Below are 144179 nucleotides of genomic sequence, written 5' to 3'. Positions count from 1 at the left end.
TCTTATTTTTAATATGTATCTTTATTTCCTATTATTTGAGCAAATGGTTTTCTTGTCATTTTAATCTCTGTTCTCTTGCTCTTTTGAGATGCTTTATCAGGTTTGTTCTTCCCTCTCAGGATTTAAGTTTCTTTTCCTGCATTCATTCACTCAGCAAACACTGATGGAGCCTCCCTGCCCTGCCCAGTTCACAGAGCTTCGCTTGTGATCTTTGTTGTCCAGGGAGGAATTTAGATGGTGTCCTCGCCCTTTCTTTCTGGGGCTGCCTTCATTCTGCAGGGGCGGGTCCCGCTGTGTGCAAGCTCCACCATCTACGCCAGAGCAAGGGCTGGCGGCAGAGCCCTGGCCTGGCATCTGGGAGGTGAGATCTTGCCTGCTCCCAAGCTGGGGACTTTGGTCTCCCCAGCAGTCATGGAGAGGCTGAGATTCTTCTGCAAAGGAAGCTGTCCCTCCAGGTGCCCGCCTCACAGCCCTTCCTAAAGTCACGTGACGCCCCAGGAGGGAAAAGCCCAGCTCCTTTGCTCAACCCAGCAGGGTCCAGGCTTCGGTGGTCCCTTGATGGACTGGAGGAGGATGGAAGCTCTACATCGGGCAGCTGGGGGCCTCCCAGGGTGAGCAGCCAGTAGGGTGAGTGGGAGCTGCTCCTCCGTCCTCCGGCTCAGTATGCCGCCTGCAGTGTGCGCAGCTCGGGATGACGGCTCAGCACATTTCTGTTGATGGCAGAATCAGCATCTGTCCCATATTTTAGTAATTGGCTCTTCTACCAAGTTTTAGTGTGGTTGGCCAGTTTTTGTGTTTTGGTAAATTTTCATCAATGTTTTAACTGTAAGCAGGAGACAGCTCAATCTGGAGCTGTAGGCTCTCCCGAAGGTTAACCCTGGGCCTTGCCCCTGTCTCAGATGGACTAACTGAGGGCCAGAGAGGTTAATAAACTTGTCCAAAGCCGGAGCTGTTCGCCAGAGAAAGCCCACTCAGGATCCAGGTTTCTGCGTCCGAGGCCAGCGGGCTTCCCAGGAAGTCATTTTGCTCCAGCAGCCCTGAAGTTCAAAGACAGCCCCATGGGGGGTTTATTGGGGGCCCCCTTCCAGGGTTCAAGGGGTGTCAGTGAGGGCATCTGCTTACATGGTGGCCTCAGGGACCAAGGGCATACCAAGCCTGCAATGCCTGAGGAAAGGCGTCCCCTCTGCTCTTCCAGGCAGTGGGCATGTGGGGCCCACAGGACCAAGGCAGATTCTGAAACGCTGGTCCTGGACACAGGCCAGAAGGACAGTTGGCAACCTGCAGCATGGGGTTATTAAGATCCCATCTTGCAGCACCCCCAGACAAACAGTGCACCCCAGTTGCTCCAGTAAAGAGATCTTCACAACCCAGGCGTTCAACTGCATCCCAAAGGCCACCACTTCCAGCGAACCTTCCAGGGGCCCAACTGATGCCTGCAGACACCAGACCTGGACATGCCAGGAGGAGATGTCATGCTTAGGGTCTTTGGGAGCTTCAGGAGCCAAAGAATCCAGTATAGTTTCCCTGGTGAGAATTTAGGACTGGGTTTGGTTTTGAATTTTTTCTTTTTAAGGAAGACACTTTTTTTATTGTATTGTTTGAACATTGAGTCAGCTGGGAACAAAAGAATGCAAGTTTGTCCTAAACAGGACTGTCTTCCATGGCAGGAAAAGCACCCAGGAAAAGTGGCCACAGGGTTTTAGCTGTGGGGATGATCTTAGAGGAAAGAAACACAGTGAGGCATGCTGGTGCACAGCCAGGCTGGATGCAGAGCGGAGCCGTCCCTGCCACGAAACCACCTGGGAGACGGTGCTCCCTCACCCTGCAGGTGGCTTCCAGGGGGAGAATCTGCCCCCTTCAGAATGGCATGAGGATGGAATCCTGCATAGCACCAACAGTGACCAGCCTCAGGCACGGGTGCAGGGGTAAGCTAGCCTCATCCACACACGATGGCAGCCTAGCCTCATCCACAGCTTCCACAGTGAACTAGCTTTATCCACACACAATGATGACCTACCCTCAACCAAAGCTCCAGGGGTGAGCTAGCCTCATCTACATGCAATGGTGAACTAGCCTCATCCATAGCTTCCACAGTGAGCTAGCCTCATCTGTAGCTCCAACAGTGGGCTAGCCTCATCCATACATTGATGGTGAGCTAGCCTCATCCACAGCACCAGCACCAACAGTGAGCTAGCCTCATCAGTGGCTCCAACGGTGACTAGCTTCATCCACAGCTCCAGAAGTAAGCTAGCCTTATCCACACACTGAGGGTGAGCTAGTCTCATTTGCACATCAATGGAGAGCTAGCCTCAGCCACAGCACCAATGATGAGCTAATCTAATGTCGTGCAAGTGTTCAGTCCAGACATTCTGATCCCTCCTCAGGGATGAGAAATGGAATACTGCACACAACTTACAATGAAAAATCACCCAATTTTTAAAACTCAACAAATTTTTAAAATGCTTTTAGTGGCCACATACAGAAAGAAACAGTTTCACAGCAAACCTTGCTCCAGACTGCTGGGGTAAAGGATGGAGAGGTGGGGGCAGGAGTGGAGGAGGGAGTGGGATGGCCATAGGAGGGGAGGAGAAGCTGGGTCCAGCAGCCCAGGATGTGGTCATGGTGTGACTGGTGCTGAGTAACTGGGAGGACTCAAGAGTGACGATGCCTGGACATCCTTCTATCTCTGACTCATGTTGGGAAGGTCTTTCAAACTCTTTTCATCTTGCAGAGAGGCCGAGCATTCTGGAGACCAGCACTTCCTGGGTGGCACTCAGAGTGGGTGACTCTGCAGAGAGCACCTGCCAGGTGTAATCTCAGACTCAGAGTTCAATCTGCATTTAGCTGACAATGAACTGCAAACTCTGAAAATGTTCACAGCCATGGAGAATAATCTAGAAATCCTCAGTCCATTGGGAAACAGTGTGGATCAGGGAGTGTCACCAACAGCTGGAGGTGAAGCCGGGACCAGTCAGTGAGGTTAACCACACCAGGGAAGAGGAAGAGAAACCAATCAGGGCCAAAACTGAGCTTTCATCGATGTCTGAGGGGGCCTTGTCCATTCTGTTTGTGGATTTGGTTGTGTGTGCCTGGGTATTAATTTCTTAGGGCCACTGTAACCACAAACTGGGTGGCGTAAAATGATAGAAACTCACTATCTCACAGCTCTGGAGAACAGAAGTCCAAAACTAAGCTGTGGGCCGGGCCGTGCTCCCTTGGAAGGCTTGGGGAGGCTCCTTCCTGCCTCTCCCAGCTTTGGGTGGCTCCAGCCCCTCCTTGGCTGGTGGCTGCAGCACTCCAATCTCTGCCTTCTGCTCTGTCTTCATACGGCCTTCCCTCTGTGTCTCTGTGTCCTCTTCTCCTCTTATAAGGACAACAGTGATGAGATTTGAGGCCTACCCCGCATGCAGATAATCTGATCTCAAGATTATCACTTTAATTACATCTGTAAAGACCTAGACCTTATTCCTAAATAAAGTTGCCCTCTGAGTTCTGAGTGGACATGAATTTGCAGGGCAGGGTACTCTTCAACCCACTATAGTGAGTACCTAATTTGCTGCATATCTATTTTACCTGTATTAGTACTGATGGCAGTGGCTGTGCCACGCGGCCTGCCGCTGCCATCACACCAGCCGCAACAGGGAGCTGCAGCTGGGGTTGCACACTCTGTGGAACCAGCGGGAGCTGGAGACAAGTGAGAGCCCCACCTCTTCCAAGTTGGGATGGGAGCTCCCCAGGTGCTGCTGCAAACTCTGCCCTAAGCACGGCTGCCCAAAGCTGCAGACCCGGGCCTCCCGCTCCACTGAGCAGGCAGGGGCCCGCCCTCCTGAGAGGGGGCTGCAGCTGCCCAAATTGTGGCTGCAGACCTGGGCCTCCCACTCCACTGAGCAGGCAGGGGCCCTGCGCTCCTGAGGGGGCGCTGCAGCCACCCAAATTGTGGCTGCAGACTTGGGCCTCCTGCTCCACTGAGTAGGCAGGGGATCTGCCCTCCTGAGAGGGGGCTGCAGCCACCCAAATTGTGGCTGCAGATCTGGGCCTCCCGCTCAGCAGAGCAGGCAGGAGCCCCACCCCTGCCCCAGGCACAGCTGTAGCCACCCAAACTGGAGCTGCAGACCTAGGCATCCCTGCACTCTTGGGGGGGCCTGGGAAGGCACTCTTGAGGGGGCCTGGGAAGGTACCCTTGTCCTTGCAGGCTCAGTGGTTTCTGGTCCTGCTGCCTAGCCTCTCCCCACTCCTGGCACCCACTTTGATCTCAGAGCAGAGGTGGGGCCGAGCCCAGGCACTGTCACAGCCCAACCAGGTGTGCACACACTTGGGGCAGTGCTGACATGTCAGCCCCCTGCCCCTTCAGCCCCCTCTGGACTTTGGGCACTGAGGAGCATGGGAGGAGAAGCTGAAGGAGAGTTGAGGGCAGCTGGGCACTGGCCTGCAGGTGCCCCTTGGTGCCAGCAACCTGGGTGCCATGAATGGCCACGGGAGGCAGACAGGCTCCTGGGCAGAAGGGGGAGGGTCCCCTGTGAAGCCCCATCTTCAGGCCAGGGCAGGCATAAAGCCTGGGGGCTGGGCTGCCAGTTCTGAGGACCAGAGAGGGACATCATGGTGCTTTCTCCTGGGCCCATGCATGGCTGCCTATGGACCAATCAGCATGCACTTCCCCGCTCTGAGGCCCAAAAAAGCCCCAGGCTCAGCCAGAGCAGGACAGAGGACAGAGAGATGACAGAAAGGATGGATGACTAGCTGCAAAGAGGAGCTACCGTCTCTGCTGATAGCGGGAGACAACAGGATGACCAGCTGCAGAGAGGAACCGCCCACTCCAGGGCCTCCTCTCTGCTGAGAACTGAACACTCAACAGGACGACCTTCCCACAGAGAGGAGCTACCCACTGCGGGTCTCCTCTGAGCTGTTCTAACACTCAATAAAACTCCTCTTCATCTTGTTTACCTTCCACTTGTCTGTGTACCTCATTCTTCCTGGACACAGGACAAGAACTCGGGCAAAGTTACCACTGGCCACAGAGGTTTCTGGCCAGAAAAGCAACACCCTAAAGATCCCATAACAGACCAAGATGGAGAAAGTGGTACTTACTCAATCTTTTCTTAGGGGACATCGTTTATGAAGCTGGTGGGAGCAGGATAACCAGATTGGGTGGGCAATGAGACCCTCAGGGGCACACTCAGCACCAGTAAGTAACTGGCAATAATAAGCTGCTGGTTTAGCAGAGGCCAGCAGGGTTTTCTCCAAGGCTCGTGTGTTGCTGCTTGGGTTTTGCAGGGCTGAGGGCACAGCCCTGTTACAGGGACAAGCAGTGAACCACGGTCAAGGAGGGACGTGCAGAGTGGGGCCCGCCTGTTGGTGGCGCCAGAGAGCAAGGCAGGCTGGAGGGCATCCGCTGGGTAGGCTGCAGGAGTCCTCTGCCCTTCCCTATAAAATCTTAGGTGAAATCCAGATTTTGCTCTAGTGCTTGGCAGAAAATTGTTCTTCCTGGAGAATTCTCTGAGACATACATCAAGGATAGAGGGAGGCAAGAACTGAATTTACATGGAAAGAAAACCAACAACCAGGATGTCAGCCCAGCTCTTGCTTGCAAAAAACTCAAGAGCTTGCAGCCAGGGTGGGGCTGTGGCCACAGTGCTGGGGGATCAGTTCCTGTCAACCGGTAGCCCTTGCTTAAAAATAAGAAAGGTGGAAGGGGCTTTTGGTCTCTGGGAAGGTGTGTCCTTGAACTGTCTAGGCCCCATGACATTTGGAATCTAGATTCTGGCAGGCATTAGGCCAGCAGCAACTGGTGGGGTCGGAAGACAGGTCTGGGCCTGTCCTTGTCCTGGAGTGTCCATGATGTGGTCTTATGGATGACCAGATGTGCTGCTCACAACCACCATGTAAGAAGGGTGGGGTAGTGGCCGTTAATATTATCTCAGTGCCATGGTTCGGATATTTGTCCCTTTCAAATTCTGTCGAAATTTAATCCCCAATGTGCCAGTATTAAGATGTGGGACATTTAAGAGGTGATTGGGTCATGAGGGCTTTCCCCTAATACATGGATTAATCCGTCCAAGGATTAATGGATCAATTGGTTATCACAGGAGTAGGACTGGTGGCTTTATAAGGCAAACCTGAGCTAGCACACGAGCATGCTCAGCCCCTTCACCATGAGATGCCCTGTACCACCTCAGGACTCTGCAAAGAGTTCCCACTAGCAAGAAGGCCCTCACCAGATGAAGCCCCTCAACCTTGGACTTCTCAGCCTCCATAACTTAAAAAAAAAATTCCTTTTCTTTATAAACTACCCAGTTTCAGGTGTTCTATTGTAAGCAACAGAAAACAGACTAAGACACTCAGCATTCTGAGGAAGAAACTGAGTCTCAGTGTTGGCCCCAAGATAGCCCAGCCATGAGATGGCAGAGCCAGATTTCAAAGCCAGGTCATCAGGGATCTGCCATCTCTCACCTTTGAATTCTCTGAATCTCAATCCAAAGCTTTTTCTAGTACAATGTGTTTCCTCTACATCACATATGATGGGCAAGAGATCATCACTTTTATTTTATTTTATTTTATTTTTATTTTACAGTTTTGTAGAGACAGGGTCTCACTATGTTGCCCAGGCTGGTCTTGAATTCCTAGCCTCAAGCCATTCTTCTGTCTCAGCCTCCCAAAGTGCTGGGATTACAGGCATGAGCCACTGCGCCCGGCCAAGATCATGACTTTTATTGGGAACATCCATTGGCTGCCTGTCTGTTTTGCCCCAGATGTGCCATATCTGTTAACCACCTCATAGTTCTTAGGGGGAAAGGCCTTCCTGGCTCCCCTCCAACTTGCCACTCATTGCCACGCTTGTGCCCACCTTGCGGCTGATGGAGAAGTGCCATAGTTAGCTTCTAACATTCCAGGATTCTGTCATCTTCACTTCTGCCTGGGAGCCCCCTTCTGCAATAGCATCCCCCCAACCTTCCCTGGCCTAAAGAGGATGCACCCCACGGAGCTCAGGGACACTGGCACCCCCTCACTGGCACATTCCTGTGACTCCACAGCTCAGCGTGTGGCCCCTTCCTCCCCCTGCAGCCCTGCAGGCCCTGGTCGGGTGATGTTGCCCCTCAAATCCACTTGTTGTCTGGTGACCAGGAGGGGAGGTAGGGATTAATCCTTTGTGTGGGGTGTTGTGTGTGTGTGTGTGTGTGTGCTGTGTTGTAAAGCAGAGGCCTCTGTGTCTTCCCCAAGCAAGGGCAGAGCCCTAGGTTTTAACCAGGGAGGAGGGGGCATGTCCACAGCTCCAGTGGGTCAGGGCATCCAGGGTTCCCACATTTTCATGTGCATGGACTTGGCTATTCCCAGTCCATATCTCAGCATCCCAGTCGACTGTTCCAGTTGGGCCTTGACTTTGGTGGAGACTGGCAGGATGGCCTGGGCCTGAGCCCAATCAGACAGCCCAGTTGGGAGCAGGATCTGTGGTGGGACCCAGACGTAGCAGGGCCTGATTAGAGGTGGCTGAGTGAACCAGGGAGGGCGGAGGGAGAGGGGCAGAGATACTAAGTCGTCTGTCTCTGCCCCATTCCGTAAAGTGTCATAAAATCTAAATCAGAATCACTGCTGGGGTAGAGTTAACAGACGGGTAGGGAAAATGAATCAGGGTTCTCGTAGAACAGGTCCCCAGACTGACCGTGCACAAGAACGCTGAGACGTCGACAGACACACAGAGGCACACGAGGCAGTAAAACGTGCATTAGTGACAAACACGCCAGCACTGTGCCCCAACCACCGGTCCTGAAAGAGACTTTCCTAGGAAACAAACAGATCAAGGAGGAAATGAAGACCAGGGAACAATCACACTTAAAATGGAATTGAAATGGTTAGGGTCACAACAGCACTTAAAAAGATTTCCAGGCCTTAGAATATCTTCTTTATCAAAATAAGAAAACAAAAGGATCAAACGGAGTCTACAACCTATGATCTTAAGATCCTAAGAAAATCTAAGAAAATTGGAGGGAAACATAACAAGTAGAAATAGATGGATTTATATATGAGAAAAACTTAAATGAGTCACTAAAACGAAGAGCTCGTCCAAACAAAACAAATTAGAGGGGTGTTTAGAATCAACCTAGAGCAAGGCTTCTTGACCACGCGCTGTGATGCTTCTAGCTGGCTCACGTTTTGTACCAGGGGCCACCCTGCGCACTGTGGGGTGCTCCACGCCCACCCTGGCTCCTCCCACCAGACGCCAGGAACATTATTTCCTCCCAAGTCGTGACAAGCAAAAATGTCTCCAGACTTTGCCAAATATCCCAAAGGAAAAAAAAGTCATTCCTGGTCGAGAATGACTGCCCTCAAATTAAAAAAAAAAAAAAAACGATCAGGAAGCCCAGTGTATGTGGTAGGTTATCTGACTGATCTTACCCTTTTAAGGAATGAGTCATTTTTATGGCATATAATTTGTTTCTAGGCATTCTTTGAGATGTATGTCATGTGATTAGAAAACTTGAAAATGATTTAAGACACAAAATTATTATTCTGGGGGTTTGGCCATGAGCAGGAGATGGAGGAAGAGCAGAGACCAGCTGGGAAACATGGCTTCCTTAAGCAGGGCTTGGAAAGAGGTACCCAGGAGGAGTAGTATCTTGTTGACAGGTAATGACAATAGAAGCTCTGATTACACAACATCTTCTAGAGTGATTACATTGTGGAGGAGAAGGACATAAAAATGTCACCCAACTGTGGTCAGAAATGAGCAGTTCGTGGGCACCACCAGCGTCACCAACGGGTCACCAGTGCTGGGCAGCGCGAAGCTCCTCTGCTTCACCTGGCTCTGCAGGAGCCAGCTCCTTCCAGGCATGGCTGCGGGCAGGCTCCCTGGCCACAGTACAACCCATCCATACAGGCGCCATGGGGGCTGCCCTCCACCTTGGTTGTTTCCTGCTCTGGCCCGTTCACTGTGTTCACCTCCTTCCCAGTAGCCAGAAGGGCCTCCCGGTTGCTCTGCTGATGCTGAGCTAAGGAGAGTATCCAAGCCTGTGTCCCGGGAGCTGCCTCCTGGGCTGCAAATCTCCAGGCCTCCGGATCAGAGCTGGGTCGTGTTCTAGGAGATCCTGTTCCTTGTCTGGCTTGAGTTGCTACAAGCTCCTGGGCTTCCTGGCTCATGGACGTCCGCTGGGGAAGAAGGGCTCCTTCACCCAGCAACAGGAGCTCAGCCGAAAGCTTCTGCTTGCTGCATTTTGCTCTGGGGACCCAGCCTGTGCTGTGCCTGCAATGGAGCACTTCCAGGACGTACATGTCCATCCTTGCCCACTTCTGTGCAACTGCTGAAGCCAATGCTAGGGATTTGGTCTCAGTTTTCAAAGTAAAGTTTGTATTCTTAATGGTCCACAGAGTTACTCTAACTCCACAGTGAGCAGCTCATCTATTTATGCAGGGTGACCCAATAGGTAGGTGACATGCTTTCAGCCCAGGCCCATTGTCCCTGTGTCATTGTTAATATCCTTTCATTTACAGAGGTGACCCAGGTTGGACAAAACCTCTGTGCTCACCCCTGGATGCTAGTGTGCTGGGGAATCCCTCTCAAGACACCTGGAAATCTAAATCCTTCTAAGCACTAAACCATACAGACGGTTGACCATTTTGGGTGGAAATCCTAGGGCCTCGTGGACTCTGCCTTCTTAAGGAGACTTCATGGCAGGAACAGGTCCTTTCTTGACGACTTGGTCTTCCTCCGTTCTGCCCTGGCCTGTGGGGCCCACCTGGGCCTCTGTCCAAATGTCTTTCTGCCTTCCAGTGCTCCATACCCTCCTCTTCCTTTGTCCAGTGATCTTTGCAGAGCAGTTGGCATCATGGCTGCAGCATTGCTCCTGGCTGGAAGGGTCCACCCCTGTATATCACTGTCTTCTGGGACCTGCTGTGGCTGAAGATGCAGGGATGGGTCGATGCAGTCCGTACCTGGGAGGGCTTCAGTCTAGTGGGAGAAAAGGATTCCATAATGGGGTCCATGTATAGATGAGCAGTACACACATGGGCTGTGGACAAATGAGAGCCCACAGAGACCTGCCTGAGCTCAAGGTGGGCTTCCTGGAAGAGGAGTCTTGGAAGGTATAAGAAGTGACCACATGGGGGAAGCAGGAAAGTCATTCCAGCCTTTGGGGCTGGGCTGAGCACAGGCAGGGTAAAATCAAGGTGTCCCGAGCGCATCTAACGCGGGAGAGCTGGAGTGAGGCGAGGCTGGAGGCCTGGCCACCAACGGTCAAGTGCTCTATCCGAGGACATGGCTGGCACAAGCCACGGGAGGCCCTTGCCGCCCACTTTCTGGCCCCACACCACCATGTAAGGCCTTCTACAAAGCCACCAATGCCCCTCAAAACAGTTAGAGCCTGGGCTGGAGCCAGCCCATGCTGCATAGGAACATCTACAGGGAACTGTGGGGGCCTCGGGGGAGGGGGTTCAGAGCTTTTGATGAACTTCAAGGAGAAGGAAGGAGAGCCTCCTGTGTCCCCGAGGAGCACCAGGCACACTGCACCTCAGAAAAAGCAGGACTCATGTGATGCAAAGTGTATGGAAATAAACAGATGACCCAGGTGAGAACCACAACCATTTATTCAGAACCTGCCACCATCCTTTGTGTCTGGCGGAGACTGGGAGGCAGGCAGTGGAGAGGAGCAGCTTCGCAGGGAAAGAAGGGAGGCTCAGGTGTGCCCTGCCTGGAAGCTGTTGGCTGGGGGAGCTGGACGTGGCTCACTAGAAGCAGGGATCCTATGTGATTGGTTAGGGGCGTATTCAACTTTCTCTGGTTGGTCCGAAGTTGGAAGTTGAGACAGAAATTAGGGAAGTGATCAGTTATTAATCAAGTCCTGGCCACCTGGGGCCAATTTTTACAGAAGTTACTGGTTAGCTTTCCAGATTAGCTGTAGAACGAGCAGGCTGGCCTCAGGCTGGTGACTGTAGATGATGGGTGGGCTTCCTTGGCTGGTGACTGTAGATAATCTGTGGGCTTCCCAGGCTGGTAACTGAGTGATGGGTGGGCTTCCCAAGCTGGTGACTGTACACGATGGGTGGGCTTCTCGAGCTGGTGACTGTAGATGATGAATGGGCTTTTCGGGCTGTTGACTGTGTATGATGGATGGGCTCTCTAGGTTGGAGACTGTAGATGGTGGGTGCACTTCATAGGCTGGTTATTGTGGATGATGGACGGGCTCCTTGGGCTGGTGACTGTGGATGATAGGTGGGCTTTTCGGCCTGGCAACTGTGGATTATGGTTGAGCTTCTCAAGCTAGTGACTGTGGGTGATGGGTGTGCTTCCTAGTCTGGCGACCATAGATGTGGGTGTGCTTCGTAGGCTGGTGACTGTAGATTATGGGTGGACTTCCCAGGCTGATGACCGTGAGTGATGGGTGGGCTTCCCGGGCTGGTGACTATAGATGATGGGTGGGCTTACAGGGCTGGTGACTGTGGATGATGGATGGGATTCCTAGGTTGGTGACTGTAGATGACAGGTGGGCTTCCCAGGCTGGTGACTGTAGATGATGGGTGGGCTTCCCAGGCTGGTGACTATAGATGATGGGTGGGCTTCATGGGCTGGTGACTGTGGATGATGGATGGGATTCCTAGGTTGGTGACTGTGGATGATGGATGGGATTCCTAGGTTGGTGACCGTGAGTGATGGGTGGGCTTCCCAGGCTGGTGACTGTGGATGATGGGTGGGCTTCTAGGGCTTGTCACTGCAGGTCATGGCTCAGGGTTCTGTTTTCACATATGGCCTGGTCATTGTCCATTTGTCCATTCAGCCTCTTCAGTGAAATGGGGGCTATTTGGGATGTAATGATCATCACACTAGAAACACCTCCCAGAGTAGCTCCCGTCGAGGCTGGAATATAAGCTCAAGATCAGCAGAGGGTGGGGGGCTCAATGAGTGGTGGATGGAAGCCTCTCCTCTGTATCTGGGGTGACCATGACCCAGGTGGCGCAGGGAGTGTGCAGACAGACAGGGCTGTGTCCCAGGAGAGGCCTTTGGCCAAGTCCTTCTGGGCCGCTGCGTTCCATGAGAACCGTTTTATTGAGAGGGATGGTATGTAGTGGATTGAGAAATTGCCATAGTTGGAAAAACAAGCATAAAAACTGCCAGAAAAACAATACTAAAGATAATAGTGCCAGATCCAGGGAGGAAGGCAAGTGTTAAGCATGTGGGACATTGCAAATTAATTTTTAAAAAAAAAAGAAAAAAGAAAAAAAGAAGAGGAGGGAAATCTCGAGTTGTCCATGCGCCAGTGCTGGGGGATTTGGCCGGATGGTGGTTCTCACTGTGTTTCAAGTGTAAGATATACTTTGATTAATTTCTCTAGACTTCACCAGAGTTACACCAGCAACTCCCAGAACACTAATTAATGAGAAGAGGCGGACAGTGACTCATGCTGGACAGAACCCAACTGACGAAAACCCTCCCAGCCCTCAGAAAGCATCCCGGTCCTCATGCAATGGGAATCGCCTCAACCAAGGCAGCCTTGGCGGGAGGTCAGAGGGATGATAGAGGCGAGCCCTGATTAATGGGTGTGTGCGTGCGTGCGTGTGGACACTCCTGCATAGGCTCTGGGTGTGTGTTCCCAGGAAGAGCTGGCAGGGACATCTGGCAGGCATGCTTCCTCATGGGGTCACCCCACCGGAGGCTGACAGACCTGCTGGGCCCTCCAGGGTTTAGATTCCCAGGAAAACAGCGGAAGCCTGAGCAGAGGGAGCTGTTGGGCTCCCCAGCTCAGCCGCGACCCGGGTGGGAAGTCACCTCTTCCAGCTGGCCCCGACCACGCAAGGCCGTTTTGGCTGGCCCAGTTCTGCTTGAGAGCTTGGGTGGTAGAGAAGGAGCACAGAGGATCATTCACTTCCGTAACACATTGGGGAAAGTGGACAAAGCAGAAATGATTTGCAACCTGACTTAGAAATGGCATACGAAGATGGGAAGACAACCAGACATGTATTTGCTCTCCCCGTCATGAGTGGCTTTGGGTCCTCCTGCCATGTCTGGACACTGTGGCTGCAGAGCCAACTGCCACCTGGCTGGGCCACAAGGACCCACAGCTTGAGGCTCCTGGGGGAGTCGAGATTTAGGGGTGGAGCATCCATTGTTCTCAATTTACAGTTAAGAGGAAGCACATTGCAGTTCGTTGCAATGCACGTCCCACGTGCAGGCGTTCCAGCCAAGCTCCGCAGAGGCAGCTTGTGGGTGTGCACAGGGACCCTCAGCCCTCCATTTGGGCAACAGAAGACATATTAGCCTTGCACAAGGCAGCTTGTCTTCACCCGGGTTCCCCGTGGAATAGTTTGAGCACACAGAGCCAGCGTGCTGTTCAGGAAGAAGTAGTATTCTCTTCCAAACCTGTGAACAACCAAATGGTAGCTGAATGTTTCAAAGCTGGTGAAGGTGAAAGTGCAATCAGCCAGGGGGAAATCAAGGCGGGAACACAGAGATTAAGAGCAAGGACTCTTCAGGCCTCGCTTCTGCCATTCATACAACGCCTGGCCAGGGACCAGCCTGTGTGGGCCGCAGGTCCTCTACCCACAGATGATGCAGATGGTGATGGCACCAGCGCAAAGGACTATGGAGTTAACGCAGAACAGGAAACTCAACAAGGCATAGCCCACAGGAAATACCCAGTTGTTGTTCCACGGTGCTTTTTTTTTTTTTTTTTGAGACGGAGTCTCGCTCTGTCGCCCAGGCTGGAGTGCAGTGGCACGATCTCGGCTCACTGCAAGCTCCGCCTCCCGGGTTCACGCCATTCTCCTGCCTCAGCCTCCCGAGTAGCTGGGACTACAGGCACCCGCCACCACGCCCAGCTAATTTTTTGTATTTTTAGTAGAGATGGGGTTTCGCCATGTTAGCCAGGATGATCTCGATCTCCTGACCTTGTGATCCGCCCGCCTTGGCCTCCCAAAGTGCTGGGATTACAGGTGTGAGCCACCACGCCCAGCCTCCATGGTGCTTTTTTAGGATAGGCTTGGTGGGCAGTGGTGTGACTTCTGAGGGCTGCAAGTTTTACCCTGCAGAGGGCACAAAGAGCCCACAGGGTAGCATGTCCCAAATGCCATCACCAAGGCATTGACCCGAGAATGGTAGGCATGACCATGCACCAACGCAGTCACAGAGACATCTTAGACTCCTAACATGTAAGGAAATACCATGGGAAATACAGGGCTTTATCACAGAACAGGGAAGGTAGCTTGATGGGAAGGGAGTGGGAAGGGTTGACCTTCAAATTACTGAGACAGGGAGCAGGGGGACTCTGGGGCACAGAGGGTGACTTGCACCTCTGTGTGCCTCTGGGACTCACTGCACTCACCTGTACATGTGCACTTTGCATTCACAGATTACTGTGGTTTACCAATTGAGGGTGGGCCCGATGTGGTAGAACAGGCTGAGTATGCTGGAAACGTGGACCAAATGCACACCTGTACTGCACCCACACAGGGAGGCCCCATCAGCGCTTGAGCCCTGGCCCAGGGAATGGCAGCGCTCGCTGCTACACTGGACCAAGATGGACTTGCTGTGGGTCTATGGATTCAGCACTTGATTGGGCAGATGCAACATGCTAATTGCCACACTAGGAACCAGAGTCCAGCAGGGAATAAAGGAGACAGTGGCCAGACCCTCACAGGGCTTGAGTTGCAGTGGGTAGAGACATGCAATTAGGCAGGAAGGCAAATTCCAGCTCTGCATCCTCGTTTCTTGGTGTCTCATGAAGAGCATAGAGAAGAAGCATGGTTATGAGTTTAACAAGTACAGGCACCCAGACCATGCCTGCAACATGGAAGAAGAAAGCCGAGAGGGTTCTGGGGGTTTCTCTTCAAGTCTGGAGAGCTTTCATTTCTCACGTAGAAGGGGGATGCCGAGGACCAAGCGAAGAGCAGTGCCCAGCTAAAGGTTGCAGCTGCCACTAAACACAGGTCCCCACGCTGACCCTGGTCGGTCCCTGCTCTCACACAGTGACAAGCAGAGGTAACTTCACACACAAGAGTATCATCTTCATAAACTTTTATTTTTGTGTACTTTTGCTTGTTTTTAATCAACCTTTTTATCTTGTGATAATTGTAGATTCATATGCAGCCCTAGGAAATCATACAGGGAGATCCCCACACGCTTCACTCGGCTCCTGCCAATAGTAACATCTTAGAAAACGACAGTGCAGCCTCACAGCCAGAAAATTGACATTGACATGGTCAAAATACGCCACCATTCCATTCTTCAACTGTCCCTTATCGTGGGGTCCCTCACATTGTCATCTTACAGCCGTACCCACTTTCCATCCTCCACCCTAATTCTTTTTTTTTTTTTTTGAGATGGAGTTTCACTCTTGTTGCCCAGGCTGGAGTGCGATGGTGTGATCTTGGCTCACTGCAACCTCTGCCTCCCAGGTTCAAGCAATTCCCCTGCCTCAGCTTCCTGAGTAGCTGGGATTTCAGGCATGTGCCACCACACCCGGCTAATTTTTTGTATTTTTTTTTTTTTAGTAGAGACGGGGTTTCTCCATGTTGGTCAGGCTGGTCTCAAACTCCAGACCTCAGGTGATCTGCCCACCTTGGCCTCCCAAAATGCTAGGATTACAGGTGAGCCACCACGCCCAGCACCCCCCACCCTAATTCTTTACAACTGCTCATCTGTTCTCTATGTCTACAATTCTGCCGCCTCAAGAACGTTATGTAAATGGAATGATGCGGCATGTGGTCTTTTGGATATGGCTGTTTTCACTCACCACAGTTCTCTGGAGGTTTGCCCTGGTTTCTATGTGTTCAACACACTCTCCTTTTCATTGCCTCATAGTATTCCATGGCAAGGTTGCAGCACACACACCTCATCTCACCATTCACCATTTGAAGAAAATCTCTGTTGTTTCCAATTTTTGGCCACTATGAAAAAACTGCTATGAACATTTATGTACAGGTTTCTGTGTGAATATAAGTTCTCATTTCTCTCAGTTAAATGCTGCCCAAAAGTAAAATTGCTGGTTCATATAGTATTGAATGTTTAGTTTAGTTTAGTTTAGTTTTGTTTTTTTGAGATGGGAGTCTAGCTCTGTTGCTCAGGCTGGAGTGCAGTGGTGCAATCTGTGCTCACTGAAACATCTGCCTCCTGGGTTCAAGTGATTCTCCTGCCTCAGCCTCCCATGTAGCTGGGACTATAGGTGTGCACCACCACGTCTGGCCAATGTTTTTTGTATCTTAGTAGAGATGGGGTTTCCCCATGTTGGTCAGGCTGGTCTCAAACTCCTGACCTCAAGTGATCTTCCCACCTCAGAATGTTTAGTATTTTAAGAAACTTCCAAACTGTTTTCCAGAGTGGCCGCATCATTTTATAGTTCACCAGACATGTATAAATGATCCAGTTTCTCCACATTCCCACCAGCATTTAGGGTTGTCACTATTTTTACTTGGCCATTCTGATAAGTGTGAAATGATATCTCATTGTGGCTTTAATTTGTATTTCCCCAGTGGCTGATAATGTTGACTATATTTTCACATACTTATTTGCAATCTGTAGATTCTTTTCTGTAAAATGTCTGTGCTCCTTCTTTGCCCATTTTCTATTTGAATTGTTTGATTTTTTTACTATTGAGTGGTGAGGTCTTTATATAGTCTTGATACTTCTCTTCTGTCAAATATGTGGTTTGCAAATATTTTCTCCAGATATATAATTTGTTTATTCATCCTCTTAACAGGATCTTTCACAGAGAAAAAGTATTAAGGTTTTGATGAGGTCCAGTTTATTAATTTTTCCTTTGATAGCTTGGATTTTTGGTGTCAAGTCTAAGAAGGCTTTGCCTAGCCCTAGACTCAAAGATTTTCTCTTCTGTTCCCCCCACTTCCCACTAGACATTTATAGTTTTGGGTTTTACATTTAAATCCGTGATCCATTTTGAGATAATATTTTATAAGGAGTGAGACTTAGGCTGTGGTTCATGTTTTGCCTTTTGATGTCCAATTGCTCCAGCACCATATAGTGCAAGGCTATCTTTCCTTCCTTGAATTGTCTTTGTACCTCTTTAAAAAATCAGTTGGGTCTATTGGTGTGGGTCTACTTCTGGGTTCTCTGTTCTGTTCCATTGATCTATGTTTCTCTCCCTTTGCTAATGTCATACACTCTTGATTACTTTGGCTACACAATAAGTCTTGAAATTGGATGGACTGATTCCTTCCACTTTATTCTTTTGCAAGTTGTTTTAGCTATTAATTTCTTTGCCTTTTCAGATGAATAGACAAGAATAATCTTGTCAATTTCTACAAAAAATCTTGCTGAGGTTTTGACCAAAGTTTTGTTAAACCTGCACATCAGTTTCAGGAGAATAGACATCTTTACTACGCTGAGTCTTCCAATCCATGAACATGGTATGTCCCTCCATTTATATCAATCTCCTTTGTTTTCTGTCATCTGCACTATGTGGTTTTAGCATACAAGTCCTGTACATGATTTATTAGAACCTAGGAATTTCAAGTTTTTGGAACAATTGTAAATAGCATTGTATTTTTAATTTCAGTGTACACGTTTGTTAGTAGTATATATAAATACAATTGATTTTTGTATGTTTATCTTATACCTGTGAACTTGCTGAACTCACTAGTTCTAGAATTTTTTTTTAATAGACTCCCTGGAATTTTCCATGTAGGCAACCATGCCATTTGCAAATAGGGAGTTCCATTTTTCCCTTTCCATTATATATGCCTTTTATTTGCTTCCTTTTCTTTCTGCACATCCAGCAATATATTAGGTAAGAGTGGTGAAGTTCACATCCTTTCCAAATTCTCAGTCTTTTTCCATCAAGTAGAATGTAGCTAAGGTTTTTCGTATACACTTTTAATCAAGTTGAGTAAGTCCCCCTCTGTTCATATTTTTCTAAGAATCTTAGTTTTTGCCATGAATGGGTATTGCCTATTTTAAAAATGTTTTTGTGCAATTAATAAATCAATTGATTTCTTATTTAGCCTTTTAATATAATGAACCATATTTAAAATTTTCAAATACCGCACAAGCCTTGCATCTCTGGAATAGATCCTACTAGGTCTTAGTATATAATTATTTCTATATATTGTTGAATTTAATTTGTCAATATTTTGTTAAGAATTTTTGCACTGATATTTATGAGAGATATTGGTCTATAGTATACTGTTTTATGTACTGTCTCTGTCTGGTTTTGGTATAAGGGTAATGTTAGCCTCATAAAATAAATTGTTATCTCCTATTCTTTAATTCCAGAAAAGATTGTGTAGAATTAATGTTAATTCCTATTTAAGTGTTTAGTAGAATTCTCAGTGAAATTATCTAGGCATAAAGTTTTTTTTGTCTTAAAACTATGAATTTAATTTTTGTAATATATGTACAGGCTATTCAAATGATCTGTTTCATATTGGGTAAATCGTGGGTTTGGGTTTATTTTAAATAAAGAAATTCATTCATTTCTTCTAAGTTGACAGATTTATGTTGAGTTGTTCGTAGTATTCCCTCTCTATCCTTTTGGTATTTGCAGAGTTTGTGGCGATATCACCTGCTTCATTACTGATATTGGTAATTTCTGCCTTCTCTCATTTTTTTTGTCAGCATTGCTAGAGTTCTGTCAATTTTATTGATCTTTTCAAAGTGCCACTCACTTTGTTTCACTAATTTTTCCTATTGCTTTTCTGTTTTCAATTTCAGTGATTTTCTTTCTTTTTATTATTTTCTTCCTTTTGTTGGCTCACACCTACAATCCCAGCACTTTGGGAGGCCAAGGTGGGCAGATCACCTGAGGTCAGGGGTTCAAGACCAGCCTGGCCATCATGGTGAAACCCTGTCTCTACTAAAAATACAAAAATTAGCAGGTGTGGTGGTGCTCACCTATAATCCCAGCTACTCTGGAGGCTGAGGCAGGAGAATCGCTTGAACCTGGGAGGTGGAGATTGCTGCAGTAAGTCGAGATCGCACAACCACACTCTAGCTTGGATGACAGAGCAAGACTCCATTTAAAAAAAAAAAAGATTATTGATTTGAGACTTTTTCTTTTTTAATATATGCTTTTAGTGTTATAAATTTCCCTCTTAGCACTGCTTTAGCTGTGTCCTATGAATTTTAAGATGTTGTATATTCATTTTCCTTCAGTTCAATGTATTTTTTTAAATTTCCCTGAGATTTTCTCTTTGACCAACATGTGGTTTTGGGGTTTTGTGACTTTTTTTGTCTCCAGGTTTTTGGAGTTTTTCCTCTATTGTTTTTCTATTATTGACTTCTGTTTGATTGCACTGTGGCTGCAGCACACACTCTGCATGATTTTCATTCTTTTGAATTTTTTGAAATTTGTCTTATGGCCCAGGATGTGGTCTGTTTTAATATATGTTCTGTTGGGATTTACAAAGAAAATGTGTTCTGATGTGCTTAGGTGGACTGCTCTAATAATATTGATCAGATACTATTGGTTGATGGTGTTTTGAGCTCTTCTATATTCTTGATGATCTTTTGTCTAGTTCTATCAATGGTTGATAAAGGTACTTGAAGTCTCCAACTATAATTGTGGATTTGTCTATTTCCGTTTTCCATTCTATTAATTTTTGCTTCCCATATTTTGCAATTCTATTGTTTGCTGCATACACATTTAGGATTGCTACGTATTTTTGTTGGATTGATCATTATTACTATATAATGTCTCCTCTCCAATTCTGGTAATCTTACTTGCTCTGCAATCTACTTTATCTGATATCGACATAGCCACTTCTACTTTCTTTGGATTAATGTTTGCATAAAGTATCTTTTAAAAATCTTTTTACTTTCAATCTGCTTATATCATTATATTTGAAGTGAGTCTCTTGTAGACAGTGTGTAGTTGAGAAATGTTTTTTAATCCAACCTGTCAATTTCTATCTTTTATTGGTGTTTTTAGACCACTTGCATTTAATGTAATTATTGATGCATTAAGACTTAAGTCTGTCATTTTATTTTATTTTATTTTTTTGTTGATTCTGTTTCATTTTTTCCATCTTTTTGGGGGTTACCTGAACATTTTTTAGAATTCCATTTTTGTTTTGATCACCAAAGGCATCTAAATGTAGGGTGCAAATATGTGTCACAAGTAGGTTTTCCTCTGTATTCTGCTCAGCGCCTTGAAGGTACCTCTCCTTCAACTCTCCTGGGTGTTGTATGGAGAATGTGGTGGTCCAGTTGGGGGAGATCTCAGATCAGTGTGAACAGGGTCTCTCATTAGACTCCCCATCTTGAGAGGTCTCTGCACCATGTAGACTAGCAAAGCTACTGCAGTCCAATTTTGCCTCGATCTTCAAATATCCTTGGAGTACTATCAGCTTACATTCTTCATTTTTGTCTGGATTCCACTTTTTAAAAAATAGTTTAGCCTGTTTATTTCTTACCATCTTGTTTGCTCTTCATTGCTTTTAAGAATTAAAAACATTTTTCCAGCATTTTAATTTGTTTTCAGCAGGAATTTTATTTGAGTAACTTAGTTTGCTATTTTCCTGGAAGTGGAAGTTTCAGATGCTTTTTAAAAGACCTTCTAGATTGAGCTATTTTGGTTGCAAGTCCAAAATAAGAGCGATTCGTTGAAGTTCCCTCAACAACACGGGTGCCACTGCTTGGCTTCCCCCTCAAAGAAGACTCTGAGGCCAAGCTTTTATATAGATCACTCATTTTTTAAGTTCCCAGGGGAAAAGGGACTAGGGGGACCGGGCAGATGAAGGAGGGAGAAGGGAAAGCTGACCCAAGGCTGTGTCACCGAGCCAGTCGCCACTGCTGGAAACAGGGGCTTAGTTATGCAGAGGACCCTCTGAGCAGTCATGGACAATGAGGTCAGAATTGTTCCCTTCTCTACGATGCGGAAGAGGGATATTTATCTTCCTGCTTCTGTCCCATGGATGGAGAGTTGCTCCAGGGTCTGTGAACTCCCCTGTGCTGTCACTTATGGGACCCAGAAGAGATGAGTTCTATCCCATGACAGGTGCCCAGGAGCCCTGGGCAGATGATGAGAAGCATCTGACATCCTAGTGAAGCACCATCAGGACATGGGCAGGTTAAGAGGATGCGAGAGAGGCCCTAAAAGATGTCTGGACAAGGCTATGTACCGTAAAACAAAAGGTCTGGAAGGAGAGAGGCAATCAGGAATAAGGGTGACTGCCCGCTCCACCTGCTCCAGGGGCAGTGTGGTCATCTTTTCTTCCTCCATGGCTCCTCTGCCAGCCTGCTCCCTCTCCATCCTCACAGGTCCTGGTCCCTCATCTCCCCAGCTTGCTCAGGGCTCACACACTGCAGCCTCCCCGGCCCCTGCTGCTGAATCCAGATAGGTATCCTCCTGGTCTCTGCTCTTGCAGCCAGTGAGCTCAGCCTCTGTGTTTCCCAGTCCCCAGGAGGACTCCACTTGGCCGGCTCATCTTTTTGATGCAGGCCACCCATGCCACAGCCCTTGGCAGCTTAGCGGTTGGCTGCCGTCTGGTCCAGCATTCACCCTGCTCCAATCAGCCAACGAGGAAGGACAGAGATTTGGCTGTTTACACAGAAGGGCTGTGGCAGGAAGACACTGTCAGCACAAAGGACATAAAAATGAAGGCAGGGAGCTTTGGTTTTGTTTTTTATTAATTCTTACAACTCCCAAGAATGGGCAGTGGGAGGAACTGGGCCTGTGGGGTCAGCAGGACCATGTGACGAAAAGAATGTGCAACTTTTTCCAACGTGATTCGCCTTGTCTTATTTTTTTTTAAATCTGTGAATTGTTGGGTCAATTCCAACATGATAAAGAGCCACATTTGTTAATCTTGGCATCAAAACGATGTGTTTTCAAAATCCGAACAAAACTAAAGAAGTAACAAGTTTTAAAGAAGCAAGACTAAGAAGTAAAGAAGTCACATCCTGTGTGGAAAGTCTGTTTCCAAAGAAAAAAACACAGATGAGAAAAAACACTCTGCTGTGTGCTGAATAAAGACCTACCCCACCCTTGTGGGAAGCTTGAGCACTCTGCTCTGATGTGAGGGTGTGGGGATCCAGGTTCCAGACCAGCACCTCCTCCGGGGCTTCCGCACGCTGCTCATTGGGCGCACCTTGTTTAGGGTTCTGTTGAGGGCATTGTGGTGGCAATGGCACCCACGGAACAAGAAGGGCATGGGCACAGGTCTCAAGGGCCTTATCTCCGGCGTGTCCATCAGAAATGAGCACCCTCCCACCTGCCAGTCCAGCCACGCCGACGTGCAGAATGTAGGCCAGGACACTCCAGCTTGAGGAGCGGGGGCTGGGCTCGGCTTCCAGTACCTTTCTGGAACTTCTCATCTCTGGACATTGAAAACATGGAGCACCCACATAGCCCCCCGGCATGACAGCTAACACCTGGGTGGTCCTTTCTGCTCGTTTATCAGCTCATTACTTTCCCCAATGTCCCTGCTGGTTCTGTTTGGTTTCCACAGTCGCTTCCTTACAGATGGGGACGTGGAGGAAAACTCGGGCTATTTGCTGTTGTTTCTGTTGTTGTTTTTTTGTGCTGTGTTTTGTCAAATCAGAAAACTCTTCATTTGCTCTATTTCCAGCAGTGAGAACGGGCTGTGCAGAGGCCGCCCACACCTGGCAGGGGTCAAAGTGAGCCCTCGGTCGCCATGTTCATTGGGACTCCCAGGATGGCAAGCCTGGCAGCAGTTCCTGTTTTCTTCGGTGTCATTGGAAATGCTACTGTTTGGATGTAGGTTGTTGGGATGCCAATATATCTAGAAAGGCTTCCTTGTTCTCCCTTCTGAAATTCTGCACACACGACTGTTTTTAGCAACAGTGATGTAATCTCTATTTTTGGTGGCCGTTTTGAGCACCCTGTCCGTTGGAACTTTTTGTGTTGTAAACAGACTGGAGATCCAGCCCAAATGGAGGTAAGTAATAAGGACCGTGCACTCACCTCGGTGGAGAGGCCACAGGTTCAGAGACCTTCAGGAGAAGTTTGATCCAGCCGCTCAGTGATGCAGCAGGGACCGAGAGCCCTTGGGTGCCCTGCTCCCTCCACATTCCCAGGGGCTCCTCTTGCTGCCCTGGCAGCTCTGCAGAAGGCCTCCCTGAAGAAAGGCAGCTGGCCCCAGCTAGAGTCCCAGGGTTCATGCTGGCTGAGCCCCCTTCTTGTTTCTTCCCCAACCCAGAGCTATTCTCACCTCTCCTGAAGGCCTTCCCAGGTGATGGGGGCCATGGAGACTGCATTGGACAGCTCTGTGCACTGTCCATGAAGCACTTGCTGCAGGACTCCCTTAGAAACCTGAGGCTTTAAACACCATGGGACCCCAGGAGGAGGCATGTGTCCAGCTAGCGGTGCCCCTCTGTGGTGTGGAGAACGTTCTACTCAGACGTTCCTGAGTGGGAACTTAGCAGCACAAGTGGATAACCTGTTGCTTCCAGCCCCGTGGGCCTGTAGACCCCCCCACAGAGATGGGCCCTCCTGCCAGGCTTCCTACCTTGTGCAACTTAGCCACCTGCTGCACCCCATCCACCAGCTCTGCCAGCACAAGAGGTCATCCCACACGCTCCTGCTTCCAGGCCACCAGCTGTTCCCCTTGGCCCCCATCTCCCCTGTACCCTCTGGACTTTGCAGAGGCCCCTCTGCTCTCCTTGGGGTTACAGAGCTCTGCATCTGTCTCCTCCTCTCCCCTGCAGCTGCTCCCTATCCTGCACCCCACACAGAGCCTGGGGCTCCACACTCCCTCACCACTGACCACACCTGCCAGGTGCTGCCTGCATCTCAACTCAGGCCACCTTCTCCCGCCCTCCATGTTGGGTTCATGCAGCGATTCTCCCAGGCCACTCTGCGCCTCCCTCTGCTCTGGCGTCCTGCTGCCTAGGCGGCCGTGCCACTGCAGCCCTTGCTCCAGAGTACCTGCCTGGAAACCTTGCCCCGGCTCCCCCAATGCACCTCCCTTCCCACAGGACATCCATCCAAGGCCACATCCAAACCTCCAAATGCCTCCTGAACACTTCACCTAGAGGCCTCACCTGCCTGGTGGCTCACGGAGGCTGGCGCCATCGCCTCCCCCCGCCACAGCCAGACTGGTCTGCTCCCCCTCCTCTTCACGTCCCCTCTTGGTGATCACCGGCTCCCCCATTTCCCACAGTCTCACCCTCCTCTGTGCCCTGCCCTTGGCTCCTACCTACGCAAGGCGGCAGCCTCTGGCCACCCTGCACACCCAGCCATGCAGAGCCTGGGAAACGACAGGACATGTGGCTGTCCTTTCACGGCCCCTGTCACCTCCCCCAGGTCCAGCCAGGGCTGAGACGCCCCACACTGTGGCCCCCAGCACAAGGCCTTGATCCTTCCTGAGGGCAGGATGGGGGCAGTTTTGTTCTGTGAAGTTCCTTGGCCTTGAGCTTAGCTGGACCCCGCTCCCGGAAAGCCCGAGAAACAGACATTCCTCTGTGAAAGCCCCTTCTGAGCACCTGCAAGGAGCACTCTGCCATCCCACTCCTGGTTCAGGCTTTCATCCGCGTGGAGGGCCTTGTCTTCCGCGAGTCCCCGCCTCAGCCTCACCTGGCTCCCAGGAGGCTCTGGAAAGGTTAGCTGGGCTGTTCCCCAAACAAGGGGCCACAGGAAGGTGGGGGCTGCTGAGGGTCTGGGAGGCAGGGGAGACTATGTGTGCCCTTTCTCTTCCCCACCTGAAACCTGACTTTCCCTCACTGGAGACCTGAGGATGGAGTGCAGTGGCTTAGCTAAGCTTCTGCTAACAGCATGCTCACTGTTTTGAAACAGAAATGAAAGAACATTTGGGAGTTGGGGTATGTGCAGAGAAAACATTTTCCTTGAATGTCTTTACTGAATGGGTGGGAATAGGTATGTGTGAAGGGGAAAAGTTCAGGGTACAGTGGTCAGGTCCTTGGGAGATGTCAGGGAGGGCCGTTTGGCCCAGCTCCTGAGGAGGGTGGGCCCAGGCTCATCCTATACGCACTAGTCCTGATGCCTCACAATTAATCAAACGGCTAAAAACAAACACACAAAAAGCCCTCAGCATTGTGTTACCAGGGCAGTGGTGTGATGTCATCTGTTCATTCCAAGCTGTCACCCCGAAGCTGAGTGAAGTACGTGGTGAGGACAGGCAGATTGTGCCTTACGTGCATAGTGCAAATAAGGTTTGTGTAGAGTATTTTGCTCATTGACTGTGGAATTCATTGATTATTTTATTCACTGCACGTTCAGCTCCGCAAAGCATCTTCTGTGTACCTGGGAGGAGCATGGTGCCATTTCCCTTCCTCCTTCAGACTTTCTTCTACATGGAAGGCCCCATCCTCCGCAGGTCCCAGCCTCAGCTGACACTCGGGTCCCAGGAGGCTCTGAGAAGGTTTGCTGGGCCGTTCCCCCGCACTTTGGACTACAACAAAGGTGGGCGCCACTGAGGGGCCTGGGAAGTAGAGGCGCAAGAATCTGTGTCAAAGCATGTTTATTTTATTCAAAATCAATCATCAGATCCCGTACAAAATGTTTTCATGTAGATTATCTTACTCATTGTCACAAAAACCCACAAGAAAGGTAGAATTGAGGTTTCTAATCCCTATTTTATAGCTGAGGAAACTGAGACCCAAATTACATTTCCAACAGTGGCTTTCTGCTTCTTCCAGGAACACAGCATGACACGTGCTGTGAACCTCAGCTGTGAGACAACCGAAGGAGAGACAACATTCAGCAAAAACAGAACCCAAACCGTCCCCGTTTCTCTCAGCCCCAACTGCTCGACGGCTTGGAGTGCAGCAAATGTTTCAGCCACGCTCGAAGGGAAGGCTTTGCTCTGGAGTCAGCATGGAGAGCTCGCCTCGACTCCCCTCCATGCCGCTCCTCACCAGCACTGGCTGGGTTTGAATCTCAGCTCCCTGGCTCCTCGCTGTAAGCCCCGGAATGCAAACCCAAGGGCCAAACACCCCGAGGCTCTCAGGTCCCAGGCGCGGACACCTTCCTGGCCTTGGCTGTCACGGCCCAGATGGAAGCAAAGACAACTCCCCTCTCCACGGGTCGGCTGGTCCTCCTGCCCCGAGAGCAGGAGCCCAGCCACAGGCTCTGCACAGAGTTCTCCATCTACTTCTCCCAGGGCGGCTACGCAGAGGCCGTCTGCCTCTCGCTCTCTGGGTCCCACCTGCAGCCTGTCCCAGTGGATTCTGTAGGCTCCACAGTGATGCTGGGAAAAGACCCAAACACCCGGACAAAGCACGTGGACAGCTGCCAATGCCAAAATGGCAGGAAGCAAGGGAAAGGCAGCTGGCTCCGACCCTTTGCCAACCGTGTGCAACACTGCAGGCACCTAGAGCCAGCGAGGAGCTACCAAACTGGTTCCCATCTATGCTTGCAGCGGCAGGACAGGGGTGCGTGGCTGTGCCAAGTATCCTTCTGGGATGAGCCGATTCTCTTGTCCCAGGTCGGGCATGATGGAGAGGCCAGAAGGTGTGTTTGAATAGCAGGCACTGGGGGGTTTGCAAAGGGCTGTGATTTCCTGGGCCTCCCGTCTTAGGCAGGCTCTGGGTTCTCCTTGGTTCTTCCCTTGGAGCAGGGACCTGGCTTTGGATGGCCATGGATCTTTGCTGGTTTCTGCTGTTATCTTGCTGTGTGACCGAGGTCAAGTCCACACTCCCTTCCCAAGCTTGTTTCCTCTGCAGTAAAATTGCCATTTGGAACTGAACCCTTCAAGGGGAGGCGGCTGAAACAGTGGGGGTGATGCTGGGTGCTAAGCCCTACCCCTTCTCCTAAATACCTACTTCTCTCCTTTTTTTCCTTTTTTACCTATTAATGGGTTAGACAGCCAAAAACCCTCTCTGAAAGAGTGTCCTGGCCCAAGTCCACCTGGGGCACTGTTGTGAGCCTCAGTTTCTATGGATCTATGCCTGGAAAGCTTTTAGCAGAAAACGTTTTAGGTAGAAGACCAGGACCACGGAACAGGATCAGGACCCCAGAACAGGACCGAGACCATGAAACAGGAAGCAAGCTACATCCAGCACCCAGTTCAGAGAGAGGGCTGGGGACGCCGACACTCCACCTCCTTCCCAGCAAACTCGGAAGGCTCCAGGGCATCCCTGGAGCTGCTCTGGCAGAGAAGAATCAGTGTCCACGCGTGCAGCTCACGCTCGAGGAAGGGCAGGGGCGACGTCAGAGGCATGCTTTGCACAGCACACGCTTCTAGAATGGCTGGGATTTCAACCTTTAAAGTCTCAACTCCTTCTTCCTCCTCAGATCTTGGGATTTTGAAAGTGATTCCTAAATGCCTTTCGATCTCATTTTTGCCCAAGGAGATGGTCCTAATTTACTGCATTCCAATTGGAAACATTTTTGAGAGTAAAAATACCTGAAGACATGTTGGGCCTGGAGGTAGCAGACTCAAAATTAAAGCAGGGGCCCCTCCGTCCACCGCCCCCCAGATTGCATTAAACACAGCATGTTGGGGATCGGTGAGTTGCCATGGCCCTGCAAACAGACCTTTTGCCCTCTGAAATTTAGCCTGGATTTTGAAGCCCTGAGTTTAGTATATTTAGATGAGCTGACGGGCCCAGGGAGTCACTCAGAAAGGGTAGAGGTCCTTCAGAGCTGCGTTAGTTAGATACAAAGGGAGAGGGTCAAATTGCTAATTTCATCTGCCACTGAAAACTCCCAAACAGCAGAGAACTTCCCAGAAGACTTGTGAAGTTGGGAGTCTGCAGGTGGCGGGGGTGGAGTGGGGGGGGTGATGGCATTCTACCCCTAAGAGAGCATTTTGAAGTTGAAGCTCAACTTAAAATATTTGTGCCTATTTTTGAGACAGGGTCTTGCTCTGTCACCCAGGCTGGAGTGCAATGGCACCATCTCAGCTCACTGCAGCCTCGACCTCCCAGGCTTGAGCAATCCTCTCACCTCAGCCTCCTGAGTAGCTGGGACTACAGGCATGCACCACCACACTTGGCTAATGTGTGTATGTGTGTGTGTTTGTAGAAATGGGGTTTTGCCCTGTTGCCCAGGCTGGTCTCAAACTCCCGAACTCAAGCCACCTGCTCTCCTCGGCCTCCCAAAGTGCTGGGATTACAGATGTGCATCATCGTGCCCAGCCACATTATGCTTTTTAGAGGGACATCACCAATCAGACAGTGGCCTGGGCTGGACACAGCATCCCTGGAAGACAGCCCCTCTCTAGGGTGTCATCTGCCATTAGCCAAGGACCCTCTTGTCTCTCTAGCTCCAAGTCTCCACAGAGGATGTGCTCAAAGTGAGTGTGTGTGGCCTTGCCCCCTACTTCTCCTGCCCGCAGGTGGGGAGGGAAGCAGGTGGCAGGAGGAGGTGGCTGTCTGGGGTTGCCCTCCTCTGTACCTGTGCGTGATTTTACTCTATGCTGAGTGCCAGCAGGGAGGATGGGAAACAACATTTCTGTCTGGTTATCAAATGATCGCCATCATTGGCCTCATGGCATCACCACTGTCTTCATTGCTGGCACCTTCCCGTCCTCCCTCCAGCCAGGGAAGTCTGACCCAGGCACAGGTGACAGGAACTGTCACTCTGCCTTAGGGGTCTGCAATCTTGGGATGTCAAACAGGCCCCACGGTGCCTTGCACCCCTGGTCTCACACTCTGTATCATTTTCTGTACTGTTCATGTGGTTCTCAAGGCAGGCGTGGCCAGGGAGTGTGACAGCTTTGTATCCGTGTCTTGGAGCTGCTGCAAAGAGGCCCCGAGGGCCAGGGGCTCAGGCCACAGAAATGGATCTTGTCCCGGCAGTGGCGGCTGAAGCCCGAGATCACAGTGTGGGCGGGGCTGGGTCCTTCTCAGGCTGTGTGGGGGGTTCTGTCCCAGGCCTCTCTCCTGGGAGTGCAGGCACTGGCTCCGCCCATGTCCTTCACCTCCCCTTCCCTCTAATTGTGTCTGCCTCTGTCACCACATCTCCTCTTTATGAGGACATTGGCCCTATTGGATCAGTGCCCTCTCTAATGACCTCATTTTAAATCAGTGACCTCTGTGGAGACCCTCTCTCCAGATAAAGCCTCCTTCAGATAAAGCCTCTTGCGGATAAAGCCTAAAGCACTGGTGGTCAGGACTTCAACGTGTGAATTCCAGGAGGACACACTTCAGCCCATTACAGACCTGATGGCTTCTGCCAGACACCCAGCCGATCCCCATGGCTTATGGAGGAAGAAGACAAGTGGAGACGGGGAGGTGGTCGGGCAACCCATTCCACGGCCAGCAGCAACTGCGCCCGTGTCTGGGCACTTCCTGGGTGCTGTAAGCCCCCATGCATCATCAAGACGGAGGCCCAGGCAAGGGCAGGTGGGAGCTGAAACCTGTCTCAGGAGGTGGATATTTTTATCATTGGGTGTTTGTATTTTTCTTATTATAAGAGCCTTCGTCTTTTTCTTCTTGCGCGTCATTTATTGCTTGCTTTTATTCTTATCTGGTTGTTTTCTGTGTGGATTACAGATCCCCAAGCCACCTTCCCTTGGTCCCAGCCCAGATTGTGGCTCCCCTGTGTGCCTCCCAGGCCCCAGGATAGACGTCAATCGTGTCCCCTTGTGGGTGCCTTCAGCTTAGCACCTGCCTGTCCCTTCCAGGGGCCCCTCTAATACAGGACTTACATCTTCATGAAGACACTAACTGTACTAGTTCGTGTTCTCCAGAGGAGCAGGGCCACTCGAGGTGTGCACATCAGAAGAGAGCGATTTTAAGGAACTGGCTGACACTGGCAAGTTCAAACTCTGCAGGGTGGGCCGGCAGGCTGGAGACCTGGGAAGGAGCCCATGTCACAGTTCGAGGCCTAAGGCAGTCTGGGGGTGGAATTCCTTCTTGCTCAAGGCTGGTCAATCTCTTTGTTCTAGTCAGGCCTTCAACTGATTGGGTGAGGCCCACCCCCTTTGACGAGATCCACCTGCTTTACTCGAAGGCTAATCTCATCTAGAAACACCTTTACAGGTGCATCCAGAGTAATGTTTGACGAGCTATCTTAGCACCGTGGTCCAGCCAAGCTGACTATAGAATTAATCATCACACCGTCTAATGCCAAAATAATTCAAATCTTTTTTTAAGTGAAAACAAGTTTATTAAGAAAGTAAAGAATAAAAGAATAGCTACTCCATAGGCAGAGCAGCCCCAGTAATTCAAATCTTTACTGAAGTCCCAAGAGGCTTGTGGGAGGAAGGTATACTCCGAACGCACAGCAAAATCTTAACATTTCTCTCTCCATGGCCACTCTCCACATTGCTTGCTATGACTCCCCTGAAACTGCTCCCCTCACTCTCAGCCTTGAACCCAGAAATACCCCAGCCCCCAGCACTCCTGCACTTCCTTCCGCCTCTCACTTTGTTCCTGTCCTGTCCTTCCTTCTCCTCCGCAGATGACTCCCAGCCACTTCCAGTCCTCACCCTGTCCCAACTTCTCCACCTTTGTCTCTCCACCAGCCCTGAGGCCTCACCATGCAAGTCCAGGCACTGAGCCAGCAAAGGCAGAATCCACCGCCCCCAGGTAGGGAAGGGGAGCAGAGAGCACAGGGCACTCTTCCCTCAGAGAGCACAGGGCACTCTTCCCTCTGCACATTTCCTGGGCATCTCCACCCCATTGCTCGTGAAGCTTGGAGAACTGGTAGCTTACGGAGACAAGACTCCCCCAAGCCCCTCAAGACTGCAGGCCCAGCCCTCCCAGCTCCCCTTCAGATCAGGGAGGAGAGAGTCACAGTGTTTCTGCTTCTCCAGCACCACCGTCCAAGGTGGAGATGATGTCAACAAAGGGGATATTGAAGCAGATGGAGTGGTACAGATGGTGGGTCACTAAAACGCAGGTTGAAGGTACATGCTGCCACGGGCTAAGCCAAGAAGATGGGAAGGTGGGTCTGTCTGTTGGAATATAAATCCTTGGCCCCAGTGTTCCTGATGGAGAGTCCTCCAGTATGAATGCTTGCTGGGCATGCTCAGTTTGGGAGGAGTTAATCCAACAGGTCCTATTTCTTTCATAAGGACTGAGGCCACTGTGGGAGCATGGGCTGCCTAATGCCATCCCAGTTGATGCTAGATGAAAGGCTGGACCTGCTATGTAAATGTCTTATTTGACGCCTTTTCTATGATGCATGTCCTCCTGGAATGGGGCTCCTGGCTTTGTCAGTCCTGGAGACCCACAGGGATGTAGATTGTGCCTTTTGGAAAATGCTTCCAGTGACCCACATGTTACGTGCCTCTGTCCATATTTTCAACAAGCTTTTCAGAGCACAGTTTTAACGTCCATTAAGGAACTATCTCATTTGGCCAAGGGAGGCATACATGGGTGAGTACTCTAAGATAACACAATTTGAAGAGATCTGATATGAAACTGTCACACTGGGGTATGATCATTCTCACTGCAAGAGAAATACTTGATTAAAATGCATTGAAGACATATTTTAAATTAGACCCTCTCTCAGTGCATTTAAGACAGATCCACTTTACTTTCCAGGCTTTTCACATCAAGTCATGCCTGTGCCCACAGACAGGGGAGGAGGTGGCATGAGGCTCCGAGCTCTGGAGCCTTGGAAGTCAGGCAGGCCCCACTGGAATCACAGCCCCCTACTCCCAGGCAAGTCAGCTCACCTCTCCAGAACTCTGTGTGCTTCTCTGTGAATTGGGGATAAAAAAGAGAGTCCCTGTTACTTGCTTTTTTATGGGCTTAGTCCTCTCTGTCCAACGAGTGTGTGAGAAAGCAAAGGTGACTGTGGCATAGACACCGGCCGCTTACTGCATCGTCCCCATTCAGACATCCCTGCCCCTGACTCCTCCCATCTTCTCAAGCACGCCTAAGGAGTCAGTCTCTCCTGACCGATGGATCCAACAACACAGCTGCGACTGAGCACCAGGGGGACATGGCGCTGGGAAATTGTCCTGGCAGACAAGACTGAACCCTAGAAGGGCCCCATGGGAAAACTGATAAAGCCTGAAATGTGTGTGCAGACATGGGCCTCTTTATTACCACACAACGACCATTAAAATCTCTCTGCCATGGTGTAATTATTTTCCATAAATTACTGGGGTACTGGTGGTATCTGGTTACACGAGTACGTTCTTTAGTGGTGATTTGTGAGATCTTGGTGCACCCATCACCTGAGCAGCATACACTGTACCATATTTGTAGTCTTCTAATCCCTCGCTGCCCCCACTCTTCCCCCAAATCCCCAAAGTCCATCGTATTGTTCTTATGCCTTTGAGTCCTCATAGCTTAGCCCCCACATATCAGTGAGAACATACTGTGTTTGGTTTTTCCATTCCTGAGTTACTTCACTTAGAATAATAGTCTCCAATCTCACCCAGGTCACTGCAAATGCTATTGATTCATTCCTTTTTATTGCTGCATAGTATTCCATCATATATATATATGTATATATATGTGTATATATATATGTATATATATGTGTATATATATGTATATATATGTGTATATATATATGTATATATATGTGTATATATATATGTATATATATGTGTATATATATATGTATATATATGTGTATATATATATGTATATATATGTGTATATATATATGTATATATATGTGTATATATGTATATATATGTGTATATATGTATATATGTGTATATATATGTATATATGTGTATATATATGTATATATATGTGTATATATATGTATATATGTATATATATGTGTATATATATGTATATATATGTGTATATTTATGTATATATGTGTGTATATATGTATATATGTGTATATATATGTATATATATGTGTGTATATATGTATATATATGTGTGTATATATATGTATATATATGTGTATATATATGTATATATATGTGTATATATATGTATATATATGTGTATATATATGTATATATATGTATATATGTGTATATATATGTATATATATGTGTATATATATATGTATATATATGTGTATATATATATGTATATATATGTGTATATATATATGTATATATATGTGTGTATATATATGTATATATATGTGTATATATATGTATCAGAGTTTTTTATCCACTCGTTGATTGACAGGCATTTGGGTTGACTCCACGATTTTGCAATTGTGAATTGTGCTGCTATAAACATGCATGTGTAAGTATTTTTTTCGTATAATGACTTCTTTTCCTCTGGCTAGATATGGTAGTGGGATTGCTGGATCAAATGGTAGTTCTACTTTTAGTTCTTTAAGGAATCTCCACACTGTTGTCCATAGTGGTTGTATGAGTTTACATTCCCACCAGCAGCGTAGAAGTGTTCCCTCTTCACTATGGTGTAATTTTTAAGCTTAAGCTTTTAATCTCAGATGAATCTATCTATCTATCTATCTATCTATCTATCTATCTACCAACCTACCTGTTATCTGTCTACCTATTATCTATCTATCCTAAAATACTAACAAGCTTAAAATGGAAAATAGTTCTTTTCTCCCTCCCTTTCACATCCCAGAGCCCGAGCATTGGGAGGGCTCTTTCAGCGTTTTTATCCATTTCTTCTGGTATTTATCTCCACATTTTAAAATAACATGCTTAGGCTGTGGGGGGCGGGTGGCTCACGCCTGTAATCCCAGTACTTTGGGAGGCCAAGGCGGGCGGATCACCTGAGATCAGGAGTTCAAGACCTGCCTGGCCAACATGGCAAAACCCTGTCTCTACTTAAAAATACAAAAAACTAGCCAGACGTTGGCGGGTGCCTGTAATCCCAGCTACTTTGGAGGCTGAGGCAGGAGAATCTCTTGAACCCGGGAGGCGGAGGCTACAGTAAGCCCAGATTGCACCATTGCAGTCCAGCCTGGGTGACAAAGCGAGACTCCATCTCAAATAATAATAATAATAATAAACATGCTTGGAACGTTCTTTATGAATTCTTCAGTTCTAGACATGATCTTCTGTCTTTCTACACCAGGAGCTGAGGACTCAGCTCTTTAACATCCACCTTCCCACCTGTTTCTGGTCCTCGTGTGCCTCTCAAAATTAAGTCTTAATTAATAGTTGAATCTGTTTTACTGTTTCCGTAGTTATAGCTGTGTGATACAACCACAGTTCACAAAACGAAATCACATACTGCACTGTAATCCCACTTCTTTCCTTTTCAAACTTTTCGTTTTTCTTAAAGTTAATCATTGTTTGTTTCCTGTTTTTCTATCTTTTTTTGGTGCGTGTGTGGCTTTTTATGAACTTTTCACTAATTCAGCCCCAAACTTTGCTTAAAAAAAAAAAAAAGCCACACAAAACACCGGGGGTCTCTCCGCGCCATTGCTTTCCTTGCAGACATTTCTTTGGTGACGCACCCAACACTGGGCTGGTTTGCCCAAGGCCACTCTGGAACCCTGCTTGGGATGTTGCTGTCTAGGTGTGATCGTTTGCTCCCCAGATCTGCTGTTTTTGCCCTAGTTTTGGGGGAGCTTGTGGAGCCAGGCCAGCGGGGAGGGGAGCTGACCTTCTCCCATCTGCCCCGGAGATCCCTGCTCTGTGCCCACCTGCTGCGTCTGTGGGCTCCCTCCCCTCTGGTTGGGGGTCAGTGGGGGCCTGTGGAAGGGGACCGGTGGGTGGGAGGAGAGCAAGCCAGAGTTTCTTCCCTGGCTCTGTCCTTCTCTGTCATGCACAGCCCTCAGGAGCCTCCACAGAGTGTCCTGGGCTCCAGCGACCACGCCTCCCCAGTGGCAGCTCACCACCTGCTGCCACCCTGGCTGTGAGCACCCCACACTCTGCCGCACTTCGCACATAGCTCTGGCCAAACTTCCCTCAAACCATGGAATCTGGGCGTGGGCCTGGTGTCCTGCCAGGCCCTGGTGGGGAGGCCTGGGGCTGCTGCTGATGTCTTTACTCTGCACTCACAACTGACAGGGCACCTGGGTCCACACACCGGGGGTGGAAGGCATCACCCCACTGTCCCAGCACTGCGGTGGGGCCATCCAATGTGGTTCCAATGGACAAGGCTTTGCTGAGGCCAGGGGGCCTGGCTTCTCCCCACTCCTGTTTCCACAGTGGGGTCTCCCATAGCCTGTCTCCCCCCATGGCTCTCTCTGTTCCAGCGTGGAGCAGTGATGTCCCTGGAGATTCAGAAAGAATCACGGGGTTCCTGCAGCCCACCCCACCTTCCTTCTAGTCCCAGAGCCTGGGTGGGTGGGCAAGGCGGCGGGCTTGGGTACCCCAGGGCAGGCCCACTGGGTTGCCACAGGTGGTCTTGACCTTGGCTGAGCCTCCACTGATTGTAAAGGTGACACTTAGCCCTCTCCCGCCTCTCTGTTGTTTTATTTTTCCAAATTGCCCAGAACTTGGGCAGGGGAGAGGGACGATAACTACTAGCCCCCTCGATCATCCTAGAACTGGCGCTTCGACATCAGCACCGCGTGTGCCACTCCTGCAGTGCTTCTTTCCCTCCCTCCTCCTTCTTTCTTTCCCTCCCTCCTCCTTCTTTCTTTCCCTCCCTCCTCCTTCTTTCCTTCTCGGTGTAGGACATTCCCGTGGCCCTTTCAACCCGGAAACGCATGTCTCTCAGCTCTGAATCCTGCTTTTCTCTGTTCTGTCTTTCTGGGACTCCTCATTGGACTTCCTGGATTCGTGCTCAAATCTTTTTGTTTTGTTTTGTTTTGTTTTGTTTTGTTTTTCTTCTTCTCTTTGTCTTTTTGCCCTGCTGCGTATGATTTCTCTCATTTCATCTTCCAAAACTGCTACTAAAGTTTCCATTCAAGAAATGGTTTTCCTAATTCACAGGAGATCACTGGAATTCTCAGTTCTCCTTTTCGCCGGTGGCTGTATCTCGGCGGTACGGGAGCTTCCGGTCGCTGTATCTCGGAGGTACGGGAGCTTCTCTCCGGCGGCATCTCTGACGTGCTTCTCCCCCTTCCTCTGTGCTTCTTCTGTGTGTTTGTTCTGGCCTGTCTGTCCCGGGTGTCCATTTATAATGGAAGCTGAGAGGGGTTCTCCAGCCTCCTGCCTGGAGAGGCAAGGCTGGGCTTCCAGCAGCTGGCATTGAGCAGGGGAGATGTGGGGAGCCTCCTAGAGTCACCCCGAATCCTCCATTCCCACCTGCTCCACACGGCTGTGCTGGGGTTCAGACCCTTCCTGGACCCCACCAGCTGGCAGGAGTGGGGGAGAGTGGTCATCAACTCTGAGCTAGGAAAAGGGTCTCCCCATGTCTCTTGCAGATCATCAGCCGGTCCTGCAGCTTTAGCCCCATGCTGTACCTCAGAATTAGAGGTTTTGTCACCTGCCAATCCCCAGTCCTTCTGGGACCAGCCTGCTGGTCCAGCTTCCCCGACTCAGGCCTCCCTGCTGCATTTCCTCTTTCGAGGTTCAGCCGAGGGGCTGCCCACCCTTCCCCACTCATCTTCCACGAGCCTCCCAAAGTCTCCTGTCTGCAGGCTGCCCCTGTCCCTCTCTCCTGCGCATTCACAGGTCATTCCTTCTTTGATGTCACTTTCGGGGGCTGTATTTGTTCCTTGTGGCTGCTGCACCAAACAACCACAAACTGATAGCTTCAGAAGTGGATTCTCCCAGAGTTCTGGGGGCAGAAATTTGAATCAAGGTGTGGGCGGGGCTGGTTCCTTCTGGAGGCTCGGAGGGAGTGCCTGTTCCAGGCTGCTCTCCAGCGTTCCTTGGCTTGTGGACACGTTACTCCCATCCCTGCCTCTATCATCTCCCAGTGTTCTCTGAAATCTCCCACTGCCCTTCTCTTGTAAGGCCGTCCTTGATTTAGGGGCCACCCCAAATCCAGATGGTCTCATCTCCAGATCCTTAACTTAATTACATCTGCAAAGACTTTTCCCAAGTAGAGTCCATTCACAGGTTCCAGGGGTTTAGATGTAAACATATCTTTTGGAGGATTTCCGGGGGAAACACTGATAATCATGCATGTGTAACCGGTCACACCTAAACACGCATCCTGCAATGCAGAGCTGCCGGACAGCTTCCTGCCCTCCCTGCTCCCTCCCACGCTTCATCCCTAGACCCCCGGAACCCGGGCATGGCCTGGTCATCCTTCTTGGCCAATGAACCCCAGCACCTCTCCCATCCCTCTCTCCTCCTCCAGCTCCCACTCATGTCCTCCCCACTTTCTTTCGGCAGTCGGGCCTGTTTCCTGGGTCACTGAGTCAGCGAGTGATGCGACCTGCTGGAAATATGTGTGGAGGATGGGCGAGTCCACTCAGCCTTGGATGGGGTGGCAGGAAAAAGGCAGCCCCGAGCCCAGCCCAGGTCAGGATGAGAGTCTTTATTCAGGAGGACAGAACTGGCAGTCGGCAGCAAGCAGACCCAGAAGTAGATATTGGGGGCTTCATCTCAGGGAGACTGGGGCTTGGAGGGGGAAAGTCAAGTCCACCGGGGTGCAAACCGGTGTGGCCATGAGCAGGCAAAGGGCGTGGCTGTTTCTAAAGAGCCCTGACACTCCCAGGCGGCTGTCGGGCTCCTTGAGGGAAAGGACACTTTGAGTCTTCCTAAGGGCTGGGGGTCAGAACGGACCTCTGCACTACAGTTTATGAGGTGCCCACATTCAATCCCATAAGGGCTGTCATCACTGTACTCTCTGGGCCTTCACTTGCTCTGGCCTTTGCAGCTCAGGTGGCTCCGGTCCTGTGTGGGCAGTGAGGCGGTGCTCCGTGGATGGAGGGTTAGACCTGTCTTACCCCAAGCCAAAGGGCTTAAGAGGGAGACAGTGTGTGGATGACCCCACCTACAGAGAAGCAGGATGCAGGGACGGTACACAGGAGCAGGCCACATGCCCCGTACTCTTCCTCTGCATGCGGTGACTGCTCTGAGTGCCCTCTTTCAGATGGTCCTGGCCCCAGACGACGTGGCATCTTAGCCTGTGGGTTGAAGGCATCTGTGGGGCAGATTGCCTCTGTACACGTTGGCCCCTACGTGTGGCAGCCTGCAGGCATACCCATGCCACACACAGTGAGGTGTTCGACGAGCCTCCGATGGCACCGTTTCTGTAACTGACAGCCATTTTCATGGCCCTGCAGGTGCAGGATAACACTGCTGCACCTGGCCTCTGTAGCCACGTGGAATATACTGCCTCTCCCCAGGACCCACCCTGCCCACCCAGGCCTCACTCTTCCAGACAGCCCATCCCCACTCTGCCTTACCCAGAGGCCGTCTGGTCTCCTGTGAGGGCCCCCACCTCCTCTTCTGGGGTGCTCAGGGCTGCCAGCAACCCTCCAAACTATGTCACTCAGAGCCACACAGCATCCTGCAGATGGCACTGGGGCTGCAGGGAGACGGCTGAGCAGGGGCTGAGTTCCCATTGCCTCTTTGCTGCCGCGTGACTCCCGGCTCCCATGGGGCCTGTGTTCCATCGGCTACAACCTGGAAGTCCCACCTCTGTCTGCAGTCGCTTTCAAAATCAAAGAGTGAGACTTTTCCATCGAGACCTGTTGGTCTTGGCCACTGCACAGGCCCAAGGCTGCGGACCTGCAGAGGAGCCCCCGCCCCCAGCATGTCTCGCCCTGCGGGGAAATTCAGACTCAAGGCCCCCATCTGCCGGGCCAGCGGCCCTCCCTCAAGGACGGTCTGCGATGCCAGGGCCTGGCTGGGTGCAGGGGTCCCGGCAGCGCTGCTGCCCCCTCCAGGTCCCCTCACCCCACATGTCTGCACCCAGGCTCCTCAGGCTGACCTGGTCACCTGACAGCTGGGGACTCCATCGGGCTGCCTTTGAACACAGGTGGAAGTGAGATGGGTTTGGGGTAGGTTTCCCTTTAGACAGCCCCTGGGGCTCTGAACAGTCTCCTGTTCTGCGGACTCACCAGTCATCTGACCCTGAAAACATGTGCACACCAGCTCACACAGGTCTGTTCTCAGGGCCGTGACTGCAGAGGGCTCTGGCTGACCCCAGAGAAGCTGTGAGACCCCAGAGCAGGAGCCAGCACAGGGAAGTGGCCCCACGACATGCCTGGGGAGGAGGAGCCAGCAGCAGGTTATGGGAGAGCAGGTACCTGCGTCCACAGTCCATAGACATGCATCGCACACATGCAAATACACGCGTGCCAGCGTGTGTATGGAACCATAGACACACACACGCGTGTTCCGGAAGCCAGCATCTTTCGGCACCTCTTCCAGGAATTTGTGTGCGGGAGTGAAAACAGGAAGTGAGCCCGTATTCACAGCCGCGTATTTCCACGTAGCTTAAGGTGTTGGTGACCCGCTCCTTGGATGCCCAGAGTTGGAGACAAAAGCCCCAGGAGAGACCCCAGGAGAGGCCAGGGCTGGGGGAGGAGGACACCCTGATATGGCCACCAGAGTGTGCAGCAGGTGGGCTGGGAAGAGGCAGCAGGCAGTGATGCCCGGAGAGGCGGCCGCCGCAGGGAGGCCCTGGGATGACCCCCTTGGCTGGGTCACTGCTCTGAGGTCCCCACTGAACTCCATCCCTGACCTCCCACGTGGGGCCAGGGTGCCCCCTCATTTGCACGGGGCCCTCTCATTCCTTACCCCCTCTGCCTTGGGCTTCGGTGTGAACACTCACAGGGCTGGGTCCCCCACAGAGGTGACAAGGGGCTATTGCTCAGCAGGAAACCAGGCTCAGGGCACCGGGCAGAGGAATAATGAAGTTTTCAACTTGGAAACCAAGAAAGAGGCTCCTCTGGCCCCACTGTCCATCAGCTTTGCATTACATGACTTGGGATTATTTCTATTTGAATCACGTCAGGAGGGAGGGCACCGTGGCCTTCATAGTCTTCCTGGCCTCCACGGGCCTCAGCAGAGCATGCCAGACAGTACTGGGGAGGGCAGGGCCTTTCGCTGCTGGGACCACAGCTGCCCCATTCTATCTCCCCAGAGTCTCGTGTGTGCACATGTGTGCATGTGTATGCTAGTTGTATGTGCATACATTCATGTGACCTGGGTATGTGTGCGTGTGTTTGAAGTGTGCCAAGTGTGTGCACACGCATTGTGTGTGTGGTGTGTGTGCCTGCATGTGTGTGTGTGGTGTGTGCATGTGTGTGTGGTGTGTGCATGTGTGTGTGGTGTGTGCGTGCATGTGTGTGTGTGGTGTGTGCATGTATGTGGTGTGTGCATGTATGTGGTGTGTGTGTGCATGTGTGTGATGTGTGTATGTGTGTGTGTGGTGTGTGTGCATGCATGTGTGTGTGGTGTGTGCATGTGTGTGTGTGGTGTGTGTGCATGCATGTGTGTGGCATGTGCATGTGCGATCTGGGCATGTGTGTGTGTCTGTGTGCTTGTTGCATGCAGTGGATTCTGGCGCTTGTGCTTCAGGGATCTGTGACCTAGACAGGTGCTCAAGACCCCTCCCAGTGATGCCAGCCCCAGCGGAAGCCAGTGCTGCATCAAGGTCACCAACAGGAGCCAGATGGAAGCTGAGGCCATGCTGGTGTTTCCAGAGCTCCTGTCCTTGCCGTGGTGGACCTGGGGACAGGGTGGGAGTGGGAAATGAGGCTCACAAGCCACCACCATCCTGCCAGAGACCCCTACTTCCAGAACCTCTGTCTAGGAGCTGGGTGGGCTCTGTGTGTCCACCGCTTGGTGGGCAGCTCCACCCAGCAGACCCCGGTACCAGATGTCCCCCAGGAGACATGCGTTTGGTGGCTCAGGGTAGTGACCTGGTGACTCTCAGTCTCCAGAGCTGGAAGCCTCCACCCTGGGGTCCACAAGCAACACCCAGCCCCCAGTGCTCATGGGTGCTGGCATGGTAAGGAGGTAGCGGGCAGGGCATAGAGCCCTTGCCCTCATGCAGAGGTGCCCGCCTGCACCAGACCCAGGCTGACTCTCCTTGATGGCAGATCATGGTCCTTCTGGGATTTCTGGGCAGGATGCCAACCTAACCTGCACACCCAGGTGCTCCATTCTTAGCCAGCTGCCTGGTGAGCTCATGGTCAACATGGCATGGATGCATGTGGAGCAGACGGTGACTCGTTCGGAGAAGCAGGGAGGTGGTGGCACAAATGAATGCCATGCTTGGGAGAGCAGGGAATACCATCCAGGGTGAGCAGCAGGAAAGGCTGGCCCGGACTTTGGACAGCAGGGGTGGCGCACAGAATGGGCACGCTTCTGTATCAAGAGCGGGGCGTGGGTGTGACAGCAATGGTCTCTTGTGCTGAGGCTGCTGGGGAGCAGCAGAGGACTAGGCACTGGGAAAGGGCTGAGGCCCCCTCTGCTCTCCCAGGCCTCAGTCTGTTCACACTGGCAACCATGTTAGAGTTGGTAGTTTCTAGAAATTTCTACAAACATGCACAGCATAAAATGTCTCACATCCTCTCTCGTGCCTTTTAAAGCGAAGTAATAGTGATTCTTGCAACCTGTTCTGACTCTCTCAGGCAGAGCCCTGAGCTGCAAAGTAGAGATGAGAACAGAGATGGGGAGACCATGGCTGCGCGGACGTCTTTATTTTTCCTGGGTGGGGAGCAGGATACACAGCCACACTGCAGTCACTTAGCTTGTAAAAATATCTCAATAAATAAAACAAACAAGCAACATATACACTGAACAGAGAATATTTTTTTAAAATGGCTAGCCAAGCAATCACGGAGAAAGGAAAAGAATAGCGGCATGAAAGTAAGAATTCCAGGCTGACTTGAAACAATCATGCAGAGGCTCGGGGGAGGGGAAGGAACTCGGGGGTCGTCTTCTGAGAGCCTTGGTCCAGTTTCAACAGAATTGTACAAGAATGCATTTCTGTTTTATTAAAAAAATAGACATTAAAAAAGGCACTTAGAGGGAAATACAAATTCAAAATCCAAATCCTCATAAATGTGTTCCTGAATCTAGACATTTTCAGAAAGAATAAACCTCCCCCCAAACATAAGACCCAGAAGAAAAATCCAAACAGAGACAAGATGACCATGACAATGTCACCAGCAAGAGGGCTGGGAGTGCCCTTCCTATGTGGGGACCGTCCTGGGGGAGGACGGGAGCCCGGGTCTTCTGTCCGATGTCACTGCTGTCCCTTCTCTCGACGCTGGTGGAGGGCAGAGGTGGGGGCCTCCTGAGGTTGTTCAGGTTTCAGAAGTTACAGACTCGAATGCATCCCAATTCCACTTGCGCCGCCGACGCGACGGACAGCCTGGAAGATACGGAAGGGGGACCGTGAGCTACGGCCGCCTCGCTGGGCTGTCTGCAGGATCGTCCTGAGACTGTCCCAAGGCTGGGTGGGACAAGACACGGGGCAGGCCCTGAGCGACCTCGCTCTGTTCTACTCATGTTCCTCCCAAAAGACACTGGACAGGTGACTGCTACGGGGCCAGCCCAGGCTTCCGCAACCCCCGCCCCCTGGCCAGGCCAAGCCCTTTCCCTCCCCCGAGTGCCCTTTCCTGCCCCCGAGTGCCCTTTCTCACACTCACCACCCCGGGGCCTCTCCCTGGCCCGTGCTCAGCGCAGCCATGAATGCTGTCTGGCTGTGGGTGAGCCCCTCAGAACAGGCTGCCTGGGGACAAGAGATGCTCGGCACGTTGGCCCCATGCAGCCCCGAGGGAGCTGTGGGGTTTCGGGCAGCAGAGGGCTGGGTTTCAGCGAGGAGGACGCAGAGAAATGGGTCAGCCGCCGGGGGGAGCTGTCAACGGCGGATTCTTGCTTTAAAATGTGTGCTTTCGAAACAATTGCAGACTCACAGGAAGTTGCAAAAACAACACAGAGATGTCCCATGTGCCTTTCACCCAGTTTCCACACATACCACACCCATGAACACACCCCACCCCCACATACACACACAAACACCACACATACCACACACTACACACACCCCACACTACATACACACCACATACACATACGACACCCACAAACACACCACACCCCCACATACACACACACACACCACACAAACATACCACACACTACACACACCCCACACTACATACACACCACATACACATACCACACCCACAAACACACCACACCCCCACATACACACACACACCACACAAACATACCACACACTACACACACCCCACACTGTATATACACACCACATACAAATACCACACACACAAACACACCACACTGCCACATACACACACAAACACACTACATACACCACACACCACACAAACACACCACACCCCTCCCACACACAAACACATCACACACACCACACACCACACAAACATACCGCACACTACACACGCATCCCACTGTCCATACACACCTCATACACAAACACATACCACACACAAACACACCACATCCCCACATACACACACACACACACTGCACACCACAAACACACTGCATACTACACACACCCCACACACTGCACAAACATACCACATACATATCCACACAGACAACATACCATATGGTATATTATATACCACATTATATGCCACACATATGGTGGTGTCACCACATCACACCCAGGCATCTGGCACCAGTATGGACCAAGAGCTTATTCACATGTCACTCGTGTGGGTGTGTGTGGTGTGGGGTATGTATATGTGGTATATAATGTGTAGTGTACATGGTATGTGGTGTGTGTGTGTGTGTGTGTATGTGGTATGTTTGTGTGGTGTGTGGTGTGTGCAGTGTGTGGTATGTTTGTGTGGTGTGTGGTGTGTGCAGTGTGTGGTATGTTTGTGTGGTGTGTGGTGTGTGCAGTGTGTGGTATGTTTGTGTGGTGTGTGGTGCATGTGGTTTGTGTTTGTGTGTATGTGGGGGTGTGGTGTGTTTGTGTGTGTGGTATGTGTGTGTATGTGGTGTCTATGTACAGTGTGAAGTGTGTGTGTAGTGTGTGGTATGTATGGTGCATGGTGTATGTGGTGTGTGTTTGTGTGGGGGATTGTGGTATTTTGTGTGTGGGGGGTATATGTGTACAGTGTGGCGTGTGTATATGTGTGTGTGGTGTGGGGTATGTATATGTGGTATATAGTGGGTAGTGTGTACGGTATGGTATCTATGTGTATGTGTATGTGGTATGTCTGTGTGTGTGTGGTATGTTTGTATGGTGTGTGGTGTATGTGGTGTGAGTTTGTGTGTGTATGTGGGGGTGTGGTGTGTTTGTGTGGTATGTGTTTGTGTATGTGGTGCATATGTACAATGTGGGGTGTGTGTGTGTAGAGTGTGGTATGTTTGTGTGCCGTGTGATGTGTGTTTGTGTGTGGTGTAGGTGGTGTGTGTTTGTAAGTGGGGGGTGTAGTGTGTTTGTGTGGTGTGTGTGTATGTGGTGTGTATGTACAGTGTGGGGGGTGTGTGTGTAGTGTGTGGTATATTTGTGTGGCGCGTGGTGTGTGTTTATGTGTGTACGTGGGTATGTGGAGTGTTTGTGTGTTTTTGTGTGTGTATTGTGTGCGTTTGTGTGTGTCTGTGTGTATTGTGTGCTTTTGTGTGTGTGTTTGTGTGTGAGTGGTGTATGTGTACTTCCTGCAGTTTCATCATGCATGTTGTTTCTTGCACCCCCACTGTGATCAAGACACACAATTCTTCCAGCCCCACAAGGTCCCCTCATGCCACACAAGTGACTTCTAAGCGCACCTGTGGGCCAATCAAACTGCGGGTGTGCCAGGCTTGCTGCAGCTCAGGGGCTGCAACCAGCTGTCCCGGGAGCGCCCTGGGGAAAGAACCCGCTCAGGCGCTACCCAGAGCCTCGTTCCCACCTGCAGGGGGAGGAGACACAGGCAGGAGGAAAGTCCAGGTCCTCCAGGAAGCCGGGGTGAGGACCCCAATCCCGCGCCTCCCTCTGTGCCTGCCAAGCTCAAAGAGAAGGTGCTGAGAGGTGGCCGGGGCCGGCGTCTGAGACCCAGGGTGCACAGGGATGTGGTGTCATAAGCCCAAGGTCTTGGGGCACCTCAGTGGGTCCCACAGGGCAGGGGACACGCCACTGGCATCAGCACCTGGTCGGGAGTATGGCGAACACAGGTGGGCCCCGCGCCGCGCCTCAGGACCGCTTCTGCCACACACCCAGGCCAGCCTGCAGCAGCCCCCAGGCTGTGTTGCGGTCCTGCCAGGAGACCTGAGCTCTAGCAGGGATCGCTGAAGACTGGCCCTGAGACCTGGGACCTTTACTGCTCACCACAGGGCTTGGCCGTGTAAGTGCTCACTCCCACACCTCTTGCACAAACATGAGAATAGCCAGTTGACCTGCAGAGCTCGCGGGAGGTGAGTGTTCAGCGAGAATTATTGGAGATCTCCCCTGAGCCAAGGGGCAAACCAGCGCGACGAGACCCTCCTCCCGCAGAGGGGCTGAGCGTGGTGGGAGGGGTGGGTGTCAGCCCAGAAGCAGGCATGGGCTCCCCAAGGCGGCCGCCAGGAGAGGGGTCACCGTGAGGATTCTGCCACAGGGAAGGAGGTCCAGGGAGGCCCCAGGCACTGGGGGGAGGATGTGGAAGCTGGAGGGACGGGTGACATGGTGCTCGGTGACTTCCCGTGTGTGTGTCTGTGAGTGTGCCCACTAGTGTGAGAATGTGAGTGCGAGTATGAAAGAATGTCCAGAGTGTGAGTGTGTGTCCATGTGCAAGTTGTGTAAATTGTGTGAGCGTGTGCATCGTGTAAGTTGGCCCGTGTGTGTGCCAGTGTGCATGCGTGTGTCTGTGTGAGCATGTGCATCCCTGAGTGGGTGTGTGTGTCCCTGTGGGAGTGTCAGTATGCATGTGTATGTCTGTGTGTGTGTGCATCCGTGTGCGTGTGTTTTCCCGTGGAAGTGCTAGTGTGCATGTTTGTAAGTGTGTACATCCACGTGAGTGGGTCCATGTGTCAGTGTGTGTGTGGAAGCATGTACATCCTCCTGAGTGGGTCTGTGTGTCCCTGTGGGAGTGTCAGTATGCATGTTTTTGTGTGGGTGTGTGCATCTGTGTGCATGGGTCCGTGTGTGTCCCTGTGGGCGTGTGTGTCTGATGTTGCACAGCAGTGTGCAGGGGGGACGTGTGGTTCCGCTCCTTCACCCCCAGCCCTCTCCCAACCCCCAGCCCCAGGCTTCACCCCAGCAGCCTACATCCTCAGAGACCTCCAGGAACCTCTGTTGAACCAAGGCAACGGTCTGAAAAAGCCAAGACATATTTTCCCTGAAACCCATGCATAGGAAAACCACACACACACACACACACACACGTACACACACTTTTTTCAAAGTTCAGAGCACTCCAAATATTTAAGCCTTTTTTAAGTGGTCCTGGGCAGAAAGTCAAAGGCTGCTCTCTCTTGGAGAATGTGGTTGTAATTAGATAATTAATAAGGGGGGTGTAGAGAAAGCTAAATGGAAGCCTTCCTCAGTGGGAGGAAATAATTACCACAGCTTTTGATATATGAGCTGAACCAACCCTCCAAGGGGAAATACCGTATCACCCATGAAAAGCCAAAAATGACAGGGGCCGTCCCCTGGCCAGTGGTGGGTTTCAGGGTTTGCTTCACATGCCCAAGGGGACCCAGGCTCAGGCAGAACCGGGCGGCAGGTTCATTAGTCTTCTTGACCGAGAGCCTCCGGGCCTGGCCCCCTTGATGTCACCCTGACCCCAGCCATGTCTGCTGACATGGGCCGTGTTCTCTGCAACAAATGTAAAACATCTGGGGCTGGGGAGTGCCTCCTGCATACACAGGCCACCTGGAACTGTGTGCATGCGTGCTGCGTGCAGTTACCTCCCTGTATCTGCCTGCCTGGCCCAGGAGTCGGGGGATGGGTGGAGCTGCAAAGCTGTGGCTGAACCAAGAGAGTGCCTCAGTTGTCTCTTCCACACCAGACCGGGGCCCTAATGAGCAGGTGAGAGGCCCCATTCAACTCTATATCCCCAAGGCCTAACAAAGGGACAGAAGCATTACGGAAAAGGCTAGGAGAGGCAGGGTGGGCCAAGGGAAAGGGGTTTCACTCTAAGACCATTTATCCATCTCCTCACCTGCCCACCCATCCAGCCACCCACCTACCTACTTCTTCCTTCCTTCCTTTCTTTTATTGCTTTCTTTTTCTTTCTCTCTTCCTTCCTTCCTTCCATCCATCCATTTCTTCATTGATCTATTCATTGATCTACCACCCGTCCTTCATTCCCTCCACCCACCCATTCATCTATCCATCCTTCCTTCCTTTTATCCATTTATCCTTTCACCAATTCATTCATTTTTCCCTCCCTTCCTTCCGCTTCCTTCCCCCTTCCTCCCTTCTTTCTTTCCTCCCTTTCTTCCTTCCATTCCTGCGACATAATTGAGCATCTATCATGTGCCAAGAATGCTGCTAGTTGTTGAAAAAGCTGAGATGGATCAGAGAAATCTAGCAGGGCAGAAGCATGTTTGTAAGCAACTAGAACACAGGGAAGACACGGATCACTTTTTAGAGTGCAGGTAGACTCTACAACAGAAAGGGAAGGGCAAAGTACCATGGACACCGTTGGACAGTCAGAACCAGCATGGCAGGGAAGAAGGGTGGGTGGGGGGTGAGCACACATGTGAAATCTCCTCTAGTCAGACACACACACACACGAACACGCACACAGACACACACACACCCATCCCACACATACCCCACATCACACACACGCCACATCACACACACCTCACATTAGACACACACCTCACATCACACACACACTACCTCAAATATACATCACACACCCATCACACACCCCACATCACACACATACCCCACATCACACACACACTACCTCAAACATACCTCACATCACACACACTACATCACACACACACCGCAAACATACCTCATATCACACACCCCACATCACACACCCATCACAAGCACACACACCTCAAACATACCTCACACACCCCACATCACACACACACACCTCAAACATACCTCACATCACACACCCATCACACACACACTACCTCAAACACACCTCACATCACGCACATACCCCACATCACACACACCCCACATCACACACATACATCACACACCTCACATCACACGCACCCCCCACATCACACACACCCCACATCACACACAATACATCACACACATACCTCACATCACACACACCCCACATCACACAATCACACACACACCTCACATCACAAACACCTTACATCACACACTCACTCCACATCACACACGCCCCATATCACACACACACTACATCACACACACCTCACATTAGACACACACCCCACATCACACACACACTACATCACACACACCTCACATTAGACACATACCCCACATCACACACACCCCACATCACACACACACTACATCACACACTACATCACACACACCTCACATCACACACATCACACACACACCTCACATCCCACAACCCACACGCACACCTCACATTAGACACACCCCACATCACACACACACTACATCACACACAACCTCAAACATACCTCACGTCACACACACTATATCACATATCCGACATCACACACACCTCACATTAGACACACCTCACATCACGCACACACTACATCACACACACCTCACATTACACACACACTACCTCAAACATACCTCACATCACACAAACTATATCACACATCCCACATCACACACACCTCACATTAGACACACCCCACATCACACACACACATCACACACACACCCATTCCACACCCATCACATAAACCTCACATCACATACACACCCCACATCACACACACACTACATCCCACACCTCACATCACACACCTCACATGAGACACACACCCCACATCACACACACCCCACATCACACACACCTCACATCACGCACATACCCCACATCACACACCCCACATCACACACACATCACACACACCTCACACATCACACCCCACATCACAGACACCTCACATCACACACATACCCATCACACACCCCACATCACACACACATCACACACACACATCACACACACCTCACACATCACACACACCTCACATCATGCACATACCCATCACACACCTCATATCACACACCTCACATCACACACAACTCACATCACACACACTGCAACACACACAACTCACATTACACATGAACCCCACATCGCACACACATGCACACACCACACACACACCCCATACTACATCCACACCTACATCACTCACACTCCACATCACACACACACCTCACACCACACACATACCCCAATTCACATACATCCCATATCACACACATATCACATCACACACACACCCTGATTAACACAAACCCCACACTACACACATACATACACCACACACTCCGATTCACACAAACCCAACACCACACACCCCCTACACCACACATACACATCACACACACATACTCCACATCACACATACCCCATATCACACACACACCCCAATTCACACAAACTCCATACCACACACATCACACACACACATACTCCACATCACACATACCCCATATCTCTCGCACACACGCACACACCATTACACACCCCTGAGGTTCTGCCAGGGGACCCTGGAGAGGCAAAAGTGAGGATCAGGGGTCAGAATCTGGCCACCGAAGCGTGGGCTGTGACCATTGTCCACAGCATGGAGCGGATGTCCAGGACATTCATTACCCTGAGCTTTCCCTGCCTTTCCTCAGCCCCTGGCATCACAGCAGAGGAGGCTTTGCCTCCACAGGACCCTGGCATCCCCCAGTTCACGCAAAAATGCTCTCACCCCCACCTCCTCTCCCTCCCCCACCACACCCTCAACCCTGGGCTTCCAGATGCTCAGAGCTAGGGAACGTGCCAGGGTGAGATCACAGCAGAGTTCACAGACATGGAGAAGTCCCAGCTGCCAGCCACCCCCATGGGTCTCGATGGGTCCTGGCCACCCCACAAAGCCACTCCTCTCTTCTCCTGAGTGCCTGGTGGGCGCGGTCCTTCAGTGGGGGCTCTCTGTCCCCTGCCAAGTCTGGACACAGCCTCCCGACCCCTCAGACACCCACCTCAGCCACCCCGAGTCAACCAGAGGTATGGAACCGCTCAGCGTGATCAGTGAGACCTCCCATCGGCGTGAGTGCACAACAGACAAGGAGATACCTCAGGGACCCGAGGGCCACTCAGGGGGCACCTCCAGGCTGAACGCGTAGCCGAGGCCTCCGCACAGGGATCCAGCCTCAGAGCAGCAGAATTCACCCTCTGAGGAGGAGCCTGGAGAAAACCAGAATTGTCTGCTTCAAAAAAAGGAACCATTAGGAAACAAAACAAGGACTGCTGGAAACAATAAAACAAATAGAAGGAGAAGTTTTAAAAAAATTTAAAAATGAAGAAAAACAAATATATCAGAGAGTGCTCCTGGAAGTCTCCCAGCATGCTGAGCAAAAGGCAAAGGAGGCCGGCACGGTGGCTCACACCTGGAATCCCAGCACTTTGGGAGGCCAAGGCAGGTGGATCACTTGAGGTCAGGAGTTTGAGACCAGCCTGGCCAACATGGTGAAACCCTCTCTCTACTAAAAATACAAAAATTAGCCAGCATGGTTGGCACGCACCTGTAATCCCAGCTACTCCAGAGGCTGAGGCAGGAGAACACTTGAACCTGGGAGGCAGAGGTTGCAGTGAGCTGAGATTGCCACTGTACTCCAGCCTGGGCAATGGAGTGAGACTCCAAAAAAAAAAAAAAAAAGGAGGTGGGGAAGGAGAAGGGATAGGGCAGAAATGATCAGAAAAAATGGCAGAGGGACGTGTCTCCAAGTTCAGGACTATCTTCAGATTATCAGGATAATCTTCGGACTGAAAGGGAACACCAAGTTCCAGGAAGGAAAACAAGAGGAGGGGCAACCCAGCCAAATCACGAAGAAATATCTGGGCTCTAAGAGTAGGGCAACCTCCTACGGCTTCCAGACCTAGACAACCAGCAGATGCATGCTGGCTTCCAGACAAGCTCACCACCCCCACTCAGTGACACTCCCAGAATGTCCAGAGTGTTGGTGGAAAGAGCAGGGCAGCCCCGAAAGTCCATACCCAGCGAGTCCAGGGACCATGCGGGAGAGCGAGAGAAGCAATGCAGCTGCAGAATGTGCACCGCTCAGCAGCTGCTCCAGGGAAATTCCACTAGAAATGCCTTCTGTCCAAAGGAAAGGTATTCCTGGGGCTTCTTTCTCTGCAAGTACGACAACAAATGATGGACTAATCCCCCAGTGAAAAACAAACAAATAAGAATGTTGGGGAGAAGGAAAGGGGCTGTAAGGAAAATCTTGAGAGGCCCACGGTCAACTGGGGGCAGGAGTCCAGGGGGTGTGCAACCCCTACAGCTTCTGGCCACACCGGGCACATCTGTGGGTCCCCGGTCACCCCAAGCTTCTGTCTGCCCGGTCACACAATGAATAAGGACAGCAGGAGCCAGACTGACACCAGGCAGTTGGATTCGTGAACTCACACTCTTAATTCTCATGCTGTCCGAGTTACCAAACTCATCCAAGAAAAAGCAGGAAACCCAAATGTATCGATAGCCATCAGACATGTGGACCAGGTTACAAAGGTCTGTATCTACGCCACGAAGAATAACAAACCCGCTTGTTTTATAAGAGAATTAAATAGAACTTTCTATGAACAGATAATTCCCATCTATATTAAACTATTCCAGAATTTAAAGATGAAGGACCACTTCCCATTTTATTATTTATTTATATTTCTTTCTTTCTTTCTTTGTAAAGACTTTAGTTTTTTAGAGCACTTCAGGCTCCCAGCAAAATTAAGAGGAAGGTCCAGAGATTGCCCATATACCCTCTGCTCCCACCCATACCCAGCATCCTTCATAAAAAGATGACACGGTTTGGACACCTGTCCTGACGGCATCAGAACCAAAGGCTAGAACGTTGCCGCCTGTGAATCTAAATGCAAAAAATCCTAAGACGTTAGCAAATCAAGTCAAGTCGGGTATTTAAAGAACCAATTCCAGATGACCAAGAAGGGTTTATTCCAGGAATGCAGAATGTTACCATTTGGAAATCTGTGAAAGGAGGGACGGTGAGAGCATGCCGGGATGGGCACAGAGAGGGGTGTGTGCAATTCCAAGGCCTGGTTTCCTGAGCTCTCCCTGAGACGGGCCCTGGAGCCTGGCCTGAGGCTGAAGCCCAGCTGCCTCTCTCTGTGGCGCAGCCTTGGGAAAGTGGATTAACCTGTCCAGCTCTCAGTTTCCACTTCTGCAAAACACCCAAGTGAGGGTAACAATAGGACATGCTGCATCAGTGCTGTGAGGGCTCAATGAGCTACTTCACCGGAAAGGCTTGGCCTTGCCTAGTCTATGGTCAACACACATGTCGCCATGAGAACAGGAGCCCAAGAGAGCAAGGAGCTGTTTTCTTCCCCAACTGGGTCTAGAACAGCTCCTGGCACTTCGTAAGTGCTCACTAAATATTTGTTGAAAGAGGGACTACAATGAAGAAAGCAGAGAGAAACCAGCAGCTGAAGCCTTAGGGATGCGGGGACCATGCAGACCAAGCAGGTGGCTCCTGTGGCCAGCGGTCACATGGCTTGGCAGGCCGAGGCCGGGACCGGATAGATGATGGACAGGGCTGTAAATACCAACAGCAAAGAGGCCAGTAATGCTGGGCCATGCCAGGTCAGACGCCGGAGGGCAGCAGGGCACAGATGGCAGCCTCTGCCCACCTTCTGACCCAGGCACATACTATGTAGGGAAGCAGTCATCGGTCACATTGCCCAACCACCACATGGTGCCAAGGGGCCCACCAGGAGCCGGCGCCGGAGCTGCCTGACCACAGGCTTCCAAATAACAAAGCTGTGCCTGAGCGAACCTGGGCAGACAGAAAGGCCACAAGATGCAAGGGCCGGGACCCTCTGCCAACTTCTCCCTGGGCCTCCCCTCCAGGACTTTGCCCATCCAGCCCCCACCACAACGGAAGCCTCAAAGCCCTTAGCACGAGGGCACTATCTGGAAGGCTGGGCCGACATGGGTGCCTTCTCCCCACAGTGGTCAGAGCACTCACCCCCACCTCAGGGGAGAGGAAGGAGAAAGCAAGGCCAGCCCCTTCGGGGCAGCTGCACCCAAGGAGCTCTCGCCCACATTGCGCCCACCCTGAGCTGTGTCTCAGGAGCGGCTGGCGGGAACTCCCCTTTTGTACCAATCCAACAGACCCAAGCGATCTTTGCATCCTCAATGGCCTCATGGGCATTCTAAGTTCTTGCTACCCAGTTGGTCCCCGGACCAGCAACAGCACCATTCCCCAGGAGCTTTCAGAGATGCAGTCTCAGGCCTCGGAGCCTCAGAGTCAACATCTGCGCTTTGACAAAATCTCCAGTTCATCTAAGATGTTTTTTGGGCAGAAAGATGAGGCTGAACATATCCGGCCTTGTCATTCATCTCCTGTGACAACTCAGCCCTGTTCAGAGGGGTCAGCTGAGGCTGGGCCACACTATGTCACACAGCTGGTTAGAGGCAACATGCTCCCTGCACGGGGCAGCTGGTTACAGGCAAGATGCTCCCTGCTCGGGGCTGGCCCCACCCCCAGCACCCGGGCCCTGAGACCGTGTTCGCCAGCTGCAGTTCCTCTGAAGGGTCCTGACACAGCCTGCAGCCCTCTTGAGACAGTCTCAGGCAGGCAGGAGGGCCTGGGGGCAGGCCGGACACTCAGTGGACACAGCTGTGCACCCAGGCCGAGTCCAGCCCTGTGGACCATGCCTCAGTGATCACCCACCCAATGGGCAGGCATCAGGGTGCCAGCAGCAGGCCCCATGGAGACTCTCGGGAGAGTCCCTCCTGCTCTGCTGAACGAGTTTCCTTGTTCCATGTGGGTAAGGGTTCAAAGAGACCATTGGCCACTGAGGGCCGGACAGCTCTGGGGAGGCTCCCAGCTTGCTGCCAGCCCGGGCTGGGATGGGCAGTGCCAGCATGAAGCTGGCCACCTCCACCCCAGAGCCTTCTCCCCAGTGCACTGTCTTTTTGACAAATGTCTTGTCCAGAGGCGGGGGAGGAAATGCAGAGTGCTGCTTTCACGGTAGAGAGTGTGATGCCTCTTTCCAGGCTGCATATGCACTGCGAGCTCTAAGCAGGGCAGGGGACCTCGGAGGCTGAGCAGCTGAGCACAAGGCTGGCCCTGAGCAGGAAAAGCCACTCCTCACTAGGGAGCCAGGCACCAGGGTGGCCTGGGTTGGTGGGGCCTGGCATGTCAGGAAGCCAGCTGCCCTGCCACCCTTGCTGGGTGCTGTAGGGGGAAGGTGGCAAGGGGGTCCCACTTGGTAAAAAGGCAGGTGTCCTTGGGGGTCAGGCTCCCCTCCTCCTGGCCAGCCTCCGTGGCTCCTCCAGCTGTGAGCAGGCCCTGGAAGCTTGGGGGACACGGGGGCAGGGGGGCGCACGGAGGACAGAAAATCACAAGGGAAACAGCAAAAGCTTACCATCCCCCCGAGTCCCACCCCAGGGCCATCTAAGAATCAATGTCTGCAACCAAGGGAGAAGTGTGGCAGGAGGAACGCAGGGATACCGTCCCTGACAGCGACTCTCAAAGGGGGCGTTGGAGGATTTGATGAATATTTCTATGGGATGATGGTGAGGCTAAGAGGAAAGGGATGGAAAGCAGGCTCTGTTCTCTCTTGAAAGCAAATGGGAATCAGGAAACAATTAGAAATCTGAGATTAATTTGTTTTTTTACAATGTTCCCCTGAATGGCTCTGCCAGGTTGCCCTCACTCCTTCACTCAGGTGCCTCCCTCCCCCTGGGGCGTGCCTACCTTTCTCCAAATGGAAGCAGTGACTGTTACAGGCAGGACCCTCTTGTCTCTGTCTGTGGGCTCCGGGTGGAAGCCTCTGCCCTGTGATTCTCAGCAGGCTGGTGAGTGACAAGGAGGCCACCACGTGCCCACGGTACTCCAAGAAATGGGCCAGAGCTAAAAATCCCAGAGCATGTGTGTGTGTGGCAGCAGCTGGCCCCATTCCCCTGTGGAGAGTCAGGCCTTCCCAGGAATGACTGCATGGGTGAGATTCCCCCACTCACACCCCAAAGTTCCTAGGACCCCCAGAGGATTGATGGGTGTCTGCTGGTCAGACAAATGCACCAGGTGCTGCCTGCTCTGAGCTCTTACAGGGCCTCGGGGATTTTTGAGACAAGTGGCTCAGGACGTGTTCAGGTGGTCCCTGATATTAGGGAGCCAGCTGGTGACTTGGGATAAGTCACACCCCACCCCACGTTTCTGTGCCCCAGGTCCCTCCATCTCTGAAAGGACACTGCTCGGCCAGGCGGCCTCCAGAGGGACTTCCAGCACCACTGGCTTGAAATGGGGTCCTGCAGGGAGCCTGTGATTCCAGCGCAGCCTGGTGGCCCTGGGGACAGTGGCCTGTTTGCTCCCCATGCTATGGACATCTCCCGTGCTTTCTGCATCCCTGTCTGCTTTGATGGCACGGCAGGCACGCTTTTGGATGCCCCACACATGGGGCGTTCGCCGTCAGGGTCTGGAGGGTCAGTAGGCAGGGTGCAGTCAGGCGACTGCGGAGCCGTCTTCCGGATCCCCGCCCCTCTCTCCCCGCTCCGTGACTCATGCCTCTGACCCCGGCTTGCCTGCTGCGCCTGAGAAGGAGGAATCCTGCTGGGAATGTGGGAATGACCCTATTTACAACGCCGGGGCTCCCGGTGGCTATTGGCCTGGCCTGGCTCCTCCAGGGGAGCGAGGACTTCACGCCAGCTGGAAGCCAGGCTGTCTCTCTCCCTCAGCTTGGGCCTGGCTTCAGGGACTCAGGCTGACTGTGCTTGGAATGGCCTATCTGGCAAGGAGGAGTCAGCCCAAGGAAACCAGGGGAGAGGGCGAGCTTGTCTGCAGCGGACCAGGCCGGCTCCTTCCTGCTTGGAGCCCCCAGCATCACTTCCGGAGAGGCCACCCTGCAGAGCTGCTCCCTGTCCACCTGGCAACCCCCAGGCTCTCCAGGGCGGGCTCTGCCAGGGCTGAGGCCGCAGGGTCTGACCGGTCCCTCAGGATCTGCCCCACCCTCTTCCTCTCTGCGAGACCTTCCCGTTTCCCCACGATGAGTGTCCTGGGAGCACTGCAAAGGGACCCCTCCCAACTTTCAGAGACAGCGAGGGCTGGCCAGCCACGAGCAGCCAGATGGCAGGAGAGCATCCCACCATGCCCAGTACCTGGGGCCTGCAAGTCCAGGAACCCCTTCAACCCGTGAGTCACAACTTCTCCAGATGCCACCAAATTCAGTCTCCAAATAAAACCCATGAGTGGAAGATGATGGAACACGAACCGCCCTGTAGGCCTCGCTTCCAGCTGGTGGTGCTGGAGGCCCCTCTGGGGGCCATCTGGCCAAGCAGTGTCTTTTCAGACACGGAGAGAACGGGACCACAGCAAGGTGAGGAAGGGCCTGACATCCCAAGTCACCAAGTGGGTGCAGCATCTCCCCCAGAACGCAAGTCAGCTAAGCCCTGGGCTGGAAATACCTTTTGTATCCACAGCACTGACACACTGGTCCAAACCAGGGGCATGAACTTTACAAATGTCTTTTGACAGAACACATGACTATCTGAAGACACAGCCTTCTCAGTGGCAGCGGCAGCGGCAGCAGCAGCAACAGCAGCAGCAGCGAACGAAAATATGGACAGAAGGGCTGCCGGTGTAGGGCGCCCTGCCTGACGCAGGCACCTGCCTCACCCGGCTCACAGTTCATTTGGGGAGACAAGCAGCAGAACAAATCACTATCACAAAAATGTAATAATAAAAGTACAATAAAAGTATGTTCAGGTCTGCAACAATCTTGCTATGAAATACAAATATAGGTGATGACTGCAAATGTATTATTATAATACAGAGATTAAAAGGTCCATAATAAACATACAGGGAAGGTGACAGTTATGTTTCTGAGGGTTTGGAGAGCTCGTCACAGAATTCGGGATTGCAGCCAGGTCTTCAAGGAGATCAGTCCCAGTTGAGAGGGGTGGAAGGGCCTCGTGGGCACAGGCAGAGATGGGGGGCACAGCCAGGAAGGTGGGGAGAGGGATCTGGGGGTAAAGACAGCATTGACTCTGTGGAGGAGGCAGGAATTGGTGGGACTCCCCAAGGCGACAAGGAGGCCAGGAAAGGTTTGGGGGGCCACAGACACCATCAGATCTGTCAGAGGTAGCTCTGACTGGCAGGGGACAGACCCCGAGGTGGGGCCTGGGCAGGGCGGCTCCCCCAATGGCCCAGAGGGAGGCCAGGACCACATGGAGACAGCAGCTGTGCAGGCGGCAAGGGGCCACCCACCAGACACGGTGACCCGCTGAGTGTGGGGGTGGCGAGGGGCCGCTCAGGGGCCCAGCTTGGGTGGCTGGGTGCATCCTGACCCAGAAGCTAGACTCAGATCTAGAGAGGAGGAGTCATCTCGGGGGCAACAAGACCTGTGTCAGCCATGTGGAGCTGCTGGAGTCCTCAGGACACCCTGAAGGGCCGTTCACTCAGCAAAGGGACATGCTGGGAACCCCAGAAGAGGGTGGGGGCTTCAGAGGCAGATTCTCCAGACTGAGGCCAACTTTATTCTCCCCTTGGAGAGAGGAGGAATCGGCACAGAGGTTGAGATGCTTGCTTTGCTAGGATTTGAACCCAGGCCTCTGGATTCCAAAGATGGGCTCAGATTCCTGGTCTACACCTCCGTCCATGGCAGAACTGGAGGAGGCAGATATTTAGGGACAAGCGGAGGGAGAGGCTGGGAAGGAGGCATGTGGTAGGAGAGGCAAGGCCTGGGAGAACTGACACCAGGGGGTGTCAAGGGAGGGCTGGTGAGCACCACCCCCAGCTAGCAGGAGCACGGGGCGTCGTAAAGGTCACCAGGGTCCAGGACTTCAGAAGAGTAGGCTCAGCCAGGCGCAGGCTGCTGCGGAGGCCAGGGGGTCGGCGCTCCTTGGGAATGGTCTTCCACACATTTGGTGGGACAGCGAAAGTGCCAGAAGCTGCGAACAATGGCGGCCGGCGATCGGCGCTTCCTGTATGTCTGGGATTCGGCTGAAGAGTCTCAACCATCTCACGCAATCGGTGCGCCCGTGTTCCAGGTTCTGAGCCCGAGCACACGGAGGCTTTGACAGGCAGGAAGCCACTCTGCTCAGAGAGCGGAGGAACAAAGCCCTGGGAATTAAGCCCACGTGTCCAGGCTCCGGGGCCTGTTTTCAGAGTGGAGAGGCACAGGCTGTGCTTCTGGGGAGTGCGCGGCCTGGAAAGTGTGGCAGAATGATTCTGGGACTGTCTCCCTTGAACAGTTTTTAACTGGGGGATATAAAACTGTTCTGAACAATTAAACAACGCTGACCATAAGCCATATCTGTAACTAGGGCCAGCTTTTAGTCCTTCAAATTAATCTTGAAAAAATAGGCCATTTTTAAAATGCGAAACTGTGTACAAGAGTAACTCTACTTAAATGTTTTATTGGGCAGTCTTTTTTTCAAATGCCTCTGATAAAATAAGCTATTTTTGAAATTTTTTGCATCTATTCACCTATATTCAGAAGAATGCAAAAACCTAAGCAATGGGAAGAATCCTCCTATAATTCAATGCCGGGTCCCACAAATTCCTGGGAACTCAGATTTCAGCTGAAGCTGTGGCAGAGGTGCTTTTAGGCCTGCAGAGTTGGAGTCTCTGGCGGAGCAGTTGGGGGCATGGTTAACCAGACCATTCTGCAACAGGGACAGGCCTTTTGCTTTCCAAGCTCTGGACTCAGTTACTTTTAGCCCATTTCAGATTCTCAAACTTCTGCACCACATGAATAAAACTGATCTCTGTTGAGAAACACATCATATTAAGAAATCAACTAGCACACACTAAGTGTTGAAGACTTTGCCTCAGTTAAGGTAAAATCAGCTAGTAGAGGCCTGTGGTGGTGATTGAAAAAAACATATTAGAAGGCCGGGTGCGGTGGCTCACACCTGTAATCCTAGCACTTTGGGAGGCTGAGGCAGGCAGATTCCCTGATTTCAGGAATTCAAGACCAGCCTGGGCAACATGGTGAAATCCCATCTCTACTAAAATACAAAAAATTAGCCAGGCGTGGTGGTGGTCGCCTGTAGTCCTAGCTACCCGGGGGGCTGAGGCAGGAGAATTGCTTGAATCTGGGAAGCAGAGGTTGCAGTGAGCCGAGATCATGCCACTGTACTCCAGCCTGGGCGACAGAGCAAGATTCCATCTCCAAAACAAAAACAAAAACAAAAACAAACAAAACAAACAAAAAACCATATTAGAGGGAAAAAGTAAATTTCAGGGGCAGGACAGGATGAGTGAACAGCCCAGGCTCGACAAGCGACTGGGGAAGGTCCTGGCTGGTGATCGGACTCAAGCCTGGAAAATGTGCACGCCTCTGCCTTCCCAGCTTCCAGCTCCCAGAGTGAGGGTGCTGTCAGCCAGCCAAGGATGACCCTCGAACCTTCTCGCTTTCTTGTCTCAAGGCTCCCACCTGCCTTTCAGGACCTCGGCCTCCTCCTGGGGGAAACCATCCCCCTGTTCACATGCCTCCTAGATCTGCCAGGGGAAGGACGTTTGCCAGACCGTCCTCTCACCCTCCAGCTCCCCCTACACTGGAACACAGACACCTGGGAGCCCGCAGGCCTCAGGACAGCACACAGAGACACAGAAGTCCAGGCCGAAATGCAGACCAGCACAAGGAATAGGCCATGCCGGCCAAGCCCCAGGTTCCTTTTGAGGAGACACACAGGTGCTCGGCCAGTCATCAGCCATGACCAGTGATATCCCCACTGGGCACAGTGAGGGCGCTGGGCCCGAAGGCCATTGACAAGCACAGCTCTGCTGTCCACTGAGAGAGGTTTACCAGGAGTCCGAATGCTCCCGATAGGGTCAAGGTGGCCTCACTGATCTAAGAGCACCTGGAGCTGGGGACGGCTCTGGAAAACGTGTTCGAGATCTCCTGCATCAGACTCTTAACAAAAGGCTGCAATTCCTGACATTTCATTTTTGAGATCAGACTGCGAATGTCATGATCCACAAATCTAATCGACGTCCTCCGTCTAAAAGTGGTGAGTGAACTGCAGAACTGAGAGCTGGACCACGCCGAACCTCGGGGGATCCGAGAACAGGAGTGAAAGTGCACAGATTCTTATCAGCCCACAAACAGCTGGCAAGGTCCCGGGGTGCAGGTGAGACTACACCGTGGCATCTGAGAACTTTAAGGAGTCGAGTGTCTCAGTGCTGTTTGTGATGACGGTGGGCAGAACGATTTCAATCTGGGAAGGGCAGACCCTAGGAGAACAGATCCCTCAGAGCCTTCTCAGGCTGTCTTTGATGCGAGAGCTTAGAGACTAATCCCCCTGCCCCAGAAGACTCGCAGCCTCAAGGGTCAAGTAAAGAGATACAGAAATATAGTCGTGATTACTCAATTTTTAAAAATTCGGCATTCCTGCAATAAAACCCCATGTTTATAAACTGTAGCATGCTCCAACAAGTCTTATGGCATTTGATTTTATTTTCAATGTGTTTTTGAATATTCTATATTTTCCTAAACAGTGAATTTTTTTCCAGAACTAGAAAATGACATGAATGAGAGTTGGCCACACATGCACACACATTTCTGGTCATACCTCTGGAACAAAAACCCTAAGTGGGGAAGGATCACCTGGATCGTGTGGCTTTAGAATGCGTTCCCTCTTTTTCACAAGTCTTGTGCAATCACGGGCTCTCAGTGGCCGTCTCCTAAGCTGAGGACCTGATGGGGAGGTGCCGGACTTTCACCCAGGCTCTGGAGGGGTGCCTGCCCTGCGCGGGCCGGGGTGTGCTCTCAGTGTGCCGGTCCTGCACAGAGCAGCAGTCAGCGTCTGTGGGGATACAGGCTGGAGTGGCCACAAGCATGGCAGGTGGCCTGGCTGACCCCAGCCCAGCAGGCTCCTGGCTGTGTGGCATCCCTGGTGCTGTCACCTCCCTGGCCATGTGCAGAGGCCAATGCAGGCCTTTGCTCTGGAGGCTCCACTGCCCCAGGTGAACCTTGCTCTCCAGGGACGTCTTTAAGAACGTATCCTCCACGCAGCTGTCCTTGAAAACTAAGCCCTGGGAGCAGGCTCCCCCTGGCCCATTTGCACCTCTGTGAAGGCACAAGCCAGGCTGGGCAGCCTCCACCCAGGCAGCTCTTCTCTCCAGCCAGCCGGGCACCCTCGCCGACATGTGGGTTCTTACACTTATATATCATCCTTGGCAATCCATTTCTCATCTATAAAATGGGCTGGTACTACCTGCCCTGCAAGTGGGAGAACACGTAGCAGGTGCTCACTTAATGTTAAGAAATCTGTAATGAACGCACTGAGTATCAGAGCATCAGAGCAGTCATTTACAAATGTGGCCACCAGCCTGTGAGGGGTGGAATCCTACTCCATGTTACGACTGCACTGGGGCTGTAGAGGACTATTCACTGCAGCTTAGATAACTCAGGTAACTATGAAGGAATAAATACAAATATAATTTTCTTTGAGATGAGACAACTCAACAACAAATATCTACCATGCGCAAAGTGAGCACGGAGCTCTGCTCTGGACCCAAGAAACACAGGGATGGGTGGGGGACAGTCTGGGCTCTGGAAGAGCAGGCTGGCAGTGGCTTTAGGGTCTTTGATATTTATATATGTGGTGTACACATATTTATACACACCCACCATCTACAGTTTGTGTACATATGGTACACACGTCTATGTATATATCTATGTGTGTATATATAAATATATGTACCATATATACATGCAGATACACATATACACACACACTTCTTCTCTAAGGAGGGCCACCCTTGTCCCAAGTTTGCCCGAGTCATGATTTACTGAATTCATGGTTTGAGGGTGGAGATTTTACACTCACAGTGTTCCTACCCAGTCCACGATTCAGAATTCAGTGTAATTCGGGGAACTGAATGACAGTCCAATCAAACCTGGCTCTTCTTTTGGGCTGGACTTCTAAGATTGCCTCCAGGAGTCCTCTGCGGGATCCAGGGCTCCAGGGATGGCCACTTCCTGCCCTATGATGCCTGCTGCCACCCTGGGAATGTGTGACTAGGACAGACCCAAGGATGACACTGGAATTTTTTTAAGAGAACAGTTACAACCACTTGCGTGTCAAAGAACATCTCCAGTCTCCTCCTCTCTGCTAGAATCAGCCTGGACAGTCATTGGTGGGAATCTCACATGCACGTGTGACATGCATAGCTGTGTATTTTTCCAAATATTTGCATTTACTTCTTCATGAGTTGCAACAATGTTCCTGAGTTTGAAAGCCAGAAATGACTAATTTTGGTTGAAATATGGCAGAGCTAAGATCTAGGGATCCTGAACAGGACTTCGCCGTTATTATGCAAGCTGCATAGCGAACTGAAGTCTCCAAATGCTTGCTACAATATTTCTGACTAAATCAGGGGCTACGACTTCTTACACTCCTTACGTGGGAATCATCCTTCCCTTAAATGGCCATTTTTAATGCATGTAATTACCATTTAAACTTCATCTCAACATCCTAGAGTAATTTCTTTTGCTAATACAGAACCCATGAATATACAGAGTGGTGTCAAAGTCGATGTTTATAAGGGAATCCAGCCATCTACTTTCAATCCTTGGTCCAGAAATCCACCTCCCTCCCAGGTTGTCTTTAATCAAGCTTTGTCAATAAATAGATGTGATGCAGATGTTCTGTGCAGTTTTAAAGAATTCAGGTTGAATCTGCTTTAAAACAACGCACGGCCCTGCAATCAAACAAGGATGAAAGCGAGTAGAGGGAAGAACACTTCAACAAAACCTGAAATGGAGACAGGACTCTGAAAACAGGGCAGTAGACCTTGAGCCAAAGATAAGAATTCAAATAACGCTTAGGCAAAGTGCAAAATGGTTATATCTCTCAACATCCTAACATTTGAGTTACTTTAAAGAAATCTGGCATACAGAGCCACATTTAGTAAATAACAAATGAAGCTATGGTTACACCTTGGGAACATTTTGTGATTTGTAAAAAACTTGAGTGAAAAGTGTCTTTCGGAACTGAGCTCCTCTCACATGAATTTTAAATGGTCCACCCGTTTCACATGCAAAGTCTGCCTGCATAAGGCTTTCAGGACAGCACGAGAGGCGGCCGTGGGTTATGAGATGGTTTTCCTGCTCATGTCAGTGCTGTGTCAGGCAGAACAAGTTAGGCTTCACGCTGCAACATAGAAGCCCCTGAATCTCAGGAGGTTCATGCAGCAGTCGTTTGCTTCTTGCTCATTCAGGTTGGCAGGGACTCTGCTCCACGCAGTCACGAAGGGACTCAGGCTGGTAGAGCCTCCACGGTCTTGAGAACCTGCGGCCTCTTCAGGCACTTGGGGCAGCAGAAGAGACCTGACGTCCTGCACACAGCTTCTTCTGAACTTTAGCCTGGAAGCTGTGCCAAGGCTTCCTCCCAAAGCTCATTGGCTGGAACTAGTCCTGTGGCCCTGCCTAACCACAGGGCCTCTGAGGAGTGTGAAGGGAGAGAATCGACTTTCCAGAGGACCACCAAGTCTGCCTCCAGTGCCAAAGCGAGGGTTTTAAAACAAAGGAGTGTCTAAAACAAACAAAAAAGTAATTTGTAGATGGCATTTGAGAAACTGATAATTTAATTGCATTAATTTCAGCCAAATGCCAGGATTTGATTCCTAAACATGCCCAGGGCACCAGAATCTGGCCGGAAGAGTGTAAGTCTCATGGGGAAAGAGACAGAGAGAGCGAGATACTGAACGAGCCCATGAAAAAGCTTAACTGAGCAACATCAACAGAGACACAGGATTAAACTGATCATGAGGGAGTCGTACTCATTCAGTTACCTTCATGTTTTATTAAGATGATGTGGTGGGCTGGAAGAGAGGAAAGGAGGGTTATTACCGGGCGCCCCTCTGTGTCCTCTTCCTCCTCTAAGGGGTGGGACACCGAGATGGTGTTGGCGGTGTTGCTGGTGTGCACGCTCCATTGGGCATGAGTACCCTTAGGAGCTCAAATGATAGAGTCAGCACCAGAGTCTCTGCTTCATGGTCTAAGACCTTGGTGAAGGTTCATTTTCTGAACTTGAAGAAACAACTCCAAGATGTATGAGTGGATTTGACTTTCCCCAAAGTCCTCTTGTGGCATCTCTGTCCTGGGTTGTTACAAATGATGCAAGCGTGTTCTTAGCCATTGCTAATGTGCTCACTCCCACCAACGTTTCGTGGGCTGTCTTGACCAAACGCTGCCCCCTCTTCCTCTTCACTCTGTTTGGTAGCAGAAGGTCTGGCAATGGCAGCATCATTCAGAATCTCCTCTGGTGGGAAGAGTCTCTTGTTACTGGAAATCTGTGGTGAGAACAGAGCCCCCACTGCCCAAACACATGGCCCTTCCAACGTTGCACCCCCACCTGCCCTCCGTCTCCACCCTTCACTCCACTCAACCGGTAGGTGGCTCCCAGAATCACTCACCAAGATAAGCCCTGGAGCCTCAAACCTCCCATGTCCCTGGGGCTCCAGACAATAGCCCAGAAGTGTACTTCCTTAGATTTGGGGTGAGGTGAGCTCGCGTTGGGGGAGGGAATACCACGTACACATGGGCTCATCTTTAAGGCACTAACAACCCTTATGGCATCTTCTGAGGGGAAATTCGAATTCTCCCTCATACTGTGTACGAGGGACCAGAGAAGTTTCATAAATAAAACTTTTAGCAAAACAAAAGGATGCAGAAAGAAACCACTTTTTCCCCAAACAGTCCACCCTCAGCTGTGGGTATTTGAACTGAGTAGAAAACATAATTAACACTAAGAAGAGCTCTGCCCTGGGGTTTTTGGTGCTTCAGAAGATAATGTCCTTTCCCTGCAGCCTGGGACTCAGAGCCCAGTAGAGGGTCAGGCAGTCATCGTGGGAGCTGTTCTGTTGTTTGTGGAACAAAGTTCACAGTGCGTTTTATATCTTAGTGAGAAAATCATCAGTAATGTGATTTTTTTTTTTTTTTGAGATGGAGTCTCACTCTGTCACCCAGGCTGGAGTGCAATGGTGCAATCTTGGCTCACTGCAACCTCCGCCTCCCAGGGTCAAGAGATTCTCCTGCCTTAGTCTCCTGAGTAGCTGGGATTACAGGCGTCTGCCACCATGCCCAGATAATTTTTGTATTTTTAGTAGAGACAGGTTTTCACCATGTTGTCTAGGCCTCAGTGCAGCCTCTGGGCCTTCTCTGGGGGTGCAGACTGGAGCTGGTGAGCTCCAGGCTCCAAACATCTCAAAGTGCTAGGATTACAGGTGTGAGCTACCACGCCTGGCTAGTAATGTGATTTTACAACTAAGAGTACAAATATACTTTAAAATGTATAAAACCCATTGTTTTTCTTTAAGATGTGATCCTGATAAGCCTCCCAGTCATACTCCCTTCATCTCCCCAGGGCTGGCCAAAGCATTTATAATGTGGCTTGCAGAACTCTTGTGGCTCCTGATGGTGAATTTGTACCATCACTCTCAATGGCACCTGGAATCTCTCCTGCTCTGCTCACAGGCACCAGACACCCACAAGACACTGGTAAGGTGCAGTGTCTAGGACCAGACATCTTCTGTGTGCTATGGCTGACGCAGTAGACATCAAGGACAGTAGATAGCTAGCAAGAAATAGCAGACTCATCAGTGTACATTTCTGGGCTGATTCTTCCCTTGGTCAAATGTGCACTGTAAAGCCACAAAAGGCCAGTTTTTTCATTTTCCACCACTTTGCCTGGACTAAATAAAGCAAGCTGAGTCAGGCAGCATGACGGCTTTGGCCAGGTACTGTGTGGCACTGAAGGAGGAGAGAGGGAAGACTGACCACCATCCAGGGGAGCCAGGCCCTCCAGCCTGCAAACGAGGCAGGGCGGGAATCAGGGTTCCACTCAGAAGACCCGGCCATGGGGACGCTGAGAGGGAGGGGGCACCTCATGCTCACAGTGGTGCAGCCTCCCTGCATCTGCACAATCTGGGAGGGCACTGAGGGCTGAGAGGCATGAGAAGGTGCAGAAGCTCCTAACGGACCAGGGCTGACCCCCACCCGCTCCAGGCTTCTCAGGAGAAACGTGTATCCACGAGCACGTGGACATTCTCTTCCATGGGGGGGATGCTCCACTGATGCCCCTGGCCTGCTCTGCCCCTTACCCACACCACTCAGGGGAGCTGGAGTGACCTGCGGACTGGTGGGTTTGGGAAGAGTCAACTGGGTGTGCGCAGCTCAGCCCTGGAATCTTCCTCTGGCAGCAGTGAGCCGGCCCTAGGGAGCAGGCACTTTCCGGCCATGCTTCCGGAAGGCTCCCTGTGCTCCTGACCTGGGGGAGGCCTGCGAGGTACATTTTGCCAGCACTGGGGGCTGGGTCTGCTGGACCGTGGGACAGCAGCAGCCGGACCCTTCATCTGAGCCCTTCTCCATGATAGAGCTATGTTCCATGGGCCTTGCCTCTGCTGCTCGCCCCAGCCCCCTGGCAGGTGTGAAGGTGCCGTTCTCACCTCGCCAGCCCAGTCCGGTGGCCTGTGGGTGGCAACCACACCCTTGAACGTGCCCGTGAATCAGACCATGCCTAGAATCTTGTTCTGGGGCTTAAACCTGTACTTCTATGGCATGGCCAGGCAGGGGAGGGGGAGAAGCCCTACACGGAGAAGAGCCCCAGATTCAGAACATGCCCATGGCATGAAGCCACTGGCATGGGAAGCAGCCCTCCGGCCTCACCTGTGCCACTTGCTGTCTGGGGACCTTGGCCTGGTCTTGGCCTCGCTGGGACCTCACTTCTCCAGGTGAAGGTGGGGAGCCCTGACTCAGAGTCTTGCAATCCCAGGCCCAGGAGCCTTGGGATCCCTGGGGCAGACTTGGCAGCCCACTGGCACTTCAGCCCAGGCACAATTGGCAGCCAACGACCCCATCTTAAAGAACTGGCTTGTAAGTGCCGGCCCCATTGTTTCCCAGAAGACGTTCAGCTGGGTGGGCACTCAGGTTGCCTTCTGCAGAGGGGCTGAACTTTGAGGACAGATTTCCGAAGGGAGGAAGGCTGGAAGAATTCAGATTAACCCTAGGGGAATTTGGATTAACCCTAGGGGAATTCAGATTAACCCCAGGGGAAAGGCCAATCACATTTAATGCAGAGAAGGAAGGACGGAAACCACAGCGCTGCTCAGGACTCCGGCTTCACCCAGCGACTCTGATCGGCCATCAATTACTGAAGCCTTGCAGATGCAGAAGGAGAGAAAAGCCACAGTTATGTGCATCTTACAGCTGGGAAACCAGCAACAACATAACCCTGTCAGCTTTTCATTCCTGAAAACCGCCTCCCTCTCCGCAAGGCATGGAATCAACATGGTCTTCCCCACGGTTCTCTCAGGATCCTTGGAGCTGGGAATTCTTCTTACTCAACTCCCTCCGTGTGCTCAGAGCCCCTTCCTGGCCAGGCTTCTAGAAAATTCTTCTGCTCAAATGCTAAATGTTTTCCCTGATCTGTCTTCAAAATCCCCATCCTTCTCCTTCTATTGGAATTAAAGGATAGGGAGTGATAAGGCTGGGCTTGGGCCATCTCCGCCTCGCTCTGCAGCTCTGGCATCTCCCGTCCCTTCTCCCCTCACTTTCTGTTTTTTTCTCTCCTTATTTTTCCTGTTTAATGTCAAGCGAGCCAGCTCAGCTCCTCAGAGACGACCAGCTACAGCAGCAAGCTGAGTGGATTTTAAATCAGCAGAGAATTTTTAAAATGAGCAATGTGGTGAACGGAGCCCATCTGCAGCCCTGTGGGGCCCTGGCTGGCTCCCACGGTGTTCATGGATCCTGCATGTCTCCACGAGGATAAACAGTCCACGAGGGGTGACTGCCTGGGAGGAGGAACCATCACCAGCCCAATCCTGGTAATAAAACAAGAGTCACATAAACACCGCGGCTGTCCTCCAAGGAACTTTGAGCACTACCCAAGTAAATAAAAAAGCAGAAAATGGAGGTTCAGAAACGCAAAGGCCCTGCTCAGGTTTCTAGAAGAATTCACAGAAAAACAGAACCTGGAGGAGAAGGAATCACAGAAGAAACATTCATGTCCATCTCACCCCCAAACTGGAGGGAACGATGTCAAGAGCTGCCCTCAAATCAGGAAGGGCTCAGACATCTGCACCCTGGACCACACCTCCCTGACCCACATCCATCCAGGGGGCACATCTGGACCATGGTCACCTGCCCCTCAGCTCTGACTGCCCCAGCTTCCAGCAGAGCAACCCAGAAAGCATCCTTTGACTTTGTTAAAAGAAGCTTTGATCATGGAGGACTTTTAAAATCAAGATATCACTTCCCAGGACTCCAAGCAGATAGGCTCCCAGGAAGTTCCCTCATCATGGGACAAAAGGAATATGTAAGTTACAAACACATTTGCTCCTTTCAAGAAGGAGTTTTCCCCATGAATTTAAGTGTTTTTACAGATCATTAACTCCTGGTCTGGAAGGCAGGGCACCAAGGCAAGCTAAGCTGGAGTGTGAGTTGGTGCTGCCTCAGAGGCCAATCGGAGTCAAGGTGAAGAGGCTCAAATGATCCTAACATGAGTCAATGTTACCCCAAATTAAATTTACACATGCTTATCCAGAGCTGTCTGTTTTGTAAGGCAGGGCACCCTGGCACAGCACAGGACACAAGGCATTTGCATTTCTGTCCAGGCTGCAGTCTAAAAGTGGAAAAAAGTACTGATCTGTTTTCCAGCCACCACCCTATTGAATGGTTTCAGAGGTTTTGGGTCCAGTTAACACAGGTAGGCACTGGATGGGCTGGAAGGAGGCCAGGGACTCCCACGCTCTCGGGAAGCACAGGACAGTGCACTGTGCAGACAGCAGACCCTCAGGCTCAGGAGACCTGGGCTGCTGCTGGGAGAGGAGGGAAAAGAGCCCCCCAGGGAAAAGAAGGCAAGTGGGGCTTGGTGTATGAACAGGGACCTGGGAGCCAGAGGCCCAGGGTTAAATCTGACTTGCCATGTGCCCCTAAACAAGACCATAAGAGAGACACAGAGACACAGACAGAGAGACAGAGACAGAAACAGAGCCAGGAAGACAGACAGGGACACAGAGACAGACACACAGAGAAACACAGTCAGACAGAGGAAGAGAGACAGATGGAGAGAGAGACAGGAAGAGAAGAACCAGGCAGTCCCTTCAAGGGGTGGCTGTGATGCCCACGGGCTCTCATGGATGGAAAACCCAGGCACGCAGCAGGTGGCACCTTCTCCTCCCTCAAGCCCTCGTCATGCCCAGTGTTCCCATCTAAAGGCCAAGTGGCTCCTCCGGATAACATTTCCTTATGTACGGATTTATAGATGCAGCATTCCTGCTGGGACTTGGGCTGTGCAGGACTGCAGATGTGAGAGACGCTCAAGAGGGGCCGAGATGGGGATGCAGACAGCTCAGACCCAGGACACCAGCCCAGCCCAGCCAGAACTAATGCTGGCACTAATACTAACACTAATGCTAATAAATACTAACTAATGCTAATAAATACTAACACTGACACTAATACTAATAAATTCTAATGCTAATACTAATAAATACTAACACCAACACTAATACTAACGAATACTAACACCAACATTAACACTAACACACTAATAGATACTAACACTAATACTCACACTAACACTAATACTAATAAATACTGACACTAATACTAACACTAACACTGACACTAATAAATAGTAACTAATACTAATAAATACTAACACTAACACTAATACTAACACTGACACTAATGCTAATATTAACACCAACACTAACACTAATACTAATAAATACTAACACTAACATTAATATTAATGCTAACACTAATAAATACTAACACTAATACTGACACTAACACTAATACTAATAAATACTGACACTAACACTAACACTAACACTAATACTAATAAATAACACTAATACTAACAGAACACTAATACTAATAAATACTAACACTAACACTAATACCAATAAACACTAACACTGACACTAATAAATAGTAACTAATACTAATAAATACTAACACTAACACTAACACTGACACTAATGCTAATAAATATTACCAACACTAACACTAATAAATACTAACACTAACATCAATACTAATGCTAACACGAATAAACACTAACACTAATACACTAACACTAATACTAATAAACGAATAAGTACTAATACTAACACTAATACCAATAAATACTAACACTAATACTAACAGTAACACTAATACTACTAATACTAACAGTAACACTAATACCAATAAATACTAACACTAACATCAATACTAATGCTAACACGAATAAACACTAACACTAATACTGACACTAACACTAATACTAATAAATACCAACACTAACACTAACACTAATACGAATAAGTACTAATACTAACACCAATACCAATAAATACTAACACTAATACTAGTACCAATACTAACAGTAACACTAATACTAATAAATACTAATACTAACACTAACACCAATAAATACTAACACTAATACTAACAGTAACACTAATACTAACAAATACTAATACTAACACTAATACCAATAAATACTAACACTGATACTAACAGTAACACATGCTAATAAATACTAATACTAACACTAACACCAATAAATACTAACACTAATACTAGTACTAATACTAACAGTAACACTGATACTAATAAATACTAATACTAACACTAATACCAATAAATACTAACACTAATACTAATACTAACAAATACTAACACTAATACTAACAGTAACACCAATACCGATAAATACTAACACTAACACCAATACCAATAAATACTAACACTAACACTAACACACTAATACTAACGCTAACACGAATACAAATAAATACTAACACTAATATCAAAACTAACACCAACACTCATACTAACACTAACACTCACACTAAATAACGCCCTACAATGTTGGCAGCCCAGAGCCCCGTGAAGGTCCCTCTCTGCCTGCAGGGCAAGCACCCTCCATAGGGAATTCATTCCTCCTGGGTTTTGAACCATGCCCCAGCTGGCAGTCTTAGCAGATCCTCCACATAAACTATCTCTGCCTCTCCCTCTGTGCAGAATGCTCTCTGCACCTCTGAGTGCTGGTCAGTGCTACCTCCTCTAGGAAGCCCTCCCTGACCACATCACGCCAGGACAGCCAATCATGCCCTTCTGCAGGTCCAAGGAACTTCACACAGGTACTGCCTGTGTGGGGCAAGGTCTGGCAGGGCTGTCCATGTCCACAACTCAACAGCTGGTGCTTGACCCAGCTGGTGCAGGACGGCCAGGGGATCCTGCTAACCACTAACTTGACACTAGATCCCTGGTTTCTGGGCGAGTGATTTGCAGCGCATGCCTTCCTAGCTGGGCATGTCAGAATAGGGGGTGGGTAGTGGGGCAGAGCAAGGAAGGGGCATTTTAGGAAACTCCACGAGTGACCCTAAGGAGTGGTGAGTGTGGCCTAGTGGCCAGGTAGTCCCGGCTGGAGGGAGGTGTGCATTTGCTGGACAGGATGACCACATGACCCAACATGTAGAATGAGAAGCTTTGGGAGTGAAAGGGGCACTATTAATAATCACGACTGGAGAACCAGAGGAAACCAGAACAGTCATGGGCTGACAGGGAGGGACTGTCACCTTTTCAAGAGGTCATCCGCTTCTGATGTTCTACCCCCACCCCCACTCAGCCCAGCGGAGCCCTGATTATTGGTTTCATCAAGAAGGTACTGACTCCAAGCCTCTCTAAGACACGTGGATCTAGGTAAGGCAAGGTCAGAGCCCCACCAGGAGGGGCTCACAGTCTCAGAGGGGACAGAGCCAGGAAGGCTGTGTGTCCGCCCAGGACGGCCGAGACAACCTCAGTCAGCTTGCCTTTTGTGCTCGCTGGATTCCTCTCTGTATAAAGCATACATGCGACATGATATTATACAATTAGAATTTTTTTAAACTATGGTCTCACTTTTCATCCTTGGGTGTTTGAGCCCTTCTGCACGATTACATGCCCTCATTGGTATGTTTAATTATCTGAGTTCTTACTGCAGGCCCCAACATTAACATTTAAAGAAACATTAGAGGAAAGTCAGCTCCTGAAGGTGGAGGACTATAAAGAGAGAACACACTGAGTTTCCAGCTGAAAGCACGGACCCCCCACTGCTGGGACAGCCTCCTCTCCTCTCCACTCAATTTGTCCCCATGGTCACAGACAGTTATTAGAGCCTGTGTTTCAGAATTAAATCTGTGCATTGCTAGTGTTCTCAGAGAAAGGTTTGTGTTCTGCATTACCTCCTGGAGGAATAAACTCCAGGTTAACATGAGGAGCACAACTTCACTGCAGAAAAAGATCAACAGGGGCTGCTACCTACACCATGCCAGAGCCCTACAGCGAGTGGCGAGAGGTGACCCTTGTCCCCACAGGCTGGCCTCTGACAATCACCAGGACCTGGGATGCCGAATGAGTCTGCAGATTCCCATGGCCTTAATAAGCTCTGGTGGCCATGCTGCACTAGGGTGAGGAGCCGACATCTTCTTTTTCTCATCACACTCGGGCGTTTATACTCTCTGGTGGCCATTTCACTCTAGATTAGAAAATTGTAGGAAAAAGTAAAGTGTAACAGTAACTGTAAAAGGCAAGAGTGGGCTGCCTGCAAGCCAGACCCAGATAAGTGAGCTTTGGGATGGCTGATGTCCTGGGCCCCCACTGGTGGCACAGGGATCCAGGGGTTAACTATTGAATTGCTGGTGCGTGGACAGGGAGGGGTACAGTGGGGGAGAGGGCACCGTGAGAGCTGTTTACCAACTAATAGAGAACATCAGCCTTTAACAACCTCCTGGGCTGTTCTTGGGTAGACCTGCACAAAACCAGTCTCCAGGTAATTCCTTTTTGGAATTATGCCCTGCATAATCCACTGTCTTCATGGCCATTGTCTCCTTTACCCTGTACCTGAATAGGACAAACATCAGGGTTGTTCCTGAGCTCTCCACAGTTCCATTTCATTGCGTTTTCTGCCTGGCCCCCAGTGCACCCAGTAATTTGAATATTAAAGTTCTGGATTACAGTCCCTGGCAGCACAAAACCTCTCTCCTCACTTTTATTTTTCATAAGTTTCTTGGACGTGTTTGCTCTCTTAGTCTTCCAGGTGCACCTGAAAATAATTTTATTGAATTAAACATTTCATTAAATATATAAATTAAATTGTAAAAGAAATGATATGTTCACAGTAGTATGTATTTCCAAACAGAGTCCTAATAAATAGAGCTCCTCATTCAAAAAATATTCTATTGGACTCTCCAGCTAAGAGATTTTTCTTCATAAAAGTCCTCCATATTTCTCACTAAACATATATAAGGATCTCATAAGCATAAATATTTTTGTTTGTGTGAATGACATCTTTTTGTTTCATTATGTGATTGAATTGCTTATTGCTGGTGTGTGTGAGAATGCTTGTGAAAAATTATCTTCACTTAGCAATTGCCTTCAGTCTAAATTGTTTCATTTGTTCTAAAGATTTTCAAATGATTTCTTTTTTTGATATGGGGTAGACAGCAAGGTTCTTAGTAGACAACTGTATCATCTACAAATGTTAATATTTTTATCTTCTGCTTGCCAATAGCCCTATGTCTATTTCTTTTTCATGATCCATTTAGAATCATTTTTTAAAGTTTGAGACAATGTTACAAAACAGTATACTGGCGAGAGACCTGCTGACTTTTATACAAAAGACTTGAGTGCTACCTAGGATTTTGTTGTTGCTGTTTTGAGATGGAATCTTGCTCTGTCTCCCAGGCTGGAGTGCAGTGGCACGATCTCAGCTCACTGCAACCTCCACCTCCTGGGCTCAAGCAATTCTCCTGCGTCAGCCTCCTGAGTAGCTGGGACCACAGGTAAGCACCACCACGCCCAGCTAATTTTTTGTATTTTTAGTAGAGACGGGGTCTCAGCACGTTGGCTAGGCTAGTCTCGAACTCCTGACCTCAGGTGATCCGCTGAAGGTAAAGAAGAATCTCTTTATGATAGCTTATTGAGATTTTAAACATCAGACAGGGAGGTTTTAATAACAGAAATATGTTAAATTTTTCTCAGATGCATTTTAGTATCTCGAGTCGATTCCCTTTATTCCCTTTTTTGACTATAGATGTGCCTCATTGCATACATGAATCCAAGAATGTGAGCAATCTGAATGCTTTTGACACATATTGCCAAAGTGTGTCAAAAACCTGGCAAAGGCATCTGAATGCCCTGATATTCCACTAATAAATCCACCTTCTTCACAGCGCCCTATTCTTTTGGCATATTGCTGAGTGTACGTTTCCTATATTTTATCTAGAATTTAATCTAAGCTCCTACTGAGAGAGAGTTTCTCCTATCCCTGACAGGTTTTGGTAGATACCATGACAGATGCTCTGAGAGGCTTTCTCATCTTTATTTTTTCTAATCTAGCTGCTGCTGTGTTCGGGACTGTCCCCGAAGGCGGGACTTTGTCTCTGCCATCACTGCACCCTCGGCCTGACACAGCAGTGGGCTTAATAACTGAGTGGACAGTCCTAGAAAGCAGAAGGTGTTTACCCAGACAGGGAGCACTTGGAGCCTGCAGTCTCTTGTAGGGCCAGTTCAGGAGACACTTTGTAGTCATTTTTTCCCCTAAGTTTTATTCTTCCTAATTTCAAACTCCTTAGGAGTAAGGACAGTTCTGAGCTGCTGAGAGTCCCCTAGTGCCCTCTGCAGAGGCCGCCTGGGTGCCTGACTTGATTTCACTCTAGTGAGGTTCAGCCGTTCCTGAACTTCCCAAGTGGCTGTGTGGCCATCCGCCCTCCACCCACACCCACCCAACGGGGCAGTGACCGGTGCACTGGGAGGATTTCTGACAAGCACAGCTCACTGAGACAGATTTCCTTTCTGCCAGGGTCCCCCACGTCCACAGCTAGTGGGATGAGGATGTGAACCCTGGCCAGGGGCTCAGGGTCCCCCACCCTCCCTGCACCCTGGCACCTGCTCCAGCCCTGCTGGATAGCAGAGCCCCACAAGCCACAGGCTCCCTCACCCGATTTATTTTTTCTCTATTGCATCAGAATCTTCTGAAGTAAACTTTCACTCGGGACAGAGCTGTGCTATTCCAGGGGTCTTTGCCAAGGATCTGTGAGGTAACCTTTCCATCTATTTATTTGTTTTTTTGGAACTTGGGGACAGGGGAGAAATGCGAAGAGACTCATGACCCCCAGAAACTCGGCTGAGTGACTGACATCATGGGAATTTGTCTGGCCTGATTTATGGCATTCCCGTGACCCCGGTCAGGGAGCTGAAGTTCACGGCACTTTCTTGGCTCCCATCTGTTCGTAAACGTCCAGCCCACTGGAAGCCAACCTCTGTTACAAGGTGATGTGCAACTCTGCATAGCTTCCCAACAAAGCAAACCAATGCCAGTAACGTGAAAAACAAAGCCACAGAGGATATACCCTTTACTGGGATGCTTGGCCAGCATCACATGGACTTCTAAATTTCCTCATCTTTGATCTTTTGGTTGAATCCATTTTTCGCCAGAGAGGAAGCTGCTGGAAGCTCAGTGACAAGTCTGACCCAGCGGGTGGCGCTGTTGGAGGAATCTTGGAAGAGGCTGTCTTCTTCTTGGAGAAGACCCACAGCTGCACCTTCTGTCTCATCTGTGGTCAGGGCTCCTTAAAGGGCTGAGTGTCCACCATATCTCACCCCAGAGAAAAGAAAAGAGCTGGGTCCACTGTGGCCTCAGACAGTGATGGACTCCAGATGTCCAATCTCTTCAGCCAGGGCTTGCCCAGTTGGGTCAAACCATTTAAGAGGTGGGAAAGCTAATGAATGAATGTATTTCGTATTTTCTGCATTGTGTCCTAAGTCTTCTGGTAGCAAGAGAAAAATAAATCCTTCCAGCTGTGCCTGCTCTGCTGTCCTTCCAAACCCTCCAGCCAGCTTCCTCCTTGGTCAACTTCATTGTTTTTGTTCCTTTGTGCACTCTATATGAAGTCATCAACAGAGCCTGGAAGAGGACACATGTTCCACAAGGAAGGGGCCGGTGTGGCAGAGAGGGAGGCACCAAAACATAGAACCTCACCCCTGAGAACTCACTTGCACCTGAAGGACGAATCAGGTACCCTGGGGAGCCCAGGCCCCTCTCCTACCTGAATCACAGATGTGCACCCAGGTGCTGTGGGGAGCCCAGACCCCTCTCCTACCTGAATCACAGGTGCACACCCAAGTGCTGTGGGGAGCCCAGGGCAGGCAACTCTTCTACCTGAATCCTGGGTAAGCATCCAAGGCAGAGAGCCCCTGTAGGTTCTCCAAGAAACAAGCAAAGTACCAAGATTTGCATCTTTAGAGAAACTCCTCCAGGCCTTTTCAACGTGCTATGTCTGGTGAACGAATGTATGTACTATGTAATATTAAAGATTTTTAGTGGCCAGGAGGTGGGGCTGGTGCAGACCGGCATTCACCAGGGAGAGAGTCATCCAACCAGGATACACATCATTTCGAAAGCTCGCTTTTTTATTGTGGAAGTCCTGGGATAACACAACGTCTCCTGGGCCTGCATCCTTAACATTTTTCTTTCTATTCTTTTGCAAAAGAAGAGCCTTAAGTAACTAAATTGGACATTTTAAGACACAATAACATGGAACTAAAGAGAAATACTGCACGTGAAATTAAGATGCCCACAGCAGGAAAGTTGAGTTTTAAAACAAATTAGATTTTTCATGTCCTGGATTCCGTAAAGCATGAGGATTGAATAAAAGCATCTGGGTAGCCGTGTTCCCAAGTTGTGTTTCCCTTGAACAGTGGTAGCTGCACTTCCCTGAGTCACCAGCCCTGGTCCCCAAATTCTCAGGAGAGTGTGCTCCTCTTTGCACATGGGATCCCATCCCTCATCATTGACAAAGACAATCGCCATCCCCTCCATCAACATCCTGCCTGGGATGCAGCTCAGGCCCCTTGTCTTCCAAACAGGCTGCTAACTCCTCTAACGCATGAACCCCGTCTCAGAGAGGTACAGAGCCGCAAGTGAGTTTTTTCCTTGATGGAACATGGATCAGCAAGTTTAGAGCAGGCCACCAACCCAGTTTCGAGCTGATGCACAATGATGTTCCCATTCCCAGTCTGGATTTGGAGGCAGGGACGGTAAAGGAGAAGAATCACAGGCCTCCAGCTTCTCTTGAGCGAGACACAAACAAAGGCTTTTTATTATTTTGTTTCTGGTATCGAGATGTTCCGGAACGTACCCTCAGGCCCACTCATCAAGCCTTTCCAAGACCCGCATGACTCTCGGCCCAGCTTTGCTTCTGACTCTCAGCCCAACTTTGCTTCTGTCCTCCCCTGGCACCATGCATTGGGCACAGGGAGGAGCGCTCGGATCCACCTGCTCGTTGTGTATTCCTTGTGCACGGTGTGCACCTTCCTGAGAACATCTCACTCAGCAGGACCCCGTAGCTCTTGTGCGTGCTCATGCGTGCACATCTCTGCAGCTCCCTCTTACTCTGAAGCCATCCCCCTGCCCACTCCCAACCCCCAGAGCATACCCCAGGCTCTGCGCACCTAATCCTCAACCTGGGCAGGACCCCTCACTCCATTCATTCTCTGCTCAAGCGTCATTTCTTCAGATGTCCTTCCCCATCCTCTTGCTTCCTTCTCAGCACCCGTGGTCAGCAAGCCCACATCTGCTGTCTTGTGTGTTTCCTGCCTGCCCTCCCCTCCCATGGCAAGCTTCATGGTGACAGGAACTGCCTTGACTTCTTCCCCGCCATATCCCGGTCTCTAATGTGGAGCCCAGCACGTGGGAGGCTCTCAACAAGTATTTGTTGATTGAACGACAGATCCACCAAAGTGCCACCCCTTGGTCTGGCCTCCCTACTGTGTCCAGGAGAAGGCATCCTTGTCTTCTTTGTTTGCTAACCATTGTTGTACAACAGCTACATGCAGTGTTATGAATGGCTGTCAGTAGATTTGTCTCCTTGGCTGGATGTGGATGGTAAGTCCTCCATGGTCTCCTTGGCTGGACGTGAATGGTGAGTCCTCCACAGGAGAGACAGATTCTAGTCATTCTTATGTCTCCAGCACCTAGCAGAAGGACTGTAAACAGCCAGGGCTCAGTAAATGTGAGGGCAACACGAAGGACCCTGCAGCTGCCCCACATGATACCAGCTACGCGAAACCATCTGTGGAGCGTGTGCCTCTGGGCCGTATGCCCGTGACCTCCAGACTTTCCATCTGCAGAATGGGAACAACACTGGTCACCTGTCCAGTAAATCGTCCTGGTGCCAGGGGTTTAGTGGCAACTGTGCCTGCTCCCTGGCTAGGCCTGTGCCCTACTTCCCCCCATGGGTAGATGCTATGTATTTAATAACTCACAGCTTCAAAAATGTCTGAAAGCTTTCGTCTGAATGACCTTGAAGACTCATATTTGTATCAAATTCATGGACAATTAACCCCAATTCTTGGAAAAGAAAGAGCATCGCCCTTCCCTGCACAGCGTTGGCCAAAATGTTACTAGATCTAAATGCAGACAAACCAAAAGACACTCAACAGGACCCAATTTTTACGAGGGTTTGGATTCAACCTTCTTGAGAATCTGTAAGCATCACTTCCAAGTAGAACGTGCTGGAAGCCCTGATGTGCACAGGGTGGTGCACCTGAGACCACTCTTCTGGCGTTGCAATCCCCCTACACTGGCATGGCCCTCGTCCTGGCCTACAGCCCAGCCCAGTGTCCAGCCCAAATCTCACCGTGGAACACCACCCCCTTGGGCTAAGGTTAAATGAGCAACAAGTCTGAGGGCATAAAGTGGCCCAGGACTCTTGGCCAGGGACTGCTAGGGGGGTAGAGAGCATGGGGGCAGGCAGGACCCACTGTGGGACCCCCCCAGCCCAGGAGTCACCTGCCTTCCAGTTAATACGGCAGAAACATCCCCGGAAATAATTTAATCATGGTAAAATACACACGACATAAAATTGACCGTCTTAACGTTTTGAAGCGTAGAGTTCTGTGGCATTAAGGACATTCACGCTGCTGTGTGACCTTAACCACCATCATCTCCAGAGCTCTTTTTCTCCTCTCAGACTGAGACTCTGTCCCCACTAAACACGCACTTCCCACTCCTCCCCTCGGCCCCCGGCAGCCACCGTTCTGCCTTCCGTCTCTATGAATCCGGCTGCACGAGGTTCCCCGTTTAAGTGGAGTCACACAGTGTTTGTCTGTGACCAGCTTAGTTCACTCGGCACCATGTCCTCAGGGTTCATCCATGCTATGGTCCCTATCGAGACAACCTTCCTTTTTAAAGGCAGAATGACATTCCATCGTGTGTGTGTGTGTTGGGGGGGGTGATGGTGTGTGTGGGGGGTGTGTTTGTGTGTGGGGTGTGTGGGAGGGATGTGGTGTGTATGTGGTGTGTGTGTGGTGTGTGTGGGGTAAGGTGTGTGTGTGGCGTGTGGGGGTGTGGTGTGTGTGGGGTGTGTGGTGTGTGGGATGTGGTGTGTGGTGTGTGCATGGGGTGTGTGGTGTGTGTGGGGGGTGTGTGGTGTGTGTGGGGGGTGTGTGGTTTATGTGTGGTATGTGATGTGTGTGTGGAGTGTGTGGGATGTGGCGTGTGGTGTGTGCGTGGGGTGCGTGGTTTGTGTGTGGTGTGTGCTGTGTGTGTGGGGGGTGTGGTTTGTGTGTGGTATGTGATGGGTGTGTGGTGTGTGGGGGGGGTGTGTGGTGTGTGTGTGGTGTGTGTGTGGGGTGTGTGTGTGGGGTGTGTGGTGTGTGTGTGTGGTGTGTGTGTGGGGTGTATGGGGGGTGTGGTGTGTGTGTGGGGGGGTGTGGTTTGTGTGTGGTATGTGATGTGTGTGTGGGGTGTGTGGTGTGTGTGGGGTGTGTGGTGTGTGTGTGGGGTGTGTGGTGTGTGTGTGGGGTGTGTGGTGTGTGTGTGGGGGTGTGTGGTTTGTGTGTGGTATGTGATGTGTGTGTGGTGTGTGTGGTGTGTGTGTGGGGTGTGTGTGTGGTGTGTGGGGTGTGTGGTGTGTGTGTGGTGTGTGTGTGGGGTGTGTGGTGTGTGTGGGGTGTGGTGTGTGGGGGGGTGTATGGTGTGTGTGGGGTGTGTGGGGTGTGTGTGGTATGTGATGTGTGTGTGTGGTGTGTGGGGTGTGTGGTGTGTGTGGGGTGTGTGGTGTGTGTGTGGGGGTGTGTGGTTTGTGTGTGGTATGTGATGTGTGTGTGGGGTGTGTGGTGTGTGTGTGGGGTGTGTGGTGTGTGTGGTGTGTGTGGGGTGTGTGGGGTGTGTGTGTGTGTGGGGTGTGTGGTGTGTGTGGGGTGTGTGGTGTGTGTGGTGTGTGGGGTGTGTGGTGTGTGTGGGGTGTGTGGTGTGTGTGGTGTGTGGGGTGTGTGGTGTGTGGTGTGTGTGGTGTGTGGGGTGTGTGGTGTGTGTGGTGTGTGTGGGGTGTGTGGTGTGTGTGGGGTGTGTGGTGTGTGTGGGGTGTGTGGTATGTGATGTGTGTGTGGGGTGTGGGGTGTGTGTGGTGTGTGTGGGGTGTGTGTGGGGTGTGTGTGTGTGGTGTGTGGTGTGTGGGGTGTGTGGTGTGTGTGGGGTGTGTGGTGTGTGGGGGGTGTGTGGTGTGTGTGGGGTGTGTGGTATGTGATGTGTGTGTGGGGTGTGTGGTGTGTGTGGTGTGTGTGGGGTGTGTGGTGTGTGATGTGTGTGTGGGGTGTGGGGTGTGTGGGGTGTGTGTGGGGTGTGTGGTATGTGATGTGTGTGTGGGGTGTGGGGTGTGTGGGGTGTGTGTGGGGTGTGTGTGGGGTGTGTGTGTGTGGTGTGTGGTGTGTGGGGTGTGTGGTGTGTGTGGGGTGTGTGGTGTGTGTGTGGTGTGTGGTGTGTGTGGGGTGTGTGGTGTGTGATGTGTGTGTGGGGTGTGGGGTGTGTGTGGTGTGTGTGGGGTGTGTGTGTGTGGTGTGTGGTGTGTGTGGGGTGTGGTGTGTGTGGGGGGTGTATGGTGTGTCTGTGTACACACCACGTTTTGTTTGTTCTGCATTTTACTTTTTGAGGAGCCTCCATACTGTATTCTACAGCACTGGTCTACATTCCCACCAGCAGTGCCCAAGGGTTCCAGTTTCTCCACATCCTCACCAACATTTATTTTCTGTGTTTGTTTTGAGACACAGTCTCACTCTGTTGCTCAGGCTGGAGTGCAGTGGTGTGCATAGCTCACTGTAACCTCAAACTCCTGGACTCAAGTGATCCTCCTGCCTCAGCCTCTCAAGTAGCTAGGATTATAGGCATAGGCCACCACACCCTGCTACTTTTTATTTTCATTTTTGTACAGATGGCATCTCACTAGGTTGCCCAGGTTGGCCTCAAACTCTTGGCCTCAAGCAATCCTCCCGCCTCAGCCTCCCAGAATGCTGGGACTGCAGGCATGAGTAGGCAACCTCATAGGTGTGAGCTGGTGCCTCTTTCTGGTTGGATCTGCATTTCTCTGATGGGTGGCAGTGTCAAGCATCTTTTCATGTGCTTGTTGGCCATTTGTATATCATCTTTGTAGAAATGTCTATTTAAGGCCTTTGCCTACTTTTATGCAGGCTATCTAATTTTTATTGTTGAATCATAGGAGTCCTGCATCTCTTCTGGATAGTTCTCTCCTATCAGATGGATAATTTGCTGATACTTTCTCCCATTCCACAGGTTGTCATTTCATTGTTGTGTTCTTCGATACACAGGAGTTTTTAAGTTCGACGTAGTCCCATTTGTCTATTTTTGTTTTCCTTGCCTGTGCCCTGGAAGTTTTATTGAGAGATCCCAGACTGTTCCTTTTGAAAGCATGAAATTCCATCTCCGTGGCAGTAAACAAGCTGCAGTGGCCTGTGCCAGCATCGCTTGTGAAATCCCTTCTTTAAAGTACTCCTCACCGCACTTGGACCTATTTCCCAGTCTGTGCAAACAAGTCCACGTTGCTCGCTTTGGAAGCAGGCTTTGCAGGAGTCGATGCCTTTCTTTCAGTGGCGTGCTCCCCAGCCTTGTCCTTTGCAAGGAAACCACTTAAACTGCCAAGCATTTGCTGCCCGCGCACCTACCCGTGCCATCTGCTGCCTGATGCTGGTGCGGACGACACTGTCTCTCACAACCCAGACACCGATGCCAACTGACCCCTCTGAGATGAACTTCCTTTCTCTAGAAAATGTGAGAGAATGCAGGTGGATGCCACCTCCATCACTGGACCATCTTGAGAATCAAATGGACACAAGCCCCTACACCGGCTGGCACGCAGCGCTCCCTCCAGCCTTGCTGAGCCGTGGGCTTGTGTCCCGGCCCTACCATGCCTGTGGATCAGCCCACACTGGCACCACACTGAGCCCAGCCAGCAATGCCCGAGTGTGTGGGCAACAGAGGATATTGGTCATGGTGGCGGCTGGTGATCACGGACAGTCACCAACCTTGGAACACGGCTTGTCCCACAGACACAGTCACAGCCAGGGCTGCTTGCTGTCCACTGTGGGAAACAGCATCTTCCATCTCTGTCTCAAGAAGGGCCAGTTTGGTTTCCTGTGGTCCCATAGAATGATGTAGGGACGTGGAATGGGAGGAGACTGGGATCCGTCTGGCCATGCCCCTTGAGTCTGCCTGACTTAGCCAGTCCCCCGTCCCCCACTGAGGCTCTCCACCCTGCCCCTGTCCGAAGTGGGCAGGCTTGGGTTTTGTTTTTTGTTCTTCCAAACCCTGCTTAGTTATGTCATCTGGACAGAAGCCCGACGCTTACCAGAGCAGGTTGGGGGGCGGGGGGCTCCCGGCACTTGGGCAGTCAGGTTTGAGACCTGGAGCTCACCAGCTTGTCTGCACCCCAGAGAGGGCCCAGGGGCTGTACTAGACGATGTCTAAGGGCTTCTCAGCAGAGCCCCTGGGAGCCACGTGCAGAAAGCCCAACCTCCTGGGCAGGTGCACCCAGAGGGAACCCAGGGCACGGGGCTGATGTGTGAGGGATGCCGTCTTTGTGGGGCACTGCACTGGTCAGGGAGGTAATTCCGGAATGCCAGCCACCTTCCTAACTGCAGTGTTCCTTGGAACTTCCATTATACTGCATTCATTTTTTCTATCTTTCTTTCATTCCACGTTTCCCGAGCCTCACTACATGCAGGAGGGTGGCCCCTCTCATGCCTTCTGCTGACCACAGTCTCTGCTCCAACACCTTCTTCAGCCCACCTGCTCCTTCTGCTGGTCCCAGGGCCATCCGGCCATCCCCAGCCTTTGCCTCCCACTTCTCTCCCTCCCGCCTTCGAGGGATGCCCCTCAGCTCTGGGAACGGCTGCTTCCCCCCTGGCCTCCTAACTCACCGTCGATTTCTTTCTGATGAGGATGTGACTGCCTTTTCAGTTTCTAGTTTCAGGGCACTCAATACCTAAGGGTTCCATGCGGCATCTGCCTTGCATCCAGCCTGTGCCCCAGCCTCGGCTACCCCTCTGTGATCTCAATCTTCGGACGCCTGCTTGCTGACAGCTCCTCCGTGCCAGGCCTGTGCCAAAGCGAAAATATTCTTTCCTGTTTATCGAAGTGTTCCCAGCCACAACTCTCTCCTCCCAGCCTCTTCCTCAGCCCACACCACCCCGGGAGCTGGCTGGGACTTCTCTTTATTGTGCCCCTGCCCCCAGAGCCACTGCATAAAGCCTGGTGAGAACTGGGTATTTTACTGAGGAGTGTGTGTGTGTGTGTGTGTGTGTGTGTGTGTGTGTGTGTGTGTGTGTGTGTTGGAGGCAGGGCATTTTACTCCCCAGAATAATCTTCCATCCCAGATCAGATGAATCACTTTCCCCCGAGATGTCTCCAGGCTAGGATGTACAGTGGCTTCCCCCTCCCTCCCTGCCTCCCTCTCCCTCTTTCTCCACCTCTACCCCTTCTCTTCTGCAGAAGAAATTCGGGGGTTGTGTCCCCTCCAATGTTACAGCCAGCCTCCTTCCCTCCAGCTGCTGGCTTCGAGGACGGAAAAGGCCCTGGAAACAAGAGGCTGGCTCCTCTGTTTGGGGCAAACACAAGACCCCCAGGCTGCCAGGTGCGTTCTGCTTGGAAGGCAGCCAGGGAATTGTAAATCACAGATGCACAGAAAACATGCGTTTGCATCAGACACAGTGTAGTTTCTTGGTGTACTTGGTGGGGAAACAGAGGCTCCCTCCATGACCCCCACTTGTGCAGGGCATGGGCTGAGCCGGGCATCCGGATACATGACAAGGACACAGTCCTGAAGGTGCTCCCGGGGTGACAGGCAGACAAACCGTCGCAGCTACCAGGCGACTAGGGGATATACGAGGCCTCAGGAGTCACCACAAATGCCACCAGGAGGGGTGGTTAGAGGCTCCCCAAGGAGGAGACACTGGAGGCAGTCCTGTCGGGCATAGGGGAGATTCCAGTCAAGGGAGAGCAGTGTGAAGGCACGGAACATGAAGGCGCCATGCTTTTTTTTTTTTTTTCCGTGGTGGAGTCTTGCTCTGTCACCCAGGCTGGAGTACAGTGGCGCGATCTCAGCTTACTGCAACCTCCGCCTCCCGGGTTCAAGCAATTCTCCTGCCACAGCCTCCCAGGTAGCTGGGATTACAGGCACACACCACCATGCCCAGCTAATTTTTCTATTTTTGGTAGAGACGGGGTTTCACCATGTTGGCCAGGCTGGTCTCAAATTCCTGACCTCGTGATCTGCCCGCCTCGGCCTCCCAAAGTGCCAGGATTACAGGTGTGAGCCACTGTGCCTGGCCGAAGGTGCCATGCTTTAAGAACAAGCATGGGGGTTTGCTCATCTCCTCACCCCTGTTCTTACTGGCAACTGCTCCAACTGCTGGGTACAGGGTGAAAAGGACAGACATGCTCCTGGCCTGGGGAGCTCACCATGGAGGGTGCCCAGGGCTCAGAGGCACCTCACAGAACAGCAGGCAGGGCCCGTGCCATGGGGAACCTGGGCAGTGCCTGGCAGGCCTGGCCATCCTGCTGGCAGCAAGTGAAACGGGGGTAAAGGAACTCACATTCAGTGGGTCCCAGTAACACCAGATGCAGTGTGGGGTGCATCGTTCATGCTATTCCGTTAACAGGTTAAGTGACGGAGTCAGATCAGTGACTGGGAAAGGTACCCCAGGCTAACCACACAAAGAAGGGCCTAAAGAGGGGACAGCAGATCCTGGGAGATGGGACCAGGAAGAAGGGCCGATCCGACCCCAGCGGGGCACTGCACGGTGGAGTGACTGGAAAGGGTTCATCACAGCGAATGGCATTTCCACCACACAATGTGACATCGCACAGACTGTGGGGATTGCTCCCTACCTACAGAGAGCATCTAAACTGGTGTATTCACTGGCACCACGTATAAAAAGGGACCTCTGAGCAGTGGTAGTGAGGGTTCTCTGGGTTAGGGGATGCCTGTCTAATGCCACAGCAAAAAAAAAAAAAAGTTCCAAAAGAGCATATGGCACAGCTGGCCCTGGCCCTGCAAATTCAAAGACTCAACCTGCAGGCATGTGGCTGGGCCACCCAAAGCCAGGAGACGCCAGGTGGGTGGCGTGAGTAGGGCAGGGGTTTGATCTGCTCACTTCTGGACCCAGAGGCTTCTGTGCCCAGGCTGAAGCTACCCGATCTCCTGTGGGGAATCCTGACACGAGCGCCTCAGGCCTTGCTCCCAACACAGGAGCACCTGAGAGCAGACTGCAGGGGTGTAGGAACGCTGACAGGTGCCCGGCTGGATCCAGGCCCCCCTCACTCTCCGGGGTACTCCCTGCTGCATGGGGAGGTCCCTGTGTGCCGTCGTTTAAAGCAGAGAGCCCTGACATAATGACCCGACTCAGTAGGATGGGGCCATACTTGGCATGGAAGGAAAAATCTCATTTTTTGGATAATTGGACTGGCTGGGTTTGCTTCCTGGCTCTGCCCACAGCTCTGTCTATGCTCTCAGCTGAGGAGTTACGTAGGTCCCTCAGTTTCCCCTGCTGTGAAATGGGGGTGAAAGCACCCAGCTCACTGGACCATTCTGAGGATGAAAATAATTTTGCTGGCCCAGTGCTTTCATGCTTGCTGGGTGGACTTTCAACAAGTGGAGTGACCCAGTGTGGCTTTGCCATCGTTTCTCAAACCCTTTATGTCAGTTTGCAGGGGGAGAGAAGAGGCCCCTCGGGTGGTCAGGCCCACCGAGGCTGGCAGTAGATGCATCCTCCGGGTCCTCCCTGCAGGCCTTCCGGAGCTCTCTGCTCCTGGCGGATCTCCAGGACTGGCCCGGCCACACACCCTGCACTCTGGACCTTCCAGGGGGCCCTAAGGAGAGGAAAACCCCTCACAGATGCTCAGAGAAGGGAACAGCCCCACAGGTGTTTCCCAGGGCAGGGTGCAGGCCTGGTGGGTGCCTATACCAAGTGGACCCCGGGGCAGGGTGGACCCCAGGGCAGTGTCCCCACAGAGCAAGCCACAGCCCCGCACCCTCCCACCTCCTCTTCCCCCACACCTCGGAGGGTACCAGCCTCTGGGCCCCTGTCCTGCTGGTCTTGGCCGGGCCGGGTGGGCTGCCTGGTGCCCTTAGTTCTCCCCTCCCCAGGCTGACCTGGCCTGGGGGCCGGGTGGGGCGCGCCTTGGAACTGGGAGCCGCCTCCAACCCTGCACTCTGCTCCAGGCCTGGCCCATTCAAACCTTCCTGCTCTGTTTATTTGCACAGCCAGAGGACAAAAAGCCACGGCTCTGAGTCACTCCTGCTCCCAGTCGGCTCTGATTCATGCAGGAGGCCCGCGGAGGGGACTAACCCTGGCCGTTAACCTCTTGGTTTCTTTATGTCTCTACAGCAGTGAGCATCTTTGTCTTCGAACTGAGGATCAGGCCCCGATCGCCGCTCACAGTCGCGTGCTTGGGGTGTAATGTGGAGAAGAGAGGATACCACAGCACAGCCCGAGAGGTCCCCCCTCACCTCCAGCCCCTTCCCCCCCATGCTGATGGAAACTTACAAATATTTCAGTCATCTCTCCGAAAAGGATTTGGTCATCTGGCAAGGGTGGTCCCAGAATTTGCCAGAAATATGCGTCAAATGTAGCCCAGGGTGTAAAGGAAGACAGGCTTAACAAAAATTAGATTATGGCAAAGAATCTGAAAGGAAACGAGAGATTCTGTGCCTGGTTGGTCTCCAGCCTCTGGGGAGGTGCAGCCTGGTGCTTCCTCCCTGCAGGTTCTGGAGAAGCTGGCACACAGGGATGCCCCCGGGGTAGGGGGTAGACCTACTCTACAGCCGACCTCTCCTCAGTCCCACACATTCGTCATTCATCATACAAGGCCAGGGGGACACGTGGTTTTCATTTTTGATCCCGGTAAAAAGTGAATAAAACGTCTCTAGTAGCTAAGAAAGGGCTTTTTCTAGCTCCACTGAGTGAGTCGGGGTCAAAGCACCTCTTCTGAATTTGGGTTCGGGGAACAGCTAAGGGGTTCATTGAGGTTTTTTCCCACTTGCTTCCCCAAAGCTGAAGTGGTTTATGGTTAACAACAGATATCCCCAACTACGTAGAGAGGAGTGAAAAAAAGGCAGAAGAAATGAGGATGCTAACACTAACAGTGTGGGGATGAGTGCCGGTCCCATCATGAAGCGCCATTTGGGAACTGCCCAGCGGGTAAAGGCCAGCCGGAAGAGCTGAAACCGCACAGCCCTCACTGCCAAAGGACGTCGCCAGCTCCATCGGGGAGCCGCGCTGGTACATTCCGGGTGCATCCTTCTGAATTATCCTAACACAAAAGGCCTCTTCTGAAAATGATGGACGGGCGTCTTTAATGTAGATTGCAGAAGATACAAAAATATATTTTGAAGGCCACTCTTTTATATTACTTCAGCAAGTACCTAAGTCATAACACCGAGTGGGGGTTGCGGTGAGGGCATTCCTATGTGGATGGCAGCTGTATTTTCACTGCACCACCTTATGATGGGACTGGGAGTAGTTGCCCTTCTCTGGAGGGAGGGTCGGTCAGCATGTGCCTGCCACACTATCTTTACAAAGCACTGGCACCTCTGGATTTGTGTTCTCAAATTGCAGAAGTAATACAGGGCATCTGTAGAAAATCTAGAAATTAAAAAAAAAAAAACATAAGAAGGAAAGGAAGCTCTTTCATCAACTTTTGGTCCAGAGACATGCGTTCTTGCCACTCTCTCTCCAGACAAACACACCCGTGCATGCACACACACACTTTGATCTCCCAACCTGAGATCATATGAACTGCTCCATCCTACAATCATGGCCGTCACTTTATTAAACATCCACTTACAACACACGTTTGCTGACTGCATAGTGTTCCAGCATATGGACCAAGCAGAGTTTATCCCACCTATTTCCCAGGACATTTTAATTTTGTCGCCAATATTAATGAAGCTGATATGAATTTCTTTGTTGCTCGGCAGCTCTGCCATTATTCACTTAAGATAATTCCTAGAAGTGGAATTGTTCATGCAAAGGGTATTTCCAGTCCTAGATCTTTTCTTACCTACCATCAAAATTCCTTTAGAAAGGCTGTGCAGTTTTTCTTCCCTCTGGCAGATAGGATGGCCTGGTTCCCCCACCTTCCTCAATACTAGGGTTTATAATTATGTATTTTTTCCAATTTAATAAAAAATAATACCCTTCTGTTTTATTTCTAATTCCTTAGATTATTGTTGAAGTTCAACACTTCACGCGTTTATTGGCCAACTGAATTTCTCCTTTTATGAATTCATATTTTTTGCCCAGATGGGGTAATTGTCTTTTTAAATTTTTTAAAGGCCCTTTTTCTAGTAAGAACATTAACCCATTGCAAAATAGATTGTAAATATTTTCTTCCTGGTTCTTTTAAAATTTTTGATTGTCATAGTTTTTTGGTATATAAAAGTTTAGAATTTTAATTTAGTGAGTTATTATTTTGCTATTTTATTTATGATTGCTGGACTTGGAATGGTCAGCTTTTGGAAGCAGATGGTAGGAAAGGCCTGCATTAGTAAACACCACTTCAGCCCACTGGATGTTCACCACTGCCACCTGTAAGACACTGGCCTGATGTCCCGCTGTGTTCCATCTACGTGTGGCTGTGGTGTTCCGTCCACAGCTGTGAGTGACTGTCCCTGCTGGCCTGGGCCATGGCACCTCAGTGGGATGAAATTATAGTAGGCCCCCTTATCCACAGGGATACACACCAAGACCCCCAGCGGATGCTCGATCCCAAGGATGGTACGGAACCCTATATATACTGTATGTGTTTTCTGTCTGATGACCCAGAGACTGGGGGGATGGAGCGGGACAGCTCGAGATTTCATCAAGATACTCAGAATGGTGTGCAATTTAAAATGTATCAATTTTTCTTCTGGAATTTTCCATTTAATAACTTTGGACTGTGGTTGACTGTGTGTAATTGAAACTTCGAAAAGCGAAACCATGGATAAACGGGACGGCTGTAACGGGATTCACCAGGAAGCCTGGCTTTGCTGTTAGTCAGGTGGTGGCAGGTATGCTAAAAGGGACGCTGACTCAGTGCATTCTCTGACACCACGGTCTCACCTTCAGGGATAGTGAGATAGAGATAGGGAGGAGGAGTGGAGGAGACAAGGGCGGAACACTACGCCCCCGGGAGCCTAAGGGTGCCGACTTGCGTCAGAGCATCCAGATGGTGTCTCTGAAAGTCAGTTGGAAAATCAGTGATGGAGGTGCCCTTTCTAGTTACCTTACACTCACTGGGCACTGGTTCCAGTGTCCCCCCAGGCATACAGAGCACAGGCTGGACATGGTAGAGCCTCCAATTTAGTTACCACAAAGCAGAAGTGGCCAGAAAGGAGAGCAGAGCATCCCCCAGGAAAAGCAAGTGTGCTGTGCTACGAATGTGAATAATGTGCTCATGAATCAAAGCAGCTGGGCTCTGCGCCTCGGCAGCTGTGGGAAGAACCCCTGCGGCGGTGACTGATGGGGGCCATGAGACCAAGATGTGTCTGGCTTGAGGGTGACCCATGTTCCTGTCAAGCCGACTGCACAACTTAACTAAGGAAGAGGCCAGGGCCCCAGCGGCCAGTCCTCCCATCTCCATCTGGAGTCCTGTCTCTCAGCGGCTTTTGGGAATCTCTTTCCCTTTGCACCTCCTCCCTGGTGGCTTCCTCTTTGCTCAGCAATGGGACTGGGAATGGGGGAACAGCAGCACCACACAGAACAGTTTTTTGTTTGTTTGTTTGTTTGTTTGTTTTGAGGTGGAGTCTTGCTCTGTCACCCAGGCTGGAGGGCAGTGATGCGATGTCGGCTCACTGCAACCTCCACCTCCCAGGTTCAAGCGATTCTCCTGCCTCAGCCTCCCGAGTAGCTGGGATTACAGGTGCCCACCACCTCGCCCGGCTAATTTTTGTATTTTTGGTAGAACCGGGGTCTCGCCATGTTGGCCAGGCTGGTTTCGAACTCCTGACCTCAGGTGATCCACCCGCCTCGGCCTCCCAAAGTGCTGGGATTACAGGCGTGAGCCACCACGACTGGCCCAGAACAGTTTTTGTCTGCTTTTGGCAACTCAACCCTTGGTGAGATCCTTTGGGATTTGCTCCAAGTTCTCCTGAGCCCTCAGTTTGGATTCTGAAAATTCAAACAATCCTGGAGCCCAACACCATCTCTGGGGCTTCTATAAGTGTCTCAAAATCTGGCTGAATAATGCCACAAAGGTGATGATGTCTTAAAAAGAAACAGGATGGGGTCATGGCTGAGGGAGCACTCAGACCAGCTCTCTGGCCCATCTCTCTTGGGTGGGCGGTTTTGACAGTGTCTCAAACACAGGTGGCTGAGGAGCATGTAAAGGGTGCACAGACCAGGAGGAAGAAAAGAAAAATGAGCAACCGAAGGAAAACACACAACTGGTGCTGAACGAGTTAGTGCCACCCTCCCGATGTCTCCAGGTGTCTCCCTGTCTTCTGGGAGCAGCACCTGCACACACGAAGAGCAGGAATCCCATGACTCTGGAGGTGGCACCAACCGCTTGAGGGCCTCTGAGCCCAGAACCAGCCTGAAGTGGTCCACCGAGCGGGCAGATGAGCCCTGGGCTGTGGACAGCCTGCTGATGGAGGCGAGAGGTGAGCACTCATGGGCCACCCTTGTGTGTCTTCCCGTCAGGTACCAGACTCCCCCACTACAGATATGGCAAATGCTCCTGGCTGTCCTCTAGGGGCTGACTGCAAGCAGCATGGAGGCTTAGCGTGAATCCCTCTCTGCCTCGGCCCCCAGAGGGTGAGAACTCAGTCTACTGTGGAGAGGCTTCAAGAGGTGTACTCGACACGTCACAAAAAGCAGAGTGCAGGCAAAAGAAACAGTGTGCCTCAGAATTGTTTGACACACGTGTGCGTGCGTGCATGCGTGCGTGCGTGTGTGTGAATAAACACATTAGGAACTAGATGTCGAAAATGCTCTTAGGCACAACTAGAAGAGTTGGATAAGCGCTGAAGCAGGAGGATAAACTGGATAACATCTCTGAAAAGTGAGGGATGGGTGAACGCTTAGCCCCTTAGCCCCTCCACCCCCAACTGAACACCTCAGTTACCAGAGATGCACATGGTCTGGGAAGTAGGATTTTTTTTTTTTTTGGTGATAGTAGTAAGATACATACAATATAAAATTTATCATTTGAGCTTTTAAAGCATAGTGGAATTTAGTGCATACACCTTGCTGTGAAGGCATCATCACTACCTAGTTCCGGAGCGTTTTCTATTATTCCAAACAGAAACTCCACACCTGTTCAGCACTCACCCCCGACACCCCCTCCCATGAAGCCCGAGAAGCCTCCAGTCTCCTTTCTGCCTGTATGGATTTGCTTATTTGGGACATTTCATATAAATGAAATCCCAAATATCACAATATGTAGTCATCTGGCTTCTTGAGCTTAGCATAATGTTTTCAAGGTTCATCGATGCTGTAGCACATATTACAATTTTTTTTTTTTTTTTGAGACAGAGTGTCGCTCTTGTTGCCTAGGCTGGAGTGCAGTGGCGCAATCTCAGCTCACTTCAACCTCTGCCTCCCAGGTTCAAGCGATTCTCCTGACTCAGCCTCCCGAGTAGCTGGGTTTACAGGTGCCTGCCACCAAGCCCAGCTAATTTTTGTATTTTTAGTAGAGATGAGGTTTCACCATGTTGGCCAGGCTGGTCTTGAACTCCTGACCTCAGATGATCCACCCGCCTCAGCCTCCCAAAGTGCTGAGATTACAGGTGTGAGCCACGGTGCCCAACCTCATTTGTTTTTATGGCTGAATTACATTCCATTGTACGGATGGGCTACGTTTTACTGATCCTCAGTTCATGGACACTTTGCTGTTTCCATCCTTTGACTATTGTGAATAATGTTGCTATGAACATTCATGTACAAGCTTTTGTTTGAACAAAACTGTTTTCAATGTTTTGGGGTACATACCTAGCAGTGGAATTGCAGGGTTATATTGGCTCTTAGAATTCTAGTAGCCAGAAGGCTATAAGAAACTTAGTCCATTATTTTACAGACGGGGAAACTGAGGCCCAGAGAGGCCATGACTTGCCTCGGACCACATGGGAAACTGCAAGGCTGAGGGCAGAAAAGTGTTCTCCACTGCTTAACTTCAGTCAAGACTTAACTTCAGTCAAGTCTTATTCTGAACCGTGGATCCCCCAGACACAAGACAATGGGTTCTGACCAAGAGAGTCACTTGGGGAGCTAGCTTGCCTCTCACAAAGTCAACAGCCTTTGGTTTCTGCCTAATTAAAATTTCCCAAATTAGAAAAATACCACCTCAAAAAAGCTTACTAAAGGGAAGAATCCCATATGATTTATTCCAGAAACAGTGACTTCAATTAATTGCAAAATCTGTTGTAGAGAGTCACACCGATCATGTATAGTCACAAGCATTTAAAAGTTCTCAGAATTAGTTAATCATGGTTTCACATTGTGATGAACCAAGTAGGAGAAAGCCCAGTGGATGCGCCCAGGGAGGCAGAAATGCACAGCAGCTTCACTTTCTGCCTCCCCACTTCCTCTTTTCCTCTTTCTGGTTAGAAAGAGTGAAATTATGTAATTAACATTCAACAATATTTGCAACTTTCAGGAAACAGTATAACACAAGCTGATTGTCCAAGAGCCTGGTACAGACAACCCCCAGGCCAGTTGGCTTTGGAGGAACCAGCCGGGAGGACAAAGTCTGTCATCTGCCCAATGTAATGGTGTTTGTTTGCTTGTTGTTTGTTTGTTTGTTTTGAGATGAAATCTCGCTTTGTCGCTCAGGCTGGAGTGCAGTGGCGCGATCTCAGCTCACTGCAACCTCTGCCTCCTGGGTTCAAGCGATTCTCCTGCCTCAACCTCTTGAGTAGCTGGGATTACAGCCGTGTGCCACCACACCTGGCTAATTTTTGTATTTTTAGTAGAGATGGAGTTTCACTATGTTGGTCAGGCTGGTCTCGAACTCCTGGCCTCAGGTAATCCGCCCACCTTGGCCTCCCAAAATGCTGGGATGACAGGCATGAGCCACTGCGCCCAGCTTCAATGTAATATTTTATTGCCGTTCAAAGAGCTCTGCTATTCAAGCAGAAGGATGCTTTACGAGACAGACAAGATGGTCGTTTGGCTTCTTTCAGCAAGGAGGGCTGGTTCTGCTTCCTCTGCAAACCGCAGCGGTGGCCTGGCCTGATTGTCTCTTGGAAGCTGTCTTTAGATGAGCCAAAGCTTTCAAAGTGATATCTGACTGCAGGTTTAGATCTATCGCTATTAAATCCAGGGGGAGGAAATCAATGCTGAGTTACCACTTCCTTTCCTTAACCTTGGCAAATGCTGAGCCATGCTGGGCTCATGCTCAGACATTCATCAGCACGACCTGATAGGTGACTTGGGCCATAGCGAAGACGGGCTCCAAGGCCCTTCCAGCCTCAGGGACCAGGGAAGTGCCAGGGTGGTGGGACAGCTACTTGCAAACAGCCAGCAGTGTCCTTCCTCTTGCTCCCCTCCTCCTCTCTCACGGGAGGGCCCACCCGTCATGCAGGGGCACCATGCCCATGGTGCCCCTCCCCTGAACAGTCTCAGGCCAACCCAAGCTCCCTCCAGCGGTCCTTGACCCCAGGCACAGCAGATGGCCCCCTGACCACCTTCCTCTGGGGGCCTCTGCTTTCTCTGGCATCTGAATCACTTGCGATTGTCACAGGCCCCTCAGAGACACAGCCCCCTCTGGGGCTTCTTGGACACACTTTGCTGGGCAGTGTTGATGCCTGGGACCAAACAGGAAGGGAAGGCACCTGAGGTCCTTTTCAAGTGACCGTGTCTGCAGCGGCCTCCCTCGTGGCACTATTGCAGCAGTGTGGAGGGGCCCTGCTGGATTTTTACAGTGTTGTTTTTCTGAGAATGGCAGGAAGGGTGCTTTTTCTGAAAAACTGCTGTCTTCTATGTCTCTGAGGGACACTGAGGAAGAGGTGCTGGGTCTCCCATGGCCAGCAGCAGAGAGAGGCACACGGCCCCAACACAATCCTGAAGATAAATACAGAATGGGACCTGTTCTTAAGAGACCTGAGTCCCTTCCGTAGCCCTGATCCCTTGTGAAATTCTTCATATATCACTTGACCTATTCACATCCTAATTTTCTCTTTTATTTTGTCCTTCATAAAAAAAAAAACTTTTCCATGTTATAAATTATAAATGATAGACTAATGTACACAGGGTTGCTGGGGACGCACATGGAAATTACATTGTTCCACACTGAAATTACATGATATTATTCACTTGTGAACTGTAGTAAAACAAGAAAGGAGATGACATACACCAACATTGAAACAAGCAGAGAGGTGAGTAACCGTGCTCATCTTTTGCCTGTTGTTTAATTAGAAGAAAATCTCTATTCTCAGAAAAAAATAGTCTGAAAGAAAGTTTTGGAATTAGCAATAATTTAATACCCAGTAAAATGCCCTTCAATTAATTCTACCCTTCCAATGCTGCCGGCTCGCATGGGCCACCTGGACCCTGCCTATTAACACCTTCGCAGTCACACAAGACGGGACCTCAAGATAAGCTCTCTCCTGACCCTACCTCGGGGGCCATAAAACACCAGTCCTGGATGCACCCCCTCTGCCACAGCCACCGCACGGCCCCCAGGGAGTTTGGGGATCGTTGAAACAGGTCCTTCTGCACCAGAGAAATCAACAAAAACAGGGCACCTTGGGATTCTTAGGGTACAGATATCTGTTTGGGGCACTTCTGTTCTGGTATCGGCGAAACAATGCTTCTAGAAAATAGTAACATGAGCCCACGAAGGAGAGGGAGTCACCAAGCACACACTGAGGCGGGGGTGCTGAGCACACGTCTATGGGCCGCACGGGGCTTCGGGAGCCCCTAGATGACCTTCGCTCAGAGGGTCCTCGGCCATTCTGTATTTACAGTCTGTATTTCCACGTGTGACTGAGCTATCACGGGACCTGATGGTGGGCTTCTCGTTCTTCCTCTATTACTTTTTTATGAAGTGAAACCTCAAGTGGACTTCAGTTAATCGTGTTTTTAAAAGATGCTGTTTCAACTAAAGAATATAGAAGAGTATATGCAGGTTTGGGGGAAGCGGTAGGAAACACTTGCTGGAGAAGAAATGTTCACCAGACAGAAAAAAAAAGAATGCGAAATGATCACATCTTTCTCTCCTAGCTTCCCATCTACGCATGCAGATTATCATGAAAGAGAGGAAAGCCAGGCGGTTGGGCATATGTTGAAGATGTTGACTAGTTAGAAACCAGTATATATGTAGTATGCAATTTGGGATTATTTGATTTCAGGAAAATTAATCCTCAATGAAGACACTGTTCGCCCATTAGTGTCAATGATGTGAACAGAGACGTGTAGATGCCCGATTTGAGAAAGAGGAGTATGCTTTCTCCTCCTTCCTTTCCCTTCCCTTCCAATTTGCAGTATTTTAGGCATTTCCCAAAGAAATGATAACTGCCTTGTTCTGTTATGTATCAAGACAAAACAATCTCCCTGAGACTGATATTTAAAGTTCACACAAACTTTCCGGAAGGGACCCAGTCGGTATAGGTTTTGCCAACCCTGCAGGCTAGCTAGCTCGCGCCGCGCCTGTGCACTCTTCCGCCGAGCTAAAAGTCTGAGTTGTGGAAGTAAAGGACACGTCGCAGGTCCAGGGAGTCCACGCAGGCAGCCAGCTTGCCACTCCGAGCCCTCTGCGCACCGGCCACACGAACCACTCAACGAGCAGAGATGAAGGAAAGGAAACGGTGCTTCTAGCTCTCGTGATTAAAAGAAAACGCTGCCTGCTTGCATTTTCACATACAGAATATGCTAATTCAAAGTAGAACAGACAAAGAAAGCCGCCGTGGCAGCAGAGCCCGAGATTGTACATGACTGGCCTGTGCTTTCCTTTAGGAGGTTGTTCATGCTCCAAGCTGTCCCTCGTGGAGCCCCTGCCTCCGAAGCGGGCCAAAATCTCTCCACCCTTCAGCAGGGGCATCTACTTACAGAGATTTAACAGAAATGCTAGGGTGGCATTTTGTCTGGATAGCGACAGAAAAACAGTAGTAACGACGAAAGTTTCAACATTTTTTTCTCCACGGGGAAGACAGCAAAAGGATCTCTAACCCTCCCCTCTCACAGCAAAAGGCCAAAAAGTTGCCCTAACCCCTCCTGGGGGGAGCTGCTCTGCCTGGTGCTCCGGAAAGACTCTGCCTGTGACCACACCACAGACCTCAGCCACAGGGTGGGGTCTGATGTTTAGTCAACGTCGAAGGGTTAATACAAATCAAGGGGTTTGCCCAAATCTTTCCCGTCGGTCGCACACCAGACCTGCACATCCAGAAACACAGAGGTGAACCGTCTGTCAAATTAGACAGTGAGAAATAGGACTCTAATGCCAGACCACATAACAAAATTTATCATTTCCTCCCAGAAGATGCTGATGGCTATTTTTTTAAGGCAGAATGTGAACTAAAAAGACAGGAGTATTTTCCAGGATAATCGAATGTGATAACCGAAAGCTCTTCTGAGTTCAACCCTGTCTTTCACTTCAGTGAAGGGAAATTCTGAACTAAAGAAAGGAGAGATGTGTCCAAGTTCAAAGGCACTGCTCTTAGGGTCTGAGAAGGAAAACTACAGTTCTACATGAAGCTTCGACAGAAGCTGGGTCATCTAAATCTTTCCCTGGTCAAATAACAGAGGAAAACAATATTAGGATAGAAAACTGCTCAGTGAGGGACAGCGCCAGTAGACAAGCAGACACTGCACTCAGCTCGCGCAGTCGCGCTCTCTCATCTTCATAATCACAGGATCGTCATATTATTCTAAACACCGCAGTTGTGGATGAAATAGCCCAGATATCTGAAGCATGTCAGATACCATTTGGGTTCAAAATGACTCTATTTTTAACTAAGCACTAAAAAATTTTCCTCATGTTGGAATCAAGTTATGTGTTGGCTTTTCCAATTTCAGATCCAAGTCTCTGTTCGAAGTGACAACCATTAATAATTGCTGAAGAGAAATCACACGGTGCCTCAGTTTACAAGAGCTTAAAATTCACCTTGTTAATGCTACCGCCCTCATTTCCAAATCAGCATTCAGGTAAGGCATAGTTTAATATCACTCAATCTCATCCAAAGGGTTACTACCAAACAAAAACAGAAAATATGTTTCTAAACAATTATTCATTAAAAATAACTATAACTGGGCTTAGGGTTTGAGTTTCTCTCTCTCTCTCTCTCTCTCCCCCTCCCTCCTCTGCTATATCCTCTCCCTCTCACTGCTTATGGCTCCAAATACTAAAACTTCAATCTCTATACTTCTTGGTGAATAATTTTTGTAAATCATTGGCTTTAGAATTGTGTGTGTATGCTTAATGAAAGTTAATATAAAATTAGTATCTTAAAAAGCAAATATAACACAGGTATCAGTTTAAGGTAGATATTTCCCAAAATTTTTTGTAAAATATTTTCTTTATTAGTATAGGAATAAATGTATTGCTATTATAATTGGTATTTCACCTTTCATATTTCTGGGATACTATTCTTTATTTAAGACTTACAGGGAACCACTTCTAATTAGTTATATATTGGAAATATATTGAGATTCCTCAAATGGCGTCAGAAAAAAAATGAGGAGTTTTGCTCGTCACATTTTTAGTTTATTACTCTGAGATAAATCTTAGTAGTAATTTCTTAGATAATTTGCTTATCTAAATATATAGATTTAATACTTTTGTGGAATATCTTTTTTATTTTAATTTTGAGATAATTATAGATTCACATGAGGTTGCAAGAAATATTATACAGAGATTCTCATATCTTCACTCCTTTCTCCCAGTGATGACATCTTGCAATTATCATAATCAGGAAACTGGCGTCAATATCGTCCCCAGACCTTATTCAGATTTCACCAGTTTTACATACACTCGTGTGTGTGTGTGCGTGCACGTGCATGTGCATGTGTGTGTGTGTGTGTGTTTAGTGCTATGCAATTTTATCATGTGTAGACTCAGGTGACCATGTGGAATATCTTTTTAATCAGTTTCTGTTTGTAGTGTTTCATCTTGCCTTTACGTTTGAAAGCATCCATGTCTGTATCTATTAGATTCTGTTTCTCCTTTATGGTTTTCCAGTCCTTGGCTACAGTAACTTATTCATCTCTTCTTTGAATTTTATTGCCTCATTTGTGAACTCTCTGCTAGTGGAGAGTTCTGTATTTGGTTTGCTTTTTGCAGCACATTTATCCTTTCCCAGGAAAAGACACAAACATAAACAGACATTCCAGCATGCATTCACAGGGTTTTTAAAGACACCAGTGAGAATAGATTAATATAAATACTAAGCTTAAAAACCGTCATAAAAGTTCAGCCTTTAAAATTGGCTTATTAAAATATTTGTTTTTTTTAAAGCCCAGATTTAAACTAAAGTTATGAGTTATAGTGCTCTGCTCAGAAAGAGTTTACTTTATGTGTGTGGTGTTTTTTTTTTCTTTTTTTTAATTTTTTTGCCAGGCAAAAGGAATCCGGCATCTGTGCCGTCTGCCCAGAACAGAGTGAAGCAAGGATGACAAGAATATGGTTCAGCTCAAGATCTGTATGAAAATATGAGTTTCAGGAAACCTCAGTGAAGTATTCTATCTCAAATGGCCTCAAACAGCCACTGAAGTCTGAGGAAGTCCCTCTCCAGCAAGATGAGTAGCAAGACGTCCCTGATGCAAGGCCGAAAGGACTGCTGATATTTAAGGGGAAAGACCCACATTAACAGGTCAAATCCCTACATCAGATCTTATTGATGGGTATTTTGTAACCAAACATTGCTTATATTCCAGGGAGCTCAGCCTTTCATTCTACTTCTTCTAGGCAAGCAAAAGCTCCATTGGGATTCTGCATTTCTGTTCTTCTCCACGAAGAACTGATTTTCTAGCATCCTGAATACAGCAGTTAACAAACACCTATGAGAGGTAAATTTTCAGGAGGGAGGAAAAGGCTGACATATATTAGATGGTGAAGGGGTCATGCAATTTCTTCAAAGTAGCTAAAAGTTCTCAGAAAAAAAAAAGTTTGTTGAGTAAGGAAACCTATTGAAAATCTGTGCACACTATGCAGAAGTTAGAGAAGATGTTTTCTTTAACCACACAGCAGGGAACAGGACAAATGTCTGATAAGTAATGGTCACCTTCCCCCACCCTCCAAGCCAGGTGTCCGGGACCCTGCTCTGAAGGCTCAGGCATTTAATGAGAATACTAAAAAAATCCTTTTGAGATTTTTCCATTAGATGAATCCAGCTGACTGGACAAAGACACCTGATTTATTGTCTAATTGTGCTTTTAAATACCAGGCCAAAGAAGAAAGGCAGGATAGATATCAGCAGCACCCGCACTCCACCATCTCTTGCATTTCTCTTCCTTTCAGAGGACAATTTAGGCTTTGTGCTGCTGTTGCTGTTAGTCTCGACAGTTTTCTTCACATACGTGAAAACATCCCACATCAAACATTAAAATCACTTACAATGTACTGAAATGTCTAGAGATTCTTTGCTGATGCATAGAATTAATGCTTCTTAGAAATGCTACAAATAAAAACAAATGCTGTTTAGCAACATTTTCAGGAAATCAAACCAATTATAATTGTATTGATCTTATAGGGAATAATGAGTTAAAGACAAAAAGAATGACAAGATGTCTGCCTAACGTGCCTGATAAATAAAAACAAGGTGTGTCCAGAATCATTCACGGATAAAAATTTTCCATATTTCTTTTCTCTTCTTTTAGAGTATCTATTTAATGAAACTAGCTTGTTTGAACTACTCAGTTATAGTCCAGTATGTAAAAATAAAAACAAATAGGCTCCTTATAGATCATCAGCTCTCCCACTAACTGTGTAATTATCTATTATATTTTCAAGGGCTTTTTTCCAAACAAGCTCTTGGCACTGTTTTTATTTATTTATTACATGTATTGCATTTTATTTTTCTATAATCTTTAATGGTTACCTATGGCTGATTAAGTTTTGAGGAGTGCGATTATTTTTAAATGAATTTTAAATGTTCCTACTAAATTCTAGCAGCATCATATCTACTGGTATTTGTTTTCAGTAATTTTCTGGAGGGCAGTCTTAACGATAATTACAGTGACATTTTCCTTAAACACGGCTCAATGTGTGCGTTTTTAAAAAGATGACATTCCTCATCTGTTTGTTCTTCTTTCAGATGTGCTATAAACCATGAATGAGGTAAAGCATAAATGGAAGTAACTAATGGAAGCTCATTATTTAGGCAGCAAAAACCAGAATTAATGTATTACCCCACTGTAGCGTTTAGTACTCAGCCAATCCAAACTTTCCTAGAGAAATATGTGATTGAGACACTTTCCATCTGTTTTTGACAAAGACAGGAGAAGATTCCCACAAGTTATTTTCTGCTGAAAATTATTTTTTAAAAACTATACAATTATCATTATCTCAGGAGGCTCTGCAGCTACAGAATTTTCAGTGACACCGAAATAAAAGCTAAAAAAATGAAATAAAACCCACCTGTGCTAGATCAGTTTTTCGTGGCCTCAGCAACAACATTCGCAGATATTACAGAACCACATAAAAAAAGAAATAGATATGTTTGGGAGAATAGGCAGCCGGGTGCTCTTGATTAATCTAAATTCCTTCTGTGTGAAGTAGAGACTTTTATAAAAACATCGCAAGATGTGCGAGGAACTAAAACATACTAAGGGGGAAGGATTTTTAACTCGGCCCCAGCAAAAAGAACCCTGTGCCCCTCCATGGCCCTGCATGGCGGATGGGAGAGGGGCTTGCCTGCTCACAGAGCCTAAGGACGGCGCCTCCGTGGCTCGAGCTTGTCTAAAGGGACTTGGAAGGTGTCTGGTGAAAAGGACCCGGTGCAGGACGCCCTAATCGCTCTTCCAGAGGAAACCAGAACTTCGAGTGCTCCTGGCAGCTGTGTCCCCCGAGCCTTCTCCTCGCGCAGGGCCCGGCGCGCACAGCCTCCCTGTCCCCCAGACCTGTTTCCCAGCCTGGACCCCTCGCCCACCCCTGCGGGGCTGGACCCAGGACGCGGCACGGGCGGGGCCCCTCCCGGGTACTCCAGGGTCAAGGTTGGGACTCAGGGCTCCCAGTTCCTAGGTCAGCTCCACCTGCCTGCGGGCGCCCTGGGGCTCCGCGCGGCTGCGTCCGACCCGCCTGCCTCAGCGCTCCAGGCTCTGCGCTCTCGGCCCAGGGCCCTTCTCGGGCACACCCGGCCCTGTGGCTGCTCTGGCCCCGAAGCGCAGGGCAGTTTCCTACCGTCCTCCCCAGGCAAACCCTGGAGCCGCAGGCCCGCACCTCTACGCCCACTGGGCAGGCAAGGGCGCCGACGGCCGGGGACCCCAGGCGCGAGCAGCTAGGGAGATCTGAGTGTCCGCCCGACGAACGCGCTCTACCCTTGCCCAGGAAGAAAGCGAAGCCATTCGCCCGGCAACACCCGGCTCGGGCAGCTTCGCGGGCGGCCTGCGCTGCGGCGGACGCAAAGGGCAGCTGGTCCTCATATCCCAGTCCCCAGCCGGCCCCAGGAGGTTTTTCTGATGCTCGCTCCTTCCACCGCCAACCACGGACACCCACACACCACCGAGAATGAAAACTGCGACCATCTGTCTAAGTATCTTCAGACCCCGCCGGGGGAGTCACCGGTCCACCGGTTCCCAACTGACACCCTCGCGTGGAAGTCTGCACTCAGGGGTGTCCCTGGGACTGTGAGCGTCCCGCCCGCCCGCCTTCCTTGCTAAGAGGAAAAGCGCACGGCATCCAAGCCGCCGCGGCCCGCGGGGCCTCGCCGAGGAGACACGAGCAGGCCCCAATGCCCCTGCGCCCCTGCCGCCCGCCCCCCGCAGCGGAGGGCGCCCGTCGCGCGCGCAGCACCTACCCTGGCGCGCCGGTCCGGAGGTGGGTGGCGCGGCGCTAGTGGGAGGCGGACATGGACCACGCGCCCTCCATGCGCCACACGGAGAAGGCGTAGCTGAGGCGCTCGTGGGCCACGTAGCTGCAGCTGGTCATCTTATTGTCCATCTCGTCGCTCTGCAGGACCTGGTAGAGGAAGTCTATGTACCTGGCGGCCAGCTTGAGCGTCTGGATCTTGCTCAGCTTGTCAGAGGGCAGCGTGGGGATGATCTTGCGCAGCGCCGCGAAGGCCTCGTTGAGCGACTGGGTGCGCTGGCGCTCGCGCACGTTGGCCAGGATGCGCTGGCTCTGCAGCTCCTCGAAGGACTGCGCGCTGGGGCTGCCCTTCTTGCCGCGCTTGCCCGGGGTCGGGCTGCCATCTTCGCTCGACTTCTTGCTGTAGCGCCGCTTCCGGCCGAAGCGCTTGGGCTGCCTCTCGAGCTCCTCCTCGCTGGTGCCCAGGCTGTCCACGGGGGACACGGGCGAGCTGGAGCCCTCCTCCATGGCGCCCGCCCGGCGCGCGTGGGGCTGGGGGCGCCGGGGCGCCGAGCGCGCGCCGCTGGCCAAGCCCGCGGTCGCCGAGCACACGCTCTCGGAGTTGCTGGAAAGGCTCTGATTTCAAGGCCGGCTTGTGCAAAACCGAGGTCTCCGGCAGAGGAAGTTATTCTAACTTTTTTGGAAACTCTAGCCGGGCTGGGTTGCTAAATAGTTGTCAGGAGCTAGGGCGGCGCGCTGATTGGCCGCGGTGGCCGGGGGCAGGACAAGTTCTGGGGCCTTCGCTGGCCGCCCCCGCCCCCCGGCGCGGCACTTTCAGTTTTGCCTCCCCCTTCGGCCCCGGCGCGGAGGGCATCCCGGGGGCCGGGTCCTCGCCCGCCGCCCGCGCCCCCACCCCGAACGCAGGGCACTCTCAGGCCGCCCCGAGCCCTAGGCCCAGCCAAGCCTGGCTTTGTCTACGCCTTAACGTAGAGATCGGCCCTCACTGGGCTCTGGGGGGTTCTCTCTCTGGGCGTGAGGGGCTAGAGAGGCGAGTCCAGTCCCAGATGCGCTCCCCGAAGATGAGGACGCAGCCAGGAGCCTCCTCGACCTGTGTGGGTCTTGGCCGCCCCCGGGCGCACAGCTAGCCTGCACCGCGGCCCGCAAGCTTAGGCCTGGGGTCTGGGGAGCTGCGCGGGCAGGGGTCTCGGTGTCCGGACCGCCAGTGTAAGGACAGTCGGGGCCCCCTGGAGACGCCCGTGCCCAAGGACATGCCGCCAAGATCCGTGGAGATGCCACCCTTCGGCCAGCGTGCGTGTCGGGGACCATTTCTCACCCCGGCTTGCTGGGGAGCCCCGGCCCCGACGCCCTTCCCGAACCTTCCTTCTAACAGCTTTAAAACGACGCCACAGCGAGCCTCTGCGGGAGCGCCCGGTACCCGCCGCGCCCGCCTGCCTGGCCCTACCCGGGTTGCTGGGCGCGGGTTGGGGCGCCTGCCGGCCCGCCTTGTACGGCCCCAGCCTCTGCGCTCCGCCTTCGCTTCGCGGGTCAGCAGAGGACGGAGGGCGCTCCGGGAGCTGCACGAGGCTTCCCCGGGCCCAGCCTCCGCTGCGCTGGCCGCCCGCGGGCAGCTCCGAGCAGGAGGCTCAGGGTGGCTGGAGTGTGGGGCCCGGCCTCGGTGAGCGACACCACCGACCCCGGCCCCGGGCCATCTGGACGCCGAGCGCGAGCGCGTTTGAAGTGGTTCGGGGGCTCTTTGTTCGCCAGGCCGCTCTGGCTCTGGGCCTGGAGGTGGTTTACGGCTTTGATGCCTTTGAACCTATTCCCAGGTGACCCGGGCTCAATTAGGCCCGGGCCTGAGCCGGGCTGTCAGGCAAGCCGCGTGATCAAGGGTGGGCTGGGCCCTTTTATTGAAGTTGAACCCGAGACCGGGGAGTGCTCGGCCTCCGCTGCTCCTCCGGCCGGCCAGGCGGGCCGCGAGGTGGGGCCCGCGGGCCACGACCACCGCGTTGGGAAACCCGAGGACGGCAAAGAGCGGGCCCTTCGCGCCCCTGTCTGAGGGCCCTGGCTCCGGCCGTTCTAGGGGACGTTTTACCAACAATCCGTCCAGGAAGGCAGAACGCCTAGGAGCGGGTCCTCGCATGCATGTGACTCGGTAGCAGCGCCCTGCGCAGTGTCCGCGCACCGGACCCGCGGCTTCAGTTCGGTGCCTAAAGGTTCTGCAGAGCCACCGCACCCAGCCCCACCCGGCCTGACCGCCCTCCTTCCTCCGCGCTGGGAAGGCCCACGGCCCCTCTAGCCCAGCAAAATAGCTTTCCAGGTCCCTTTCTTTAAAATTCTCAAGTAAAAATTTAAGGAACGAGAGAGAGAGAGAGAGAAGCCAGGTCCCCAGCCGTCCTGCCGGTGCTGGGCTGCAGCCCTTCCTGGGACTTCATGTCAGATGGAAAGGGCCTGTTTTTCCCGAACTGGCCTTTCCCTGGTTTCTTTGCTCAGAGCAGTGACAGTAGCGATTTGCTGCCCTTTTACCAACCCTGTGTGGGTCCAAGGACCCAGATCCAGGGACATCTTCCCTTTCCCAGATGCGGAGGGCTTTTACTGAGGAGAGGAGCTGCCTGGTAGCCTGCTTCGCCATCCTCGTCTCCCTGTCTGCGTGCCCCTGTGTCACTCTGGCTCTGTCGGTGTGTCTCTTTCTCTGTCCTTTCTGTCTCTTTCTCCAGCAGAGAGAGTTCATAGTTTAGTTTGAAAGAAAAACAGCTCAGCTTTGGTCCTGAGCAGCCCAGGGCTCAGCCCAGCCCTGAAGACCAGAGGCCCCGGGGACGCCCTGCAAGGGCAGCGCAAGCTGGATTGCAGGCTCACCTCCGCCTGGGGAGATGGACCTGGAGGATTTCACCTGCGACCCCCGGGGCGCCCTGGAGCTGTCATAACCAGCAGCCCAGTTCAACCGTCTGGATGCACTTTCTTCATGGCGTGTCTTGTCTATTTTAAAATGCTTTAACAATGATTATAGTACTGGAGGCTGTGATACTGACGGCTGCCTGCGGAAAACCTTGCTTAACGGAATTTGGAGTGACTTTCTTATGCTGTATTGCCAGCCCCTCAGAGTCATTACCTGGGCAGTGACCCCTTGCATAAATAGGAGAAGCTAAGGCACAGTGGCATTTAGCAGCGTTTCCAATGTCACCTGCATGTTGCCTGGGGAAGTGACAGCATTCCTCTCTTTTGAGGAGGGGAATTTGCTGAATTAAAACCCAAATGACAATGTCATCAATTTGGGAAATAATACTCAGGTTATTGATTTAGTTTGAGTTTTTCTTTCAAAAATTAAGTCAGTGATAAGGCTAATAAAGCCAATTTATTAATAGCATAAGTAATACAATGTATCTCTGTGTGAATATTCTTTGCAGGACCACCCAGGCTCACTTGGACTTTAGTTAAATATCACGCAATAAAGATTCACAGAAGTAAATACAGTTCTTGGGGTACTTATTCATTATTGAGTATGGAAAATCCTGTGAATGCTTCCTTTCATATATGTAAAAAAGTGTGCTTTGTTTCATGTGACTTTGTGTTTTTTAAAAAAAATGACCTGGTGTTCTGAAAGATTCTTCTATTGCACATTTTCCTTAGGGCAGCAAGTAACAGAAGGTGATATGTTTTCACAGCGAATTTGCCGGCTATTAGATTGGCTTTAATCTTGCTGCAGTAGAATGACACTGCAGCGATTGTCACCTGGGGATAGTCTTCAAGAATAGCAGCCAGGCACGGTGGCTCACGCCTGTAATCCCCCAACTCTTTGGGAGGCCAAGGCAGGTGGATCACCTGAGGTTGGGAGGTCGAGACCAGCCTGGCCAACATAGTGAAAGCCCATTTGTACTAAAAATACAAAAATTAGCTGGGTGTGGTGGTGCATGCCTGTAATTTCAGCTACTCGGGAGGCTGAGGCAGGATAATCGCTTGAACCCAGGAGGCGGAGGTTGCAGTGAGCCAAGATCATGCCACTGCACTCCAGCCTGGACGATAGAGCAAGACTGTGTCAAAAAAAAAAAAAAAGAAAGAAAGAAAGAAAAAAGAATACGACGCAATTATACAGCCCCTGGGCTTTCTTAGGATAAGAAACTGTGTACTTGCTCAGATGTGAAAAAAATTTAGTAAACTCTCAGGAGCTAAATAAAGCAATGAATTTATACATTTGAATGCTGTTGTCGCTACCTTTTGTCAAAATGCCTGCACGGGTGAACCCACCTGAGCTCTTCAGCAGATCCTTTTGTAGTTTAACTCTATGAAGTTCTTGTTGGAGCCAAGAGACAAAAACCAAGATATCGTTAAAGGTCTAGTTTCCATTCCCAGTGACATGGTGGGTTGTTACCTCCACTTGAATTTAGTGAACTGAGAGCAGATGACAGAGCAGCCCATATTTGTGTGACAGAATCAATCCAACAGATTAATGAATCAATGACGTTGATCCGGGGGTTAGTAACAGCATCTCCCAAACAGCACTTCCTTATTTGCAAAGCAAATAGCATTGGCGCAGTAGCAGTCTTACACTAACACAGCGCTCCACTGACACTTTTCCATCAAACTAGTCTTGGTGCCTTCATTTTGAATTATTTTCTCGTAGACTGAGATGACAGTGAACATGACCCATTATTTTAAGAAACCACAAATTTTCAGAGATGGACTCTTGAGAATTATCTGACAAAGTTTTGGCATTTCTGTGTAGATTCTAGGGGTCTTCAGCATCATGTTGCTGAATGCTAGAAATACGCTGTCTGGGAAAAAGCTATCCTTGTACCATGTATTGTTGGCTTTATTCTGGCAATACTTTATGCCTCCCTGCAACCACCTGCCACCCCCCAAGATTTCAATCATCCAGCACATTCCCCAGTGTGATAGAGCAGCGGTGGGGGATGGGGGTCACTGTAAAAGCATTTTTCAGTTCTAAAAACCAGGGCTGAAGATGCTTCTCGACTCTAGTCATAAAGTGCAATGTATTCTTGGTGATGGGCATCAGAACACTTTCTGGATGTCAAGTCCAAGAGCCAATCTTCTGCCTAACTTCAGCAATGACACCAGCAGGATGGAATCCTACTTACAAAGAGCCAGAACCTAAAGCCCAGGGCACACATCCTGTACAGGCAGGATTCTCCTTTAAAAATCCCAACTGCTACTTTGGGAGGCCAAGGTGGGCAGATCACTTGAGGTCAAGAGTTCAAGACCAGCCTGGCCAACATGGCAAAACCTCATTTCTACCAAAAATACAAATAATTAGCTGGGCATGGTGGTGTGTGGCTGTAATCCCAGCTACTCTGCTGGCTGAGGCACGAGGAAGGAAATCCTGGTAACTGCTGCAATGTGAATTAATCTTGAAGTCATTGATGCAGTGGCTTACAACTGTAATCCCTGCATTTTGGGAGGCTGAGGTGGGCAGATCACCTGAGGTCAGGAGTTCGAGACCAGCTTGGCCAATATGGTGAAACCCTGTTTCTACTAAAAATACAAAAATTAGCCAGGCATGGTGATGCACACCTGTAGTCCCAGCTACTCGGGAGGCTGAGGCAGGAGAATCTCTTGAACCCGGGAGGCAGAGGTTGCAGTGAGCTGAGATAGAGCCACTGAACTCCAGCCTGGGCAACAGAGCAAGTCTCTGTTTCAAAAAAAAGAAGAAAGAAAAGAAAAGAGAAAGAAGGAAAGAAAAGAAAGATCACTATATGGAAGAGATATCTGTGCACCCGTGTTTATCATACCACTCTTCATGATGATCAAGATATTGGATCAACTTAATTGTCCATCATAGATGAATGCATACAAAAATCTGATATATATATATATATATATATATATATATATATATAATGGAATATTATTCAGACATGAAAAGAATGAACTCCTGTCACTTTCAGCACCATGAATGGAACTGGAGGTCATTGTGTTAAGTGAAATAAGCCAGACACAGAAAGACAAATATCTTGTGTTTTCACTCACATGTGGGAGCTAAAAAATCATATCTCATGGAGGTAGAGAGTAGGATCGTAGTTCCCAGAGGTCAGGAAGGGGAAGGGAGAGAGGGGGACAAAGACAAGTTGGCCAAGGGGTACCAAAATATAGTCATATAGAAGAAATAAGTTATAGTATTCTGCAGTGCTGTAGGGAAATTACAGTTAAAAATAATTTATTGTATATTTCAAAATAGCTAGAAAATAAGTTGTATGATGTTTCCAACAGAAAGAAGGACAAATGTTGAAGATGATGGACATCCCAATTAGCCTGATTTGATCGTTACACATCATGTACAGGTGTCAAAATACCCCAAAAATATGTCCAACCAACCTGTCAAGAAAAAATATAAATGTTATAGATTCCGATCAACATTAAAAAAAAGATAAAAAATAATCCCCTTGAGAAATCCCTGGGGGTGGGGGGCCCGAGGCACAGCTGCAGTGTAATGGCCCTGCACTCGAGTGTCTGACGTTGCTAACCCAGCAGTGTTGAACAGCATCATCTCCTGGTGGTATTGTTCCTCCCTGTTTTGGGTCCTCATCCTCCTTTCCATCCAGCCTCTCTTCTTTCTTCTTGAATTGCAGCAGATGGGAAAATGAAAATGACCTTTTTCAGTATCTGGCAGCCCTGATCGGTGAGGTGCACTTCTAGGGATATGTAGGGAAATGGGCAGATGCCTGCACGTCACTGGTCAGCCCAGGGTGGAGGTGTTTGGTTTTCTTGGCAGCATGGTGTCCAGGCACCAGATGTCCAGAGGTGTGGTCTGCACATCCGGTTCCTGGAGAGACGTACAGCAGGAGCGCTGTGGCTCGGAAGCTGGCTGCAGCAGGAGCGGCTCCTTGATTCCAGGTGGTTCTGGATTCACCAGTTTCTGGATGTGATGAGTCAGCAACTCCAGCTCTGCAGTATGGCTCAGAAGCCAGCCTTGACAGCTCTACCTAGAGCCTGCTCATTCAGCTCCACAAACAATTCTATCATAGCCGCTAATAAGTCGTTTCCTGCTTAAGCAATGTGGGCCTTGTTCTCCATAATGGAATCCTGGTGCGACACCCACACTTCTGGGCTGTGGTTTAGAAGGTGGACGCTTGGGCTCCCCCCATCCTTTGGCTTTGACTTCTTGACATCACTCACATCTGCTTGTAAAGTGGAGCTAACACTGGCCTTTGGCACATGTTTTTATTTTTATTTATTTTATTATTTTATTTTATTTATTTATTTTTTGAGGCAGAGTCTCACTCTGTCACCCAGGCTAGAGCGCAGTGGCATAATCTCAGCTCACTGCAACCTTTGCCTCCTGGGTTCAAGCAATTCTCCTGCCTCAGCCTCCTGAGTAGCTAGGATCACACATGCTCACCACCATGCCCAGCTAATTTTTGTATTTTTAGTAGAGATGGGGTTTCACCATGTTGGCCAGACTGGTCTCAAACTCCTGACCGCAAGTAATCCATTTGCCTCGGCCCCCCAAGGTGCTGGGATTACAGGCGTGAGCCACTACGCCCAGCTGGCACACATTTTTAAATGCCTTTGAGATCTAATCAAAGTTTTTCTTGCATCAAACTCATATGACTTTTTTAAACCTGGAAAATATACCAAATTTCAATTAAAAAATGAAAATGGAAAGATCAAACAAGACATAAATAGAATCAGAAAGAATAGGGTGTAGGGGGCTGGGATGGGAGCCAATTCCCTCCAAATAAATCTTGTTTTGTAGATTTGACTTTGGAATCATGTAAATGTTCATATAATTATATATATAAAATCAAGTAAAATAAAAAAATAGAATCCCTAAAAAATCAAAAGCAAAATCACACAAATGTACCTTATCAAATGTGTATGATATTGGTGGCTTAACCATGCAGACAGAAATAATTTAAGATAGCTTTAAAACACTATAATTGCCTTACGTCCCTAGTGAAATACGTTCTAAAGGCAAAAAGAACTGCAAAAAAAAGGCTTAAACCTTTCAGCATTCATGTTTCTAGTAATAAAATTGCTATTGTTATTCCAAAACTATATTGTGAGCTAAGCCAAATGAATAATTATGTTCATGTCTTTGGGGATCAAGATCTCCAACCTCAAAGAAAAGAGGTACGAATGTAAAACAAAAGAAGTTGCCGGGTGCGGTGGGCTCCCGCCCGTAATCCCAGCAGTTTGGGAGGCTGAGGCAGGCAGATCACAAGGTCAGGAGATTGAGACCATCCTGACTAAAACAGTGAAACCCCATCTCTAGTACAAATACAAAAAATTAGCTGGGCGTGGTGGTGGGCACCTGTAGTCCCGGCTAATCAGGAGGCTGAGGCAGGAGAATGGCATGAAACCGGGAGGCGGAGCTTGCAGTGAGCTGAGATCTCACCACTGCACTCCAGCCTGGATGACAGAGAGAGACTCCATCTCAAAAAAAAAAAAAAAAAAAAAAAGAAGAAGTTAAGTGAAACCACGTAATTCTAAATTTGTTGGAAACATCAGCTATGGGCTTGGGTCTGTATTTCCTGACCCTGACCACTGAAAAGAACTAGAACAATGAGCCACCCACTGGCAATGAGCACCGCTAGTGTGCAGATTTTGGTCTCTCCTTGAAGAAATGGTTGACCTAGATCTAGGGTAAAACAAGATAAGCCTGGAGCATCTTACTATACCAGAAGGCAAGGAAGCCATAAATCACTACCATGTTCATGTCAAAAGGACCAGGAAGGAACTGAAAAGTGTTTCCCCACTTCAGGGCAAATGAGCATGAATGAGAAAAGTAACTGCAATAGACAGAAACATATCACAGATGGTAAAAATCCTTAAGTCTCAATGTTACTCGAATACAAAACTTATTGGTCATTTTTGGCTGTTGCTAGGAAATGGACTCACTGTCCCAAAAATTGGTAAGTAAAGGGAAAGAATCAGGCATGTAACTAGCCTTTCTTACTGAATTATACCTCAACGTAATGTATGAGTTGATGAGAAAATATTTCACTCTATAGAAGTGTTCCAGATAACAAATGAAGGACAGACGGTAGAATTATAACATCTCTGTTATATAAGAATGGATTCAGGCACTGCTGGTCCATGCTAAGTAACATCATAGAAAGAGAGGTACGCCTCCTGGAGGCAGGACCCAGCACCACTTGAGAAGTTGCAAGTCATCTAGCCCCTGGCTAGGGCAGCCAGTTCCAGAAAAATCCAGGGCTAGCAGACAGGCTCAATGGTGTCATCAGGATGCAGTCAGATCTCACCCCTCCTCTGCTCCGCTCCCTCCAAGGGCTCATTTCACTTTGTATAAATGACTGTCTTTGCCAGCATCTGTAAGGCCCACCCAATCTGACAAAGATCATGCCCCATGACCTCTCTAATTCCAGGTTCTATGTCTCTGGCTCACTCCACTCCTGTCACTCTGGGCTGCTGGCAGTTCCTCCCTGCATAGTGCATGTCCCCACACAAAAGCCTACCTGAAACTTCCTGCTCCCCAGATAGACAGGTGGCTGATGTTCTTACACCCTTCCAATCTATCTTATATCTATTATCACATAACAAACCACCCTCTAATGCAGTGCCTTCAAATACCAATCATTGTATTTGCTTACAGTTTTGTAGGCCAGCAGTTCAGATTGTGCTCAGCCAGGTGGTTTTTGGTTTGTTTGTTTGTTTGTTTTGGCAGTCCTGCCTGGTGTCACTCATGTGCCTGTGGTCATCTCATGGCTTAAGCCTGATGGCCTCTGTCACAGATCTGGTGGTAGTAGGCACCAGCTCTCACCCCTTGGTGCTCCTGCACATGGCTTCTCTAGCAGGCTGGCTTGAGTTTGTTCTCGCTGTGGTCTCAGGACTCCAACCACAGTCTGAAGAGCACAAGCCCCAAGGCAAATGCTTTCCAAGATTTTGATCCTGACACATGTACCAATGTTCCATGGGCTAAGTCACAAGACCAAGCCCAGATTCAGGGCTTTGGCATTAAAGAGTTGATTGGCAGCTCTGTATGCATGTGTGTGTGTGCATTTGTGTGTGTGCATGTGTGTGTGTGTGTGCATGTATACGTGTATATGTAAGAAGAGGGACCATTGTCACTGGTAGGCTTACTTTGGGATGATCAGCTGGGGACTCAGTCACACTTGGGGGAAGACCACCCAGTCATTGCTATTTTTCTTTGTGGCTGGCCCCTCTCTCCAGGGAGGAATTCTTCCACCTCCTGCTCTGGGGCAGAAGCTTGGGTTCCAATGTCTTGGGAGACTTAGGAGGGAAAGGGACCTAGGCAGGGTATCTCATCATTCAGAATGCAGATTTTCACACAGTTACCCTTTTTTCAGTACAAACCCTCTCATCTGTCAGCACTGCCAGCTTCTCCTTTTGGGCTCAGATTTTTCAGAGTGACATTCCAGCTCCTTCCAGGCTTGCCCCCATGATTATTACCTCCCACCAGGTCCCTCCCACCACACATGGGAATTATGGGAGCTACCGTTCTAGATGAGATTTGGGTGGGCACACAGCCAAACCATATCCAATTCTCACTGTCCTGCTCTGATTTTTAATCTTCAAATTTGTCATTCACATCCTATACCCTCACTTTCCTGCCCTGCTCAGCTCCCTACTCATTTAACTTCTTCAGACATAGCACTTTCAAATGAAAGCAGTGTGGAGGGATCATAGGAATCATGGTGGCATCTCTCGTCACCATATACTGGGGATACACTCTAATTAAAAAAACATGTGGCTGGGTGCGGTGGCTCATGCCTGTAATCCCAGCACTTTGGGAGGCCGAGGTGGGCAGATCACCTGAGGTCTGGAGTTCTAAACCAGCCTGGCCAATATGGTGAAATCCCATCTCTACCAAAAATACAAAAATTAGCCAGGCGTGGTGGTGGGCACCCATAATCCCAGCTACTCGAGAGGCTGAGGCAGGAAATCACTTGAACCTGGGAGGCGGAGGTTGCAGTGAGCCGAGTTCACGCCATTGCACTCCAGCCTGGGGGACAAGAGCAAGGCCTCATCTCAAAAAAAAAAAAAGCAATTTATTGTACAACTATGGGTAGAAATTAATCAAACACAGCAAATTATTAATACAGTACCTTCTAATTAACCATCATTTACTGTGCTTCATATTGTGCTAAGCAGTGGAGTAGGAGCCAATAGACAGATACTTTTGTTTTTTTGAGATGTAGTCTCGCTCTGTCGCCCCAGCTGCTATGCAATGGCGTGATCTCAGCTCACTGCAACTTCCGCCTCCCAGGTTCAAGTGATTCTCCTGCCTCAGCCTCCTGAGTAGCTGGGATTACAGTCACAAGCCACCACACCTGGCTAATTTTTGTATTTTTAGTAGAGACGGGGTTTCACCATGTTGGCCAGGCTGGTCTCGAACTCCTGACCTCAGGTGATCCACCTGCCTCAGCCTCCCAAAGTGCTGAGATTACAGGCCTGAGCCACCTTGCCCAGCCAACAGATACTTTATAAGACAGTCTGCTGAGGGATGTAATGGGGTTTTGAATCCACACTGAGAAGACTGAGAAGAGAATGATCTGCAGGGTTAGGGGGTGCCTGGAAAGACATCAGTAAGGGGCAAGTGTGATGGTGAATATTTTCAACTTGATTGGATTTAAGGGTGCAAAGTATTGTTCCTGGGTGCGTCTGCGAGGGTGTTCCCAAAGATTAACATTTGAGTCAGTGGACTAAGAGAGGCAGACCCACCCTCAGTCTGGGAGGGGACCATCTAATCAGCTGCCAACAAGGCTAGAATAAAGCAAGCAGAAGAACGTGGAAGGACTGGACTGGCTGAGTCTCCTGCCTTCATCTTTCTCCTGTGCTGGGGGCTTCTTGACCTCGAATATCAGACTCAAGTTCTTCAGCTTTTGGACTCTTGGGCCTACACCAGTGGTTTTGCTGGGGGCTCTCAGACCTTCAGCCACAGACTGAAGGCTGCAATGTCGGCTTCCCTACTTTTGAGGCTTTGCAGACGGCCTATTGTGGGACATCAGCTTGTGATTATGCAAGCCAATTATCCTTCATGAACTCCTTTTCATAAATACATCTTTCCTATAGTCCTATCCCTCTAGAGAACCCTGACTAATACAGCAAGTAACATCTACCAGGCAGAGGAGGGAGAAAAACTCATTCAGGCGAAGAGATGATGCTGTGTGACAAGACCCAAAGGCATGCAAGAGGCATTCATGTCCCTGAAATGGAGAGCACCCTGTGGCTCAGACCTCAGGGTCTCAGTGGTTAGCACTCTCTTGGTTGTAGGTAACAGACATTCAACCTGAACCTGCCTACCAGAAGTGTATTGGCTCACTACTTGGGAAGTTCAGGCTTGGGCTGGCTTCAGGCTTAGCTGGATCCAGGAGTTTCAATGATGCTATATCCCTCTCCTTTCTCTCTATGCTTTAGCTCTGCCTCCCTCTGTGTGTGGGCCTTGCTTCTTCCTGTGTATGATAGGAGGTGGGATACTCCAGGGTCACATCCTCCCAGGACAGCAGTGCTCATTAAACAGCCTTCCTCTCTTGCTTGGCAGAGACACTAGGCATGGGACTCTCCTGGCCTGACTGCAGCTGGGGCTCCTGTGATGGGGTGGGATAAGAAGGGCAGGTTGGTGCCCTGAGAGTGAAAAGAGGCGCTGGGCAGATAAGCAAGGCTTGTCCACTGGGGGTGCTGGCAGCACCGTAGAGGAAGGTGGGGACCAGGCTCCCAAGGGTCTTGTGGGACCAGTTAGGAGTTTGGATTTCCTTCTGGAAGCAACTGGAAACGAACCAGAGTTCTAAAGAAAAAAGTGATCCAGCTGGAAGATGGAAGCCAGCCCAGTGCCCAGTCAGACAAGGAACGGTGGTGGGTGGGGAGCGGACAGGAGGCAGCAGAGGGGACAGGAGGCAGCGGAGGGGGAGTTGAGAGCGGGGAGTCAAGAGGTGGGAGCTGCAGAATTTGGCCTCTCTTCCCATGACTGTGAAGTGTTTAGAGACTGGCTTGGGCTAACGTGGGAGCTCACTTGGACCCACCATCTCTTGCTGCATGTAGATGCTAATAGAGAGTGGGAAGGCAGGCAATTGAAACACTTATTTTTTATCATATAAGAAAAGAAATGCCAGCTGCAGTGGCTCATACCTGTAATCCCAGCACTTTGGGAGACCGAGGTGGGTGATCACTTGAGCCCAGGGTACAAGACCAGCCTGGCGACATAATAAGACCCCATCTCTGCAAAAAATATACAAAAGTTAGCCAGGTGTTGTGGTGTGTGCCTGTAGTTCCAGTTACTCAGGATGTTGAGGCAAAAGGATCACTTGAGCCCAGGAAGTTGAGGCTGCAGTGAGCCGTGATCACGCCACTGCCTCCAGCCTGTGTGACAGAACAAGACCTTGTCAAAAAAAAGAAGGAGAAGGAGAAGGGGAAGGGGAAGGGGAAGAAGAGGAGGAGGAGGAGGGAGGGGAAGGAGAGGGAGAGGGAGAGGGAGAGGGAGAGGGAGAGGGAGAAGGAGAAGGGGAAGGGGAAGGGGAAGGGGAAGGGGAAGAAGAGGAGGAGGAGGAGGGAGGGGAAGGAGAGGGAGAGGGAGAGGGAGAGGGAGAAGGAGAAGGGGAAGGGGAAGGGGAAGGGGAAGGGGAAGGGGAAGAAGAGGAGGAGGAGGAGGGAGGGGAAGGAGAAGGAGAAGGAGAGGGAGAGGGAGAGGGAGAGGGAGAAGGAGAAGGGGAAGGGGAAGGGGAAGGGGAAGGGGAAGGGGAAGGGGAAGAAGAGGAGGAGGGAGGGGGAGGGAGAAGAAGAGGGACAGGGAGAGGGAGAAGGAGAGGAGAAGGAGAAGAACAAAAAGAGCAAAACCTAGCCACAGCACGAGGCTATGGGGAAGATCAGAAAAAGAACTGGGCCAGGGGAAGTCTGTATTCCGTTTTCTGTCATTGGTTAGAAGATGACCTTGGTTATTCCTTCGCCACTGTGGGTCTCAGTTTCCCCTCTGTGGATAACAGGTTGGGGTGAATGATCCCTAGGGTTCCCTCAACATGATAGTGTCCCGGTTCTATTTTCAGAAATGGAAATCCCTGTTTGGGACTGAAGCTACGCATCACACTCTGTGGCTCAGTGGCGCTGTCGAAAGAGCAGGCCTGGGGATGCGGGGAGTGTGATTTTCTTCACTCTGTCTAAATAACATGCAGGGACCTTTGGTGGCCACACATGCCCCGGCCCCTTATAAAGCCCCTGCCCTGTGGTGGCGTGGTCATAAACTTTCCTGCAAAGGTCATGTGAATTTATGGCCCCCAATACTTTATAATTAGAAATTATGGCCTCCCTTCCGCATGACACTTTTGAGCCTTAGCAGATCTTAAATTAAAACTATGTTTATGTTTCAAAATGTTCTTCAGAAAACTTTAAACTCATGAGTTGAAAATTTGACTTTAAAAAGTTCTGAACACTTATCTAAATAAACACTCAGGTTTGACCTAACATGTATGAAGCAATAAACTTGGAATTAAACTCATGTGTTAAAACTGATTATATCTGGAATATAAAAACATATCAAAGCAGGCTTCTGGGGGGAATACTTCTGGGTGTATGGTAAGTTTCTTTTTTCTGGGGGAGTTGGAGTGGGCTACAGGCCTCTCCCAAGTGACCAGGAAAGAAACATGGAGTGTCCTTGTTCAGAAAAGAGAGAGAGAGAGAGAGAGAGTGTGTGTGTGTGTTTGTGTAGGTAGGTAGGGATATGGAGTGATATGTTACTTCTCTAGGCTGTACAGTTTCTAAAATGTTTTTAATGATTTCCCTTGACTCCATTTCCCTTCTTTATTTCTTCATCTCCTGCCAGGGAAGATGGATAGATGGCGGCCAGGAGTGCTGCCGCTTCCCCTCCCTCTGTGCCAAGATGCCGAAGCCTGCCCGCTCCAGGCTTTCCCTCCAGTTTCTTTTTCCTCTTCTACTCCTGATGGATTTTTCCTTCCTCCTTCAAAAAGGCCCTCACGCCTACCCGCGGAAGAGATGCTGAACTCGAGTAAAGTGAAACGACTTTATTGCATTATTTGACAGATACTTACTTTTCCCCCTGAGGAGAAATTCATGAACCGGTATCAAAGGATGAGAGTGTGGCCTTTGTTTCTCTGGGCCACACATGATGGGTGTGTCGCCTGTGGTCTTAATCCATTTGAAATCCATGGATTTCCACTGACTCCCGGCTGAGCAGCTCAGCAGAAGCGCTCTCAGGTCGGCTGGCAGATGCACACACAGAAGTAAAGAGGTTTGAAATGTAATAGGAGGAAAATATTGACACTAATTTTTCATTCTCTAAAAATTATTTGTGTAAGGACTCTGGAATATTGTATTTTCTTCCAGGAAGATTTCACACATAATATTTTGGTATATAATCAATAACTGCAAGTTGTGGAAATCTTCAAGTAACAAGATATTTTCTTTATGCTCAAATTAAGGAAAATGGTCAATTCGTTAAAGAGGAAGGACAGGGAGAAAGAGAGAGAGAAGGTGAAGGAGAAGGCACCGTCAACACCTAGTAAAAAACAAAACGAACAGCCTTGTGAGTCCTTGCTGCTGACACTGAGAAACTGACTCAGTTTCCCACGTGTGCACATCCTCCTGCAACTTTTGTGTGTCTCGAGACACTGTGATCTCCTCCACCTGCAAGCTGGTTTTCATGCTCCACATACAAATCAGAAAAGCAGATCCGTCTAAAGCATGCAAGCTTTAAAAAAAAAAACCATTTTTAAAAAGGTATAGTTTGCATACAGTACAATCCATCCATTTCAAGTTTAAAATTCATATGTGGAACTACCTCCATAAGGACATTTTCATCACTCCAATGAGTCCTCTTGAACCCCTCTGCACTCAGTTGCCTCCCCCTCCCCAGCCACTGGCAACCACTGATCTCAGTTCTGTTTCTGTTTTGCTTTGTAAAGACTGCCATAAAAATGAAATCAGACAGAAAACAGCCTTTCGCGTCCACCTTCTCACCCTCAGACTCGTGCCCTGGAGGGTCATCCATGCCGTTGCACATATTTGAGCCTGCTGCTTTCTGTGACTGAGAATTCTATGGTCTGTATATACTACAATTGCTCATGCATTCATTGGCTGATGATCATTTAGATTGTTTCTAGTTTAGGATGATTTTTAGTCAAGCTGCCTTTGTACACATGTGTTTCACCTCTCTCGGGTCTCTCGCAGACAATTTAATCTCTCATCTTTCTAGGAGCTTGGTTGCTGGGTCCTGTGAGGGTGTACACTTACCTTTAGAGGAAACTGCCAAACTATTTTCCAGAATGGCCGGACCATTTTGCATTCCCACCAGCAATGTAGACAAGTTCAGCTGCTGATGGCTATAATACATAAAAAACAAAAACTGGAAAATGGCACATTTTGGCAAGGATGTGGAGAAATGGGAATCTTCCTCCACTGTTGGTAGGAATGTAAAATGGCACAGCTACTGTGAATAACCATTTGGCAGTTCCTCAATAAGTGAAATACAGAATGACCATATGAGCCAGCAATCCTATTAATACTTTTGGGTATGTAACCAAAAGAATTAAAACAGCTGTTTGAACAAAAATGTGTACATGAACATTTATAGCAGCATCATTCACCATTGCTGAGATGTAGACACCACCTGCATGCCCATGCATGGATGAATGGGTAACAAGATGTGGTCCAGCCATACCATGGAATATTACTCAGCCATGCCATGTAAAGGGATGAAGTACTGTCACATGCTGCAACATGGACAGACCTTGAAAACAGTATATTAAGTGAAAGAAGCCAAAAACAAAGGGTGACATATTATACGGTTCCATTTCTATGAAATGTCCACAATAGGCAAACCAAGAGACAGAGAGCAGACGAGTCATTGCCGGGGGTTGGGAGGAGGGCATGTGTTAATCATGTTTTTTATTTTCTGTATTTTACGGTGCTTTGATATCTTGGGTCCTTGCAGACCCAGGGAGGGACTCCCCCTCCCAGGGTTCACTAATTCCTGGAGATAGCAAACAACTTGTCTGAGAGCGTGTCTTGATTTGCAAACCAACCAATATCCCCATCCACCTGATTGTATCAGCCTCCTGCAGATCATAACACTACCCACCCTTCCCTAAATCACCCCAGAGCCAGATACTGACAACTAGGGACCACTATAGCCCAGAGCCTGCTGAAATTGTTTCAGCTATTCAATCCTAAACATGCTCAGCTTGCTCACCCTGCCCTACCTCTGCAGTGAAAACCACGATCAAAGATCTCTCACACGCTTTCCTCTCACCTCTTCTGCCTCCTGATCAATCCTGGTGCTTCGCCATAAGACCCTGACAGGTGTACTGCACCTCCTGCTTCCAGGGACCTGTCAGTATAAAACTCCTCCCTTCATGACAGTCATTTCCATACCTGCATGTCTTATTTCCCCCAATTAAAACAAATCCTGGGTATATGTTAAAACAGAGGGGAACAGGGAGTGAGTATTAGTGGGTACAGGGTTTTCATTTGTGCTGATGAAAAGACTATGGAACTATTCATATATAGTGGTAGTGGTTGTGCAACATCATAAATGTGACAGACGCATCTTTTTTACCCAATAAAGACAGGAAACAGCTTCAGTTTCTCTGCATCTTCGTTAGTACTTGCTAGCATCAGTCTTACTAATTCTAGCCATTCTAGTAGGTGCACAGTTATCTCTTGGTGATTTTAATTTGTATTTCTCTAATGACTAATGATGTTGGCTTTTTCCTACCAAATGTCATTTTTATTCTGAAATAATTTTAGATTCACATAATAGTTGCAAAAATAGTTCAGAGAGTTCTCATACGCCCTTCATTCAGTCTCCCATAATCTCACAAAGCCATAGTACAGTGGTGGAAACCAGGAAACTAACATGGATATAATACTATGAACTAATCTATAGACTTAATCAAATTTTCCTGTTTTTACACTTTTTTTTTCTGGTCCAGGATTTAATCCTGGATGCCACATTGAATTTAACTGTCAAATTTCCTCTAATCTGTAACAGATCCTCAGTCTTTCCTTGTCTTTCATAACTTCGACACTTTTGACAAGTCCTGGCCAGTGATTTTAAAGAATGACCCTCAAATTGAGTTCATCTGATGTTCTTTCATGAACATATTGAGGTTATGCATTTTGGGTAAGAATACCACAGAAGCGATATAATGTATGTGGAATGTATTATTACTGCTGAGGCAACTTTGATAACTGGGTTAGGTGAATGCTAGTTTTCTCTATTATAAAGTGACCCCTTTTCCTTTAGTGTGGAAATTACTAATTCCAAATTAGTAAGAATCTTGTGGGAAGAGACTTTGAGACCAGGAGACTATCCTGTTTTTCATCCTATTTTTACTCAATAATTTTAACATCTATTTGTGATTCTTGCCCACAACAGCTTTTATTGTGGTGCTTGCCAAATAGTGATTTTCTATTTGCATTATTTCTTCTCCATTTACTAATTAGAATTCTATTGTAAGGAAGAGCAGTTCCCTTTCCCCATTTATTTATTTATTTGCTATTTATATCACTATTGACTAATCGATATTTATTTTACACTGTGGGGTATAATCCAATACTACCATTTATACTGTTGCTCTAATTGCCTCAGCTTTGACTACTGGGATCACTTTCACGTTGGTACCTGTGTCTTTCCCAAATGTCCTATCATTTTTGAGCATGTCTTTTTCTTCGGCATTACAAGAATCTCAAGATTTGTTGACCATCTTTTAATATACTTAGTTGCCATTTGTCTGTCATCTTTGGTGAAACGTCTGTTCAAATATTTTGCCCATTTTTAATTTGGTCACTTATCTTCTTATTAAATGGGTAAGAATTTTATATAAATTCTAAATACAATTCTAAATGTATATAAATTCTAAATAAGAATTTTACATAAATTCTAAATACAATTCTAAATTTTTATAAATTATAAGTAAAAATTTTATATAAATTATAAATTTATTTATTTAATGTATATTTGAAAGTATTTTCTCTCGCAGTTTTCATCTTAATTTCATTTTCTTAACAGTCTTTCAAACAGTTGAAGTTTTCAATGTTGATAGAGTCCAATTTATCACCTTTTCTTTCATGGTTTGTATTTTTGTATCATATCTAAGAAATCTTTGCCTAACTCAGATATCAAAAAGACCTTTTCTGTATTTTCTTTTAGAACGTTCATTGCTTTAGCTCTTTTATTTATGTGATTTATTTCTGGCTAATTTTTGTTTACAGTGTAAGATTAATAGTTGAGGTTGATTTCTATTACATATTGATGTTCAATTATTCTAGCACCACTTATTGAAATTAATATTCTCTCCCAATTGAATTTTCCTGCAAATTTTTCAAAAATCCATTGACCATATACATGTGAGACTATTTCTGAGCTATCTGTTCTTTTCCATTACTATATATCTGTTCTCACATTAATAAAACACTGTCTAGATTTCTGTAGTTTTATAGCAAGTCTTAAAGTAGTGGGAATCCTCCAACTTTGTACTTCTTTTTAAAAATTATTTTGTCTATTCTAAGTGGTTTGCATTTCCATATAAATGTTAGAATCTGAATTTTTACCAAAAATACCTGCTGGCCTCTTGGTTGGTATTGCCTTAAATCTACAGATCATCTTGGGGAGAACTGAGATCTTAATAATATTGAGTCTTCAAAACTGTAACAGATCCTGGACATATATTATTAGATTTATACCTAGGCAATTATTTTTATTTGTTTGTTTGTATTTTGGTTTGGTGCAACGCTAAACAGCACTTTTAATATTTTCTTTTTCAGCTGTTTGTTGACAGTATACAGACACTAAACTGGTCTTTGTATACTGACTTTGTACCCTGTGACCATGCTAAACTCATTTACTGTTCTACAAGCTTCTGTGTAAATTCTTGGGATTTCCTACATAGATAATCATGTTGCCTATGAATAAAGAGTTTTTATTCTTCCTTATCTATATGCCTTCCATTACTTTTTCTTGACTTATTTCAGTGGATAGGACTCCAGTACAATATTGAAAAATAAAGTGAGAACAGAAATCCTCACCTTTTCCCCAATCACAGCAGGAAAGCATTCGGTCTTTGCCAAGAAGTATAATGTTAGATGTAGGCTTTTCATAGATGCTCCTTATCAGGTTGAAGAAGTTTCCCCCTATTTTTAGTTTTCTGAGAGTTTTTTTTTAAATAATGAATTGGTTTTGCATTTTGCCAAATATTCTTTCTGCGTCAATTAAGTTGATCATATAATTTTTTTTCACTTTTAGCCTGTTGATATGGCAAGTTACATTCACTGATTTTCAAATGTTGAACCAACCTTGCATCCATAGGATAGACCCTACTTGAACATGACATATTATCACTTTCATATATTGCTGGATTTCATTTGCTAATATTTTGTTAAGGGTTTTTGTGTCTAATTTAGTTTTTTGGTTGGTTCATTTTTTTTTCTTGTAATGCCTTTTCTTGATTTGGGTATCGGGGTAATCCTGGCCTCATACATTGATTTGGGAAGTGTTTCTTCCACTTCTACTTTCTGGAAAAACTTGCATGCGATTGGTATTATTTCTTCTTTAAATGTTTGGCAATATGTATCTGTGAAGCCATCTGGGCCTGTGCTTTTCCTTGTAGAATCCAAATACATTCAAATCGCTATAAATTCAATTTCTCTAAAAGATGTAGATTTATTCAAGTGGTTTATTTCTTCATGAGTGAATTGGTAGTTTGTGTTTTTAAAGGAATTGTTCTGTTTCATCTAAGTTATCCAATTTATTGTCATAAGGTTGTTCATAACATTTTCTTATTATCCCTTTAATTTTTGTAGTATTTGCTTTATTTCTAACATTGGTACTTTGTATTTTCTCACTTTTTTCTTATTCATTCTGGATAAGGGGTTATTGATATTTTATTGCTTTTATGACTCTATTTTTTTTTTACTTCTGCTCTTTATCATTTTCTTCCTTCTGTCTACTGTAGGTTTAATTTTCTCCTCCTTTTGTAGTTTATTAGGGTGGAAGCTTAGTGGTTTCAGACCTTTTACCTTTTGTAATAAGCAGTTAATGATATGAATTTCCATCTAAGCACGACTTTACCTGCATCCTACAAATTTTGATATGTTTTACTTTTATTTTGTAATTCAAATCATTTTATAATTTATTTTGTATTTCTTCTTCCACCTAAGAATTATTTGCTACTTACCAGCCAACTATTGGTGACATTTCCAGATATCATTCTGTTGTTCATTCCTGAATTGATTAAATTGTGGTCAGAAAATACACTTTGTGTGATTTCAGTCCTTTTAATGTTGTGATTTGTTTCATGGCTCAGAACATGTTCTATCTTAGTGAATATTCTGTGTACACCTGAAAAGGATGTGTATTCTGAAGATGGTGGAGTGTTCTGAGAAATGTCAGTTAAGTCAAGTTGGTTGGTACTGGTTTTCTAATCTTCTACTGCCCTCCTGATTATTTTGTATACTTTTTCTGTCAATTACTGAGAGAAGAGTATGGGACTCTCCAACTGTCATTATGGATGTGTCCATTTATCATTTTAGTTCTCTCAGCTTTTGCTTTACGCATTTGGAAGCTCAGGAGTAGGGACAAACACAATTAGGATTGCGATGCCTTCTTGATGAATTGACCAAGTGGTTTATAAGGTCTTTCTTTGTCTTTGTAATATTTCCTATGCTGAATTTTAGTTTTTCTGATATTATTATAGCCACTTCAGCTTTCTTTTAATTGGTCTCTACATGGTATTTCTTTTTCTATCCTTTCTCTTTTCACCTTTTTAAGTCTTTACGCTTAAAGTATTTTGTTTTTTTTTTTTTTTTACTCATACAGTGAGTCTTGTTTCCTTTCCAGTTTTACAATCTCTGCCTTTTAATTGGAGCATCTGCATGTAATTGCTTATAGGGTTGAATTTAAATCTGTAACTTGTTTACCTTTTTTTTTTTTTTTTTGAGACCGAGTTTCGCTCTCGTTGCCCAGGCTGGAGTGCAATGGCATGATCTCGGCTCACCTGCAACCTCCATCTCCCCAGGTTCAAGTGATTCTCCTGCCTCAGCCTCCCGAGTAGCTGGGACTACAGGCATGCGCCACCATGCCTGGCTAATTTGTATTTTTAGTAGAGATGGGGTTTCTCCATGTTGGTCAGGCTGATCTTAAACTCTCCACCTCAGGTGATCCACCTGCCTCGGCCTCCCAAAGTGTTGGGATTACAAGCGTGAGCCACCGCGCCGGGCCCACTTGTTTATCATTTATTCATTCTGCACTCTGTTCCTTTTTTCCAATTTTGTTGTCTTCCTTTGGATTAATTAAATATTGTTGTGTATTCAATTTTACCTTATAATTGGTTTATTTCTACAATGTTCTCTCTTTCCTTCTCCCTCTGTTGTTGCCTTAGAGTTTACAATACGCATCTTTAAGTTATCACAACCTATCTTCAAATACCGTTATACCTTTTCACGTGTAGTATGTGAACCTCACAATAGTGTACTTCCATTTCCTGCTCATTCTTTGTGCTTTTGTTGTCATGCATTTTGATTCTTCATATGTTATGAATTTTACCATTGTTGCACTTTTAGTTTAGACAGTCAATCATCTCTGAAAAAGATTAAAAGGTAAGTAAACAATATCTTTTATGATTACTCATTTTTATGAGTTCCAGCATTCCTCATTTGTTTGTACAGACCCAGATAGGCATTTGGTATCATTGATATCATACATTTTCTGCCTGAAGAACTTTCCTTAATATTTTTTGTTGTGCAGTTGTGCAGGTGTGCAGGAAACACACACCTTATTTGTTAATCTTAAAAAGTCTGTTTTGCTTTCACTTCTGAAAAATATTTTCACATTATATGGAATTCTGGGTACACAGCAACATTTTCTTTCAGTACTTCAAAGATGCCACTCCATCGTCTGTTGGCTTACAACATTTCTAATAAGAAATCTTCCCTAGCTTTTATCTTTGATCTTCTGCGTGTGATGTGTATTTTTCTTCAGTTTTTTTTTTTTAAGAGATCTTATCTTTATCTTTTGTTTCTATTTGTCCTAAAATATATCTTGGTGTGATATATCTGAACTTCTTTGATCTTCAGGGATTTCTTGGGCTATTTTTCCTTAATTTTAGTAAATTATTAACTACTGTCACACAAATCTTATCCCCGCCCCACTATCTTGCTCTCTTTTTCTTCTCTTCTTGGGACTACAATGACATATATGTAGACTGTTTGATGTTGCCTCACAGCTCTTGAGTGCTCTGTTTTGTTATATTTTTTCTGCTCTTTTTTCTTCTTTGTTTCAGCTTGGATGATTTCTATTGGTTAACTTCAATAACATTTTTTCCTCTAATGTCTCTACACATTTCTGATAAGCTTCTCAAAGGAATTCTTCACTGCTATGGTATATATTTTTAATAATTTTTAATCTCTATCATTTTCATTTGACTCCACCCACTTTTTTTTTTTTTTTTTTTTTTTTTTTTTTTTTTTAGACAGAATCTCACTGTGTCGCCAGGCTGGAGTGCAGCGGCACGATCTCAGCTCAGTGTAACCTCTGCCTCCTGGGTTTAAGTGATTCTCCTGCCTCAGCCTCCCAAGTAGCTGGGATTACAGGAGCATGCCACCATGCCCAGCTAATTTTTGTATTTTTAGTTGAGACAGGGTTTCACCATGTTGGCCAGGATGGTCTCCATCTCTTGACCTTGTGATCCACCCGCCTTGGCCTCCCAAAGTGCTGGGGTTATAGGTGTGAGCCATCATGCCCGGCCATTTGATTGTTTTATAGTATTTACTTCTTTGCTGAAATTTCTCATGTGTTCATCCGTATTGTCTACCTTATCCTGGATCTTCTATTATATTAATTACAGTAATTTTCAATCCCTGTCTGATATTTCCAACATCTTGATCATCTCAGGGTCTGATTTTGCTGATAGCTTTGTCTCTTAACAATGGGTCATCTTTTATACCTTTTTGTGTATTACATAATTTTTTATTGAATGTGGAAAATTCTACACAAAATAAAAGTAGAGACTAATCTAAATAGTACTTATGCCTAGAAATGAGCATGTGTCTTCTGATGATAGGTGTTTTGTACAGGAGTTGAGGCAATCTGTTCAGTAGTTGAGTTGGGTGTATAATTTATGTTCTTAGAGTTACCTTTAGTGGGTAGACTTCAAATTTCTTCTTTGGAGGTCTGCTGCTTCCCTGTGATTACTTGGGTCTGGAATGCTATAGGGTTTCCCTCTATATTTCTGCTATACCTTCAGCTCTCAATGTGCCCTGTACATCTGCACCACAGAGAAGGGCTTTCTCCACTTACAACCTCTTCCAGTCACAGCCTGCTATGCTTGTTACTTGGTGCAAGCCTTAGGATAGGGTCAGGAGAGATTTCTCAATTCTCTTGCTCCAGCCTCAGTCATAGGTGTGCATCTGGGCCTCAAAGGTGGGGTTTTGGCAGCATCCCTAACTTTCCCCCATGACAACCAAATTCTTGTTTGTTAGTGTCTGGGAGGGTCTTGGGTAGAAGAGAGTTTCCTAATCCTTCTTTAGCAACAAGTAGCAGACTTCTGCTTTGTATCAGGGCAGGTTACTGTGCCTGAGTCAGGTTCCAGCCCCTCCTGTAAAGAAGATGGCTTTTGCTTCCTCCCCTTCGTGAAAGACAGAGCATCTTTGCCTGATTTCTGGGAGCTGTCCCTTCCCAGCGTGGCTTTTGCTACATGTTGGACATGGGTCCATGATGTAGGCAGGCTTTCATGTCTAGTGATACAGACTCTCTCAGGTCTCCTTCCCTCTTTGTGATCTTTCACAGAAGTACTTGGTAAAGGTCCATAGAAAAAAGTCAGTGAGTGAGTGCAGGCTCTCTTGTGTCTAGAATTACCAGGGATTCTGATGCAGGACAAGCAAGCACCAAGATTGGGGCTTAGCCTGGGAGGGTTCTTGGCTTCACCTAGGAAAGAATTCAAGAGCAAGCTGGTGGTGTTGGACAGCAACTTTTATTGAAGCCACAAAATAGAGCAGCAGCAGAGGTCCTGCTCCTCGTGGAGTGGGGCTACCCCATAGGCAGTGTGCCCAGAGTAGCATCTCAGGGCCGTTCTATAGTCACATTTATAGCCACTTTTAATTACATACAAATTAAGGGGAAGATTATTCAGACATTTCTAGAAAAGTGTGGTAACTTCCAGGTCCTTGCCATGGAAAAGGGCGGTATCCTCCAGGCATTGCCGTGGCCATGGTAGACTGTCATGGTGCTGGTGGGCATGTCTTATGGACAGGTGCTTTTGGTGCCTCTGACCCCTTTCAGCCAGCCTTCAATCTCGTCTGATACAGAGTCCTGCCTCCTATGTCAATTCCACACTGTCACGCCAGCCCGTTGTATTGGTTTGTTAAGGGGGCTGTAAATTACCACAGACTTAGTGGCTTAAAACAACAGAACTTAATTCTCATACAGTTTTGGAAGGCAGAAGTCTAGAAACAAAGTGTCAGCAGTGCCCTATTACTACAGAGGCTCTAGTGTGGAATTCATTCCTTGCCTCTTCTAGGTTTGCCAGTTTCCTTGGCTTGTGGCCACATCACTCCAATCCCTGCCTGTCTTCATGTCACCTTTTCCTCTGTGACTTTCTTCTCCTCTTTATGTCTTATAAGAGCACTTGACAGAAGATTTAGGACCCACTTAAGTACTCCAGGATGATGTTCTCATTTCAAGATCCCTAATTACATCTGCAAAGACCTTTTTACCAAATAAAATCACAACTTCTATGGGTTAGGACATGGACATGCCTTTTTGGGTGGCCACCATTCAACCCAATATATCCATACTCAGCATTTAATAAACGATTAGATTTCAACTATTTCTTTTTTGCTTGTTTTTATGTTAACTTTTCTTACACTTTGCCAAACATAAAATAATCCATATGTCCCAACTCTCCTCAGTGAGCTTGTCACTCTTTGTGGTTCAGTTCACCTGTTTGCCTTGTACCCTCAGCTCTCAAGAAAACTTATGATCTTACAGACTATGTGGCGTCTTCTGGTGGTTAGAGTAGGAACAGTGTTCTCTGGCAGCGTTCTACAGCCCAAGCAGAAATAGAACTCCCTCACTTGGAAAGCCTGTGGCATGGTTGCCTCACCAGGTCAGGACTCTGGTCAGTAGAAGGATTTAGGTTGTCTTGTAGATCACTCATGACATTTGCAGTTATCACTCCCACTTGCAGCTGATGAGTCTTTTTCTCAGAATAATTTTTCTAGTCTTCTAAGTCTTGAAGGGAACTAATTTGTAAATTCACAAAGGTGGGACTTCTGGGGTTTTCCAAGTGTGAGCTCTTCCCCGCTTAAGATCTGATACCATAAAGTGCATCCTATCAGTGCACCATCCATCCTCCAGTACCCATGTGGACAGAGCAGTGTCCCAGCCTGTGCAGTAGGTGAGACACAGGGATTTGGCAGAAGTCCCGAGTGGGGTCCTGGGTCCCTCCCTTCCATCCACAGCACCCATATAGGGATAGCCCCTCATAGGTGGTTTGAATCACACCCCCCTTTCACTCTCAAGTATCATCATTTTTTAGAAAATAAACAGGTACCCTACCCCTAGGGGCTCAGCTGCCCAGCATTGTCAGAGCTCCTTGATGCACAGTGCTTTGCCTCCTGAACTATTTCTGTGTTCTTCTGCCCCAGACTCACCCCTGGAGCAATGATAGCTTGGGTCCCTGAGCAGTGACCCTCACTTTCCTTAGCATGACTCTGCCCTTGGAAGCAGCCCTGGGGAGCCTCCTGTTCAGCTCCTCCAGTCTCCAGGGCCCTTCCCTGGCACTGGGTATGTGGCCAGGATGCTTCTGGACCTGGGTGTGGGCAGGCTTGGCGGTGTGAACAATGGAACCCAAGCCCAGAGAGGCAAAGCATTTAGATCGGGAGTCTGCATCGAATAGGACAGCTGGCCCACACACTTGTAGATTTACCTGGAAGTTCCTACTTGTTTGGGAACAAGTGTATTGATGATGAAGGGCAGCTCTGCACAGACCCAGGAGCCAAGGGCATGTTCATGTCCTCCCAAGTGAGGAGGGAGGAGGGACCACTGCCCACCACCCTGGAGCTCATGCTTGTCCTTGGCTCCTTTTTCTCTTCATCCTAACATTCCTTATCGTTTTGGGTTGTGAAAATATTTCATGCTAAGTAAATTCTCCTTTGATGTTTTATCCTTTTTACAATGGAGTTTGTGCTTCCCCCTCCTTTTTCTCGGTAGGGAAGGGACTCCCAGAGCCCTGAACTTCAGGGAGGACACACCAACACACGAAGGCACACACACACACAACCTCTGATCCTCCTGCTGACACATGGCGCATTAATCACACTCCACAGCTCACATTGTCCAGAGCTTACATCACGAAGCAGCGTCCTGTGAAGAGGCTGGGTCTGAAGAGCACATGAGGCAGAGAATGTGCATTGTCAAGTTGATTTACACTTAGAAGAGTCAGCAACAGATTGTTGGCATCATGAATCATGGCTTAAAGATCTTTGCATCGCAGGAAGAAGGGCTCCTTCGGCATCTGAGGGTTTCAACTCTTTGGCTCCTTCAGTGAGGTCTTTCATGTGGGAAAGTGATCATGAAAAATGCCACCTTTCTTTGGAAGGGGCTCCTCTGAGATTCTAAAATATTTGAATTCACCTTAAAAGGGAAAGATGGGCATTCTGGCCTTGATTTGTCTGCAGACCTCACCACCTTGACAGATATGTACAGAGTTGTGATCTTGGGTGAGTAACTCAACATTTCATGACCTCATTTTTTTTTTTATAAATTGGGATGAAAAATGGCACACATCCAGTGAGCTGGCCCTAATGACTAAGACAAAGAGTGCACAAGAGTGAAGTCTGATGTAGGCGTTAGAGATCATTCTCACGCTCATTCTCGCAGACTCTGCCTTGAGTTTTACAGGCTGTGCTTTTCATGTCCCTGTCCCCTCTCCCCAAGAGAGCCCAGGGAGAGCCCTGTGACTAACACAGAGCTTCAGTTCCTTCAATTCCTCTCCCACAAGGAGCACTTCTGTCCTCTGATTTAGGACGATGTTCCTATGGAGGCAGAATAATGGCCCCCAAGATGCCCACATTCTAATCCCCAGAGCCTGTAAATATGTGACCCTCCATAACAAAAGGGACTTTCCAGATGTGATTAAGAGTTGGTTTTTTTTGTTTGTTTTTTTTTTTTTTACTTTTTTCATGAAAAAAATCATTTGAACTTTTATTTTAGATTCGGGGATACATGTGCAGGTTTGTTATATGGGTATGTTGCTTGATACTGAGGTTTGGGGTATAAAGATCCCATCACCCAGGTACTGAGCATAGTACCCAAAAGTTAGTTTTTCAACCCCTGTTGTCCTTCCTCTCTCCCTCCCTCCTCTAGTAGCCCCTAGTGTCTATTGTTGCCATCTTTATGTCCATGAGCCCCAATGTTTAACTCCCACTTATAAGTGAGAATATGTGGTATTTGGTCTTCTGTTCCAATTTCACTGATACAGACCCTCCTGTCTTCCAATTATTCACTTAGGATGATGGCTGACAGCTACATCCATGTTGCTGTCAAGGACATGATCTCATTCTTTTTTATGGCTGTATAGTATTCCACAGTGTATAGGTACCACATTTTCTTTATCCAATCCACTGTGATGGACATCTAGGTTGACTTCATGTCTTTGCTATTGTGAATAGTGCTGCAATGAACATATGTGTGCATGCATCTTTTTGGTAGAATAGTTTATTTTCCTTCAGGTATATACCCAGTAATAGGATTGCTGGGTCAAATGATGGTTATGTTTCAAGTTCTTTGAGAAATCTCCAAACTGCTTTCCACAGTGGCTGAACTAATTCACATTCTCACCTACAGTGTATAAGCATTCCCTTTTCTCTACAGCTTCACCTGCATCTGTTATTTTTTGACTTTTTAATAATAACCATTCTGACAGGTGTGAGATGGTATCTCACTGTGGTTTTGATTTGCATTTCTCTGTTGATTAGTGATGTTGAGCATTTTTTCATATGTCTGTTGGTTGCTAGTATGTCCTCTTTTGAGAAGTGTCTGCTTGTATCTTTTGCTCAATTTTTAATGGGGTTGTATTTGCCTTGTCCAATTATTTAAGTTCCTACTAGATTCGGGATATTAGACCTTTGTAAAATGTATAGTTTGAGAGTATTTTCTCCTATTCTGTAGGCTGTTCTGTTTACTCTGTTGACAGTTTCTTTTGCTATGCAGATGCTCCTTAGTTTGAACAGGTCCCACTTGTCAATTTGTGTTGTAATTGCTTTTGAGGACTTAGTCATAAATTCTTTCCCAAGGATGATGTTCAGAATGGTGTTTCCTAGGTTTTCTTCTAGGATGCATATAGTTTGGGGTCTTATAATTAAATCTTTAATTCTTGTGTTAATTTGTGTGTATGGCGAAAGGTAGAAGTCCAGTTTCATTCATCTGCATATGGCTAGCAGTAATCCCAGCACCATTTATCGAATAGGGAGTCCTTTCCCTATTGCTTATTTTTTTTTTTTGGTTGTAGAAGTGTGGCTTTACTTGTGGGTTCTCTATTCCGTTCCATTTGTCCAAGTGTCTGTTTTTGCACCAGTACAATGCTGTTTTGGTTATTATAGCCTTATAGCATAGTTTGAAGTTGGGTAATGTGATGCCTCCAGCTTTGTTCTTTTTGCTTGAATTGCTTTGGCTATTCAGGCTCTTTTTTGGTTCTGTATGAGTTTTAGAATTTTTTTTCTAATTCTGTGAAAAATGCTGTTGGTGGTTTGATAGGAATAGCATTGAATCTGCAGATTTCTTTGGGTAATACGGCCATTTTAATGATATTGATTCTTCCAATCCATGAGCATGGAAAGTTTTTCCATTTGTTTGTGCCATCTATGATTTCTTTCAGCAGTGTTTTTTAGTTCTCCTTGTAGAAATGTTTCACCTTCTTGGTCAGATGTATTCCTAGGTATTTGTGTGTGTGTGGCATTGTAATGGGATTGCCTTCTTGAACTGGCTCTCATCTTGAAGATTATTGGTGTATAGAAATGCTACTAACTTTCAAACATTGATTTTGTATCCTGGAACTTTATTGAAGTTGTTTGTCAGTTCCAGGAGCCTTTTGGTGGAGTCATGAGGGTTTTCTAGGTATAGAGTCACATCGTTGGTGGAGAGATATAGCTTGACTTCATTTCCTGTTTGGATGACTCTTATTTCCTTCTCCTGCCTGATTGCTCTGGCTGAGACTTCCAGCTTAAGAGTCCTGAGACAGTGAAATTGTCTTCAGTTATCTGGATGGGCCCAATGTCATCACAAAGGTCCTTATAATTCAGAGGCAGGAGGATCAGGATCAGCGAGACTGGAAATAGGACAGAAGCAGAGGTTGAGTGTCACAACGTGATCACATCAAGGAAGACAGATAGACAACCTCCAGAAGCTGAAAGAGGCAAGGCAACGGGTTTGCCTCCAGAAGAGCACATTCCTGCAGATACCCCCTTGGCTCCATAAGACTCATTTCAGACTTCCTCCTCCAGAACCAGAAGATCATAGATTTGTGTTGTTTTAAGCCGCTAAGCTCGAGGTGATCTGTGACAGCAGTACCAGGAAACTGACACTGCTCCCTCTGGACCCATCACCCAGGGTGAGTCCAAAGTGATGGTGTCACAGCTTCAGGCTTCACAGCCCCATTAGTGCTCTTGCTTTCCGGCTGAAGTGTGGTCTGTGGAGCCCTTGTGCCTCCAGGCAATTGGATTTGCTTAATTGCTTAATTTTCCTTCTAAAGTTCACCCTAACCAGGGCCCCATGTGAGGCCTCTGACCAAATGCGACAACAGTTTTGACGAATGTGCAAGGAAGCCTCATTAAGATCAATAATTCTTCTTTATCCATCAAAACCCACCCCAGAAAGATGCAACAGGGCTGGCACATGGTGCCCTGGAGCTGTGTTGTGCCACAGCCCCACTGGGCCCCGGGGGCAGAGGACCCAGCTTCTTGTCCTTCACTGCTGTTGACATATTTATTACAGATCCGTTTCCCAGTAGACCAGCCCCCAGGCGCATTAGTGTAATAATGTAGAAAACCATTAGCAGGATCTTTTAGGACCTGGGGTTAAAGAAGCTGTGACATGCTTGCCACAGAGGAATCTAACTGGCTTATTGTTCATTTAAAAAATCACTTTGAATTGTTCTAGCTTTGACATTCAGAGCTGCTATCCGATGTGTAAAATTAAGAAGCATGAAGGAACAAACCTTGCTAACTTCAAGAGAAGCTGGCAATTCAATTAGAATAATAATGGAAACCAACTGGGTGTAAAAAACTGCCTCACTCAGGGCCTCGGTTCCAGAGAGACTGGTCTTGCCCAGATCTGAAGGGTCTCTGTGACTGACAGTGAATTTCACACCATGCAGGCCTCCAGGAAGAGGAAAGTGCATGTAGTCAGTGTGTTCTTTATCATGGTGTAGAGGCTGCGTGCTACCTGTAAAGCTGCAAAGGTATCATCAGACAGACTGGCAGATGCGGGCTGGAGTGGGAATCTTGCAGGAACAGAGCAGGATGCAGAGGTTGGCTTTGGAGTGATCCTAGGCTGTTTCCACCCTGGCGAGTTGAAATGTCCATGGTGATGAGACCTGTCCGAGAGGACAGTGCGGAGCCTGCCTCGATATTTTAGGCCTTTTCAGTCACTGGTCAAATCAGAACTGTCTCCTTCCAGGAACACTGAACACAGCAAAATCTGATGTAACAGAAACTAACATTTATTGACTGAGTGTCCTCTGTGCCAGTCACCGTGCGAGCCCTGGAATGCTCCTTGGTCAGAACGCGGTACACAGTAAGTGCCCAATAAATGAGAATTGCTGTTTTTATTAAGGTCATTGGGATTACCGCTGATGATCAGATGTGAGGTGATCTTGTCTCCGCAGCAAGACTGGCTGCTCCATGAAGGGGGACACTGTCACACGCACATGCACACATGTGCTACACATACATATTTTCACACCCCAAGAAGAGGCCAACATGCTCACCACACGTGGATGCTCATTAAACTCTCTTCAACTTGAAATGGAGTCAAATGTACATTCTTTTTTAGAAGTCTGCAGTGTGGAACCGAGTGTTTATGTAGCGTTGAATGACAGAGGTCCTGCCAACGTCCACTTGCCATAGTGAACATGTGTGTGTTTCATGGGCTTTGTTACCAAGGAGCTCGCTGATCCTTCTCACTGAACCTAAAGTGAAATCACAGCCCTGGGTCTAATGAGATCACTCTTTCCATTTTGGGCAAATAAAGATGTTTTTTTAAAAAGTTCTCTTCAAAGTCTGCTTTGAAGAGCGAGTGAGAGAGGTGGGTAGCAGATGAGGATGGAAGGAGAGCTCCTGTCACTTCCTGCCTTCCTTTTTAAAGCTCTTGATGAGCCTGCTTTTTGTAGAAGCCTTGGTTACTAACACGATGTTTTGGTTGGTAGGAATACTGGATTCCTGGAAGTAAGAGTGTTGGGACTCCAAGATGGGCATGCTGCCTAGTATCTCTTCATGCCATCCCTTCCCCAAACCACACTCAGAAGCATGACATATTTTTTATATATATAATCAGCAGAGTTTCTGTCTTCTGCTGCTTTCTGGGGGTCACAGTTTCTCCTGGCAAGGCATGTTACCCAGAGTTCTCATGCCTTGAACATGGTAGACTTGCTGCAGTGTAAGGACAGGGTGCCCAGTGTCACAGCATTTCCCAAGCTCTGTGGGAGAAACCCTGACCCCAAGCAGATCTGACCAGAGGGACCAAGGTGGGCTCACTGTGAATCAAGGGCAGCTGGGACATGGGTACACTTTGGTAATGTCTGTTCCATGAAATTCTTGTTAAATGGACAGGACCATGTCACAGCATGAATTGTAGTCAGTATAATCAATCCCAAATTAGCCATTTAAATACCTACCTTCTATAACCCAATTCAGTTTACTGTTGAAGCCTAGATTGGCTACATACATAATGGAAGTAAGTCAGTTAACTATGATATAAACCAGTAAATTTTTTTCTAGGTTAAGTTATATTTGGAATACAAAAATTACAGAGACCCAGATTTTAAATGTAAATTTTTTTTCTTAACCTGGAAGATGATCAAGGCAAGGGGTAGAGAAGAAAAAAAAGGGCACCAAATGCCAGCCTGAGGGTGAACTGTTCAGAATAGACTAGAAAAGAAATGGAAATAATTTAGGAACAAAAATATCCTAGTAAATAATGTTTATCTTCAGTGAGAAGACAAGTTCATCTTTGAAACAAGAATAAGATGATATGAAAAGGGAACAGAAAATAAAAGTAAGCCCTTGGACAATTTCTTTTTTATGAAACAACAACATGTAATTGCTAAAAAAAAGTTTCCAACAGAATATTTGGGAGATAAAAATCAAGAAAATCTCTGAGAAAATAGAATAATACATCAAAGAAACAAACAAATAAGCAAACGAAAGAGACAGGATTAAACCCAGAGGTCCTAGATTCGCTCCCCCTGAATGGGAGGGATTGTTCCATGCAGCCTCTGCTTGAGTTGGTATCCACACTCCAAGCCCTTGGAGCTGTTCTCTGACAAATCACTGCTTCAACAATGCAATTTGTCAGTTAAGTCCCAAATGGGATCAAATCACCCTTCTTAGTGTGCTTGGCTTACGTCAGCAATGAGTTTTACCCAAAGTCTGAATCTTGTTCTTTACATTCCAAAAAAAAAAAAGATCCACTCTTGGGTAGTACTTTTGTTCACCCCGTTGCACGTTTATATTTCCAGCTTTATCCCAGCTTCCTGTCCTCAGGTTCTCAGCCAGCCCTGGTGTCTGGGGCATGTGGGAGCACTCTGGTTTGCCTTCTTGGCTGGAAGCCTATGTCTACCTGGAGATGATGGTGGTTCAGAAGGGCTGAGCAGAGGCCAGAGAGATCCACCAGGAGGAAAGCACTCCCACTCCAGCACTGTGTCAATGACCCTTAGCATTGTCAGAGATGGAGAGCGTGGGCTCCGGAACAGCCCGGACATGTGAGGGCTGCCCATGGCTGGCTCCACACAGCCCTGGAAACACAGTGAGCACTCAGTCATCATTCACTCTGCTGTCATAAGTCTTCTCCAACCGCTAAATGCCCTAGTGGGAGAGGTTGAGAGATTCCCACAGGGTGGAGAACTTGCCACCAGAGCCCCATAGAGGAGGAAACGGCGCTGGCTTGGCCTGCAGCTGGCTGAAAACTCTTACCAAAGACATGCTGTAATCTCCAAGACATTGGAGCTCCATGGGTCGGAGCAACGGAAGAAGCCAAGGCCACCCTCCGCCGGTTCGTTCACCCAACGAAGCTTCAGTGCATGCTGTGATACCTCCCATCCTCACAGCAACCTTTAAGGGAGGGCTGATATCCTCTCCAGTTCACAGATGAGGAAAAGGAGGCAGCAGAGTGGTTGCATAGGTCACCCAAGGACCACATAGAGAGGAAGAGGCAGAGCCGGGATTTGAACCAGGAAGTCTACTCATAAAGGTACCAGCTGCTCAGTCTACAGAGTGGACAAGGCTTCCTGCTCTGGCTGTGGGTGGGTTGTGGAAGGGAGAGGCTCAGACCCCCATCAGCTTCAGCCCCTCCTCCTGCTCAGTGGAACCCAGAAAATACAGAAGGCTCTGGAAGCACAGTTTAGAATCACTGGGCAAGTTAGAAAGAGAGGTGAGAGCCTGGGAGCCAGCCCGTGGGTTCCTGAACATCAGAGAGGTCCCAGGAAGGAAAGCAGGGCTGGGTGAAGCTGCTAAGGGCTTTGATGGTAGAGTTGTGACAGAAGGGTTTAATTCATCAAAAAAGAGCCAAAAAGTCACTGTAGGGAAACTGAGGAGGAGGATGCATGTCCTGACCTCAGCAAGTGCTCTGTCTGATTGGAGACAAAAGACAGAGCACCACTGTGGAGGCCTCCAGGGCCCTGGAGATACAGACAAGGGATGCAGAGAGCTCCCTGTGTCCAAAGCGCTCAGGGAAGACTCCGTGGAAGGTGGTCATACCTGGCTTCCAAGTGGGCAGGGTGTGGGCAGGGGAAGGCACTACAAAGTCCTTGGGAACAGGGGCAGGCTGTGGTTTCCCAGAGTGGGGCAGGCACATGACGGAAGGAGCAGGGGAGTTGTCCCAGGAATGAGGAGGAGAGTGATCTCCCTCTATAGAAAGGGAGCTGGAAGGAGGAGACGAGCAGGAGGAAGGGGTCAGAATAGAGGGAGAGGAAGGCCTGGCCAAGGCTTTGGAGGTTGATGGCTTAAAGATTTCAAGGGAAAATTGCTTTTGGCAATGGAGGATTTAGGGTAGGTGACGCTGGAAATAGGGCCATCAGCCTGGAAGGTGCCACGATAGCCTGGGAAGATAGAGAGCATCAGAGTCTGGATGGGAGCAGGAGGCAGGGGCAGGAGAGGAAAGGGTGAGTGGGGAAGGGGAAAGCGGCAGGAAGGCTGGCTCCAAACCTGGCCCCTGCCCAGCCACCAGCACAAATGGCCTGTGAGCTCCAGGTTTCTCATCTTTACAATGTGGATATGACAGTCACCATGTGACCATGCAGCGGTGTCTTGAGGGCTTCGTGGGAAGGTGACAGTAATGGGTCCAGCACAGCTGGCTCCTTGCAACGCGAGAAACGGCACTGATGTTTCCTGTCCTCAGAGGGACCTGGTGACAAACTGGCTGCGAGGCTGAAAGAGGAAGGAGTCAGAGAGGGATGCATGACGTAAGCCAGGCTTGCTGGAACCAAGGTGGACCATGGACACCTAAGTGGGATCAGCCCCACCCGTATCACTCGTGGACAGGATGCAAGTGGGCAAGGTGGCTTCCTGCTGCCCTTGGAGGGGTGAGATCGGCGGGGCAGACACAGACTTGCGCTGCCCGGGCCCCCTGATCTCCAGACACCACCAGACTCTCCCCACTTACCCCACTTGCCCTTTCTAAAATGGAAAGAACCTGAAGAACTGGGAAACCTCATCCAAAGCCCACCACTGCCACTCCAGAGAACTGTCTCCTTCTGGAGGTTTCTTATTCAGAGTTTCACACGCAAACAAATCAACAAAGGAGCTATGAACCAGAATCCTCCAACCAGGGCTGTCCCTGGCCTCTGGAAAGGGGATTTCTCATGCAGGAGATGTATAATATGTGTCTGTCAGATCAGAGAAATTGTAATCACTGTCAGATCTGTGGGATTTTCTGTCTTCCCTCAGATGGATGTGGCTAAGGTCATGTCAGAAGACAACACTGAGGTCTAAAAGGGCAACGGGCAGAAACAAGAAGTAGAAGAAATGCATTCATTGGCTTGTTTGGCAATACGGAGTCACAAATTGCACTGTTTGAATTTAAAATGTTTTTAAAATTGTATTGTCAAGACCATTTAAGAATTTGGAGTAATCCTCATAATCACTTAATATTAACCCACTATGTGTCCATCTGTTTCCCTTTCTCTTTGACCCTGGATGTTCTAATGTAATCAGCATTTTCTGAGTTGAAAGTTGAAGCTGAGGATGACAAGAAGGAAGAAGGTATATTAAAAAATAAATGTAGACCAGGATAACACTGATTCAATTTTGTCATGAAGGAGAAAAAGTGAACACCAGGTCCAACTCTGAACTTGAGGTTTGAGAGCTGAGACTTAACTGAGAGCAGAAATAGAAACACATTTGCTCGCTGGGCTTTGACCATCTGCCAGCAGCACATCGATGGTTTCCTCAGTGTCTGTGCGTCATGTTCATGATGTCTCCTGTTTTCTCTCCACCCCGTACTCAGAAATAATTGAGAAGATTCAACAGATGTGGTTCTATCTCTGTTTCTCTTTGTTATTCAAATAAGGGAGGAAAGCAAAATTTTAAGGAGATGGTTTTAATTAGCAAATAAAATAACATCTTATACTTGCAGACCACTAGATCTGAAATTGATTTGCAAATAGGAATTTGTTAATCCTTCCAACGTTTCCTAAGATAGGGTTGTGGAAAACGTTATTCTGCTTTTAGATGGAGAAGTGGGCTCTGCAAGAAGCTGTGGCCATAGATTGAAAGACCCTTCAAGAGGCGACTGCTTAAATTCCTTGTAAACATCACTTGAAATGAAAACCAGAACGAGGCTGCTTCTCCATGAATCACTAGCACCCAGATGTGGCAAAGTTAACTGGAGAACTTCCTTGCTCTGACTTCCAGATGGCTTGAAAGAAAACAATGTCTTTATCACTGGAGTGTTTCAAATCAGTTGTGGATAGGTCAAAACTTCCTGCTACATGGGGGTGGTGTCAGAATGAACTGGGCCATTGTTTCTGCACATGGATCTTCAGGATTGTTCTGAGATGGGACTGGAACGAGCTAAACCATGAGCATGAAATTCCAGAGATGAGAGGGCAGTCCTAGAGGAGCTTACTAAGAACTGACCTTTGGTTCCAAAGGTGGAATTGAAGCAGGCTCCTGCCCTTCTGAACAACCGGGCCCTTCACACATTGAATGGTGGCCCCCACAAAAGACACGTCCACGTCTTAATGCTCAGAACCTATGAATTATCATATTTGGAAAAAGGGTCTTTGCAGATGTAATTAAGTAAAAGATCTCAAGATGAGACAATCCTCGATTATTCCGAGAGGCCCTAAATCCAATGTCAAGTGTCCTTGCAAGGGACAGAAGAGGAGAGACCCAGAGAGAAGAGAAGGCCGTATGAAAATGAGGTGGAGATATGCACCCAGCAAGACCAGGAACGCCTTCAGCCACCAGAAGAAGGAAGAGGCAAGGATGGATTCTCCCCCAGGTCCTTCAGAGGACGCGTAACCCCGTCAACACCTGGATTCTTGATTTCCAGCCTCCAGAACTGTGAGAGAATAAACTTCTTTTGTAGGAAGCCACCAAGTTTGTGGCACTTAGTCATGGCAGCTAGGAAAATTAATATAGGCCCTGACACAGAGAACACAGATGATCAAGACAAAGAAAGCCTTGTGTCACCTTCTAGTCTCTAAAGACCCACTAGGGGAGAAGGAGGAGCGGGAAGACAGAAGAGGTGGGGTGGCAGCCTGTTGCCATCATGAGTGATGGCCAGGGCTTTCTAACAGAAGCAAGGTTGGGAGGACTTTTCTGACCACCTGCGCTGGTGACCTGGATGGAAAGGACCAGCACATCTACCATCAGTGGGGCTCAGTCCAGACGTCTCCTCAGCTGTCCCAGAGAGCAGACGGCAGGTATGGCAGACTTAGGGTCCCAAAAGTTGGGGTGTGGTGTCCTAGTCAGAGCAATTGGGCCTTCTGGATTGGTCCCAGACACAAATGACACACAGACCCTTTAACGACACACAGCTAAAGGTCAGTCACACTCTTGCATTTCAAACTTAGGTGACTGAGCCTGAATTCAAGTTCCTTGCATTAAAATCAAGATGAATTGGCCATTTTTATCTTTAAGACCCTCAGGCTTCAACTAATGTAGCAGAGTGTGGCAACTAAAAAAAGCTTGTCTCATAACACGTGATTTATTTGGGAGGAGGCACCCAGGTCCCAAAAGGAGGTTTTCCCAGGACTCCAGGAAGTACTTTTAGGATTTTTAAATTAGGAATAATCTTAGAAATAGGGAAGAAGGACTCATGTCTGATCTGATCACCATGCAGGCACCAAGCCCTGCCACAGGAAGACACTCACAAATTGGGTAAGCTCTTTGAACACTGGGGACTCATCTGTTCAAAGTAGAACCTACCTGTTCTGAACTGACATCATTCCTGGAGGCTGATTTCATAGCCTTTTTTTTTCTTTTTTTTTTGATGCAGAATCTTGCTCTGTCACCCAGGCTGGGGTGCAGTGGTGGGATCTCAGCTCACTGCAACCTGCATCTCCCAGGTTTTAGTGATTCTCCTGCTCAGCCTCCTGAGTAGCTGGGATTGCAGGTGTGCATCACCACATTTGGCTAAGTTTTATATTTTTGGTAGAGATGGGGTTTCACCATGTTGGCCAGGTTTGTCTTGAACTCCTGGCCTCAAGTGATCTGCCCACCCACCTTGGGCTCCCAAAGTGTTGGGACTACAGGCCTTAGCCACCATGCCCAGCCCTGATTTCATAGCTTTAAAAGTACACAGTGTTCACCAAAAGTGTTTCTGAATCAGGTAGAGTTCGTGATAGGGGCTAGAAGGATATGGCAAGGAATACAGCAGTTTAAAAGGCACATGTAGTCTATTTAAAATAAGGATATGATCTGATCAATTAATGCTTTAAAAATACAACTGAAATACTCAAATTGAAAACTCAATGGAGAGTACAGAAGAAAGAATGATGAACTTGAGAGAACAACAGAAATTAACCAATCTGGACAATAGAGAGAAAATAGACTAAAAAAAGAAACAGAGCCTCGGGGACTTGTGGGACTATAACAAAAGATCTAATTCTCATGTCCTCTAAGTCTTAGAAGGAGAGAATAAAGACGAAGATCCTGAAAAAGTATTCAAATGAATAATGGCTGAAAATTTCCCAAGTTTGGCAAAAGACATCCACTTACAGATTTGAGATGCTGAGCAAATCCTAAACAGGATAGACTCAAAGAATCTCATGCCAAAACACAGCATAATCAAATTCCACGAAACCAAACACAAAGTAAAATCTTGAAATTGGTGACAGCAAAACAATACCTTCCCCTAGGGGGAGAAGCAGTTTGAATGACAGCAGGTATCTCAACAGAAACTATGGGAGCCAGAAGGAAGTGGCACAACATTTTCCAAGTGCTGAAATAAAAGCTGTCAACCTTGAATTCCACATCTGGCAAAAGTATCCTTTAGGAAAGAAAGAAAAATAAAGATGTGCTCAAATAAAGGAAAATTAAGAGAATGCCTTGCCATCAAGCCTACCCTAAAAGAAAGCCTCAGGGAAGTTTGCTAAACGGAAAGAAAATAGAAGACTCTTGGCACATCAGGAAGGAAAGACAGTGGAAAGAATAAAATATGGGACATGCTGCTTTGCAGCCATGAGTCACCAAGCAGGAGTAAAATCAGTCTGAAACTGGTTTGCTGGAGAGACTGCCCTGAGATAGAGAGATGTGGTCAGGAGAATTCCGGTGTGGCTCTCTTGAGTCCCAACTTCTAGGATTCAAGCTGTACGATCCCCTTCACCTGAGAGTGGGCAGGACCTGTCAAAGGCAAATCATCCTGGGTGGGTACCAGCTAATCAGATGAGCCCCATAAAGATGGACCAGGGGTTAGAGACATTCTCCTACTGATGCTGAAGAAGCAGCCCCACCTTACAAGGTTCAAAACTGCCACAGTGAAGGGCGGCCTCTAGGAGTTGAGGGCCGCAGTTATAGAACTGCAAGGAACTAAATTCTCCTAAGAACTTGAATGAGCTTAGAAGAGGACTTCAAACTCCAGATGAGCATGCAGCCAGCCAAGAGGACCCAGACTCCTGACCCATGGTAACTGTGGGATAACAAATACATGTTGCAGTAAGTCACAGATACACACACACACACACACACACACACACACAGAGACATTAAAAATAAAGATATTTCCAATTTCATCCATGTCCCTACAAAGGACATGAACTCATCATTTTTTATGGCTGCATAGTATTCCATGGTGTATATGTAAACTATCACAAGAACAAAAAACCAAACACCGCATATTCTCACTCATAGGTGGGAATTGAACAATGAAAACACATGGACACAGGAAGGGGAATATCACACTCTGGGGACTGTGGTGGGGTGGGGGGAGGGGGGAGGGATAGCATTGGGAGATATACCTAATGCTAGATGATGAGTTAGTGGGTGCAGCGCACCAGCATGGCACATGTATACATATGTAACTAACCTGCACAATGTGCACATGTACCCTAAAACTTAAAGTATAATAAAAAAATAAATAAAAATAAAGATATGATCCAAGTCAATTGATTATTATACTAAGTATAGGTCATCATTTTGCATCAATAAAATAACACCTTCAGTGATGTCAACTCAGTGGAAACATTTTGTCCATCAGTTCTTGCACAGGGAATCAAAATTTGCAATTTATACTTATTTATTTTTAAATGGCAAAAAAGTTCAGTTATATGAACATGATTAGTAATATCCCCGAATTACTCAGATATCCACCAGCATATAAACTGTGCTATAACCACAAAGAGAGCACTGTGCAGCCACGAAAAAGAGTGCTCCACCCCTACCTGCGACAAATCCCACAAACACCATGTTTAGCTAATGAAGCCAGCCACAAAAGTCTATATGCAACAAAATTCAATTTACATAAAGTACAAACACAAATCTATGGCAACACTAATCTATGTTATTTCAAGTTAGAATTGTGATTGGTTTTGGAAGGAGTCCCTCTGGGACTGACTTATCTGGTGCCGCTAATTCTGGTGCCTGGCTTCCTGGATGTGTTTAGTTTGTACACATTTATATGTAGACTCTTGTGTATGTATATCACATGTCACTAAAAGGTTCCAAATGACACAGGAACAGTTTCCACTATGAAAATGAGCAGTTTGCATTTGCTGTGAGGCATGGTCTCGTTGCTCTGCCTGAGCTGGAAGCTCTCCCCATAAGAAGCTGGCCATGACACTAATGACACATTCCACACGGATGCCTCCCCATCTGCATTTGTGACCCAGGCCGTGACATGATGACGGAAAAGGTCACATCATCCCCACCCTGCCATGAGCCATGGCCTATGGCAAGCTATTGGGGCTTACACCACAGATAAACCATCTTTTCTCTGTTTACAACCACCGACAATAGAATGCACATTCCTCCCTTGCTCTCTGGAGTAGTGACCGGAGCTTAGTACCTTCAGTGTCAGGTAGGACCCCCAGGATGTAGGAAAGAAGGGGACTGTGGAAGAAAGACTCAGCTAAGTTGTTCCAAGCGACCAAGAGGAAGTCAGGTTGAGGCACCCCAGTCACTCTCCTTTGCCCTGAGCCCGGTCCCTGCACTGCCTCTGCCTGTTGTGAGAACTTGGGGAGCCACTCTGTCCACTCCAGTCAGTGACTGGAGTTTGGAGGGTGGGAAGAAGAGAGGAGCCAGGGAATGACCACCCCTACCACTCCCAACAGTATCTCCGTGTGCAACCAAACCCCCCCAAACCCCAAATTCATTGGTGTCAGTGAACTCTAGAGCATTCATTTAGATGTAAAATCTCAGGGGAATGGCCCAAACTCTCTGGCTGATTGGCAGCCTCGCTGACCTCTGCTCATTCACTTGACTTCTGAGTGGCGGTCAACTCTATACCTTGGCCAAGAGATTCATGTGGGCACCCACCTCAGTGGGCATCACCCTTCACCTTACACAGCAGGCACTTGCTCCTCCATCAGTAATCTCAGTGCAGTGGACTTAGAGTGATTTTGTGGAATTTTTATGGGTGCGTGGCAGTGGGATGGAAGTGTTGTACATGCCACCAAAGTGGTAACTCCAGAACGGCCATCGTGTTGAAACCTGTAAAA

At 48.7% G+C, this 144179-nt stretch overlaps 2 protein-coding genes and 1 pseudogene across 3 annotated transcripts; 2 read left to right on the top strand and 1 right to left on the bottom strand.

Annotated features, from left to right (window-relative positions):
• Positions 1-25558: 25558 nt before the first annotated feature.
• LOC101144654 (uncharacterized) lies at positions 25559-44592 on the top strand (annotated as a pseudogene).
• On the bottom strand, positions 41205-104285 carry TWIST2 (twist family bHLH transcription factor 2). 2 transcript variants are annotated; one of them, XM_031008684.3, is made up of 2 exons: positions 101882-104285; positions 41205-41896 (listed from the first exon to the last, which is right to left on the bottom strand). In XM_031008684.3, exon 1 carries the CDS (start codon positions 102397-102399, stop codon positions 101917-101919), a length of 483 nt encoding a protein of 160 aa, XP_030864544.1. In that variant the 5' UTR covers positions 102400-104285; the 3' UTR covers positions 41205-41896; positions 101882-101916. The 2 variants fall into 2 exon arrangements, with proteins under 2 accessions (XP_030864544.1, XP_030864545.1); XM_031008685.3 differs by lacking the exon at positions 41205-41896 and adding an exon at positions 60052-63882.
• On the top strand, positions 102398-106062 carry LOC101141707 (uncharacterized). The gene is given in 4 exon segments (XM_055380229.1): positions 102398-102504; positions 102605-102857; positions 103042-103661; positions 103663-106062. Coding segments are annotated over 4 exon segments (1269 nt in total). The 3' UTR covers positions 103952-106062.
• The last annotated feature ends 38117 nt before the right edge of the window (positions 106063-144179 follow it).

Source organism: Gorilla gorilla, chromosome 11 (genome assembly GCF_029281585.2).
Source record: "Gorilla gorilla gorilla isolate KB3781 chromosome 11, NHGRI_mGorGor1-v2.1_pri, whole genome shotgun sequence".
Taxonomy (NCBI): Eukaryota; Metazoa; Chordata; class Mammalia; order Primates; family Hominidae; genus Gorilla; species Gorilla gorilla.
Note: the sequence above shows the minus strand (reverse complement) of the source record. Positions and strands in the feature narration are given on the sequence as shown.

Coding starts and splice junctions, on each gene's coding strand:
- TWIST2 (XM_031008684.3), bottom strand. CDS start 102,399: ATGGAGGAGGGCTCCAGCTCGCCCGTGTCCCCCGTGGACAGCCTGGGC.